Raw genomic sequence first — 104,498 nt, 5'->3', positions numbered from 1 at the left:
TATTTTTTCTATTTCGTAAATGCTCTTAGATTTCTAGTAATATAATTGTTTATAGTGTTATAATTTATAACAAAAAATTAATCGAAAATTTTATATAAAAATTAAATTATAATTACTTGGGACGAATAAAAATCAATGAGTATAAACAATATACAATACACGTTCGGAAAAACTGAAATTTTGTAAAAGTACGAATGAGAAGGGGAATGCCGTAAATACCCCTACTAAGTTTATATTAACGATTTTAATTTTATGGGTTAAAAAAATGGTAATGGGTTATATTAATTATCTATTTAAGTCTAAGTTCTATTGGATAAATTAAGAAATTATATTATATACTATATAAAGTACATATTAAATATGGTAAGAATATAATATCATTAAAGATTTTAATTTTATTCATTGAACAAATAAAGATAATTTAACTTTGATTGGTTATACTAATTTTCTATTTAAATCTAAATTTTATGGGAAAATAATAAATTATATTATATACAAAATAAGATACATATTAAATTTGGTTAGAATATAATGTTTAGGGTTTTAAGTTTATTGGTTGAAAAATAAAGTAATTTAATTTTAATTAATTATATTAATTTCCTATTTAGATTTAAATTCTATTGGATAAAGTAAGAAATTATATTATATGCTAAATAAAATATCTAGTAAATATGATAAGAATATAATATCTTTAATAATTTTAATTTTATGAGTTAAAAGAAGAAAATTAATTTGATTTTGATCGGTTATACTATAATATATAAGGTACATATTAAATATGGTAAGAGTATAATATGTTTTATTATTATTATTATTAAATTGATCATAATCATTTTACAAAAAATAAAATATAATTTATTATATTTATTAATAAATATATTATAAAATTTATTATTTGATATAAAATAGAAAAATAAAATTCACTAGAAATATATAAAAAAATAAAACTATAATATAAAGTGTTACATTTGCAAATCGTACAACACATTAAAAATTTTTTTTTCTCTAAAAAAGTAACCATAAATTAATTATAAGCTTATAGGCTTAGTAAAAAATTATCATAATAGCTATGCATCTATAATATATAATCTCTATAATATAAATAAAAAATGTTATAAGTTAAGTCAAATTAATCTTCGTTAATACTTTTGGATTTTTTTTTTTTTAGTATTACCTGTTAGATTGAGAGGGTAATCCCTTTGGATTAGGGAGCGACGACCCGATCCTGAGATCATAAGGGTGAGATCTAGTGCACTTCAACCACTAGACCAAATTATCTTATACAGTATTATTGAATTTTAAATAATACAAACTGCTCATAATATTATAATTTATAATAAGATGATATTATAATTTATGACAAAAAGTTAATAAAAAGTTATATAAATATAAATTAAATTATATTTACATGCAATAATTATAGTTAACGAGTACAAATAATCTGCAATATACATTAAAAGAAAAGTATAATAATAAAAGCCGGGGCTTAATTTTGGAAAGAAAATCTTTGGACCTATAAAAATTTTCATATCTGATTTTCTTTTTTTAAAATTTTTATATGGCTTATTGGGATAAAGTGTAACATCAGATGGTATAAGTAGATTTCAAATTATGAAATTTCTGTTGGGAATAGTATTTACACAAATGACTTCTGAGAGCGGTGATTTCAGATTTCGCATAATTAATTTTGTAAATAAAATTTATAAAATACATGAGATATTTTTAGTATGTAATATTCATTATATAAATGTATACACGTTGAAACACTATTAGTTAATATAAATAGATACATGTTTTTAGAACCTCTCTTTTACACAAAAAAAAAAAAAAAAAATATTACTGTTAATAAAAAAAAATTAAGATACATGATTAATATAAATATTGATATTTCATATTTTTTAGTTTAGGGAAAAAAATAGTAAGGGTATATTAGAAAAAGATTAAATAAAAATTACAGTTAATTTTTTAATCTATAAAAAATTTAAATTAGGTCTATTTTTATGACAGTAAGAGTAATATCATTCATATTCTTTCAAATAATCAAATATTTATTTTTTTATAATTAATAAATTAATGATATTATTAATAGAATGATAATGCCTTTAATATTTTTCATATTGTTTTTTCAATTATTATACAAACTAATAATATTATTAATATTTTTGGAACAATAATAAAATTCCGTATTTCGTGGAGATGACTTATTTAAATTATTAAAAATCAACTATGGATATGCTTACACACGCCTCTTGCGTGTATGTATGTATACCTATGTAAAAAGAGAGTTCGTCATCCAAAACGTTTTTAGATAATCAATTACTTTTTGACTTTTTTTTTTTTTTTTTTTTTTTGAGACTGAATTATTTTTTGAATTTTAATAAAGTATTTAGATTTTTGAAATCAATTTATTTTTAAATTAGTTATTGTTTTAACATTATTCTAAATTCCAACATATATAAAAAATTGGAAAAAGAAATATAAGATGCAAGCACAAGAAACATAAAAAAAACCTTTAACTGCCTGTTTTAAGCTCTAGCAATTGGATGAGAAACAAAGATTATATGACATTTGAAGATTCTTATGTTTTGAGACAATTTGATGTATATAACAAGAGGCACTAAAATTCTATGTACAGTTGGTTGAAGGAAACCAGAGAGAGATTACACATGCTATGAATCTGTTTTCTAATGTCTGAATTGCACTTCAACTGCAAGAAAAGGAAGAAGAAGCAACTATCCATTTCACAAGAAGGGCTGCAAACGATGACACTACCAATTCATGTTTCCGCAGTCAAAGCTGAATTATCGCCATTAGAAGAGACTATATCTGCTGGCAAAGTTACAGCATCCGAGTCGTTCGCTTCACCTTCACTCTGAAAGGGAGGATACAGCATATGTTAGCAACTAAGCAACAAAGAAAAAAGGTTCGACTGAAATTATATGCCACTTAAATTTAAGATGGCACATTATCTTCCCTATAAATAGGGGGAAAAGAAAGAGAAGAAAAAATAATGGTAAGTTGTTAAAACTCTCCCTTTGAGGTTTAGTCAAATAAACACTTCGGTTCCTCCTCTTTAAAAAATTAGCTACTGTAATCCCTTTATGAACATCTCTTTAACAGGATATGCTAAAACAAAAGAAATGACTTAAATGTCCATATAAGAAGTATCTCATACGGTCATATCTACTCAAACCTAATTTTCTTTCTTCTCTTTCTTCACTGTACATGTGTCTGTCTCTCTTCTCTCTCTACCATTAGGCTTCAGGAGTTCCTTTCTTTCTTTACTGTTGTGCTGTTGAGTTGATCTGCAATGGGTCTAACCGATTGCAGCAGCCAAGTCTCATCCTTTCAGTGTCACAACCCAGAACCACCATAGATTAGGGGAAAAAAATGTTGAACAGTATGTTTTACTAAAGTGTTGTCTGAAGCAAATCTCATGAACAAGAGTGGCAAACTTTTTAAAGCAGCAGGGATTGAACAGTATGTTTCACTAAACCTCAAGTGGGGGTTTTAGCAATTTACCCAAATAATAATACTAATAATTATATTAGCAGAATATTAAGCTTTTTACCTTGTAACGAAGAAAGATCACATTCTTTGAGTCGTTACAATAACAAGCAACATTCATTATCATTAAATGCACATGATCACATGCGATATGAAACACATGATTGCAAAATCCCAAACCTAAGCCCTAAGCTTAACACCCTTACCTGATGAAAAATCATAGATGGCCTGCGGCTTATCCATGACCATCAACCCACATAACTGACCCGCAAACGAAGAATAATCCCATTCTTTGAGTCGTTACAATAACAAGCAACATTCATTACCATTCATGCACATGATCACATGAGATATGAAACACATGATTGCAAAATCCCAAACCTAACCCCTAAGCTTAACACCCTCACCTGATGAAAAATCATAGATGGCCTGCTGCTTATCCATGACCATCAACACACATAACTGACCCGCAAAGCAAATCAAATCTTTCTGAAGCCCCCACCCTACCACCACACCAACTCACTTGAGCAATCACGTCTCTGATCAGTCTCCATGATTACATCAGCACACGGGTGGTACAACATTCTACACCTTACAGAGAGTACATGACAGTCAAATCCTATTCTAATTTTGAACTTCATTTTTCTCTCTCAAAAGCCTTCTTTGTCTATTTCAATCCAAGTTCCCTATTTACAAAACTTAAACTTCATTTCCGTTTTTAATGGAAGTGGAAAAAAATGAAACCAATATTATGTTCTAAGCAGTCCTAATATTGGGATAAAACTATACCCCATGTGTTGGCAACCATCCATGAACTTTGGTAGGTGTGGGTGAAGGGGAAAATGGAAAGCAACAAACATTACTAGGATATTGACATGAGTGTTAATGGACTCCACATATCACTCTGTTGCTGGCCATTTGGCCGGTCGATTGATTCTAGGATTGTTGGGTTGTCAATCACAAAAAGCACATCATGTTGTGTGAATAGAATATTGACATTTATATTTAAAGAGAAGAGAAAAGACAATGCAGAAAATGGAATGAAATTAAGAACATGTAAAAGAGGATCAGAGAGGGAAGGTTTCACAAAGAATCTGCTAAATATTGTTCAGACAAGTGGAATAGTTAGGAGGTTAGTGAGATGAGAGAGGTCCAATAATATTATTGGTTTAGAGGAGGTATGCTAGTTTGTTGCCTTATTGCAAACAAGTTCGTTTTGCACTTGCATCTTCCATCTAGCTTCTAAACAATAATATAATAATAGGAAATGAATCTTGCAATCTTAAATGTCTACCTTCATATGAGCAATACAAGAAAGGGATATAAAATACAAGGTATGCACCTGTTCAGTTGGCTTTGCAGGAGGACCTTGACCTGCCATGTTCGCCACCTTTGAAAGGTCTCTCAAGATTCCCTGCAACACTCAATCCTTTTTAATGAGACAATGAAATATGTTCTGCTAATTATTTTGTTAGAACAGAAATCACTCATATGCCTACTTTGTTGGCCCACTTGAGCCCACATGCATTGCAAAGGGTTCTTGGACCAGCTGGTCCACGTCGCATCATTGGAGTTGACTTTGAGCTGGTTCCACAATGAGTACATCTGCATAATGCATCATAATACGTCTTATAAGAAGAAAGGATATCACCATTCAGTTGAAATGATAGAACACACAATTTTGCGGTACAAGCTTGCAATTAACATCTTCAAGTATGAACTAACACCAGTTCAAGGGAAGTGCAAACTAGTACCATATCATCTTTAGCAGATGGTAATAAACAGAGGGGAACTGGAAACATGTTCACAGGTTTGAGCAACAAATTGAAACTCACAATGTTTCCAGCATGCTCTCATCTAGTCCAGAACCCTGTGTTGCACTCCAGCCAGAAGACGCTGAGCCTGCTTCATCAGAATTAGCCTTTGCTGAAGTAAATTGTCCTTTCTTACGCTGCATCCTGCCAAGAGCCACACAGAACATATAATAAGAGGGCCAAAATGACAAGCATTTGGAAGAAGCACTTTAGATTAATAGATAAAGGAGTCAGAAACTAAGGGAAAATGGGAGCTTTGATTTGTATCTTCAAGCTAATATGTCGTATTCATTACTGGTACACCATTCCAGGTATTCTAGATATGAACCTTTCAGGAAAATAGTTCTAAAAAAATTCCATGAGAAGAAGTATATGCTCCAAAATTGTTATGAAAAAGAGAGGGGGGAAAGATGAGACTCCAGAGCCATACTCAGCAGAAAACATATAAAACTTTTAGCAATTTCTTGCACATAAGACTTGCCTTCTAGCAAATAGAAGCATAAAAATCAGAGGTGGCATTCTTACTAAGGGACCAAATATTGCAGCTCCTTCACAGCTTAAAAACCTCAAGGTTAACATGGTTAGGACTCTTGATATATGGCTTAAATGAATCAAATTCAATAATATTTGTTGGCATGTTACATTCAGAAAAGTAGAATAGTTATATTATCATTCATGTCTTCAAAAGGCTATGACAAATTGTGTTTGAAACAAGTATTACAGCAAAAGGCAAAAGGAGTAAGAAGGTTGCCAATTCTAGTATAATTATAATTGGATTTATATAAAAAGCAGCAAAGTCAAATTGCAGGCTTCGAGAGGCATATATTTGTAAACAAGTAAGAGAAAAACCAATTTGCGGCCCACTTACTATTTCCTTTTTCTTCTGGGCTTTGTGGAGGAAAAGTGATAGAATATTTTTTAAGAAGGACAATAATTATTCAACCAAGCCTTCCAAATCCTTTTCTGCTGTATGCAAATGATGCTTCCTAGATGCATATATCTAAAATAATAAAAGACTTTCAAAAAGGATGATACAAAACCTGAAATACTAATCATCTGTTATAAACTTCCATTATAAGTTTTTCTCTTAAAGGGAAAGGATGAAAAGAGCATGAAAGGCCTAATGGTAACAAGAAAATTGAAGCCTGTATATAAAATATATTGAATAAAGAATAGTAGCACAAAGTTGAAGCTTGTTATATCAATTGGACAAGGTCATTTCAACTTCTATGAATCACAGACTATGGTCAGAACAAGCAAGCCTCTAACATCCCTATGGAAGGCCATAAGAACATAAATGAATTAATAGAATACCTAAGAGCAACTTCTTTCCGGACACTGTAGCGTATTTTCTTATCAAAACAACGCTCCTTTCTCTTCTCCCTGAACCGCCGTAACGAAGCTGCTCTCTGAGGTTGAATTGACCTTCCCGATAAGTCACTTGGACCCTAGGAGACATGTATTAGCATGTAACAAAAATAGCAATGTCACTTCACAAAAAAAAAAAAAAAAAAAAAAAAAAAGGTGATGCAAGAGAACTTGCATAAATAGAATTACTAAATACCCTAGGGTTAAGAGGTACTGCCCCTGTGGCAGGAATGCCAGAAGGGATTTCATATCCACCTAGAAGTAACAGTACTGCCTGCACCTGTTAAAGCCAACGAGCACAAACTACTTCTAGTTAATTATGCAATTCCCTCAAAATGATGAAACTACTGAAATCAAAACGATTCAACTATTGGAAAGATTAACTGAAAAAACAATACTCAAATTCTACAATCTTAAACTGAAATGCCATATCACATATTTAAACATCCAAAACACATGTGACATCTTCATAAAATCAAATATTATGACATGGCTCAATTTGGTTCATCCAAAACACCTAAACCAAAACTAACATCAATTCAGAAGTAGCCAACTGAACATGAACTTTTTTTTTTCCAACAGATATTCTAAACCCTAACACTAAAACTCAACAAATTGGCCAGTACCTAAGCATGAAGCAAAAGATGTATGAATAGTTTGAATAAGGAACCAAAAAATATTTATTTGATCATAGTACTCAATTTTATGTATTAAGGATTATTGAAATATGACAAGTTGCAGAACAAAGCCTATTTCGGATCTTGAACAAAATCCTAGGTGGAAAAATTATAAATTTTCAGGAAAACCCATCAAAAAACAAAATATAACATGAGAAAAAAGAAATCAGAAAGATGAAAGAATAGTCAAATCCTTTCAGATGAAAAATTACATGCCGAGTACAAAGTGGAAGCCAAAACCCATGTCTTGGAAATAGGATACACCCACCTAAAATAACATAATCAGAGAAACCAGTTTTTGTCGAGGTAATTCAACCCAAGCCTAAAATTCATAAGCCAACCTTTTTTTTTTTTTTTTTCACTAAGCAAGTATCAACGAATGGAAACATAATTAGACTCAACAACAAAACTAAATGAAGCTCTTACCATTTACCAGCAACTAATAAATAGAAACATTGCACTATTGCAGGATTAACCACACTAACAAAAAAACTTTGTGAACCTAAAGTAGCAGACCATGCATGCATACAAAACACCATAAAAATTTAACCAAGCGTCAACCGACTGAACCAACATGGAACCACAAAAAACAGCAGAATTCACAAAATCAACTAAAACCAGAAGCAAAATCTAGTACTTCTCAGCCAAACCAGCAACAAAAAGAAAGCAAAATTCAACAAGCAGCAATATACTTGCCTTATCTGGGGAAACAGCATCAAAAACATAAACCTCACCCTGGAAAGACAGAGTGAGCTGGTCAACATGGCTACTATGTCCAAGCATTGAAGGATAATCTTGTGCACCAGTAACTCGAATACCAGAGGGAGGAACATCTTCCATACCACCACCATTTCCAGCACCATTTTCATAGTGGATATTAGGGTTGTCTATGGACTCCTCCCCACCTCCAGCCATATCTTCGTCGTCTTCTTCCAATTGGCCATGTATCTCCATATGTTCTGCAGTGTACATCGATGCTTGTCTATTTGAATTTGGCATGTTTCATTATATTCAAAGGTCTATTGACATGGAACAACAGAACCCCAATATCAAAAGCTCAACAAATTTGCCCTAAAAAGAGAATTTAAGAGAACCCAAAACGAAGGAATTAGGATCTTCTTACAGAATAGAAAAAGAACAAACCTTTAAAATATTTCTGTATCCGAAAATTCTTAACCAAAACAAGAACCCAGAAAAGAAAAGGCAATAGAAAATGAACCTGAAAAATTAAGCAAACCCAATATAAAAAAAATTAAAAGATATCACTATTGAATTAATGATATATGCTAAAATAAAATAAAACAAAACAGAAAACAATTTCTTCTTTTTTTTTTTTAGTGTAAAAAACGTGAAAAGATTAACGAAATGAGACAGAGAGAGCCCTAAATTTGGGAAACAGGAACAAGGGTTTCTATGTTGGTCAAATGAAAGAAGATGGGGAAGAAGCGGCGATGAAAAAGGAGGACGATGAGGATTAGAAGATTGCCACCATAAATGGATATTATTTACGGTTTATGCCACTGGGTTAGTGGCCATTAGGACAGGGGACAAGAGTGGCGTAATTTCTGGCGACACGGTTCAAAGCGTGTGGAAGTGATAAAATTACCGGTGAAAATCGGGTGGCTCACGGAGGTTGCGTTGATATGACACATGGCAGGAGATGATTGGGTATAAAAAAATAAAGCTAAATATAATTTTGGCCTTTTGCTTTTTATATAAATTTTTGCTGTGGCTTTGTGGAATATCTATGATTTTTCAAGAGGCCATCCTAAAAGATATCAATGCTATTTCCAACTTATAATTGGTATGAGATGGTGGTATATTTAATTTAGTACAAACAATAATATCTTTTAAGCATTGGTTCATAGTACTATATTAATGGGATAATGTTTTTTTTTTTTTTTTCTGAATTTGACTTTTTTTTTTTTATATTTTAGTGTCTGAACGAAAAATTATGATAATTAAATATTATATATTTTTTTCAATTTGATGTCTTCTGATAATATGGACAATTAAATATCTAATGGAATTAAATGAGAACCGCGTATATCTATGTGTCCGGTTATGTATATAATCCACATAGGTTGTCCCACATGGCAAAAATAATAAAATTACCCGGTTAACCCCTATTTATTATCGCTCTAACGATGTTTTTCCCCAAAATTCTACCCTAACCTAATTGAGGAGCAAAAGAGGGGCAGGTTCTTTAAAACACCTGCTTCTCAAATTCTTCTCAAATCTGAAGCACGCGAAAGGGAGAACAAGAACGCGTTCAATCCAAGGAGCCATTCCTGCTGTGATACCTTTGGCGTAGCCAAGGCTGATAATACGTAAAGGCTAGCGGGTATGGATGCAGTGAGTGCCATGGCCGTCAGAATCCCGTGGAGATCAGTACTCCGTCAACTCATTCATCTTTCCATTGGTAGCTTTATAGCCGTTGCAAAAGAAACGAGCTCCTATAAGCTTTCTATCGCAAAAAGATGAACTCGAGTCTTTACCACTTATGCAAAATCCCTTTCCACTTCGCTGGCACAGGACCCGAGTTCTGGTCATTGAAGCTTTGTCACTCAGGCCATTCTCATGATCCATTCTCTTAATATCTAAACATTAATATAAACAATGCTATAAAAAACAATGTAAATAATAGAGGTATTTGACCATAATAAAAACACTAAATACTGCCTTAGGAGCTATTATCAAACTGAACTAAAGTTAGTAAACTAAAATCAAATTTTTTAAATCAAATTAAAATTTGACCAAGCTGGCTAGATTTAGTCAATTTGATAAGTATTTACAAGCATTTTTTAAATCAATTCGATTTTTAATCTGACTTTTTGATTTTCTTGAAACTAAGATCAAACTTTAGAAAACTTCGATATACTAAATTAAAGATCTAACATATAAAAATGTCTTCTGTTAATCCCACATCGACTAAATACTATATCCATCAAGGACATATAAAAGTAGCAAACTAGCTAACTAATTGGTTATTACTTACTTTTTCGTTCATGTAATTTAGCTAGCCAGCAGAAGGGCATATCTATCAAGTGACCTTTGTTAATTTAACTTGAGGATTCAAAATGGGGGCATTTTGAAAGCATTAACCTGCATAATGTGCTGCTATATGACTAGTTTATAGTATTAATAATATGTTTAACGTTTAATGTTTAATATATGAAATCAATTGTGTAAATAAAATTACCAAAATAATTAGTTCATTTTTAGTGTACAAAAACATACTATTTGTAGTAAAAAAATAAGAAAATTATATCCAGTTTTCTTTAACATCGGAAAAGGAAAGTATTAATTACAAAACGCTAACAAAAACGTGGGAGAACTATGGAAAGTTTGATATAAAGAACCGTAAGACAGACCGCAAAGCTAGGATAAGAAAATAATTGAGAGAAAGATACTTTGTTGAAGAAAGGAAACCAAACCATGAACGTAGAAGAAGAGGTCGAGAGGCTCAAAGAAGAGATCGAAAGACTTGGCAAGATCCAACCTGATGGTTCCTATAAGGTAAATTTCTTTTATTTTTCTTTTTAATTTCTACAATATGTGATATAGATATCACTTGAATTGAATGAATATCCATGGCATTTGAGACTTTTGGTAATCTGGGTTTAGATTTACTGGGAAATCAATAAATGGTGGATCTATTATTCATTGATTTTGGGGTATCTATAAAAACTGGATCTAGATTGCTGTTCTTTTTCTTATGGATTTCTTTTCGTTTTTCTGTGTTTTCCTCTGCGTATGTTCAGTAGTTGCCGAACTCCAGGTTTGATTTGGGAAAACATAAGCTTTTGAATTTTCATGAAATTTTGAATTCAGAACTTTTGGATTTATGCGGGGATCTACACATTACTGGTCAATACTTGTATTTCTATTTTCATTTTCTTTTATATGGTATTTTCCCATTTATCTATTTTCTGCATCTATTTAGTGTAATGTTCATTGATTCATATGGTTTGCCATATTAGAAGCAATAAAGTTTTGACAAATTCAAATAGATTTAAAAATGCTTAATCCAAATATTGCCTATACGTTTATCTTGAAAATAGTTTCTTTTTCTTATCTTTTTTCCTTCTAAGTCAAACTTACAAAGATCAATTATCCATTATAGGAATTAGCAATGAAGCTACCAAACCAAAGTTCTCCGATCTTTTTTTAGGGAAAACCTAGGATGCTTTTGAAAAAGAGGCAGTTTACATATTGCTTCACTTGTTGACAGTTTGTCTTCGATAATAACACAATACAAAATGCCACAGTTTGATTGGCAGTTCATGAATAAATTAAAAAAAGAGACCTCTTTGAATTTTGGTGATGATTAGTTATCCTTTCATTTGGCCCTTTCAGCCAATGAAGGAGCTCTGAGCTACTTTTAAAAATTGTACTAAAAACAATTACTTTGATTGCTTTTGATGAATCATGGCTAGAAAAAAAGTTAAAAAAATACCATTGGTTTTGCAAAAACATGGTTGAGACTCTCAATAGCAATTGAACTGAAACATCATATATGGCTGGATATCCAATGATCAAGTCTTCGAACCCTTTTTAGACTTGGATTGGCATTTTGCTTGTTGATTGCCTGTACTGGGCAAAATTCATATCAGATTTTGAACTTTATTTTTATTTTATATTTCCATGAAATACTATACAAAACCATGTACCTTTGGAAGGTGGTGGCCACTAAGCCATATCTAGATAGTCATCATATATAACTTCTATGATTATAATAATAATAGCAATGCAAAAGGTAGTAGCAGTTGTAGTAATGAAAATAATCCCCACTCTTGAATATATAAGTTTTGTACATGCGGACCAACTTTATAATGCTTACACTTTGAACTTTAAACTCCTAGTTTCCTCGTCTCACAGAAGAATAATTTAAGAAAAAAAAGAAAAAAGAAAAACTTATTCTTAATGTAACGACATATTTTTTGCATTGTAATTGGTCAAGAAATTAACTTCGCTCTTTGCTTTATATCATATCCCATTTCATCTTTGATAGGGTAGTATAAATATTTAACTTCAACATATTAGTTTATCTTGTATCATTTGGTGAATTCTATTTTCCATTTTGTTTTGGGTTAAAAAAATATCAGTAGAAGTGGACAACGTAAAAATACATCAGTAAAAAATATTAGCAAACCTATTCAGAGAAGTTCATCACTTACAAGAGGGGGAATCAACAATATTATCAACGTAAAACTGCTTAAAATAAAGCTACATATAATATGAGAAACACAGGCTCTTAACCTCCTTAATTTGTATTTGTCATCACCATTTGCAAAAGACAAACTAGATGCATACTTCAGTCTTGGGTGTCTTCACAATCGGTACATCTCAAATCTTCGTTCTTGCTATAACTGCAAACAGATACTCATCAAAGCATCCTGTCTCTTGACACCATAAAAGGTTATGAAAGTGTGTACTTTGGAGAATGGAATCACCATTTCACACATCACAACACATGAAAGGGAAGAACATTTACCCCTTTCTAATAAATCCAATACTTCCTACGCCATTGTTGTTTTCTTTTTTGATAGTTGAGATCAAATAATGTCTCATTTTTAGTTTTCTATTTTATAGGTGACCTTTGGTGTATTATTCAATGATGATAGATGTGCAAACATATTTGAAGCACTAGTTGGAACACTAAGAGCAGCAAAGAAGCGCAAAATTGTAACATATGATGGTGAGCTACTATTACAGGGAGTGCATGACAATGTGGAAATCACTCTCAAGCCAACATCTCAGCCAGCAACTGCCACAGCAGCTACCTCAGCTATGAAGAATTAAAAAGAGTTTGGGTTTTAACCCAATCAGAACTTGTTTCTTCCATCAATTGCAGTTAGTGATAATATATACATTAACGTTGTGCAACAAGAAACTTTCTTTAAGTTGTATTTTGGTTTCCTTTGTTGAGTTTATGCTTGAACATAGAGCAACGATAAGGTATCAAAGTTCTTGGTCAATGGCATCTAATTTCTTCCTTTCTTTTACTTCTGGCAACTATTTTCTTTTGTTTCTATTTTCATTCCAGCATTTTGAAAAAGACCAGCTCAAATGCTATAAAAGATCTCGTTTACCTTATAGTTTGGGAATTCTACATAAGGTGGCTCCCATTCACGATTGTCATTCACAACGTCTAAGTTCCTTTAATAGTTCGTAATTGACAAAATCTTTAGTTAGCTGAACTATTATTGCATTTATTGCCGTTTCTGCTTTTGCTTATGCTTCGAAGTAAATTTCCATTAATGGGTTATGTAGAATCCACAATATGTCATTGACAATGTCTACCTGGGAAACTAAAAAACCAAGTTACCAAAAGAATCTCCCTTGGCTTGTTTAGTTGTTGCTCATTGCTTGGTGACTTTTGTCAGTCTCTACATCTTGAAGATTGCAACTTTTGACAAAGAAGTGATTATTAAAATGCTAGTAACGACTAACAAGCATAAATTCTATACAATCATATATAGTATGGACATATTAAGAGCAAAATAATTTCAAAAAAGAACTAAATGACTGACTATATGAAAAAACTCACATTTATCATAGGTTCTGCTCGCTTGACAGTCACTTTCCATCATTGACAAGAAATTGATTGCTTGAAAGCTGGGTGATGACATGTCGATAGAGAAATCCAATTCTCACCTGTCCTGTATTTCTAATCAACACTAAGAAGATGATCAAGGAAATTAACTGCGGTAATCTAAGTAATTTCTTTTTTTATCCTATCTTGCACTACTTTTCTTCAAATCTTGAAGGCTTAACTGTATTATACCCATGCAAGTGAAAGATAGTTCTCGCAAACTTCAACTCTAATCGTACATGTATGGTTCATGTGAGAGATGGCATACATACACTTTGTGTAGGCAAGAAAAGAAAAAATCTGAGTGGATTGCTAACCAGGTAGATCCATCTCAAGTGAACAACCATATCCATTACTGCAAGAAGCTGGAGCTAGGAAAGGATGGTCTAAGAGACTCTAGTGAGATTTTTACCTTATCCAGCAATGGAGGTTTTGTTTTTAAATCGCTAGTCCTAAAGATTTTTTTTTTTTTTTTTTTTTTTTTTTTTTTTTTTTTTTTTTCAACAATATTAATGTTTTGAAAGCCCTAATTCAATTATAGCATTTTTTTCTTTTCTTTTGAGCAGAAATTTTGCTTTATTCCGTAGGGCATACTTGGATCGTAGTTGAAGAAGATACTGGTTGGAATGATACCAGCAGCATGAGTTAAATTGTAATATCCATGTTATGTTTGAGAAGGGAGGTGAAATTTGTCTTCCCTTCAGCAGAGACGATGATACATTGATCTTAAGAGTTAAATCGTAAGAGTAATAATAATAATAATAATCATTATTAATCCTTGGCTGATAGTAACTAGAGTTAAGAATTGTAATATTGGTTATGCCAATCATTGGTGTGATAATTCCTCTCAAGCCAATGCCAATCAGCATCAGGAGCAACAACCAATTTTATTCTCGAGAATTTTAAGTAATGCTTGTTATCCTGCACTTATTGACGCTATGCCATCCATTCTGTCGTATGATTTGGAAGTGTTAGGGTTGATTTCTCCAAGGTTTTAAGTGGCATTTTTTTTCCCAGCTCTGAAGCTTGCAGAACTTCAAAATTTGAGCAACCAGGATGAAACTTAAGGAGTACTAGTTTTCAAGAACGTGCTTTGCATGCTATTTATACTCATTGTTCATACTCGTGATTTAATATTTTTTAATAATAAATTTAAATTTAAATATGAGGATTCCTAATTGGATTTAAATATTAATCCTTGGTAATAAAAAAAATTAATATTGAGATTGGACAAAATTTACAAATTAGGATTGATAATATATAGTTGATCTTATTATTGATAAACATAATTTTATATCACGTTTGTTAATATCTATAATATGTATAATATCAATGCTCACCATAAAACTAGTATTTGATTTATTATATTCTTAACGTTTATCAAAATCTTTAATGTAATTTTCTTGCTATACAATCAACTTCCTAAATTAAAATAATTTTTTATTTTATTTATTAGTCAATAGAATTTGAATTTAAATAGGAAACCAATGTAACCAATCAAATTAAATTAACCTTTTTTAACCAATGAAATTAAAAGATTTAAAAGATATTTTTGTTAATCCATAAATTTAATAGGAGTATTTTTGCCAACCCTAATGTTCCTCCTCTCCATTCTCTGATTTATACATATTATAGAAATGCAGTCCAATCCAATTTTTTGATAATTACATATAGGGTGTTGGATTTTCGAATGATAAGAGATTGCACCACTTATTTTAAAGCCTTACAATATCAACAAAAATTATTATTTTCTACATAAAACTTAAAAATACGGGATAGTTCTTACTAAGTAGGAAATGTCACAGCTTAATTTTAACAATTACAATGATAATTGATCTATGAGTTGCATTTAATAAGATTTAACCTAATATCTTAAACTTTTCTATAATATTCTTAACATAGTACTTTAGCTATTTTGTACTAATCACATACTAATTTAAAATACATTCTATAAATACTTAAGGAAAATTCATGAGAATGGTTATTGAAATTGAGTTAAGAGTTAGAAAACACATTGTAATGCTTAAAATATAATGGTACTTGTAATTATCCTTACCCTTGTTTGCCATCAATGACTTGAAGTATATAATTTGTTTATAAATGACAATTTAATTTAGTTGAATCAAATAAAATTGAATCATGAAATGAACATTTTCATTTTTATAGAACATGGAAATGAAATTTCAAATGAATTCAAGAAAATTTTATGTTGTTCATTCATACTAGATAAGGCAATCAAGTTTTAGAGTAAAAGCCGAACATCCAATAAAAGAACAAAGTTCAGTAAAAGTTATATAGCATTTTATGTCAAGGACTCAGTATTACACTATATAACAAACACAGAGAACAAAAGTGCATATTCTAGACCAGGAGGGAGTAGAAAAATATTAAGGTTTCCTCTTTTTTATTTTTCCTTCCCTTTTTTTTTTTGGAGTTTTTCTGTTATTACCAGCTTTAGAAACTATATGAATTGCTGCGAGGTTTTATTTTGATGCAATTTCAGCCAAAGTAAAATAGAAGCTTGATCTTATGAAGTTGCGCAATGGCAACAACATATATATTCAAATGTATTTCTTTTCTGTTGCTTTGTTTTATGCACTCTTTCTGGCTGCTGAAACAGAGTTGTTATGTTCAATCATTTGATTATGCAATCTGTACAAAGTTCAGCACATTTCCACTATTGATTAAACCAAGTTTCGATATTGTTGACAGGTTCTGTTCAAGAATGCAACATTCATTTTAGTATTTGTACATTGTGTCCTCGGGTTGGTCAAAGCTTTACCTTTCATTTCATGTGTAAATTCATTGAATTCAAATGTTTGCTTAACGAAATTGAACAGAGATTATATAATCATTTGGTGAACTAGGGAAATAGTATTTTGACCAGAACCAAGGTAAGAATATAGAAAATGGTTATGGAAAATGCCATCAAGTTCCAGAAACCGAGACATTCAATCACTAAGAAACATATTGATGAAAAAGTTGGACCAAATGGCCAATGTTGGATAAGACAGGGTTGGCCTAAATATAGGCACAAATTAGTGTACAGAATTTGGTTAATAGAAAAAACCAAATTAAGCAGGCTACTAACAGGAATTGTCTTCTTTGTTAAACTAAAAAGTCATGAGCGAACATTTTAATTTTATCATGGTTGTCCAGTGAGGATAAATGCTTGAAGGAGACTTTGAGCTGCTTGGGTTTCATCAGGTGTCCCAGATATAACGATAATCCTGTCACTTGTTCCTAGACGAGGTTCATGCACTATAACCTTGGCGCCTGAAATCTGATTAAGGAACACTAGCTGATGAGCTGATGTTGACTTTAAAATATATCTATACTGTGTAAAATGTCTTAAGGAGTGAAACAGTTTTTGAATAGATCAACCTAAATTATTATTGAAAAGAAGAACCAGGAATAATTAAATATCAAAAAGGGCATTACTGATGCCACATTATATCCGTGAAAGGATAGTTTCTAAATTTAACTTTTCACTTTCATGCTTCTTGACAAAAGTATAATCCTACCCACTAAGATAAAAAAGTTCCAAAGTTCTGCTTCCTTATTGGTATTCAACAAGAATTTAAAATTTGAACTGCAAAAGTTTTCATTTTTTAAACTTCTATTTGACTTCATATATTTCCAAATATATAAGAAGCACAGGCTATGATTAATGGTTCTTTGGGGTTGTTTTGAAGGATTGCTAATTGGTTTCAAGTATAAGGATTTTTTTTTTGTACAATGATTGTAGAACAGAAGCCTTATTGGACTTGGGGTTGATTGAAGTTGATTTGTTCTAGTGGTTTTCGATTTAGCAAGACTGTCAAACTGATTGTACTGTTGTTTATCTTTTTGCTTCAAAATTTGGCTACAGATAGCAGGAAAACGAGTTTAGTTTATTTAATGGTAAATATAGTTCAAATTCTCATCTTTTCACAGAACAACAAAAGTTGATTTTTTTTTTTTTTTTTTTTTTTTTTTTTGGTACTTCATATATGAATTCTTTAGATGTCAAAATTTATAAGCAAAAAGGATTAATTATCAAGTCAATAGGTTGATCATGCCTGTATTTCTAATTTAGGTGTTATTATAGTATGCATATCCAAGCTATCAAAATGATTCTTGAAGTTCTTTTAATAAAAGGAAGACTACAAGCTTGATCTCATAAAACAAGCTTGCTAAAGATAAAATTTCACTTTTCTTAACCAGCATAGTTAGGACAAAGTGAATGAGGCAAATCAACAGTGAGAACAAACTTTTTTAGATGTTCCTCATTCTATTAAGGCTCAACCCTCACTTGACCAATATCCCTTATCTCCTTCAAAAGAATAAAACATAGCAACTTCTACAAACTATCTTTAATCATCTTCTGAGATTGTCAATGTCAGATCAAGCAAACATAAGTAACTATAAAAAATAACAGAGGCTACTAATACCATAATTATCAGTAGCTATGTGCTATCAATTAAATGCATGGATTCATATTGATTAACTTGTTGAACTATATTGTTTGATACAACAAAGTTAGAGCAAAAACTAAAAGACAGAATCAGAAAGCATACCTGTCTCAAACGAGTGAGATTGCTACCATTCTCTCCATATACAGAGCCAATAACATTTTCAGGGACTACAATCTCCACAGTTGTATTTGTCACGATAGCAGACTTGCTTCCACTACACAACCAGACATGAGGGTCAGTACCTTGTGGAATTCAACTATTCAAGTGACCAGCAATTTCAAATACCACTTAATAAAGAAGGTTCAAGCATTTTCAAAATGCTAGATATGACTTCTAAGCTAATTCGCCATAAAATTTTGTGGAAACGTTAAATTTTAGGAATTAAGATTTTCTTTCTTTTGTAAGCCTTTCTTCAATTCTTCCTGTCTACTACACAGAGGTGGCAAAAATTACTTTACCATTCAAATTCACCCATTATAAATTAGCTATCAAGAGGGATTACTAATTCTGTGAAAATGACAAATAAACCTTTAACATCAATTGATGTTCCTATGTCCGCCAGTAAAAGCTGATAGAATGAACCTTGTAACCAAGTAACAGAAGCATTATTTGAAATCACTAACAACTGTTCCTCTGATTTTATTAGTATAACTTTGACTTGTGTGAAACAAATGGTATAAAAAAAAAAAAAAAAAAAAAAAAAAGAAATTTGCCAGAGAGACAAACTGAGATTGTGTGTGTGTGTGTGTGTGTGTGTGTGTGTGTGTGTGTGTTGTGTGTGTGTGTGTGTGTGTGTGAGAGAGAGAGAGAGAGAGAGAGCATAATAACAAATAATTTGGAAGAGAAAAAGTGAGAGTCCATCATGCTGAGGGATGATATTTCTGTCTCTCTGGTTAGTAGCTACAACGTAGAGATTATACATTAGATTCAACCCCACCTATGCCAGAAGATTGTGGACCATCAAAAGTTGACTCAGATACTTCTTGTGCCTAACAACCACTGGTTCTGATTGTGGTACTCAATATCATCCATGTGTTTGTTTATTATTCCCCACCCCCCCCAACCCATTGTTTAATCTAATGGATAATAAATAAACATAGAAGTTCTGGTGGATAGGGCTAGGTTTTAATGGGGTTTTATCTGGATTCAGTCAGCTATTTTAGTTAATAACAAATACAATGTCATTAGCAGTAAGCTGGTTGAATGGATATAAGAGCCAATTGAATTAATAATTGAGTCATAAACAAAGGGGTCAAGGCCCCGGCATTACCAAATTTCCCACCCTTCACTAATCAAAGGCCAATCGCAACTATAATAGCAATTAATTAATTATGATATTATTATTGTGATGCCATCTGGCCACAATTTTAGTAAATTTACCATTTTCGACATAAAACCAATCCCAATGTTACCATTGCCTATTCTCATATTTTTGAACCAAATAATGTGTCGCTGACCTGCCAAGTTCTACGCCTCCTTTAAAAGATGACAGTCCTCTGTTGACATCTGTGATGCCTCTTGGATTTGCTCCTGCTACTGTCTGCAATCAACATATAAAGTAGACGAACATAAGAAGTTCAATACTTATTTCTTCAGTTTTTCCTTGTTTTGTAGGTGACAGAGGGGCCACGGAGAGAGAGACTTTACCTGTGATGCCCACAACCTTGGTGAAGGAGGACGATTTATACTACGTGACAGTCCAAGATGATCCATACTATGTGTTAAAGCAGTGTGTCTAATTAGATTATGAGAAAAACCTACAGATGAGTGCAAATTAAGAGGGGTCGGACCCCTAAAATGCTCCTTCAAAGCACCCCTCAATGGATCCCTCAACGGATTCCCCAAAGTGTCTCTTATTAGATCCCTCCCAGCTTCCCTCAAAGGATCCATCCCTGCTTCCCTCAATGGATCCCTAAATGTATCCCTCAATGGCTCTCTCAATCTTATATAGGGACTAGTCTCAGTTATTACAGAAGCATTCCTTGTTCCAGGAGCAGTAAGCACACTGGAAAATAGGTTATCTCGGAGTCTGCCAGTTATGTGGTATATTGCATCCTTCACATTTGGCAACTCTCCTGAAATCTGTTAAACAAACAAATCAAGAAACAAATAGAGGCAAAAAAAAAAAAAAAAAAAATCACCCACATGAAACAATGTCGAACAAGCTATCCACATGAAACAATGTTGAATGAAATATCATATGAGTGATGAACTATCACTAAATAAAGAAATATCCGAGTTCTGTAATATGATTAAGGAACCCAATAGCAATTAATACACAATGTCATATGAATAAAACACTAGATCACGTTTCTAGCTCCGTCATCAGTTGCTCTGAAAACGGAATATCCAAACAACCATGTCCTACAATATCAAGTGGGAAAAAACGGTATCTGGGAAATAATTGGGGCCCATCTATGCCCAAAATTTGTAATGGACTCGTATCAGCCACATATGGAACAAGCCAAAAGAAGAGAGAGAGGAAACTGAACTATAATGATTCCATGCATTTTTATATGAGTTGATAATTTTCACAATCTTTCACAATTTATGATCAATCTAAACAGCGCATCATCCATATTTACTCCGAACACTCGACCCCGCCCAAAAGTAAGTATTAAAGAAAACAGACATTAACAAGGCCTCCTAACAAGTCAGCCTGTTAAAATTAAATACACGCCTAAAATTACATAAAACCAACCGCTGAAGCCCTCCCTAAGTCAACTGATAGTTAAACTTTCTCACAGAACAGTATAATATTCTTCCTTCAGCGCTGCAAATATATATATATATATCTTTTGCATGCTTGCACCTAACTAACAGGCAAAAAAAAAAAAAAAAGGGACTCTATCGTACCTGCACCACTTGATCATTCTCTTGCGCACACTTTGGGACCTGGTCTCCTCCTAATATTTTTATGCCAGTACCAGTTGTTTTGCGCATTTCTGAAACAATAGTGCCTCCTTTTCCCAACAAGCAACCAACTTGGTTTGATGGTACTACAAGCCTTGCCGTAACAGGTCCCTTACTTGAGCTTGAATCTAGTCCCTTCTCAATGCCAGCCTCTATTGACCTTGAGAAAACAAGAACAACAGTCTTTTGTGCTGCTGAGTAACGAGACTGTGGATTCTGAAGGAGAAGACACCAAAGCAATACACATTACTCCATACTCTATTAACATAAGTACTGATAGAAATATGAAAGGAGATTATCAGAATGCCAAACCTCTGCTGCAGTGACAGTGATCAAACGTTCATCACATTCAGGCAAAGTAGGTCCAATAGTAATAGAAGCACCTGTTTCATTCTGGAGAGCCTTAATAATGGTGCCTCCCTTTCCAATAACACCCCCAACCTTCTCACTTGAACAAAGAATTTTAAAAACTACTTGTTCTGGCAACTTTACGTCCAGGGAGGGGACTTGATGAGTCTCTAATGACAAAGGATGAGCCCCTGAAGCATAACTTAAGGTACTACTTGGCATAGCAGGTAGCACCAAACTACGCTGTGACTGTGAATGAACATCTACACGTATTTCAGGCACAGGTTCTAGGGGAACTGTTTCAGCAGGTTTGCTGCTGATCATCCTTGTTTTATCAAGTAGTTGACAATCTTGAAGGCAGCGAGAAACTGCAACAAGCGCTCTCTTTACCGCCAAAACATCTCCCTCAATCTGAAAATATCAAACCATTGTCAGAAGAAAATAAATGAATTAATTTCCCCAATGAAATTGCAAATACAATAGCATGAAGCATGAAAACAGCATGAGAAAGTACCAAGCAATGGTTGTAAACATACTCTCCAAATGTAAACCTTTTCAGTAAATACCAATAACATAATTTTCAAGCCCTAGTATCATGCATGTTTCACAAACGTGTTATGTGAATGGCATTTCTTTGCAGGGCAAAATGCAATATCTAAAGTCTGAAACTTTCAACATTAATTTAAACAATCACACAAATCCAAGACCTACAAACTACAAATGCTACCGGAAAAAAAAGTTAAAGTGATATTGGACTCTGACCCAAGCTTAACTATCTAGCACATGACACTCAAATTACAACACATATAAATATATAATATCACAGAAGTTAGTGGTTTAGAATACAAGTACAAACATCTATTCTACACCATTGAAATGAAAAGCAAATAACCAAAACACAATTCTATTTATCCAAATGCACAATGATTCAATCTTTACGCAAGCAAAGTTCTCGTAGCTCTTCAAGCTCAACGTTTTGTAGCAGAAGAAACACCTAGTTTAACAATTACAAGTCATTGATTGACTATAATGGAACATAATGTCAATTCCCAAACACCAATAAAAAAGCCACTCCATGCAATGCAACCAAAACACCGATTGAATACCACAAACTTTAAAGCTTAAAAATATCCCCTAGATAATAACAACCTGAATTCTACAGCCCATGAATAGCCTAATTCTATCAAAGTAATAGTAGTACGCAACATAATTCCATTAACATAAAAACACTACATTCCAAAATTCAAAATACAAACTTCAATTCATAATTCTCTTACCTCAACCATCTCCTCCGTTGACCCCGCACAAACAGGCAACTTATCAGTCAAAACCCTAATTTTAACCCCACAATCCTCCCTTATCTTCTCAACAATCTTCCCTCCTTTCCCAATAACCGACCCAACCTGCTTAGCCTCCGCCAGCAATCTACACGAAACCACCCCTCCAGCAACACCAATCCCATCACTCTCCGCCGCCACAGTCAAAATCCTCTCAAAAACCCTAACCAAAGCCTCCTGCGCTTTGGACACATCAATTTCCTGCCTACCACTACCATCATTCGAAACTGCCACTTTCGAAACAACAGTACTCGAAGCAATAACGGTAATAACCCGGTCAGGTGACTCAACCGGAGCCTCCTCAATACGGATCTTGGCACCAGTGTCTTGCTGAAGCTGCTTGATTATACTACCAGACTTACCGATAACGCCGCCAATGCGAGAAGCGTGGCAGAGGAGGCGGAAAGACACGTGTCCAGGTGGGACAGGCAAAGGAGAAGGAGCAAGAGGTTTGGAACGTTTGTTGGAGGTTCCGTTAATAGAGTTCGGGTCAGGCATACCGGCAGTGATTGTAGAATAATGAATTGTTCGTTTCAATGGAGGAGAAAGAAAGGTACTTCCCATAATAATATTTTCTTTCCACGAAATTTTCTCAGCAAATTTATACGTTAGATAGAAATTACGTGCTTGGGTGGATTTCTTTGTCTTCTTGCTCTTCGCAGGTTATGGTTAAGCAGATGGGGAGTCAGAGAAAGGAGGGTGAAGGGGTATAGGAGCCAATGGTGCTAATGTGCGCGAGGGGTGTATACGTAATACGCTGGTGTCGGCGAGGCGAGACAATCTGGTCCTATCATGTTGACTTCTTTAGGCCGAATTAGATTGCAATCGCGGTTTCGAACGTCAGGAATACGGCGTCGTTGAATTAGTGCACGTGGGTTTACAGTCAAATCGTGGCCGTTGATTTTGTTTAGTTTTATTTGAGGTTTACGTATTTGCTTTGATGACTATACGTAGTATTATAGGTGTTGTTAGCTGCAATACTAAACATTACAGGTTGATTGTTAAATATTTAAACAGCAGTTTTAAAATAAACTATTTAATAAAAATAACTATTTAATTAACTATTAAAATTAAAATAATAAAAAAATAATGAAATGTTGACTTCAATTTTTTTAACTTATACTCATAAATTAAACTCACTAATAAAAAAAATTTCTATATGTATAAAGATGTGTCGTTATTTTTTAAAATAAAAATATTTTTTTTTTTTAAATTACTGTCATGCTGTTATGCATCAATTCCATATATTATATTAAGATTGGTAAATGGAACTCACATAATTTATAAGATTTTTTTTTTTCAATTATTTATGGTAATTTCATGTATAGTTATTTAAAAATAATTTTTTTCTTAAATATTATTTCAAAAAAATATTTTTATTTATATAATATATTAAAATAAAATAATATACTCACCTTAAACTATATATATATATATATATATATATATATATATAAATAATTATGTTTTAATGGACATTTTAGATTTTAAGGCCCCTAAAATTTTACTAAACACGAGAAGTAATTACCTAACACATATCAGTCATCAGCACGGCAACTAGCTAGCTCTCAGCTGGTATCAACCACTCCACCAAATATTAATGTGCCCATTTCATATGGAAGTTAATGTGAGTGAAATATACAAGACATGGTAATTAATAACTTGTGGAGGGGTAGATATGAAATTATGATAGAACAGGCTTTATGCAAGGATTGAATCACTAGTTGATCCAGTGATATACATGGTGAAGTATACACAAGTAATAGTGGAGAAAAAAAATCAATCTTTTACGTGATAAAATGAGCAACACATGATGAAGGAAGAACATATCACGTCGTCTTCTAGTCTTTCATGACAAAACTCGCCAAGCCGATGTTGACAGCCAAGTGACAACTGAGTATGGAAGATGACTAGATGAGTGTCATACATCTATCAAAGGTTGCAATGGTTAAATACATGAAGACCTGAAAGTTGTATGATCCCAGCAGAAGATCGATGAAATTAACTTAACAGCATCAAACTTCATATCCAGGATTTAATTTCTGTTGAACATTTCCATAACTCTCAAGCTCTTCAATGTCCTCTAAGCTTCCTAGAAATAAAGGAAGTCTCTGATGCAGCTTGACAGGTTGGATTGAAAGAATCCTAACTTTACCATCAGAACCTCTGCCTCCAGCTTGCTCCACAAGAAAACTAAGAGGATTTGCCTCGTAAACCAGACGGAGATGGTGCCTTGGGTTCATTGCAATACCACCATACAACAATGTTCGATGAAAATCAGCTACAAGAGAGCATATATAACGGGCAGAGTACTTCTTAGGATATCTGCCTTTTCCTTGTCTAACAGTGTCAATATATTGCCTTAATCCTTCAGGCCAGTCAAAATATCGTGCATCATTTACAGAATAAATTTGTCCTGACAATGGTAGACAAAAATGAAAAAATGTAAGCTTACTTCTGTCTCAACATTTATAATGCCATTCTCTCCTCTCTAAACAATCAAGGTGACCATTGCAAAAATATTAATATGGAGGCCATCACCACTATGTGTAAAATTTAAGGCCACAACTTGGAAATTCCAATATCATTCTGTTACAGTTGTGGAAAATTAATGCCACAACCTGGTAAACATAATTGGTCCTATATGGAATGAAGACTTCCCAGTAGTGCCATGGAAATGTTAATAGCTGAGATTTTGGTGTGCTGTAATAGTGTATATAATGTACTGCAATCAAATGCTTTGTTAGTTGTAGTGTGGCCTCCTATTACTTTTAGTAAATAAATAGAAACAGATATATTACCTCGAGGAGGAATCTTAATGTCAGGATGGGTGAGAATGAAGTCTCCTGTTGAATGATCCAATGTAAATGCATGTGTGCCAGAACCAAAGCTGGCACAGAGTATAGTGGCCGATGAATAGAGCACATAACCAGCAGCTACAAGCTTAGTTCCGCTCTGCAGGGAATTCAATGTGGCCCTCTCCTCCTGAGGTAGATGATCCAGCTCCACAAGGCGTTTATATACCCCAAAAATTGTTCCTGTAGGAATGGATGCATCAATATTTCGAGAACCATCAAGGGGATCTGTTACCACCACAAAAGGACCATCATCATTTATCCAAATTGGAGCATCATCTTCTTCTGAAGCCATGACAGCAACTTTTCCAGATTTTTGAAGAGAAGCCAAGATGATTTCATTCTGCACAACAGAGTGAATCAACCAATTAAAAACTTCACTTCCCTTTTTTTTTTTTTAATTGATATTTTCTGGTTAAAGAGATGAGCTGGTTATGCAGACCAACAATTCATTTCAACATAATTAACACAATCAACAATAAACTTCAAAGTCCATTGCTGAGTGGAGATGTAGAGCAGAGTCATTTTGGGGGATCAGTATTACTTATGACTTTGAGCTATTGAACCAAAGGACCGCCCAACCCCAACAGTACAGCTCTCAAATTCAATAAAAGTTGCATATGAAAATAAATTACTAAATTAGCACCAAATAGCCCAACAAGAATCCTTTTAACTATGAAAATGAAAGACATTATCCAGCATACACCTTTTTCCTTTTTTCCGTTTTTATTGAAGTTCCATTCAAAATCCATAAACCAAAATCATATAACTATTAATTAAAGCCAAAGGAACAATCTAAAATAAAGAATAAAAAAAACACACACACACAATGCAAGGATCAAAAAGTATTAGACAAAGAAAAAAGGAGCACAAACCGAGACTATATCAAGTGGCTTTGGTGCATCCCTATCTGTGCCACTCCCAACACCAGCAATCTTACTTTGTTGACTAAGACTGGAATTGAAAGGAGATGCCACAAGAGCTGCGATTCTCTTACAAGCATACTGCATATGAGTAAACAGCAACACCAAATCATCCCCCACATCAATTCCTCCCTTACCCATATGTTCTATCAACGTGCAAAACTCATTATCACCAGCTGCAGTTGCAGAAGTGCCCAGTTGCGATTTTACACTAAACCCAACAAAAGAAGCCATTCTAGGCCTGCAATAGTAATAATTCCGAAAAAGAACTGGACTTTCAGGAGGGAAAAGGTGGGTTTTTGGAAAGAAAGAGAGAGATTTTGGCGGTAAAAATGAATATGGGTATATGGGTATAATAGATGATTGCATATTATGTATAATTTAACTTCTTGGATATTTGAATATTAGAAAGCGAACGTTGATAGCATTGAAAATGATCAGAAATTTTTTGGCTTCAAAAGAAAGGGAAAGAAAGTCTATTTCTTCTGGTTCTGTGTGGGGATCGATAAAATTCGTCGATTAAGAACTCAAAAAAATCTTATTATTTTGAAGGATGAGATGCAGAAATGAATGTATGATGAACAAAAATCCCGAAGGGAAGGGAGGAGTGGAATCTATCTAATACAAGCATGAACTAGCAGAGAATAAGATGGTGTGTTTGCAGATATGGGTCCAAAGCCCAATCCAGTAACTTCTTAGAAGGTTAATATGAATATTTAGAAAATGTCTAACATGTAATAAATGTTTTTATTTTACTGCTTTAATCTTTAAATTTCTTTTGGCCTCTAACTTTCATTATTGTTCCACCACTATCTACCCTGCGTTGATCCAAAGCAATCCTTGGATAAAACAGAGAATTTTGACTTGAGTTTGCTAGGCTTGGTGAGGAGTTTTTTTTTTTTTTTTTTTTTTTTTTTTTTTTATCACTAAATAAATTGTTCCAATTGAGGACAGCCAATAGAAAAATATGGTAGTTAGTTTGGTATAAATGAATTTTATGAAAATTTTGTAGATTTCATTTGTAAATTCACCTTTTTTATTGTATTGATAAAATTCATAGAAAGATAAAATTTTTAACTTTATTGTACTAAATAATTAAAAACTAAAAAAAAATGAAAAACTGAAAAAATAGAATAACAAGCTCACCGATTGCAACTAAATAGAGAACCAAAACCAAAACCAAAACAAAAACAAACAATTGCTTAATGTACTTATCCTCTTGCTTTGTCATTAGGACTTTTTTGACTATTCTAGCTTTCCATGGAAATTATTGTTGAGTAGTTGGCAGATATGTTTGAGCTTCTGACAGGTACAGCTCCCAATAATAGGGGGAAAAGTCTATATATGTGTGTGTATATATGTAAATGTCCATAAGAAGACCTTGCCACTTGTGTAAATTGAACTGAGATATTGACAAAATGGTGTCTCAAACTGTAGATCTTTTGAAAAATGAGCTTCCTCTTGATCAAGAACCAGTGCTTTTACCTGAGGATGTTGTGAATGGCCTTGTTCTTGTAGATATCATCAATGGATTTTGCACTCTGGGTGCTGGCAATCTGGTAACTAATCATTTACTTTCTTAATTACAAGCTTAATGTATATCTATAGACTAATAAATTTATACTGTATTTGTTTGTTTGGTCAATTTGCAGGCTCCAAGAGCACCTAACAGGCAGATTTCACGAATGATCAATGAATCAGCAACACTAGCTAGGGCTTTTTGTGACAAGAAATGGCCTGTTCTTGCTTTTCTTGATTCCCATCAACCAAACAAGCCTGAGGACCCATACCCTCCTCACTGTATTACTGGAACTGATGAGTCCAATTTAGTTCCTGGTATTTACTGTATTAGATTATTATCACATTTATCCTTTTTCCTTTAACAGCCAAAATTGATTTATGTTTTTTTCTTTGCTCCATGAACTTGTGCAGCTCTACAATGGTTAGAGAAAGAACCAAATGTCACAATCAGACGCAAAGATTGCTTTGATGGTTTTGTGGGTTCAATTGAGGATGATGGATCCAATGTTTTTGTAGATTGGATCAAGAACAATCAGATCAAATCTGTAAGTCTCTGTTATTACTTGCTCTCAAGGTTTAATTTTTCATAGCTTACCATCTTTCCCTATTATATCCCTTTTTTAGACGTATTATTCTTATAGTTTTCTTCTACAAATTAAGTTTTAATTTGTAGGGATAATTAGTTAATTTTCTAATTATTATTTATGGTGCAGATAGTGGTTGTAGGAGTATGCACAGACATTTGTGTGTTGGATTTTGTTTGTTCAACACTATCAGCAAGAAACCATGGGCTTGTGGCACCTTTAGAGGATGTGGTGGTGTATTCCAGTGGCTGCGCCACCTTTGATGTGCCTCTTCATGTTGCTCGAAACACCAAAGGTGCTTTAGCTCATCCTCAGGTAATTCGATAATTTTAGGTGTTACTACTGCTAAATTAACTCTTAATTTGATTTTACAGAAATGATTTGAAGAGAATATGTACACCAAACAGAAGAAATGATTTTAAGAAAATGAGTTTATCACTTTGGTTTTAGTTCTGATATGAATGATCATTAACATGTCATCATAATTAACAAAAGGGGATGGTCTGTATGGAAAGGACTCAGACCCTTTAAATAAGAGATCGAGTGCTCAATCCCTTTAAGGGTCTGACGCGGTACGAGCAGGAATAAGTAAATTTTTATATATCTTTTGGCAGGAACTGATGCATCATGTAGGGCTTTACATGGCAAAAGAAAGAGGAGCCATAATAGCAAGTGAGGTGTCATTGGGTGCAGAAAAGAAGACATGAATCCATAAATCTGGCCTGATACCTATCAATAATGAATTTGGTTTGGTGATCACAGTGTCTCTACCTACCATTCTTGTATTTGTTATAAAAAAAGTTGGTAATGGATGATCAACTTCAAAACATACATATATGACAAGAATGCTAGGAAGCGCATGTACATTTCCCAATAAAATATCTGGTTTTTGAAACCTAAGATTGGCAGCACCATTATTGTGATCATCTTCTGGGCTTAGATGAGAAATTGCTTTTTGATTATCTTACAGTCTGAACTTTGGTTTATTTAGTGTTGATATCCTCTTCTGGTTTAAGGTAGTTCTACTGTGGACATTAATTGTACTTAAATGTGTGTTAATATTGTTTTGTTATCTGAATCAGAGAATTAAAAGAATTGGTTAAAATTAAAAAATGACAAAAAGTTCAGTCATTTCTTGATCATCAATCCTTTAATTAACCTTTAAGGTCAAAAGACAAAGCATAAATGAAGATATTGTGAGATTTTTTTTTTTCTCATGTGCATAGTCCTAACTTAAAGCCCATTTGTGATTAAACATATCAAAAGATGAATGTGATACGCTTTTTCCAAAACTGATCTATGGTACTATTTACTGCAAAAAAAAAACAAGATAAGAAGGAAAGAAGAATTTTCTCAGCAAGTTATGTATACCCAGCTGATATTTTGCTTCATTACTAAGAAAAAAACTGAAGAAAAAAAAAAGTGCTTAGCCAATATAGTTTCATAAAAAACCATATATATTACCACAGTTTACCTCTAACCCAAGAAAAAAAGTTAAAGCAAATAGAAATGGCTAGTACTGCTCTTCAGTATAAGGAGTTCCGGCCAAAGACTGAATGGAAAGAAGATCAGGCTGCTGGTTATCTGCTCGTACATGTTCCTGGTGAGTTTAATAATTCTAGTTCTTGTTTTCTTTGTATAAGTATAGTAACACTCTTATTTTCTTGTTTACTTAGATTTTCAGAGGGATCATATAAAGGTTTTGAGGAGAAAGAAACTTATGAATGTCAATGAATCGATGAATTTTATTCAAGCTTTTGGAGAGCGACCCACCAAATGGAACAGATTCAAACTAACAGTTGCTAAAGTTCTTGGAAAGCCACCTACCTAACGGACCAGATTCAAAGTAACAGTTTCTGTTCCAAAAGCTTGCGACTTAGATGGAACCTCTTTCTTTCTCAGAGGTGGAATTCTATACCTTAGATTTCCAAAACTATTGAGTGGGACGAAAATGGTACTGCCAAAAATTATTGATTGGGATTTCCCGCCTCAGTTGGAGTGGACAGTAGACCAAGCTGGTGGTTCTTTGCTTATACACGTTGCTGGTGAGTTTAATAATCCTAATTGTTGTTTTTTTTTTTTCTCTTTTTCCTACCGGTCACTGAGAATTCCCTATTCTTGGATTGTTTAGATTTCCAGAAAGATCGTATCAAGGTCAAGGTTGATAATGAGTCTATGAATGTTTTAGTTTTTGGAGAGCAACCAACCAAACAGATTAGATTCAAACTAACAGCTTATATTCCAAAAACTTGCAACTCCAATGGAGTTTCTGCCATTCTCTGTGGTGGAATTCTTTACATTAGATTTCTGAACCTCGTAGATGAGAAGACAATGGTAATGCCCGAAATGGTTGATGTTGAGTTCCGTCCTCAGTGTAAGTGGAGAGTAGACCAAGCTGACAGTAATGTGCTTATACATGTTCCTGGTGAGTTTAATAATCCTAAATTTTGTTTTCTGTCAGATTTTTATTATCATACAAAAGAGGATTGTAACTCTCTTTTCCTACAATGTTTGTCAATAAAAATCCTCTTATCTTGGTTTGTTTAGATTTTCAGAGGGATCATATCAATGTCAAGGAATTACAAAATGACTTAACACTTCCTTTGATACGATTCTAACACGGATGATCACATTTAATTAATTACTTTCTTTTTTTGGCAGGAAGTATGTATCATATGGGGATTTACATGGCAAAGGAGAAGGGAGCCATAATAGCAAGTGAGGTGTCATCGGGTGCAGAAAAGAAGCCATGAAAGATGAATCCATAAACTATCTATCTATCTGTATCAATAATAAGTATGGTTTGGAATTTTAGGATATATCTACCTATACCATAAGTGTATTTATATGCCTCTATATATATATATATATTTGACAAGACCAAGTGCATGTACATTTCCTCTACGCTGTCTGTCTTGAGTCTAAATAAAGTGGTCAATGACTTCAGAGGATGTGGACAGATACTAGAAAGAGACTGATTATGTTCCAAGCGCACCATAACCGGCTGTCCTAGACCAGTTCATGACAAGTTAGACACTTTGAACGCATCAAAAACACCAGCTAAAATGGCCTTAAACCAATCAGAAACAGCTAAAAGTAACTGGCTTGAACTTGTCAAAATCTAACCAGAAACCAACACGACTTAACTGGTGCCAGTTCAATTACAAACCATCGTTAATAAATTTAATGATGCATAAATGATAAATTAACTTCCTAAGTAAACTGCAGGGTGATCACCTTTCATGTCCTAAATTGCAACAAGCACCCAAGAAACAAAGCTTATAAGATGAAAGGATTAAAGATGAATTTTCATTCATATAGTAAAATGGAAGAGAATAATTACAAAGTGCTTGATTATAAACAAGCTAATTTTCTATTCAACTGATCTGCAAAATAAGCCCTTAAACAAGTCTCCTGCTAGCCTCTAACCACAAATTGCCCATGTCCAGCCACACATATTATCATATTGCACTACAGATATCTGAAATACAATTCTAGTTGAAGCTACTTCCTTCTGTTGTATGATAACTTAGACAAGCACTCAATAGTTAGAAATTGATAGAGATTAGAATGTAGAGCAAAAAAAATTAAGTGCATAACAGCTTCAGTAAGAGACTGTTCGAAGATCATGCATCTCAAAGCTTATCCAAGCTTCTGGGTTAATTTTACTAGGTCAATATGCTTACATATGCAACAGTCCATTGGGCGAGCACTGGACATGTGACCAGAATTTCATAGCTGCTATGTTGCTCGAATTGAAAACATAGTGGTTACAGATACCATTTTAGACTGCAAAATAGAAGAGATCAAAGAAAACCTTATCAGGCAATTGCCATACATGCTTTACAAAGTGTTAAAACAAAAGAACATTTCCCAATAAAGATAAGGTTTTTGGCACCTCAGAATTTGCATTTCCTTGAGAAAATCTAGCATGAGACTAACTATACAAATGAAAATATTCAAAAAAGGCAAAGGCAAATCCTTCCTCACACAAATGACAATTAGAAATTAGAAATTTAGAACACAGACAGAATGACAGTGAAAAGGGAAGAGACAAAATAGTTTATGCGAAAGAAAAGGAGACAAAAAGAAGAGTAAGAGGGAGGAAAGGGAGGTGGCCTCTTTTTGGATCATACGAGTTCCCCACAAAAATATTTCCTTGTTTCACAAAAGAACAAAGAAAGGAGGAACAAGAAAGAACTGTCAATATAAAAACTCTAGATTATGATTTGATGCCGGAACAATTTGAGGCAACCTAGACAAAAACTGCAAATAATAATGAACTTCAATTACAAATTTACTAAAACTAGACCTATTTTTAGAGAGAAAATACATACCTCATAAAATACAAAAAAAGAATAAACAAGCTTGAACATTATATGTACAGGCATCTATTGTTGGAGCCTCAGCCGATTGAAGAACACCAAGAAGTGATATTCAGGAGCCCAATATACAAACCCAACAACAGGCCCACCTTTGATGTACTGCACGGAATGAAAATGATGCATTATCAATATCCTTCTGAGAATGGTTGAAAATAAGTGACAAGAAAACAACTAAACAAGATGACAAAAGAGACTAAAACCTTTCCATCAAGAATAACAAGTTCACCATCAACCCATCGAGGATTCTTAAAACCAGGCTCAGCAAGCCTCCCTTGTCCTTTATACCGAGCAATCTGTGTTTCAAGCAAGACCACAACAAAACCTTCAGAAGACAGAGAGGAAAGTAAAAATAGAAAGGGTGCTACACTAAATTCAACATCATTAGCTGACAATATACCACTCCAAATTCTTCAGGAATGATGCCTTTATGAGGAAGTTGATATCTTTTACCAACCTTAGCACGAAATGCCACCTATAGGAATGAGTTAACTTGTTAGGCTTATGGAGAGAAACTTGCTACAAATATGCAATATGAGAAATATGTGCATGGCTCAGGGCAAACTGACTGTGCTCTCTAGTTTTGCTAATGACCATCCCAATAAAGCAGAAAATCATCCAGTAAAGCCAAAAGGCAATACTTGTTACTTATCCCCATCAAATATGGAGAAGTATGACTGTTAAATTTTCTCCTTTTTTTTTTAAGGAAAAAAAAAAGATAAAGCCTTGGGGAGCGGTCCATTTATACTAGCAAAGTCACATACCATAAACTTGTACAGGTTGAAAATGACTAGTGTAAAAGAAAAAAAAAAATGGTATAATGCTTACCGCATTGCTAAACAGAAAGATAAATCACATAGATAACATGCAAGTACCAATCAAGCCTTCACAAAACATGTGCTAAATCCATGAAATTACCTGTCCAGCAGCTATATATGGATCTCCAGTTAATTTTACAGCTTCCACATATTCATAGAACTCTACATTGGAAGGCTGGTTTGTCCCACGCTCATCTTGCCATTGTCCAAATTTGCGTTGCAGCTGTATGACTTCTGAACTGTACAGCCCATGTGCTCCAATATATAATCCTGATAAATCATACAGTATTTAGATTTTAAGCTTAAATCAAGTGCAAGAGATAAGAGGTTGGAGGACCAAAAATAACAGAGTAAAACATAAAGGAACCCAAATAGTACACAAGCAGAAACTGCAAAGCACCTCATAAGCGCAAGTCTCAACTTTTATCTTATAATTCATGCACTTTTTGCTTTTGGCCCCACATAATTTCATACCATGAAGTACTTGAACATTCATAAATTCCAGTCATGTAAGCTATTTTCTGAAGCTGAGTCGGAATTGAGGTGGAATTATTTAGACCACATATGCGCTGAAGTGGACAGAAGAAAAGAGCCAATTTGGCATGTGGCTTCCACCATTGAGAAATCCCCTCAAAAGGTATGTATCTTAGTTGATGACTATTAAGTATTAGACTAATTAACAAAAATCATGAGGATAGCAGGTCCCACAAAACTAATAGAGTTAGTGGTAACAAATAGTAGTGGCCTCACTTGATGTCAGCCTTGAGCTAGTGTTTATGTCTAGAGTTAAATGCCTGTGCAAAATAGTTCCACTTCAACACTGACTCACTACCAAGGACTAATTTAGGTGATTACAAGCTATAACGTGTCATAACCTTTATTTTTAAGTACTTGACAGCATGATATTGTTGTCTAGGGACTAAATTAAGAAAATTCTACAGTTTAAGTTAAAAGTTTGAATTTATTCCCATAATTACTTGACAATTAAGCAACTTCTCTAACAAATACCATTCAGAGGGTCTGGAGATGCTGATATCTCAATCCGATGGAAAGTTGTTGATCCAGACAATGGCTGACGGTTTTGAGCCTGACTAAGGGTGAAATTTATTAAGTCACCAACATCTTTCAGCACCTGCACAGTTGAGGTAAATGAAAACAAATCAAACATTCATCAGTTAATAATCTAACAAATAGTTTACCTCTTGTCTACCACACTAGTACAAAAACATGACCTGTAAAAAATTGAACCAACCTTCAAGGGTATCTTTTCCTTGCCAATGAATTTAGCAAGGTCCAACATAATATTATCCACACTACGTTGACCTTGAAACTTAGCTTTTCTATCTGCTGAGGCTGCTTCCTTAGCACCAGAATCCTGTTGGTTGACATCTTTCTCTATAGAAAACAAAAATGACCTTCGTCCCTTTTTCTCTAGCTTAGCAGGAACTCTAAGTGACTCTTTTACAGGCATGCTTCCTGAAAATTTCTGAGCAAGACCCCCAACAACAACTTTAAACGAAATTTCACTTGGCCCTTCACTGTCAATGATTTCACGAGCAGCATCAATTTCAATCTCATCTCTTTCTTGGTCACTTTCACTGCCAAGTTCATCATCTCCTTCTACACTTTCTAACTCAATATCTTTCTCTTCATCTTCTTCATCCATCATCTGTTCAATCACCTTAGATATAAAATCCTTATCTACCTTCGCAGGTGTTGTCACTTTCAAAACCTTGAGCTTCATACCAGGAATCATATCTCGTAAAATATTCTGAAAACCAGGTAATCCCTCAGCAAGATCAGAACCATCTTCTGTGTCATCGCCATTCTCAGTCTCTTCAGTGCTCACAACAAATAGATCACTTTTTCCTTCAGTAGGCCCTGGTGGATTTAAGCGGCTCGTGGCACCTGGTGCTTTAGAGGAGACTGTTGAAGGATCTTGGAGAAGGCCTTTCCTTTTCAAGTACACAGGCTACAAAAGCACACAAATTCTATTAGAGAAAGTGGCTTCTAATACACATTGAACAAGTGAATATGCAACGATGCCACTGCCAGAAAGAATATAAGCAAATAAGAAAACACAACTACAGGTAAAGATGTGCATATGACTAAACATAGATGCATCTCACCATGCTCACTCGAAAGCATGTAGATGTGCTTAGAATTCAAGTAAATCCATATTGATGCATATGATGGGAGTAGATTTAAAGGTCAGAGAGCAAGAAAGGAATCTTGTATGAAGTAATTTGTGAATATCCAACCTGCCTTGTACTTCTTTATTATTTTGTTTGAAGGACTTTGTTTTTGCTTATCAAAACAAATAACTTAATGCTATGTTTGCAAAGATAGGAAAAGATGGGGTGCAAAACAAAAGGCTGAAAATAATTTTTTACCTTGTTTGGGACTTCAGAAAGTGGAGGGAAATGACATCAAATTTTCCTTTGGGACCCTTCAATTCTAGCCTCTCCAAAGTGGAAAGCAAGTGGACAAATATATGAAAATTTATTTATTTACACTTTGATAATAAGATTTTGCCTAACAACTCTCAAAAAAAGGAAAAAAAAAAAGTATGTATTTATCAAAATAATAAATTTCATAATTCTTCTCTCAAAAACTTCCCATCCACTTTCCCCTCTTTTGGTTTCCTTCTAACCATACTAAAGACGAAAAAAATTATTTTGTTCTGTTTATGTCCCCCTCATGTTTTACCTCACAAATTTCCTTTCGTCTCACTTTCAATTCTCGCAAATATGGTATAAATCTCAAAAGCCAAATGTTTTAATTTACTTAGAGGTCCGCAAAAAAAAAAAAAAAAAAAAAAAAAAAAAAAAAAAAAAAAAGAAACAGAGAGAGAGAGAGAGTAGGACAAGTGTACCTGCTGCTTGTATTCACCTTTCTTGTTCCTTGTAACAAAGATCTCAAATACGGGGACACCAACTGCAGATGTAGCAAGCTGTCTGAAAGAAAAAGATAAATGAATAATAATAAACCATGTATAATTATAAAGAAATATTTGACAGTAGGAAGCCAACATATGAAGTATAAAGGCCAACTGAAAAAATTGGTAGATTACAAACAACATGCATCTAGGTGATTCAACAGCAGTTGAATACCCAGGTATGATGTATTCTAACCGAATAGCACAAGAATGTAACATGACATACACCACCACCACATTTTTTATCAACTAGAAACAGCAAACCATGCCAACACAGTCTGGATATCAGACACACAAACAAATATTCATACAAATGTGTTCCATACCATTAATTAAATCCCTTTCAGTATCAACTACTCTCCTCTTTTTTCTTTTGAAGTACAAATGTTAGCATTCAGTTTCTTTATCATATTCTATGGCTACACCAGAAATTTTTTGGAAAGCGGCAAAATCTGCAGGTCTGCATTTTTTTTTTTCTAAAGGCAACCAATGGAAGTCCAACTTTTTTGTTTGTTTTTGAATGCATTCCATTTGCTTGACTGTGTTGGAACAATTTCTTTTTACACTGTAGCTTAGTGATATGGGTTTGATCTTTATATTTATGAGATAAGTAATATCAGTTTGATTTATCTTTCATTCTTTCTTGAGTTGAGTACTTTCAAAAATGTTTTAGAGAAATAATGTTGTTGAAGTCCTAAGATGCTTTCGGTTACAATTATTAGATTGAGTACCTCTAGAGCCAGCAAGCAAATTCTTGATTCTTCTATATTTGCACACACACTCAAAGGATCACTTAATACCAAAAAAAAAACATACCTTATAGTCTGGTACATTCTTAGGGTTGTTGTTTTGACTGAATTGTGAATGCTGAATCTGAATCCACTATCTTATTAAGCTAGATATTTAAGAAGTGGTATCAAGAGTTGATTGTAGAATGATCAAGAACTGGTATACATTGTTATTTTAGAATTGTATGGGCAATATAATTTGTTCATCAAATAAGTTACATAGCTTATTGAATTAGCTCTAAAAAGAGTTTACTCATTCAAACAAACTTTGAGTTGCAAATATTAGATAAGCAACTTATTAATTCAATCCAGACAAACAAGCTTATTTCTTATTACCTGAATGAATAAGTTTGGTGGTCTAGTAAGCTATCATTAAGGTGAAACAAACAGCCCCTCAGTGTATCTTTTATCTCTATCATCCATTAGTAGTTTACAGTAAGTTCGAAATCATTAACTTTACAATAATAAATTTGCATTATTTTTACATTCATTAAAGTAAAAAAACAAAATCTATGTTATACACAATCTTGATTTTTCTTAGTGAATAACAATTGCAATAAAAATTGTTTTTTTTTTTCAATTGTTAATGTTATATTAGGTAAGATATCGTAAAAAAGAAATATTAAGAAATAGAATCCTTGTGAAAAATATTTATATTATTTCCATTTAAAAACAAAACTATTAACACGTACAACAATCACTATCATATGTAATGAACTTGATAAAAAGGCCAATGTACAATAAATGCCTAAGCATCATGCTTATCTTGTATGAATGACAATTTAAAATGAAACCCTTCTACAGGTATCTAAATAATTACCGAGGAGTGTAACTCCTTGCCACATATCTTCCATGCTCTGCAGTAATACGTATTATTAAACCATAAGGATCATGCACATCTTCTGAGATGCCAGACCACCATCCCACCTGGATATCAGTGTTAAGGAAACAAATGAAACTATAAGCGTGAAGTAAATTATATAGCAAACAACACAATTTCTCATTTGGAATACCTCAGCCCAACTAAAAAATCTCAAACAATAAACTAAAAGCTACAGCTTTAATAAGTTCCAGATGATGAAAGGATGTTATCTGTACCATAAACAATATACAAGTAAATCTTATCACAACTCATACATGAAAATTTAAGTAGTAGGAAAAAAAAAAAAAAAAGGAATTGATGTAATACGCTACTGATCTTCATTTAACTTTCTAAAACATCTAACAGCTTGTAAGTAGCCAGAGGTGGTACAAAAATCTAGTGGTATCAGAATCTCATGATTCACGATTCGAATTGCACGATTTGATTCAATTTTCATGCTAAACGATTTGACTCTTATGGGTGAATCGGAATTAAGTATGAATCTTATGGTTCAAGTCGATTCTCATTCTCAACAATTCTTCACCCAACTAAACATGTAGAAAAGTCAATATAGAGAAAGAACTAAGAAGAGCAAGAGAATATAGTTATATTAGAAGATAAAGATGATGAAGGGCTTGAATTTGGAAATGATAATAAATGAATATGGAATTGGATAGAAAATTTAATGACTTGATAGTTTTACTTTGCTTTTGTTTTAAAATTTTGACTTCATAGTTTGATATCTTGAACTTGGCACTACACAAGACATTAGGTTCTCTTTCATTTTGTGTTTAGTATATGATTGAATAGGAATTTATATAAATACATTATTTGCAATTAAATTTTCAGATCTTTTGATAAAAGTAATGGAACCAGAAATGAATTTACTTTTAATTAACTGAATCTTACAATTCGATTCGATTTGATTCTCAATTCGACAAATTTGCAGTTGACATCATGAGCTATCATCGATCAAGAGGGGGATAAGTAGGGTACATGGCCCCCTAGGTCCAAAATTTTTTAAAATTTTTATTTACAAAATCGTGAAAAAAATAATTCTTTTTTTTTTTTTTTTTTTTTTACCTCCCCAATTCTTGAAATTTTTTCTTTACCACCCCCAAAAAGGGACCTTAGGGTCTAGGTCCATCATGAGCTTGCAGATGGAATTGGACAGAATGTGTCTGAGCTTGTAGCATTTTCATGTTCCACCACTCCCGCAATTAAGATAATTTTAAATTAATCAACATCAAAGCCAAAAAAATTGAGTAAAAGAAAAGGCAGCTCCTCACACAAAGAACAAACTTTACCAGGGTCACGCCTCAACCAAACACAACTTTTAGTACCATTTATTACTAACTGCAGGTGCCTGCTTCCATAAACAAACACCAATGAGCCCCACAGCAGATTCACAGAGGAACCACAAACCAACAAAAATGACACAAAGTTGTTTTCCAAATGATGTTTTAAATATAAATTAAAGATGAGGAAGGGTAGCCCAAATGGGAGTTATCATCCATTGGTTACACAGAAACATATATATCATAGAGAAACCTTGTAACAAAAATTGAGAGTACACATTTATATTCATAAAGAAGGAGAATAACCAACTTTAACTTACCAAACCAGCACCAGCATTATCTCGTAAGAAAGCTGCATCCTTATAATGTTCTTCTGTCACTGCTCTCTGATGCATCCAAAAAATAAAGCGTTAGCATAAAAATGACACTCTTGTCATTCTCCCTTCCCCCAACCTGGCAAAACCAGTAATAAATCAAATTACATACATTCAGCTGTGACATCACTGTGCCAACAGAATCATTTGTAGCAGCAGCTGCAATTGCCACCTTGAGCCTAGCCGCAGCCTCATAATCCTCCCTATTAACAGCATGATTTAACTGTGACTGCATAAGGACAAATTTCAGCATGTGAAGAACACCTTATCCATAGAAAGGTACAGCTCATAGGCATCCGTAATTCAGAATCATTATGGTGTAAAGAACATTAAAGAAGATACAGCTTCTCACTATAGGCAAAATTGTAACTGGGAAATAAAAGAACAGTTTCGAGATAGCTTGCTTCAAACGAAGCTCTCTCTTATATTTTGGTTTTACAAATGAAATTCAAACAACTCTTCAAAGCTCATCCCTTTAAGGCTGTTTTGCACAGTTCATGAATGAAGAAGTACCAGTTTCTCTCAAACCAACACAAAATTCCTTGAAATTCGTTCTCAAATCCCTCAGAAAATGGACTTCCTAGATCCTAGCCTCCAAATTTTCATTCTTTTACAGTAACAAAAAAATATATTTCAACAAAATAATATAAACACTGTAAATTGTTTGCTGCTTATCAACATTTCTTATTAAGCTCCATGTGATTAAAAAAGATTGTTCAATTACCTTCAAAACAGAGACAATACGCTCCTGCTCATCAACTTCTTCGAAATGCCTTCTCCATCGTTCCCAATCCCACTCTTCATATTCAACCTTATCTCCCTTTCCACTCTCCCTGTCCCCAACCGCTCCAACCTCCACCTCTTTACGACGAGGATTAATTAACGAATCAATCCGTTTCTTCGCAGATTCAATAACACCATGAAACGCAGCATCCCATCGCCACTCAGACGACGAACTATCCGACGATGAAGAAGAAGACGACGAATTGGTGCAACGACAAAGAGAAGCAGAACTAGAAGAAGAAGAAGAAGAAAAAGAGTGAGAAGGAAAAGGAGAAGGGTAAGATGGTCTTTTGACAAGAAACTTAGGGGTCCTAAAAGAAAGCTTGTGAGGAGGAGTTGGAGGTGCAATGGAAGCCATGAATGTCAGCAATTGAGTGATGGGTATGTATCTGATTTGTAGAGAAAAAGGAGAGCTGTGGCTAAAATGAGTGATGAATCAGATGACACGAAAAATACTGTAAAAGAAGACACAAAGAAAACTGTTTGGTTTGGTTTGGTTTTGGTTTTGGTTTTGGTTTTCTGAAGGAGAAAGAGAGGAAAAGGTGAGTGTGGTGGTGGTGGAAGATGGTGGTTTTGTCTAAAATCTATGTAATCTAAATGGCTTGGCTTGATTGAGTGCGAATGCGAGTATTTTTGTTTTGATAAGTCTCAAATTGAAATTTCTTTTTTTTTTTATTTTTTATTTTTTATGTTTTACCCCTCAGAGATTCGGAATTTATGAAATATTATCTTATTCACGTGGATTGATCATATTCATATAAGTTAAGACTCTGAATTAAAAATTTAATAAAATTACAGTTTAAATTTTGTTTATAATAATATATTAGTATATAATAACTCATTTAATTCAATTATAAAAAAAATTATATCTACAATTAAGATATTATCATATCAATTTATATACATATTTCAAATTAGATTTCCTTATACATACATTTCGATCATTAATAAAATTTTAAATAAATATATAATTAAAAATCAAAGTAAAGTTTGAATTGGCTTTAGTTTATTTATAAATCAATTATAATTAATTGAACAGTTTATGGAAATTTTAATGTTGAATAAAGCTCAAAAGTTAATTGAATTGAAATTTATAATAATTATTTATGTATCCATATATTATTATGCCAAATATAATACAATGCTTTAATATTTCGTCTATCCCATTTTGTTTGCTTATTGTTTTTTTTTTTTTATGTACTAAAATGTTTGCAAGTTTTTAAATTTATATATGTAAACAATTATTTTTTTATAATAATATTTATGATTGCTAATTAAATGAAGAACTTTTATTAGCATTTTAAAAAATTAAGGGTGAAAAGGGTAAAATAATTTTTATTGACTAAATTTTTATATACGTATTTTGTCAAATCATGCAAACAAAATGAAATAGAGAAAATATTATTTAAAATTACGCATTCACCCGCATTAAGTGCGAGATTGTGTAGTATTTAATTTTTTTTAGGTATAATATATGTATATGAGTAAATATTTTTATTCTAATTATGAGTTAGTGAATTAACTAAACCTGAAAGCAAAGATTCTACTACTGCATATGTATATATCATCGACTGAAATGGTGAAAGTATATCACTGTATGCAAATTGGTAAGAATTTATATTTATTTGGAGTAACAAATTAAAGCATATGTTAAGAAAATTATGATAAGTAAGAAAATTTTTCTGAAAGGAGACAAGTAAGAAATTATATAAATAAATTTAGAAGAACAAAATTGCATATATTATTTTATTTATTTATGCAATTAATATCAACATATTATTTTTTCCATATTTATTTTTATTTGTTTTAATTTTTTGTATTTTGTGAAATAATATTTGAAAATTTAAATAAAATTAAGTATTAATTAATTTTTTTGATAATATGTATATTTTCCATACCAAACAATACTATTAATTATTTTTAATCTTGAATATCATTTTCAAAGAGATTTAGACTCTAGTTTGGCTCGAGCATTTTTTACCTTATCGTATGGTCATTTTAATAACTTAATACTACGTTTGGAAAATGGAAAAAATGAAAATGACAGAGAAAAATAGCGAAGAATTGTTCAATTCATTTTTCTTTATTATTTTTCGTTTCTCCTAAGTACTTATTATTTAATTTAAAATTTTTTTATTATTTATCAAAATTAATTATGAATTTCAAAAAGCAAAAGGAATAGAAATACAAGTTCCATTAGAATTGCATTAAGTTGAAATAAGTATTTTATAAGTTGAACTCAATAAACTAAACATATTTAAGTCCTTAATGATTATCCTGAAATCATTAATCCAACAACTAATACCTTATTTATGATTAGCCCTTCTCTTCCATATTAGAGTAATTCTATTAGAATTCAAACCAGAAACTTCCATTAGAATTTTCTTGGTAAAAAATATTAAACGATTATTATTAGATGTCCTCTCATAAATCATTTATGGAGGACACTTCTTCATAATCTCATGAGACCAAGAAAAAGGGAACTCCTTGAACATTCCTTTTCTTCCTGGTTCTTGGAGCACGAGAGGAAGTTTTGGAGGCAAAAAAAGGAATTGCAAAGGATATTGCAGGAAAAGAAAATTTGATTCATTTTATTTCAGTCTGGAATTTTTAAAAAGAACTAAGAAATAAGATGAAATGATTGCGAAACAAACATTTGACGGTCGAGCTACTGGCTTTTTGGTCCTGTTTAAGAATTTCTGTGGTACCCAAACACAAGTCCTACATAATATGTCAAAATAAAGGAAAATCAATTCAGTATTAAAATATATCTCATATTATCATTTCAAATCCTTGAGAAGGTCCCAATGTTTGAGTCAATTTATAAGTACCTGGAGAAGGCCCCATGACAGCTTAATACGAACAGATAAAATAAGAATGAGGCAGGAAAAAACCCAAAAAAAAAAAAAAAGGAAGCCATGCAGATTATAATGACAATTGAAAAAAAAAAAATTAAAAAAAGAAAAGGGCAGGAAGCAACCAGTGGCATTTGGTTTAGAATGAAAAAGAACACTTTAATGGTGATGTGGGATTTGCTGGTTATTTACCATCAATTTATCCATATCATAGTTCGATGACAGATGAACAATGTTGAATGATTTACACACTGAACTTATTGCAGTTGATAATTTGATATAATATTACAAGTTTGCACAGTACCTGTTACTTATGAAGACTTTTTGTGTAACAAGGGATCAGAAATGATTTGGGGCTCGAAGTCTGGCTTCAAATAACTAGCAAGCATATCAGCATATAACTCGTATCGAGCAGTCATTCGAAATCCCCACTTGTCTTTCAGCTGTCTACACAGGTTTAAGTCCATATCTGAGATCAACAGTCCATCCTTATAACGGGAAAGAGAAGGCGTGCAAGAAGCATCTGGTGCTGAAAAATGACTAGACCCGTAGAAATGCCCAAAATCAGAGTGTTGTGGCTTCCCATCACCTGAAGTGAATGGATTGGGGAATATTTCGGTCCCAACACGATTAATAGACCCAACAAAGTAACTATTGGCTATTGCAGCATTACGAGCCTGTAAAAAAGCCATTGAATATTGTCAATTAACATGTCAAAGGCAATCATTTCTAACACTACCATTTTAGTATGACTAAATGGTTAAATGCATACTATCTATTAGAGCATTATCTAGATATTAAGAAAACAATGAGGCGTTAAACTAATTGTGCCACTTGCTGTTTGAGAATCACCGCAAACTTGGTGATGCTAATTTGCCCCAATTACTTGGTATGGGAATAACAAAGACTAAAGTTCACTGGAAGCATGGCCCATCAAGCAAAAGAACTTATAATGCAAAAGATCACTGAAAATAAATTGAGAATGAAAATAAGCAGATGGGTAGAAAATAACCTCAACGGGCCACATTGGTTCACTGAGTTCACCGACAGTGGCGGATGGATTGAAAACAATCTCTGCACCATTCAAGCCAAATGCTAACCAATTCAACGGATGGTGTCTCCCATAGCATATATTAACTGCAATCTTTCCATATGCTGTCTCAAACACAGGATGCCCGGTATTTCCTTCCATATAATATGTGCTTTCATTGAAGTCACCAACTCTAGGTATATGGTTCTGCCAAATGCCATTTCCATTGTATTAACAAACTACTCGAAAAGCAATTTATGGTAGAAAGAGTTAAACTTGCATTCACCTTTCTATGCTTGCCAATTATGTTACCATGATTTCCAATTATAATTGCAGTGTTCCAAAGAGTCTCTCCATGATTATCATCTCTCTCAAGAATCGGACTTATGATGACCATGTTGTACTTTTGTGCAAATTCCTGAAGAAATTGTGTTGATTCCCCATCTATAGGCTCTGCAAATTCACACCATCTTTTCTCCCGAGTGCAAAATGCAAATGGCATCATCCATGCTTCCTGAAATAACATTGTGTGAAAAATCAATCCAGACCTGACTGTAATGCAAAATCAATAAATGAATTAGTCCAAAACCCCATCTCAACTTACTTGCAAGCATAATATGTTGACTCCTGAAGAACCTGCAGCATCAATCATTGGCTTCAATTTCTGAAAAATAGCCCTCTTCTGGTCCACAAAAGAAGCTGTTGTTGGAAGAGCTATGGAATTCTGAATAAGACCCACCCGAACTACTCGAGGTTCTCTTAATGACTCCTTATCAGCACCAAAGCGAAAGGCCTGCAAGATTTTAAAGAAAAATACTTTAGAATAATCAACGGCATATAATTGGTGATTTAAAGATCATATTACAGAAAATGAAAAGATGCTTGTTACATATAGCTAAGCAATGATATGTGCCAAAGTTATTGCTACATACTATTTGGACAGCCAAAATGGAAGGCATGGCATCATGCTACAAGGCTTTCGTACTAAAAATTTCAACTTTCAATGTGCTTGACTTTGTGAACACAAACTCAACTTAATGACACCTTAATACCATGCTAGTTCAGATTGACTATATGAATCCATTTTCTCTATTCCACCTGGTTTAGGCTACAGTTTCATGAAGATCCTTAGTTTATAGTTCCTTATTCACTACTTCCCTCCATGTTATCTTAGAACCACATCTATCTCTAACCACAGAGTTAAATATCCAAAGATATGAAACAATCTATGTAAAATGTCTCTAATGTGCAAAAAGACATGTAGTTTGAAGCAATAATTTGATCTAGAAAAAGAATATTAGCGGAAGGTCCAGTTTTGAACTGATAAAGTCAGTGCGTGATTTAACCTCTCTCAAAATACAAGCACATACAAAGTATTTTCATCCCATCCAAAGACATTTTAGTTTTCTAAAATTCCAGACGTCAATCCCTACCTAAGTGTTTAGCCATCCCTGCAGTGAACATCTCATCATCCAATTGCTTTCTACGGAAGCATATCAAACCAGAATTTGTTCACAGTTAAATTTGACCATTCTTCTTTTCATTTGTTCTTATGCCAGTTTCCAGAACAGATCATACGAGGACTTCCACAAAAGACCTCAAATTTATGGTATAGATCAGCCATAAAATCAACGTTCAACAGCATTAAGACAACAACCAAATCATATGTTCCAGTGATAAAACAGAAATATACATGAAATTTGTTCTTCAAACATATTCTAGTACTAAACTAGTATAGCAAATGAATGGGACCAGCCACCACCTGGAGGTCAAAATCATGTTTTGAAGAGATAACTTTTGCAGAGTCTGGAAGAACTAAAGTTTCAATTGCTTTTCCACAATTCATTCCGAGAAGTAACCGGCTGACTTCCTATAAAACAATAATTATTGTCAAATAATCACATAATTTCAAAATTTCAATTGAATAATCATAATCATCACTGGTTTAACTAGATTTAAGAAAATAATAAGTAGCAGATGCTGAAGACTTTGCTTTTCAAATCAATCCCAAAAAACAATTGGATCAGAAGATTAATCAGCAACCTTGACTAAAACCCATCAAAATTAACAGTTCAAGTATACACAAAAAGTGCCTTGACTAAAAACCCATCGATATTTACAGTTCAAGAATACATATAAAGTGACACGGAGAGATTACCTTGAAAAGATGAGGCTTGAGATTGGCACAGAGGAGGTGATGAAGGGAGTCATAACCACAAATAGAACCGTCATTAGAGATATGATTATCTTCGAAAATGTCATTTCCTCCTCCAATCTTTTCACTTGTCTCCATTTTGATGGTTTGTTCTCTGATAAGAAGAAGAGACTATGAGTTTACTATGATAATCGCGGCTGGGAATGGAAAAGAATATGCGTGTATTAGTAGGAGAGAGGGTGGAAAAATAAACTAGTGGGTTATATTCTGAAATTTGGACATTAGAAAGAGTTTAGTTGTGTGGAGAATCCATATCCATGTGATGTAAGCATTTGTTTTGGAATTTAAGGAAAGAATACCGAATGATCTGCGTAGGGACGGAAGCAGCGGTGATTTTAGTTGGCGACACGTAAAATTCCGGTTTTAGTATTAATAAATGGACATCGGACAGGTATGGTTTACACTAACTATCCGACTTAGTGTCTGAGCCGGATGTGAGTTAAAATTGTGGATACTTGCTGATCAAAACTCATTATATAATTTAAAAATATTTATATAATAAAATATTTCAAGTAAAAATTCAAGTAAATATCATGTTGAAGATAGTAATAAAATTTAGTTCGAGTTCATATGCAAATTATGGGATAAATCTACAAAAATTTGATTTTTGAGTAAATTGTATATTACTTTCAAATTTAAGGGGCAAAATCAGCTTTATTTCAAAAGCAAATAATTCAATATTGTTCTTGTAATTAGCCAATATATTACAAAATTTTTGCAAACTAAACCCACTTTACTATAAGTCTGTGAAGTAAGATAAAATTTTGCAATTCTATTGAAAAAAAAAATAGAAATTTCATCATTGCTTGATGACCGTCCGATAACGAGATTTTTTTAATAAACAGGAAATTTTAAATACTATTAGGAATGAAAACGAGTGATTGTCTATAACACCTGAATTGAATCAGATACAATGAAAGTTCTTTAAATTGAAACGTTTAATGAATCGAAATAAAAATTCAAAATACTCCTAAAGCACATAAACATATTTATGCATTGAGCCAATAATAAAATATGAAGTCAACATCATTTAGTAATTTTTCATTCATTTGCCTGAATCCAAACAAATGGTGAAAAATTCACCTCTAACATTCATTACTGATTTTCTTTCCTCGATTTGTTCTAAGTTGCAAGGATAAATCTCGGGCAACCTGTTTGATAAAGGGAACATCCAGATTACTCCCTACAACTAATTCCAGATTTCTTGATTGTTAAAAAAAGTTTCAGACAGACCCATTATACAGTTACTATGGTTATCCATCAACAAATAATCCCAGGAAGAGAACAGATTTTTACAAATAAGTTCACTAATAAAGGAGATCAAAAAGTCAAATTTCTTGCAGTGAAATTTCTGATCGTTGTGTAATGATTCTTAAATTTCAACTCCCACAACCACTTTCTTGAATTTCAACTTCTACTATCCTTATAGTTCAACTTTCTCGGCAACCAAAAGCCAGCCACGAAAGCTAGCAAGTTAAACCTGAATTAGGTGGCACTATCAACGTACATTAATACGACCTATCTTCTCCACATCTGAAACCAAAAATTAATCATAAATTATTTACCAACACTTACAACAAGTTATCCAATGATGAAGGGTAAATAATAGTTCAACAAATACAGCAGTAAGATAAATCAACAAATACTTAATGATGTCATCTGTTAAAAATATCACATAGAGAACAGAAACAACATTTAGAACTTAGCATACCAACTTGACAGTATGGATTTAGCTCGAGTGTTCAAGTAAACCAAGCATGCTTAGTTATGGGATAAACCCAAGCATGGTTAAGACATGTATTTCATTAATGTTTTGTTCAGCATATCCTGTAATTATACATGTATACCCTAAAGCAATCAATAATAGGGTGCTGCCCCAATTGTTTTCCAGAACCTACTTTCTGTATGTGATGGGTTAGTGCGTATCTCTGCTCTACTATTTTGCTGTATATTCTATTACTTTTCCTTTTAATCTATGATATAAACCAAATAATAACACAAAACATCCGTCAAGAAAATTACCATTAACTTTGTCTACATATTATGCACAAAATAATTTTTTTTAAGAAAAATATTAACAACATAAGCATTTTACAAATCACCTAAAACATTTTAACAATCATTACAATTTTATGAACTACAAATAATCTAATCATATAAAACATTAATTTGGAAAAGGGAAAGTATTGTTATTAAAGTTTACCATAGTATTTAAGTCCAACTATGAAACAAAATCAAATAAACTACAAACCAAGAGAATAGAGTTCCAAAGGTGCTTTTCAAATTATTAGTTGTCTGGTGTTCAAATAGCCAACTCCTATGTTATTTTGTATTTACCAAACAAATTGACCTAGCTATTGGGGATTCAAACAGCTATTAGCTTATTGCTAAAAACCAAACACATATTATGAGAGGAAGGACATTGAAGATATCGAAAGAAGAATATGGCAAATACAGGTTGGCTTGATGCCATGAATAGATGCAGAATGTAGTAAATGCTTAAGCATGAAACGCCTAGCAACCACCTATTTCATGCTCTATACTTCATGCGTTCTAGATAAAACCCAACCACAATTTAAATAATTTCTAATGTCTGAACACCTTTTTTCAGTGAAATCATTTAAAACTGTTTCCTACCCCATCCGCACGAAGTCACAATCAGAAAAATAAATAAACAAAGAGGTATGCAAATAAGTTCGACTTCCATTTCAATATAATTGTTTTGCCTGCTTAAGAAGTAAACAATAACTAACGAGTAGATTGTTATTACAAGATAACAATACTACTTTGTTGCTGATGATTTTTCACTGGCTGAGAGATTTGTTGTCCTTGATTTTCTCAAGCTATTTTCAATCAATTTGTCTTTTTCTTTCACATATTTTATTTTCTTTTGTTAAATTTTTAGTCTTTTGAACCTGATGATTTAATTTGGATCTAGTTATAGGTCTCAAAGGTCGAGCAACCTTGATCATATTTATCTCACAAGTACATTGTTAACGAGTTATGACCTAACAGCAAAGCATAACTAATAATCCAATCCTCATAAACATACATTCTTAGGTACAAGAGCAAAAACCAGAACCACCTTTTTAGCTTGGCAGGCCAGTATAATGGTTCTAACATAGAGCTACATACTTTGCCGCATATAATCACATATCAGGTTCTCAAAATGTTGAAACTCTACTTATAATGTAAGATGAAAATATTATCCGCCACAAGGGCCTGCGCTTAGACTGCAGGAATAGCTTCTGAACCATTGCAGTAGCCACTACATTTGATCTGCCCTCCAATTTTTGGAAATACCCATTGGCTTCTAGACCATTTTGGGTTCAAAATCCATTTCTACTATTGCAAGATTTTGTTTCAGTAAACTAAAAGCAGTATAATGTTCATTTTCCATCAGGAGCACAATCTCGCACGTTGACCCACAAACTACTTTAAGTTCCACAAAAGGATAAAGCTAAAAGTCTAATAGGGGCACATCTGAAAATATATAGAGAGTTTGTCCATTCATTCTCAATCACTGAAGAGCACATTATTGACAGCATATCTTGCACCTGATTTGCATCATAATACAAAAAAAAATTAAAACCAAAATAACAGGCAATAAGCAATTTCATTCTCTCAGCAACAAGGCATTAAGTCATAACATTCTGATTTAGTATTTGCTTAGTAGTTACTAAAACCTAACTGACAAAATAAGAGATTACTAAGAACTATTAAACACCCAACATAGCATATGAGGAAAAAAAAAAAAAAGAAATTTACTAGAATATCAAAGCACAACACCTTTAATAGCGATACGACACAGTGAAAAGAATATACACATGCACAAGCATATACATATTGAGCCAAATCAGAAAACAAGCCAACGGAATTTACACATACCAATTATCTCTAACTCTGAATGTTAAGCATGGCCTTGGCCTGACTCTGCTCCTCCTGCAATGAATCGCTAGCATACTTACTCAATAACTCCATCTTCTTCTTCTCCACAACCATCCTCTCAATCTCTTTCTCATCTGGCAATGGCACATGGGCCACAAACTCCCTCTCCTTTTCCTTTCTCTCCCTTTCCTCCTTCTCCCTTTCCCTCTTCCTGTCCTCCTCCACCACATCTTCCTCCTCCTCAAACAACACCTCAGTTGCAACAGCTCCAACGCTCACCACTTCTTTTGCTCCTTTACTTGCTTCCCTCCTTATTTCATCCATCCTCCTCCACTCCTCCACAGCCACCGCCCTCATTGTCGCCTCCGCAGGCGCCTCCACTTTCTCCAAAACCCCATCCTCATCATCTCTGTAGCCATAATAACTCGCATCAATTCTTTTATAAATATCATATCTAGTCCTCCTTTTTCTCAATTCTGGTGGCTTCTCGAACAATTCTCGAACACCCGGTAGCTTCTTGGCTGCACCAAAGTAACGGTACCCAGGACCACGGCCGCTAGGGTTAGGGACGTCAATTATATTGCCTTCTAAATCTGTCATCTTCGGGGCATGTTTCGCATAGTTCGGTCCGCCGAGTTCAACGATGCGACGTTCCCAGTGTGATTTTTCTCGAATGAGCTTGTTGATCTCGTCGTTTAAGTCACGGAGACGGTGCTCGCCAAGGCCTTCGTTCTGGATTTCGGCGACTTTGCGCCCAATCTCTCGCATTATCTGCTGGCGCCATTTGTCTGCCTCGGCAAGGTCCCGGCATTCGGAGGCTAGGTAGGGGCGGCGCTCTTTGGGTTTCTTCTTTTCCTGTTCTTTTAATGCTATAAATCGATTGAGCATCGATTGAGCCTTTTCTTCGTTGCGAGCCATTTCTGTTTTCTTTTAGAATTTCGAATTGGAGAGTAGAAACACCTAATGGAAAGGAGTCGGTGAAGAAGAATTCGCAGCAAAAACAAGTATTTAGCGTCACTCTGTTTCGTTTCTTAACAAGGGAAAGTCTCACCGATAACTACGGGCTTTCGTGCCAATTTAAAATAGTGATACATGGGGCGATTCGTTCCAGGCACGGGTATGTTTTATAATCATCGGTGGCCATTGGAGATTTTAAAGGCAGGCGTGTAAAAAAATAAAAAAGGAAAATTATAGTCATACCCTTTATTTGTAAAAAAAAAAAAAAAAAAAAAAACCATTACACGGTTTTTTTCAATATAATTTATAAGTTTTATTTCAAATATTATAATTATAGGACAAATTTAATTCTTTGCTTAAATCAAATTATAACAATTTGAAGTATCAATAAATCTATCATTTGTGCCCTCAAAAAAAAAAAAAAAAAAATACCACTTGAACAATTATAGGTGAGCATTCGGCTCGGTCAATTCAATTAATTCGGATCGGTAAATAAATATTTAGTAAAAATTTTAATGAAAAAATTAAATTTCGACAACTTTTAACTAAATTAATCAAATTGATCGACTCTTAAACTATGTTGTTCTAATTAAGCAGAAAATAAAATTAAAAATTAAAATATTTCAGTTATTATTTCGATTGAGTAGTAATTAATAACTTCAGTTAATTTTTATTTTAGTTAAAGTCGGTTAATCATAAGCTTAGGTTAATTTAGTTTTTATTTTCTTTAACTTTGATTCGATTAATAATCAAAATTAACAAAACAGTTCGTCAAGTTCAGTGAAAAAATTAATTCGATTAAGTTAAAAAAAATTCAGTTAAAAATTTTATTCAAATTGATCAAATTGGCCGAATGCTTGCCCTATGTACAACCTTAACTCTAAAAATAACAATTAACCCAAAATTATCCAATTCCATTTAAATTTACATATGTAATATTTATACTCATTTCAAACTCATTTAGTATCGCGGCTTCGCACATGTTTATATTTTGATTCTATGATTATAATTATTATTATTAAATATTTTATAATTAAACATACTTAAAATCTCCAAAAAAATATAATTGATTATTTGAAACTTTAAAAAAGTCATACAATAAGTGAAGAACTCTTGAATTTTTTTTATATTCAATATTTTTATATAAATGGTGTAACACCGTTTAATCGTTTTGACCTCCTTATAGCTCATGTTTCATTAACGTAGCTCGTTAGTTTCCCTTCTTTCAGTCTATCATAATCGTCACCATGCATACTCAAAATTAATAGCAGCAAGAATAGAATAGTCGTTGCAGCCAAAATTAAGTGTTTGAATTAGGTGAATTTTATATCTGAAATTAAAAAGAAAAATATACAACTAATTACATTAAATTAGACAATTGAAAGAACTAACTAAATTAATTGATTGATTTACCGCATTGAGATTGAACAGTGATCTGAATGGCTTTTGAATTCAATATTTAACTAATTTCTATATCCAACCACTCGACCTCTGATGGAATTGTGGATCCGCCGCTCACGTTAACAAAAAAATAAAAAGAATAAAATAAGATGAGTTGAGTGTTCTCCGGAGGATATTGCATGATCAAATTAACAGAAAAGCATCAAATTAAAACCCAAATGCAGAACTATGAAAAAAACAAACATGTATATATGTAATGACAAAATGCAGAAAACAATAGATTTTTTTATACATGGTCAGCTCAATTGGCCAAGATAACATTATGGGTTACACAGTCGTACCCTTTACCAAATTGGCGATAACCTTTATAGTAAAGAGGACTCAAACTAAAGACCTCTCACTTCTAACATCTTCTACTGGAGATAGAAAAATCAATTAAAAAAACAATAGTTAGCGATTAGGAAAAAGAATACTCTTAACAAAAATAAAAGAAAATATGGATAATTTATCATAAAATATTAATTAAAATATTTAAGTTGTTTGATCAAAATAAAAAATAAAAAAAAAAACTTAAAATTTCTAAAAAAGAAAAATAAAATGCTCAACAAAGGAAAATTTTAAACTTTCTCAGCTTTCGTGTGTGTGTATATATATATATATTAGGGCAGCTTTATTGAAAAAATAATTTTATATATTTTAAAAGCTATCACTTCAAACTCAATTATATCAAAAATTAAAATTTCAAACTTTAAATAAGTAAAACAGGTAATAAGTATTGAAGTCCTTAGATACGAAGCCACCGTGAACAGTAAAATTATAATCCTATTTCAAATCTTTTTATTAATATCCAAATTTAGCAAAATGAGATGTAATATTATCATAAGAAAACAATATTAATATATTAATAAATAAAACATATATGAGACTAAGAAATTATTATTTCTAATTAAAGATAAAGACAAAAATAAAATTAAAATTTGACATAAAGTAAACAAAATATCTCTACTTTTCACTCAAATAATCCGAAATTACACTTCTATTTTTATTTTGAATTTGTTGTTTTGATTCTTGGATGTTCTGTTTTCGTGACACATTGCAATATTTCATATTCTTTTCAAACTGCAACATTTCAAACGAAATTAACTAACTTTAAGGGAAATAATAATGAAAAGCTAATTTCGTGATTTAGATATGATGAAAATTAAAAAGGTAAAAGGAAATTGTGATGACACTTTTAACTGTATTTATATTTTTAATTTACGATTCAAATAATTAATTGAAAAAATTAATTTTCTCCAATATCTTAAAATATTAAAATATAATGAGAGTCAAGCAATCATCTAATCTATCTCGCTTTCCATTAATATAGGAGGAAATCATATTTTTTATATGAGCACATTTAGCATGCACTAAATTAAAAGATAAAATAGGTAATATATTTTTGAGGAGTATTTTAGTTAGTATTAACTAAAATTTAATTGATGAAGGCAAATGTCCAGATGAAATATATAATTTTTAACTGTCTATTTCGTTAGTATTAAACATGCATGCCACAACTGCTTAGAACGTTAGGAAATGAAATATTTAACTGGTGTACTGATATATGGAATTGCATTGTCTTTATTGATAGTGTCAATTACTTTAAGTCAAATATCTAATCCATCTTGTTTTCTCTTTCTCTAGCTCATTGGTTCGCCAGATGATAATGCTCCAAGGCAAGATTTTGCTGCTAGATTTCATGATATGTTTCCAAATGTTCGTAATATGTCTAAAGATGCTGTTGATCTGCTAGAGAGGATGCTAGTCTTTGATCCAAATAGGCGCATTACAGGTATTAATATAACATGATTTTAGATCTAAAAAAAAAAAAAAAAAAGAAATTTCCCACGAGCATCCTCATACTCAGTGGTTAAAGAGACTAATCTTGTTTCGGAGTTAGCAATTGCCTCTCCCCTCTGACCTTATAGAGGTTGTTTGCTGACCTTATTTGTGTCTTACCATTTGAATTATTACTTATGGATGACTGATTGTTGATTCTAATGACTGGTTTGTAGCAGAGTGATAAAATTAATTATCTCAGTCTTTATTAATTTCTTAAATCGGTGTACTTCTTATTGGCAAAGCTTCTCCCATTTTGTTTCCTTCTTTGCAGTTGATGATGCTCTAAGCCACGCTTACCTGGCACATTATCACAATGTCGAAAAGGAGCCCGTTTGCCCGACTCTTTTCAACTTTGATTTTGAGGAGTCATCACTGCTTGAAGAAACGATCAAGGAACACATCTGGATTATATCTGAACAATTCAATCCAGATCCATGAAAACTTATCCCTTGAGAAAATATTCCATGATTCCAATTCTCGTTTTAATCTTCCGTTTTTTTTTTTTTTTTTTTCCCTTTTTAAGTTAATTTTAAGAGTAAGGTAAAATTTTGAAGTTGATGACACTTTTAACTGTATTTATATTTTTAATTTACGATTCAAATAATTAATTGAAAAAATTAATTTTCTCCAATATCTTAAAATATTAAAACATAATGAGAGTCAAATAATCATCTAATCTATCTCGCTTTCCATTAATATAGGAGGAAATCATATTTTTTATATGAGCACATTTAGCATGCACTAAATTAAAAGATAAAATAGGTAATATATTTTTGAGGAGTATTTTAGTTAGTATTAACTAAAATTTAATTGATGAAGGCAAATGTCCAGATGAAATATATATGATTAAAATGTGATAATATGTAAATATTTTAAATTTTGGTAACGAAAATCAAGTATGTTATATAATTTGATGTAAAAATTTTTCACAATAAATGTATTTTTCACTTTGAAAATAACATTCTTGTGATCTATGACAGTAATTTGTACATTCATTATAAACTTAAAATATTAAAAAGATGATAAGAAAAAGATAAAGAAGCATTAATTATGAGTGACAATAATATTTTAAAATATTGTGATTATGGTAGAAATTACTTATAACTGAAATTCTAAAATAAATTTATGTTTTTCATAATTATTTATTTTTAACTGATTAATAATAATTTAAATTTTATAATAATTAACCAAATTAAACTGATTATTCTAATTCTGATCATATTTTAAAAGAGAAAATAAATGGTTATAGTATTATTTGTAATTTTTACACGTGAAAAAAGAAACCAACTCGACATACTAATATGCAGTTATTAACAAAATAGCGCCACGTGTTGATTCTATACCTGCCTTTCTTCCCTGTCTTGAACATCTGGTGAAAGAAAAGAATCCCGCTTTCCAAAACACAAAAGAAACAAACTGTCCATTCTTAAACTGGAAACGAACAAACTATTAAATCACCATTAATTTGTCGAATTAATTCTTCAAATCCATCCTTAATTTTCTCAATCATCTTCATTTCCTTCTCGTAAAAGAAAAAGGAAATGGCGAGAAATGGAGCAGAAGGAGGAGAGGGACAAAGCGTCCCTCGATTATCTTCAAGTTCCAGAATAAGAACAGGACCTGACCCGTTCTTGGTCGTGTGTAGATGCTTTAGCTTCTTGACGGCTCTCACTGCCATTCTCTGCGTTGCGGTTAACGTTCTCTCCGCTGTTCGATCTTTCAAAGATGGATCCGATGTACGTACTATGTACTCTTTTTATATATAATTATGTAATTTAATACTCTACAACTGCTTGTATGTATAGGTTATTAGGCACTGATTGGTAATGGATTGTTTCTTTTAGGTTTTCAATGGAATATTCCGGTGTTATGCGGTGGTGATTGCGTTTATTGTGGTTGTTGCTGAGACCGAGTGGGGATTTGTCACTAAATTCTGGAAGGTTCGACCTTTGTGTTGCTTTGTGTGTGTTTCTGATTTGCAAGATTATTTCTATCTTTCTCCATGTATGAATGTGCCTCGAACTTGGTATGTAACCAAAGCTCATATTATTGTTTCTAGTTGAGATTTTGTGTTCCATCAGACTCGGAAAATATATGGTGAGAGAAGGTTAGAGAATCAGGCTGCTGGGATTTTTTTTTCCTTTTAAGATAGTTAAGGTAATTCTTATATACCAAGCTAAGCAAGAAGTCCTAAAGAACTGCAGCCAATTAGCTCATTAAATTTAGTTTGTTTTGTTTGTTAGTTAAATTCTAAGTTTAGCTGTCATCGTTTTCTTCTTTGCGCATGTATATAGATGAGAATGTGATTTGACTTTCACTCTTCCTCACTCGACTCGTGATATTGAGGGATTGAATCGGGGCTAAAAATTTGAAAAGATTTGCATAAGTGGAGCTATTTGGGATTCTGATGGTTCGTAGTAGGTTCACTCTATTTAGAGAGTATTTGGTGAAGGACTTGTTGGAATTAGAAGTGGGGGAGTGCTTTGCTAAAATTGGTAAAGAAGTTGAAGGCAGGAGTTTAGAACTTTCATTTGGCTGCAAAATGGTCAAAAAAAGTTTTTTGAGAATAAAAATGGTCAAAAGTTTTAGCTCGAAAATGATTTTTCAGCTAAGGAAATGAGACCTATATAACATTCTCAATATGCTTGGATAGCTTTTTAAATTTTACATCACAAGGCCACGAAATAGGTTGCTCTCACCACCTCACAAGGACATTGTAGATTATCCATTTCAAACATGTTATTGAAAACTCTGTTTTTCAAGTTTCATATTGTGATGGGTGAAGCATTACGTTTTGTTCCTTAATCTTTTTCTTTTTCTGGAACAGCCCATGCTTATTGAATACAGATACAAGCTAAAACCACTAATATTCACTAGGTTATATATATGAATTAACCCTAATGTTTTTGCAGGTGTTGGAATATTGGGCTGGTAGGGGCATGCTGCAGATCTTGTATGTCTTATATTTTAGTAAGAACTTCATTTTATTTTCGCCTTTATTTACAAAAAATTGCATTCGCTATAGACAATGAGGATGTACTGAGAGATCCATGAAATATCTTATCTGAATTCTAAAGGAATGGCTATTCTGTTCAGTGTTGCAGTCATGACAAGAGCTTTCCCTGACTATTCATCAAGCCAGAAGGACCTGATCCTTTTGCAAAATATAGCAAGCTATATGCTCCTTGCTTGTGGTGTTGTCTATGTAGTTTCGGTAAGATGACAAAAAATAGCTAATTTCCCTTGCATTTAACTTAACTCTAATCTAGTTTGAAGAAATTGCCAACTCAAATGAATAGTTTATGAATTTCCTTTTGTTTCTTGAAAGCTTTTTAATGCATTAAGCAACAAGTTTGCAGGTTGCAGTTTTTTCTGGAAAACTTTTTGATTTTATTGTTTTCGAATTAATATTTTTTGAATGAAGATTTGTTTTAGTTGACTTCTAATATTCAAGACATGTTTGTTGACTGAATAAAACAAAGGGAAAAATAAGATTTGGATGCACTTTTTCGTTGAGGAATCTATAAACCAAACTGATGACATTTCATATCAAATATAATTTAAATTTCCAGGGAATCCTATGCATTGGATTTCTGAAACGTTCTCGCCAGCAGAAAGAAATTACAAGGGAGCAGGCAGTCAAGGATCTTGAGGTATGCTAACTATTACAATAGAAAGAAATGACAGGTTGCAAATTTGTGAGAGTTCATTTAAGGTCCTTGTGTTATTTGTGATTCGCAACCAAGCTTGCATATGTATTTACTCCAGTTTATGCAATTGTGTGCTTTGTTATTACGTCATGTTTCAGAGGTCTAGGCATGATTTGGAATTATTTTTAGAGATACAAGGGAAAATGAGTTTCTAGATATCTGAAAGTGTCTCATTTGCTGTGTGCAACCTCTGCAAACAGAGAAATAATTTCACCTACTGACTTATGACGTCAGAAGGTAGGCCAATATGACGATGATGATAAAGTCATATGATTTTAATTGGTTTCTTCAAAGTGTTGGAAGGACACTGATTTTTTGGGTTCCAAACGTTAGATTGAGATAATTTTTGTTGCACACAACCCCTCAAATGAGGATTACATACTTCATTGATTCTGATTGACTAGCAAAATTTTATATCAAAATTCTATTGTCTGGAAACTCATAGATATCATAAGCAGTGATTATAAAGCATGGAGGTGAACATGAAAAAGGTTCTCATGGAGAAGTGTGATCATTGTTCTTGATCAGTAATAGAGGTCTATATGATTCTATTTTGCTCTTGCTGATTAATGTAGCATCATTTGGAGTTAAAATCTGCTGTTACGAATAATAGGTGGAAATATTAGATTATGAAAATTTTATAAATTTGATGATAATTTTCTTGCAATATAGCACATCAGCTTCTGGGAACATTTGCAATTTTTTTTTTTTTTTTTTTTTTAATTTGTTCATGTCTATCTGTTTAATAAATGTCTATCATAATTGGACTTTTGTATCAACTGACATGGATAAAAATCACAGCAATTGGAGCGGCGGAGGGAGGAACTTGAACAATTGCTTCTTGCAGAAAGAGTTTGATGCCACTCGTGTGAGCGCAGTAGTTCAGAGAGCAGTGAAGTGACTTCATAACTCCAACTGTCTGAATTTCATGTTTGTATGCTATGCATTGTTGTTTAATTGATTGATTCTGTTAATTGTTCTGGACGCTGGAGCTATTTTCTTTTGTAAAGTTGTATAGCTCATGTAGAAAACCATGTAATCAATTCTTTTTTATAGTTGGAAATCCAAGTTAGCCAGGCACATGATATTTGTTGTGTGTATAGGTTAATGTCTAAATATCTGTAACTATCATGCATTAGTAGAAAATGCGTCGACTGCTTTTTGTAATGGATCGCAAAGGTTTTTGTATAATTAGCATTTTTTTTGGGCTATACAGATATTCTATATCAATTATTTCTTGAGGATGCAATTAATCACGAAAAAGAGTTGGTAATTATGATAAGTTGTATCAACGTACAGTTTTACACTAGCTTGTATCCTTTACAAATCTAATTGCAACTCTTCAGAAGCTGCAAACAGGAAAATGATGGCTTTTTTCTGAATGTTGGAGATAGAAAGTCGATGAACAGCAACTAGCTATGGACATCAGTAATGCTTTTTCTATATCTCCAGCAACTTGTTGTTTGATCAAAGCAATTACATACTCCATTTGCTCAGCATCGCATGGCAATGTAGGAGCCCCTTTACTTGGTAATCCAAACTCTTCTTCTGCCATATTGAATAGTTCTCTGATAATTTCAATATTAAGATACTCCAAAGGTAGCAAAAACCGCTTCCCATCAGCAGAGTATGCAACAAAATGGCCTTTCTCAGCCATTCCTGATGTGCTACAACTGTTTATTTCTTCGTTCAGCAGTAATATGATTCTTTTTCTCCTTGTAGCAGCTAATTTCTGCCATTTTTGTGCCAATTTGAGGAGTCTCTTGGAACTGATCATCCTTTTTTTTTTCTATGAACTGAAGGAAAGGATTCCGAGGGAAGAAAGCTTTAGAGCTGAGTTATGAATGCTAAGCTGAGATGAGTTGAGAGCAAAGAAAATGACTTGTATATATACATCCAGAAGCCAAAATAAGCACCAACAGTGCCATGTGATTGATTGACATAAGGGCCTACTTGGAGTTAGGATTGTTGGCTCTTGCTTGAAAATCAACCCATCAATGGTGAAACATGTATGTGCCAAACCTACAGAAGTCATGACCAAATGAAATCATAACAAATACATGAGCCACATGAACCACACAAGTGGAAGAGTAATTGGCAGGCTACCAATAATTGGAATTTACGTCTTAATTACTGGATTCAGTGATTCTATTATTCTCGCTTAACTATTGGTTGGTGTTGGCAGAGCTGAGCAAGTTAGGTTTTTGTCAAGAGATATCTATGTTCGATAGAAAGAAAAAGTTAAACCTATTATGTCCTAGAATTACCAAAAGAACATGGAAATTGTATTCAGTATGGATTCTATTACACACTTTTCTTTAAACAAAAGTAAAACTCTTATTGTTTGGATGCCAATCAGGACTTATGACTTCGGAATTAGGAATTAGGAGCAATAATTTGCAAGGATATATTGGAGGCAATGCCATGTGATAGGGCGTTTGCAAGGCAGGTGGGACTGTTCAGTTGTGTTTGAAGGAAAAACATTTATGAATATACGTAAGACAACATATTCATGGCCATAAGATCCACCCAAAGTTAAAATAAACTAGTCATGAGACATGAACTTAAATCTAGTATTTATTGAAAGCTGTTGAGGTTATGTAAGTTTGATACTTTAGTGTAGTTTATAGGCATTTAGTAGCAGAAAGAAGTATCTGGCTGGGCCAAATATGTGTGACTGACTCACATTATTGATGTGCAATTCTATAAACATATGTGTGTTATTAGAGTAGTCTTGAACTGTGAGGTTGCGAGTTTGAACCCAAGCGTGAGATAAATCAAGAAAGAGACAATTTTACCTACTTAATAGTCAAATTCAGCTATTTCACTAGTCACCACCCATTTTACATTTGAAATTTCAAAGTTTTGCTGTAACCATACAAATATTTTTCAATATATATGCTATTTTCTACTGTATTGAATATGCTAAATAATTTTTCATATTTTGAAGGTTATCCTACCTTTATATAATTTTTTGTTGTGTTCAAGGCGATGATAAACCAAAATTACTAAAGCAACACTCTTTGGTTGACGCTTCTATTAGCTTAGTCTTTGTTAGATGCTTTGCTTTCTTTTTATGCTGGGTTGCTATTCAATAGTTTAGAGCTGCTTGTACATATTGCCTGCAGTATATTACTCACCAGTTGAAATTCTGTTTTCTGTTAAGATTGTTACGATGGGCTTTTGGAAGTCAGATCAAGAGATTGCAACTATGGACTAAATTACATTAGAAGCATGCAAATTTCTGGGGTTGTTTCCAATGTCACGAAGATGAGGAATTGAAATCTGAAACAGAACTTTGAGACTTCAAATAACATGTATCAATATAAGTTTATCATGTATTGTTTACAAATCTAATAATGTCTCTTTAGTTAGAAGCTGCAAATTGGTAATTGCTGTCTTGTTACTTGATGTGGGAGATGGAAAGGAACTGAACAGAAACTACTAGCTATGGAAGTCAACAATGCTCTCTCTACATCTCTAGCAACTTGCTGTTTGATCAAAGAAATTACATACTCCATTTGCTCAGCATCGCATGGCAATGTAAGAGCCCCTTTACTTGGTTGTCCAAACTCTTCTTCTGCCATATTGAATAGCTCTATTATAATTTCATTGTTAAGATACTCCAATGGAAGCAAAAATCGCTTCCTATCAGCAGAGTACACAGCCAAATGGCCTTTCTCAGCCATTCTTGATGTGTTACAACTTGTTTCTACATTCGGTGGTGATGTGATTCTTTTTCGCCTTATAGCAGCTAATTTCTGCCATTTTTTTGCGAATTTGAGGAGTTTCTTGGAACTGATCATCCTTTTTATTTTATATGACCTAAGGAAAGGATTCTGAGAGAAAATGTGAGGGAAGAAAACTTTAGAACTAAGTTATGAATGCTAATGTTGTGATGGTTAGAGGAGAAAGGAAATTACTTGTGTGTATATATATATATATATATATATATATATATATATATATATATATATATAGCCAAACCACCTTTAGATGAGATCCAACAATGCCATGTGATTATTGAAGATGAGGAGCCTATTTAGCAGGTGGGCATGTTGGCTCTTTCTTGAAAATCAACCCATCAAGGTGAATGAGTCATAGGTGTGTCAAATCTATGCAACCTAAACGAAATCATAACAAACGACATGAACCACACAAGTGGGTATGTTCAGTTGCATTTGAATATCAACATGTTGTGTTTGGATTGGAGGCAAATACATATATATCTGAATAGATACAAGACAAGGATTCATGGCTAAAAATAACAACAAATAAATTATAAGGAGATGTGAAATTAAAGACACTGAGGAAGCTTTGCTTCTGTCCATAGAAACCAGTTGCAGCTCATTCTCTGTTCAAGGACAGGAATGATAATAATTTCTGATCACCCACATGGCAGAAAGATATAGATTACGACACACCTATGCTCCATCTCGACAAATATACGCAAACATGCCAGCCTTGCGAATAGTCTTTCACAACTACCTATCACATGGTTTTGCTTCTCATGCTTCCCCACACTGTGGGAACTACATGAAATGGGTTGTCTGGCCTTGTGAATATATATTCAACTTACTCTCTTTCCCATCTACCCATCACAAGATTTTCTTTCAATATTCTATAATCTACAGCAGTCTTCCTGTATTTCTTCGTTTGAAATTTTTCCCTTGCATAGTTTAACAAGATGATCAGTGCCAAGAAGCTACTGAAATTGGCAAGAAAATGGCAAAAGCTGGCTGCTATCAAGCGAAAAAGAATTACATTGTCTCAAACCACTACAAGTATTGATTCAAACAGTTGTAGTACATCACTGATGGCAGAAAAAGGCCATTTTGCAGTGTACTCTACAGATCAAAAACGTTTTCTTCTTCCTTTAGAATATCTTAATAATGAAATTATCAGAGAGCTATTCAACATGGCAGAGGAAGAGTTTGGATTGTCAAGCAACGGGCCTCTCACGCTACCATGTGACGCAGAGCTTATGGAATATGCAATTGCTTTAATCAAAAAGCAGGTTACTAGAGATGTGGAGACTGCTTTCTTGATGTCCATATCCAGCAGTTGTTCTTCACTGTCTTTCTCTCTCCAAGATCCTGTAACAAGCCTTCAATTGCCAATTTGCAGTTTTTGAAGTGTTATAGTTAGTAGATCTGTAAACAAGCCATACAAGTGTACATTTATACAATTTACTGTTAGCCTCAAAAATCTTTTTCATACTTGGTTGTGTCTAATAAATTGAACAGGACATATCATTATAACTTTCAAGAACCACTGTAGGTCAGACAGCTAAAATGCAACATAATATACTTTAATACACAAGAATCCATTATCAATAGAATTCAATGGCAGACTGCTCTGTACCTTTCATTTCTTAATTCAGGGGAGCCTGATGAAAATGTCAAATTATATATTTAATAAGAATAGAATAACAATAAAATAATAAGAGAAAATAGAAATAGAAAAATAAAAATAAAAAAACGTAAAATATGCAAATCAGGAAAAATTAAAAAGCATATGTTCTTTAAAAAATTCGAAGTATACTTGTATCTCCGATTTATTAAAAATGTCTATATATTCTATGTTCCATTCCACCTTATAATAATAAAAAAAAAAAAAAAAATTCGTCACTAGTAAATAAACGAAAGCAATATACTAGCATCTTCTTCCAAAAGCAGTTGGTCATGGATCATTATATTCTTCCTTGACAAAGTGCATATTTGGATTTGGATTTGAAGAACCAGGTTGGTCACCATTAGCCATATGTAAGGAGTAACTTTCATAAAAATCATTATGATAGTTTGGATGCGGCTCATGGGATTGGAATGAGATACCATAGCCGTTAAGATAATCATTGCATGGTTGCGGCTCATGGGATTGGAATGAGATACCATAGCCGTTAAGATAATCATTGCCTGAGTAGTCCAATACTGGAGGAAAAGGAGCGAGAGGAGAATGTGGACAACTAGTGTGGTCGCCATAATCACTGCATGAGTAGTTCAGTGCTGGAGGTTGAGGAAGGAGAAGAGAATATGGATAACTAGTGTGGTGACCATAGTCACTGCGTGAGTAGTCCAGTGCTGATGGAAGAGGAGGGATAGCAGAAGATGGATAACTAGGTGGAAAACGAGGAGAAACTGATAGATCTTGCTGTGGATAACACATGGATTGCTTGATAATCATAGAATCATTTGCAAGTTCCGGATTTGAAGCACTTGCTATTGGAACCGTTGCATTTGAATTGGAAGTTTCCTCCTCTTCATTAATCTCATTTTTCTTGCTATCTGCTTTATTGTTATAAAGCTTGCAAAGAACCCATTCATCCAACTGCAGGAAAAAAAAAAAAAAAAAAAAAACCAAAACAGTAACTTTCTTGATAATGTAATATAACTTCAAAACTTGAAAAGAAAAAAAGAGAGAGTGTAAGTAATATATACAACTTCAATACCTGCATGTGATCCTTTTCTTTTTGATTGCTAATTGCAGGACTATGTTTTCCATGAATTATTACATATTCATGCATTTTCCAATCTGTTCTCTTCCCAGAACCCTGCTTTCCTTCATAATAGTCTAATGATTTTCTAACCCCTGAAGGGTTTTCCTTATCTGGAATGAACTTATCAATTCCAGTTGGCTTCCAATATCCATTGCCTGCTCTTCGATTTGGTCTGCCTCCTTTTGGGTATTTTTTGTTTCTTGGAGTGAAAAAATACCATTCTGTTTCTCTTCTTTTATCCAATTTATATATTTCTGCCCATAAAAAAAATAAATATATGAACAAATACGTAAAAAATTGTAGAAAACAAGTAATTAGCATAATAATTAATTTAAGACCAAACACCCGTTATTTCTTTTAACGTCAACTGATAATAATAATAATAATAATAATAAATTTATTAGAGAAGTTAACGCGCGTAATGTTTCTGTCCAAGTCAGCTGACATAATTAATTTCAAATGTTTATAGTTATTCAATCAATTTTCCAAGAGAAGCAATATGTACACGTCAGCTGTTTATTTGGAATTAAGATGAAGTAACGAACCAGTTAGGAGTTGAGGAGATTGTTTATAGAAATTAACAACGCGAATCCGATTACGAGGCATTGGATTGTTGGCGATCTTGTTCATCAAGTAATGGGTGATTAGTTCATCGTCGCGAGGGACAAACCGGTAGCCGACTGGTAAAGAATTGAAAAAAGTATCATAATCGTCGAGATCAAAAACGCTCTCGTTCGTCTTCTGGTTGTTATTTTCTTCCATTATTGTTACTGTATTGACAGTATAGAAGAAAAGAGGATTTTGACAGTATAGAAGAAGAAGAGGATTTTGACAGTATAGAAGAAGGAGGATTTTGAAGAATTAGTGATTAGAATAAGTATTTGTGAAATTATCACATTATATATAAATCAGAAGTATCATAAACCAAATAGAGTTAGGTTTCCTTACAGCATTAACGATTTTGCCGGTGGATGATCAGTAATTTTTATTTTTATTTATTTTATTTATGCTACTGAGTTGTGGGAGGATTTTAATTTTAAGGTTTATATATTTTTTAAATTATTTCAAGAGTTTATTGCCCTTCCTTGCAGTTAAAAAAAAAAAATTATTTTCAAGAGTTTTTTTTTTTTTAAATAAATTATTATTTTTTTTAAAAAAAATTATTATCTGTAATCTGAGAGGAGAAACAATAATGGGTTTCGATTAGAGATGGAAAAAAAGAATTTGAATTTCTGAGATTTCCTGGTAAATCTATCAATTTTCACTTTTTTTTTTACATGTTAGTTACTGTTGTTTAGAAGCTACAAATGGGTAATTGATGGCTTGTTTCTTGATGTCGTGGATGGGAAGACGAGAAACAAGAATGCCCAGTTATGGAAGTCAACGATGCTTTTTCTATGTCTTTTGTAACTTGCTGTTTGATCAAAGCAATTGCGTATTCCATAAGCTCTGCCTCACATGGTAATATGAGAGGTCCATTGCTGGGTAATCTGAATTCTTCTTCCGCCATGTCAAATTGCTCTCTGATAATTTCATTGCTGAGGTATTCCACAGAAGCAAAAAGCGTGTTTGATCTGCAGAGTATACAACAAAATGGCCTCTTTCAACTTTTGTTGATGTACTGCAACTTGTATCTCTGTTGCTTATGGTTGATGGCAATGTGATTCTTTTTCGTCTGAGAGCAGCTGTCTTCTGCCATTTTCTTGCCAATTTGAGAAGCTTCTTGGGACTGATCATTTTTTTTATTACTCTATTAAAGAGAAGATCTATGGAAAATATAAAGGAGGAGAAAACTTTAGATATTGGATTACTGAATGCTAATTTCTGGTGGGTAGAAGTTTAAGGAAGTGGATTGACTATATACACAAGGATGTAGACATGTCTCTTTCATGGAGCTCCCATAATGCAAGGACACATGAGTTGCAAAACCATGTGATGGGTTGCGTGGTTGTGAGAGCTTCTTTGGCAGGTGGGTATGTTTACTTGTTTTTGAAAATCAATACATCAAGGTGAAGCATAGGTGTGACATATCATAGGCAGTGGCCATTAACAATAAACTGATATGAATTTTGATCTACTTATGCTGGTTGTATTTGATGAGTGCCAATCTATATCCTAGTTACTCAACTGTTAGTGAAAACTGGAAGAGCTGCACATGTTTGGTTGTACAGTCTTGGACATATATGTATGTGTGTGTGATAGAAAGACACTTTCAAGTTGGGCCCATTTTATCTCCAAACAGATGTATTGCAATTATTGGTTGACAAGTCATATTTGTGTGTGTATTCTTTCAGAGCAGAGCTGCTTATTGTTTGGATTCTAGTCTGGATGTAAGACCAATATTTTGGAATTCTAAGTGATTTTTTGAAGGGTTCTGCAAACTTTTCACAATCAGGCCTGTACTGGTACAATACGAGCAGGTACGGCTGTTTGGCATGGGTATATATTGCAATTGATTTTTGCTTTATTGCAGCTTGGCTATTAAAGTATATCAATAAAATCACATTATCATTGCAATGACCAGTATAATTTTGCTACATGGAAGCTGTTGACCAAAAGTCCAAAACAAATTTAGTATGCAGCAAGATATATGAGGTTAAGAATCTTGATTTTGCTTATGCAGACGGGAGAAGTTTGCTAACTATAAGAACAACAAATTCTAATTCCATATGATTGGGATTTTCAAGAACAGGATTGTGTTATTCATTTTAAGTAATAATTTTTTCTTAATGTAGGTACTCTTAAGATTGTTCTAAAGCATATCTATGTTCTTTTCATTGATGTTATCAACATATTTAGAGATATCATAAGTGAAATTCTCTGCAATATTCCTTACTAGAATCCTTGATTGATTAAATAGAAATTGCAATCGTGTATCTATTTTTTCCCACTTGTTTTAACTTGCAGCAGTTGTGATAGAAGGAAACGCACTGTGTGGGAAATCCCAAATTGCATTGCTTGGGATTTGATTAAGTTGATCAAACCCATCTCCTTAAACTTTTCTACTGAAATTTGGTATTGGAGGAATATATGATGTAACTTATAGTCAGATTTCTTGGGGAAGTTGACACTGGAAATTTGTCTGCTCCTTTTGGTATTGTTTCAATGCTGGGTATATTTTACAGTATAAAACATCTAGGGAGTTGTCGCCTATTGCTGGTTGATCAAAGCAATGGATAAGAAACAAAAATAAGATTAAGAAACCTCATCTTGGGGCAAAACTAGAAAGAAGTAGATGTTTTTTATTTTATTTTATTTTTTTGTGGCTGTGTCCTAGAGTAAGAAAGGAGATACAAAGGCCTGTTTTAGATTATCCATGATTTTCTGAACTGATATATTGATACAGTTCAAAATCTTACTTTGACAAGGCAATCTGAAGAATATAACTACCACCTATTGTCCATAATTAAAAGTTTCCTGATCTTGCAAAAGATTGGTGATATATGGAATATTATATAATAAGGAAACCTGAAAGGTTCTAATAAATTTTTTGTTGTTTGTGGTATTATCAATGTGGTGGCCTTTTGCAGGATCAATTGTGGGAGACTTTGAGAACAAGAACAAAGGAACATTCATGTGGTTTGGGACTTTATTAATTTCCATAGAACATGAACGTGGGAATAAGATCATTTTTTTTTTCATTTTAAACTGATTCACCTGGGTTTTCAGATGTTATGATGATGTCTTTGTTGATTTTTTTTGGTCACCACATTGTCATTTTTAGTGATTTAAAAAAAAATGATTTTCCATGGAAAGATAACTAGATAGGAACAAATTTTTTGATAGTCTTGATAAATATAATGATATACACTTGTATATGCATTTTTACAAATCTAATTTTTACTATTCAGAAACTGCAAATTGGTAGTTGATGGACTGTTTCTTGATGTTGGAGATGGAAAGGTGATGAATAACAACTGCTAACTATGGACATTAAGAATGCTCTCTCTATGTCTCTAGAAACGTTCTGTTTGATCAAAGTAATTGCATACTCCATAAGCTCTGCATCACATGGTAATGTGAGACGCTTCATGGTCATTAATCCGAACTCTTCTTCTGCCATCTTGAATAACTCTCTGAGAATTTCATTGTTGAGATATTCCAAGGGAAGCAAAAAGCGTTCTTGATCTGCTGAGTACACAGCAAAATGGCCTATTTCAGCCTTTGCTGATGTGCTACAACTGCTTTTATCTGTGCTTCCAATGGTTTGTGGCAATATGATTCTTTTACGCCTGAGAGCAGCCATCTTCTGCCATTTTCTTGCCAATTTGAGGAGCTTCTTGGGACTGATCATTGTGTTATTTATCTATAAAAGTGAGGAGAAAGCTTTAGATTTTGGAGTACTGGATGCTAATTTTGCTATGATAGAAGGCAAAGGAAGGGGGCTGACTATATACACAAGGCTAGGCAAAAGTCTCTTTCATGGGGCTCCCACAATACAAGGACACATGGGAAGCAAAACCATGTGATGGGTTAGATGGTTGTAAGAGCTTGCTTAGCAGGTGGGTATGTTCTCTTGTTTTTGAAAAGAAATACGTCAAGGTGCAGCATAATATTGACATATCATAGGCATTGTGAGTCTATGGCAGCAAAATATGTGTACCACAGCAAAAGGAGAAAAAAAAAAATGTAAATTGATATGAATATGGATCAAATTTTGGTGGTCATATTCAATGAATGCCAATCTATATCCAATTTGCTTGTATTGGTTTTATTTCATTGCTTAAGGTGTAAAGCATCTAGGAGGTCATTGTCTGTTTCTGTTTGTTCTGAGCAATGAATAAGAAACAAACTGATCAGCTACTACATGGTTAACCATGAGTGAAGCTTTTTGGGTGCTATCAAAGCCCTCTTCATTTCTTTTTGTGCATGCCTAATGTCCAAAGTTAAAAGATTTATGCACTTCCAAGAAGATCGGTGGTAATATATAACTAGATAATAAGGAAAGCTGAAAGAATCCAATAAATTTTTGTTGTTTATCATCTCGCTTGTCAATGTAATGGCCTTTTCCAGGACCAAAACAAGGACAAACACATGACCGGAAGGGGGTTACATAAAAAAATTATGAGGTTTGGGATTTTATCAATTTTCTTAGAATATAAGAGACACAATAACATCAAGTTATCTGTATTTTCTTGAAAAACTAGGGTAAATGGTGACTTTTCTTTTAATTTCAGTTCATCTTGCAACTCACATTGGTGTTGCATTTAAAATGATTGACCTTGGTTTTCGGATGTCAAAGATGTCTTGGTTGATTTATTGGGTACTGCATATCATTTTATGGTATGAAATTATTTTCCATAGAAAGTTAACTAGATCAGACCAAAATTTATGGTATCCTTAATAAAATTAATAACTATCAATGTACACTTGTGTATAGATCAATAAAAATCAAATTAACTATTCAGAAGCTGCAAATTGGTAGTTGATGGACTGTTTCTTTATTTTGGAGATAGAAAAATGATGAACAGAAACTGCTAGCTATGGACATCAATAATGCTCTCTGCACATCTGTATTGACATTCTGTTTGATCAAAGCAATAGCATACTCCATAACCTCTGCATCACATGGCAATGTGATATGCCCTGTGGTTGGTAATCCGAACTCTTCTTCTGCCATGTCAAATAGCTGTCTAATAATTTCATTGTTAAGATATTCCAAAGGAAGCAAAAAGCGTTTCTGATCGTCAGAGTACACAACAAAATGGCCCTTTTCGGCCATTGGCGATGTGCTACAACTACTTGTATATGTATTTCTAATGGTCTGTGGCAACGCTATCTGTTTTCGCCTAATAGCAGCTATCTTCTGCCATTTCCTTGTCAATTTCAGGAGCTTCTTGGGACCGATCATCTTGTTAGTCTATAAATGGAATGGAAAATTTTGAGAGAAGTAAAAGAAAATGCTTTAAATTCCAGATTCTGAATGCTAGACTTGCGGTGGATAGAAGGGAAAGCAAGTGACTTGGGTATATATTCACAAGGCCAGACAACATCTGTTTCATGGAGTTCCCACATTGCAGGGATACATGGGAAGCAAAACCATGTGCTAGTTGGTTGCAAGAGATTGTTTGAAAGGCTGGCATGTTTGCTTACGTTTTGTCAATTGCCCCATTGAGGTGGAGCAGAGATGTGCCTTATCTATATCCTTTTGCCAACTGTTTAACCAGCAAAATAGATAAAAGAAATGGTGGGGCAGGACGCAAGACATCTACATGGACCAGAAATAATGAAGACATATTGATAATTACTTTTGATGGCTGCATTTAATGAATACTGATCTGTATTCAAAAACTCAACTATTGGCGAAAGCTGGCAGAGATTTTGCAGATTGGGCCTATTGTCTATACTTTCACCTGTCATAAACACACTGTAAGCTGAACCCAACATTGTCTGCAAACTGCCTAACAGATACTTTGAACTTGTTGCTCACATCAGAAACTTAACTACTTATAATATGCTTTTGGAATCACAGTAATTTATTCATTAATGCAATTTTTCTATAATCACGTGGTCCTTGTACAATGTCTACAGGTACAGAGTTCATTGCTGTGATTTGCATATGTTTCAATTTGTTTGCTTTATTGTGATAAATTATTTGCTGGCGATTGTTTAGCTACTCTAATAGTCAAATTTCCTCAAGCCATACTATAAAAGTATGTTGGAGTTTGGGGCAAAGAAGTGAAGGAGAAAAAAACATTATCTGCAGAACTTTTACAAAACAAATTCTGTAGTAAAGAAAGAAACGGATTCTGCAGATTTTAGGCTTCAAAGGAGGAGGATTATGCAAACATTATAAAATCGAAGTTTTCACAGTGGGCATAATTCATTGATCAAGTTTCACACTTAAATACAAAAGATTAAAGTACCACAAGTATGGTTTGCTGTCAATCCCATACTTGCCCACACTTTTACCTATATTTCATAACTTATCTCATGTTTAACCTATCTAAGTCATAATTCTAAAACTAAAAAGGCTGCAATGTAATACAATAATAATAAACAAAATATTTTCATAATGTGACAACAAGAATGCCATAACCTTCAACAAAGTAACTTCTTTTTGTTGAGACCTTGACTTGCTTATGATGGTCAGGTGATTTTGTTTCTTTATGTTTTCTCTTTCTTTTTTCATTTTTTTTCCATACTCTCTTCTCTTGTAACTGGTCATCTTGTACATTATATTTAAAATTTGGAACCATCAAATAATATAAGACATATAAAATTACATTGGTGATTGAGGATTATTTATAACATATTGCTACTTTAATAGCCACAAATGAGTAACTGTTGACTTGTATATTCTTGATGGTAACCAACAGATAGAGAGCAGCTACTGGTTTCCATGGACATAAGCAAAGCTTTCTCAATGTCTTTAGCTAAACCTCTTCTGATGAGTGTAACCACATATTCCATAAAAACGGCATCACATGGCAATTTGATAGGACCTTCACTTGTTAGTCCAAAAACTTCTTCAGACATTTTCAATAGCTCTTTGATGATGTTACTGTTGAGATATTCTATAGGAATAATAAATCGCTTGTGATCATTGGTGTAGATTACAAAATTCCCTTTACCATCTGATGATGACGACGACGACGACGACGTACTGCAAAAATCTGAATTTTTGTTGCTTCTAAAACTAGGACTTGAAATATTTTTCCTTCTTATGGAAGCTATCCTCCGCCACTTTTTTGCTATTTTCATGAGTGTCTTTTTATTGATCATGCTTCTTGTTTTGCTTTAGAAGGGGAGAGTTTAGAATTTAGGATAGTATGTCAGTATTGAGCTGAGTAAAGAGCAAAGAAGTAGGCTCCTTTTATAGTAAAAAATTTGAGACATTCCATGTTATTTATCTTCTTTTATATTGTTGTTTTCAATGTAGAAACATATGGCTAGTTAATTTAGATGGAAGTGTGGGTGCTTGGCATAGTTATTTATGTTTGAGAACTTCAGAATCATAGAAAAGAATTTTAGTTGTTATCTCATTTTGTCTTTTTGTTACTGTTAGTCTTATTGGTTTTACTAGTGAGTCATAAATCACAAGGCATCATATTCATCATCTCTTGCAAAACACACATAGAAACAATTCTAAGATCCACTGTACATTTAAATATTGGTTTCAAGTATTTCAATGAAGAGTAAATATTTTTTATCATATGGTTGGGATGATGAGAATATGATTGCAAGGATAAAGATAAAGCAAGAGAAAGAACAGAGTGAAAATTTCCAGGTTTCAGATTTTTTATATTTACAAAGATTTGTAATTAAATAACATTCTTGGTGATGCTATAGTTAACGGTACCTTATCCTCTGGTTCCATTAGTAATCTCATGAGTAAAGTATATTATGTTGCATTTTAAGTTGTCTGACCTACTGTGGTTCTTGAAAGTTATAATGATATGTCCTGTTCAATTTATTAGACACAACCAAGTATGGAAAAGATTTTTAAGGCTAACAGTAAATTGTATAAATGTACACTTGTATGGCTTGTTTACAGATCTACTAACTATAACACTTCAAAAACTGCAAATTGGTAATTGAAGGCTTGTTAGAGGATCTTGGAGAGAGAAAGACAGTGAAGAACAACTGCTGGATATGGACATCAAGAAAGCAGTCTCCACGTCTCTAGTAACCTGCTTTTTGATTAAAGCAATTGCACATTCCATAAGCTCTGCGTCACATGGTAGCGTAAGAGGCCCGTTGCTTGGAAATCCAAACTCTTCCTCTGCCATTTTGAATAGCTCTTTGATAATTTCATTATTAAGATGTTCTAAAGGAAGAAGAAAACGTTTTTGATCTGCAGAGTAAACTGAAAAATAGCCTTTTTCTGCCTTCAGTGGTGTACTACAACTGTTTGAATCAATACTTGTAGTGGTACGAGGCAATGTAATTCTTTTTCGCTTGATGGCAGCCAGCTTCTGCCATTTTCTTGCCAATTTCAGTAGCTTCTTGGAACTGATCATCTTGTTAAACTATAGAAGGGAAAAGTGCTAAACGAAGAAATGCAGGAAGACTGCTGTAGATTATAGAATATTGAAAGAAAATCTTGTGATGGTTAGATGGGAAAGAGAGTAAGTTGAATATATATGCACAAGGCCAGACAAAACCCCGTTCATGTAGTTCCTAAAGTGTGGGGATGCATGGGAAGCAAAACCATGTGATAGCTAGTCGTGAAAGATTATTCGCAAGGGTGGCATGTTTGCATATATTTGTCAAGATGGAGCATAGGTGTGTCGTAATCTACATCGTTCTGCCATGCGGTTGATCAGCATAATAGATGGAGATTGGAGGTTCGTAACCATATATAATAAGAAACTGGGGTTCTTGTTGTCCTATTGTCTAGAGAGAATTTAAAGGTCTTAGAATAACAAGAATGGGAAGATGATAGCCCACTGATGTACAATGTATTTTTCATTGGTAGTAGTTGAATGGCATGATACATAAATTATATTAACAAGATTTACTATTTACAAAATTTAACTACTTTGATACTAAATAGCCATAAATGAGCAATTGTTGCCTTGCCTGTCCTTGAACAGAGAATGAGCTGCAACTGGTTTCTATGGACAGAAGCAAAGCTTCCTCAGTGTCTTTACTATACCCCTTTTGATTAGCAAAATCACATACTCCATAAAGGTTGAATCACGGAAATTTGATGCCCCTTTCATTCCGTATCCCAAAATTGCTTCTGATACCTTGAATAACTTTTTGATGATGTTGCTGCTGAGATATTCTACAGGAATATCAAATTGCCTGTGATCGTTGGTGCAGACAACAAAAATTCGTGTATTGGCTGAAGTGTTGGACAAATCTGCACTTCTGTTGTTGCTGATCCTAGGAAATGAAATTTTTTTTCCTTTTAATTGCAGCTATCTTATTCCATTTGCTTGTTTCTCGATGAGCTTCTTTGGGCTGATCATGCTTTTTGTTCTGAGTTGGAAGAGGAGATTTAGATCTTAGGACAACATTTACTCGAGTGAAGGGGAAAGAAGTAGGCCACTTATATTGTCAAAAGATTTAAGATATTCGAGGCTTTGTAGCTTTCCTTCCTTCTATTGTTATTTCGAAAGCAGAATCATATGGTTAATTAGTTTATAGATGCTTAGGTTGTTGGCGTAGGTATTTATGTTTGGTGATTTCTACAACTATCGGGAAGCATACTTTTTGTTGTGATCTCAGTTCTTTTTCTGGCTCAAGCTTAGCACAAATATTGTTTTTTTAAGTCTCATTAATCATTAAGTCTTCGGGGCTGATTTTTCGATTGGAGTTCTTCAAAGTCAAAATTATATGCATTGGCCAATTTTATTGAATGCAACTAACTATAAAAAATGCTTTTGGGAATTCTTATAAATTGAATCAATGTACACTAGCGTGGCTTGTTTACAGAACTAAATATAACTCTTCAAAAACTGCAAATTGGAAATTGATGGCTTTTCATATGATCTTGGAGACAGAAAGACAGTGAACTACAACTGCTAGTTATGGACATCAAGAAAGCATTCTCCACATCTCTAGTAACCTGCTTTTTTATCAAAGCAATTGCATACTCCAAAAGCTCTGCATCACATGGGAATGTGAGAGGTCCATTGCTTTGCAATCCATACTCTTCCTCCGCCATTTTAAACAGCTCTCTGATAATTTCGTTGTTAAGATATTCCAAAGGAAGAAGAAAACGTCTTTGATCTGCAGAGTACACTGCAAAATGGCCTTTCTCTGCCATTTGTGATGTGCTACAACTGTTTGTATTAATGCTTCCAGTGGCTTGAGGTAACGTGATTCTTTTTCGCTTGAAAGCAGCAAGCTTCTGCCATTTTCTCGCCAATTTGAGGAGCTTCTTGGCACTAATCATATTTTTAGTCTATAAACTTGATGAAAAAGATTTTGAAGAATGCTTTAGATTATAGCTTACTGAACGGTAATACTGAGATGTGTAGAAGGGAAAGTGAGAGACTTGAATATATATTCACAAGGCCAGGCAATACCCACTTCATGGAGTTCCCACTATGCAGGGTTGCATTGGAAGCAAAACCATGTGATAGAGGTTGTAAGAGATTGTTTGCAAGGCTGGCATGTTTTCTTATGTTCGGCAATTGACACACCAAGGTGGAGCATATTTGTTCCAAGTGGTTAACCAGTAAAATTGATAATGAATGGTGGTGGGTCGTGGCCATATATCGAAATTCATAAACTGATGACAACCTTGGCCTACATTTGATGGCTGCGTTTAATGACTACAAATCTGTATTCAAGAAACTCAACTACCAGTTAAATCTGTGGTCAAAGCTGGAAGGGTATGTGCAAGTTTAGTTCTGCTGTCCAGATATATGTGGGATAAACATGTAGCATATTGAACCAATTTGTCTGGGGACTGCCAAACAAATACCTATGGTTGGAAGCAAGTTTACATTTAAGATCAATGTTGTGGAATTCTATATAGAGTGAACTTGAGGGTTATCCAATTTTCCCATGATCAACTTGTGCCAGTAAGGTGCATACAGGTATTTAAGAAGTTGATGTGATTGTATGCATACAGGTATTTAAGAAGTTGATGTGATTGTATTCTATATTTTAAAATAGATTTTTCTATTTTGTGGCATATGCTAGTGAAGAAAGAACCAATGGCTTGTTAATCCAGTTTTGTTGCTGCAATTCTGCAGCATGTCAGATTGTGCTGTTTGTTAAGCTTTAGTGTTTTCAGATTATTCTGCTTGGATTTAACCCTCCAGTTTCACTGCTGTGTCTACTATTCTTGCCTAACTGATCAGTAAATTCCTACTCTGGAAATTAATTAGTCTGACAATTAATTGATATATAAGTAAACACATTGAAATCACACACCAAAAAAAAAAAAAAAAAAAGACTGGCTGTTGAAAGCAAAGTGAGCTGAATAAGTTTTGTGAAATCCATTCACTTAGGCTTATAAAGAAGATTGCTTCATTGTGTTATTCAGTCTAAACATGAAATTGCTGCATTGCGCTAAGAGAATTCTTCACTAACCAAATTGAGATTTCAAGAAAATATCTTCTTTTCCCCTTCTTATAACTTGAAAAGGTTGGCATAGAATCATTTTATATATTGAATATTAGTATCAAATTTTCTGGATGTTAGCTTGAGGTTTATTTGATTTCATATTTGGCACTTTAGACACGGTTCTTGAGTCATCTGCTATTTTTGTTATCGAAGATGATTCATTATAAACAAAATACTTTACATTGGGATTTATCAAACGATATAACTTGTATAAATTACAGTACAAGGATCACTTTCAAAACTGAACTATTTCAAAATCCAAAAAATGAGTAATTGTGATCTATATGTTCCTGATGGAAACCAAAGGACGATGAGCAACAACTAGTTTCCATGGACATCCGCAGAGCTTTCTCTATTTCTTCAGTTAAACCCCGTTTCATGAGTGAAACGACGCACTCTGTGAAGGCAGCATCGCAAGTTAATTCAATAGGACTTTCACTTGGTAGGCTAAACATTTCTTCAGACATTGACAAATGGCCTGAGGTCATTGGTGTAGATAACAAAATTTTATGTATCAGAAGAGGATGCATTGGATAAATTTGCACTTCTGCACCAGAAATCCTTGTAAAAAAAATTCTTTTGCTCCTCATGATAGCTATCCGGTGCCACTTTCTTGTTATTTTGAGGAGCTTCTTTGGGTTGATCATGCTTTTTTTTCTTTGTTGAAAGGGAAGATTTTGATCTTATAACTATTTTGAGTTGAGTGAAGGGCAAAAGGAGTTGGTTGCTTATATATTTAAAAGGTTTGTGAAATTCCATGTCATGCATTTTTTCTTGCTGTCGTTTTTTCAATGAAGAAGCTTGTGGTTATAATTTAGGGAAGATATTTCGGTTTGTTGTTGTGGTTATTTATGTTTAATGATTCCTAGTTTTGCTGGAGCTATTTGTTAGTAAGTTTGGTTGTGGATCTCTTTCTGTCTTTTTAATTGAAGGACAACATTAAGTGCTACTGGTCTTGCTAGAGGCTTGTAAATCACAAGGTCTAATATAATGGACACATTAATTATGAGAAAAAGTTGAAACTTAAGATAAATCGTATCCATGTACACTTTTATACTTTGTTTACAATCTAATTCATAACTCTTCAAAAACTGCATATTGGTAATTGGTGGCTTGTTATTTGATCTTGGAGACAGGAAGACACTGAAAAACAACTGCTAGATATGGACATCAAGAAAGCATTTTCTACATCTCTAGTAACTTGTTGTTTGATTAAATCAATTGCGTATAGCATGAGCTCTGTGTCGCATGGTAATGTGGGAGGGCCATTGCTTTGCATGCCAAATTCTTCCTCTGCCATGTTGAACAACTCTCTGATCATTTTGTTGTTAAGATATTCCAAAGGAATCTCAAACCTTTTTTGATCTGTAGAGTAGACTACAAAATGACCCTTCTCAGCCATTGATGATGTGCTACAGCTTCTGTTATCCAAATTATTGGTCCGTGGCGATGTTATTCTTTTCCGCTTCAATGCTGCAAGCTTCTGCCACTTCCTTGCCAATTTCAGTAGCTTCTTGGTGCTGATCATCTTGTTGCTCTATAAAACTGAAGGTAAAATGACTTTTGCAGAAAATGGAGGAGATCTTTAGATAATACTGATATTGTGATTTGTGATAAGGCTAAGGAAATGACTAACTATTTATATTCATATGGGAGAGACAGCCCATGTGATGGAGGTCCTATAGTGGACAGTTATATGGAAAGCAACCATGTGATTGGTTTGATGCTATAGCCTGTTCGGCAAGTGGCATTTTTACTTATTGAAAATTGAAAATCATTTCATCAAGTGGTTTACTAAAAAAATTGGAAAACTAGTCTCTGATTGTTGCATTCAATGAATGTGATCTAAATTATTAATAGTATCTGGTTAGATTGTGCAAGCCTGATTCTGTTGTCTGTGCGTTTATCTGGTGGAAAGCAAATTGGACCCAGTATGCCCAACAACTTCCAGGTACGCATTTATGGTAAGTATATCTCATTATTCTGTATATATTCACTTTCTCATTAATAAGATGCTATTCAGGACTTGGAAAGGTCACTACTGTGAAATTTTAAGAGTGAATTTTGGAGGGCAGAATTTTCTACATACAAATTCTCTCAAAATTGTCTACATACGAATTAAATCTATTTAATCTACTTTTGATGGCTCTCTGTATTCTGTTACTTTTTCAATTGCATTTAAGTCTACTTTATAGTGTAAAGCATCTAGGAAGCTTTTTGAAAAAATGTGAGAGAAGTACAGGGAAGATTACTATTTTCAGAGAATTGATTAACCACAAACAAGCAATTGCTGCGCTGTGTTTCCTTGATAGAAACTAGTAGACAATGAGCAACAACTAGTTTCCATGGAAATAAGCAGAGCTTTCTCTACATCTTTACCTAAACCTTTCTGGATGAGTGAGACTATGTATTCCATGAAAAGTGTGTCACATGGCAATTTGATAGGCCCTTCGCTTGGTAGTCCAAATTCTTCTTCAGACATCTTTAACAGCTTTATAAAGATGTTACATCTGAGATATGATATGGGAAGAACAAATCGCTGATCCTCAATTGTGTAAATAACAAAGTTTCCTGTCCCAGCCAATGATATATAAGAACTATCTACATTTTTACTGCCATTGCTTCTAGGAAAAGAAAATCTTTTCCCCATAGCTGCAATCTCTTGCCATTTTCTTGCTCTTTTGATAAGCTTCTTTGGGCTCATGATTTTTCGTTTTCAGGGTCGAAGGAGTGCTTGGTTCAGTAAGCAGAATGGAAGGCAATGACTACTTATAGATTCAAAAGGCTTGAGAAATCCAAATTATGTAGCTTTCCTTACACTGTTATTATCAATGCTAAAGCACTTAGTTACTTGGGGGAGGGGATAGATGTGTTGTTGGGCATAGTTATTTATGTTAGGTGAATTCTTATCATGGGAGAAGCTTCATTTAATTAAAATTTATTTATTTTTTTGCTCAAGGAAACAGTAAATCCAATCGGTTTTTCCAATACATGATCATTAATAAACATCAATCACATCAAAAAGGGTATCTCTAGTTTTTGGCAACAACATTAGTGACAATGAAAATCTAACCATTTTCAGTTACCAACGGCAAAATTTTGAATTTTTTGGATCATAATCAGGACAGAGGACCTCAATGATGGGATTTTAACACTTAATTTTAGAGATTGGGAAACATTTTGATAATGATGCATTAGGACAAAATACTGGTACTTAAAAAGAGAGATGTAATGGAAGTAAAAGTCACATAACCAACAAAATTGCATTGCTATGTCCTTTTGCAAGACATAAATTTTGATGAAAACAAAATAATCAAAACAAATAATATGACCAAAACAAGATGCAACAGTCTTGGAAATTTGTCAACGTTATAGTTCCATGAGGAATTTTTTAAGTGTTTGTTAAGATCGAAAATTTATATGTCAGAAGTTTTTTTTTTTTTGTTTCTACAAGTTCTTGAGGATATATGAAATAAGAAGAATGCATTTTTGTTATACAAAACAATGCATCTATTTACCATATTTTGTCTCGTTATGACCTAGTTAAAGAGTTGCTTCATAACCCACGGGTTTTGACTCAGGTTGACTATATGGGAAGAGCTTTCAGATTCGATTCCCATTAGAGAGTGGCGAAAAATCTTAACTGCATTAAGCAATAAGCTGGATTAAGCGGTTAGAGTCCGGTGGTTTTATAAAAAAAAAAAAAGGAAAAAAAAGCTTAGGTAGTTGGATACAGTTATAACAAATGAGTACGCTCGCATCCTCCAAGAAAAGAGATTCCACAATTCAAGACTGATTGAGTATCAGATAATTATATGATGTTAAATATTTTAGTTTTAGCACTAGTAGCTAAGTGTCGCACACTCATACACCTGAAACATATCATGCCAAGGACAAAATTGTAATTTTATGTAAATAGTTAGGGCTAAATTGTATAATTTTCAAGGCAGTATTTGTTTCTTAATTTTTGTTCACCTCTTCTTTTTTTCTGTTTATTAATTTGTTTTCTGTATCTATTTATTGACTTTGTGTAATTTGAATACAAATTCTGCAATTCATTTTTGTACTTTGATTCATTTCTGTATTTATTTTTTTACTTTTTGTAATTTTATACACATATTTACACTTTATATTATATAATTTTTTGTAATTTTACCGTATCCCACCATGCAATACAAAGTTTTTTTTTTTTCTTTTTACTTTCTTTTTGTTGGTTTAGAAGAGCAGAAAATTAAGGAAGAGAAGGAAATTCTGCAGAAAAAGAAAAAGCTGCAGATTTTGTGAGTGTGAAGAAACAATCAATTTCTTATTAATTCCATTACAGTATAAAGTAAATATTTATAGTAGAGCTAGTCTAAAGTTTGTTCACCAACCTTCCATAAGTCAAGGAAGGTTGTTCACCGAACCTACCTAAAAGCAAGGTAGTTCACCTACCTCTTGATTTCAACAAAATACAACAAAATCTAAATGACTTTAACAAAATACCTCCAAAAATTGTCAACACTACTTGCATCAATAGCTGTAGCTGTAACTTTAACACTTTTTTGCTTTTGGATTGTTCCATCAAAATTTACTTATTTCTCTCTCCGATTATTGTATATCTTCCATTGATAGACCTAACTAATCTATGTGCTTCAAAGAATCTCAATATCTTCTGATTGCTATCATCAAGAATATTCTTTATTTCTTGCAGACATGCCAAGATTCCTGAAGCTTCAAAATGATCGACACCATATGTTGCACTAAATTAGGTAAAGAGTTAATAATTTTTTTGTTTGACATATGGTATATCTATGTGGTTATTATGATTGCTAGATGAAATGTCATATCTTTATCCTGCTGTCAAGCAGTTCACCAGCAGAAGATATGAGAATGTAAATCTGAAAAAAAGAATAAATTTTAACAACAGTATAAAGAATCTATAAAAATTGTTCAAAAGATGCGACACAAGTACACAACAGTTATGTGGGGATTATATACAAACAAGAAATTGTTGCCCTGTATGTTCTTGATGGAAATTAGTTGACATCGAGCAACAACTAATTGCCATGGAAGTAAGTACTAAAGCTTTCTCCATGTCTTTGCCTATACCTTTTTGGATGATTGAGACTACATACTCCATGAAGATACCATCACACGACAATTTTATAGGCCCTTCGCTTGGTAGTCCAAATGCTTCTTGTTACAGCTTTAATAGCTCTATGAAAATCTTAGAACTGAGATATGATATGGGAAGAACAAACCCCCGATCATCGATGGTGTAGACAACAAAGTTTCCTATCCTATTGAATGATGTAAGAGAATAGTCTGTATCAGTTTTCCTGCTATTTGAATTTTGAAAAGAAATAGTTTTTCTCTTCATGACTGCATTCTTTTGCCACTTTCTTGCTATTCTGATGAGCTATCATGATTATTATTCAGGGCCTTGAGCTTGTGCTTGGTGAGTGAGTAGTGGAAGGGAATGGCTACGTATATATTGAAAAGGTTTGAGAAACTCCAAATTATTTTGCTTTCTTTATGTTGTTATTGTCAATGAAAAATCATATATATATATATGGTTAGTTATTTGTGTGCTGTAATTTCCTGATGGCTGAAAACCAGAATTTCATTCTTATATTATTGTCTTTTTGTTCAAGGACAAGTTAATTAACTCCGATCAATTATCCCAATATAAGGTTTCTTCTACATATAAATTATAGATAAAGCACAAACTAATATAACTAAATTAAATTCTATCATTTGTAATAAATTATACTTATATTGAAAAAAAAAGGATAAATTGTAAATGCATCTTACTGAATTTCAGACAAAGAATCACATCTATAGATGGAAGGAATATGAAGCAAACAAAAAAAAAAATTGCTTGTTGAATTTCATGCTCATTTGTTTAGTAAACACTTTATGCCAAGTAGTTTTTGTTGAATAAATCATTTTGCATATATTTTTTTAAAAATAATTATCCTAACTATTATTACAAAATAAATTTCTAAAAAAATATACAATCGCAGCATGGTGCAGATATATTAGTTGTTAAATGCTAAAAAATTTATGATTTGATATTTATTAAGTTTATACAGAAAACCATAGCATGATGAGGTTGAACGACATGCCGTTTGGCTTGAATAGGTCTTTCTCCTTTAAACGAAAAGGATCCAGGTTGCATATTATAAATTTGTAGTCTAAAATTATCTTCCAACGAGTGAGGAATAAATTCCGTTTAGTTATGCCGCTATCATCGAAACGACCCCATGAAAGAAAAGGTGAGTAGGTGAGCACGCCACACATCAGACCACAAATTTTGAAATAGGAATGTCTTATGTTTAACTTTCTGAAATGAACAAACTCTAACAAATACAAATTGAGCTTTTCTGGTTATTGTATTTGAGACAATGTGTTACACACAACTTTTTTGTGAATGCCTTCAACTAATTGATTTTGATGCTCCATTTTAAACGACAAGTGTTCTGATTGTCGTCGTTGGAGCACCCATGTGTTGGTTTAACTTGTTAACATTTCTTACAAGTTGCAAGATGCTGGTTTTTATTCATTTGGTTCAATTATGCCCTAAAAAATTATCAGTGGCATTATGGATACTTACAAAATAGCCAGAGACTAGTAATTGCTGCCTAGTTGTAGGTGATGAGCAAGAAATACTGCTTAGACCACTGGGCTAGCTACTAATCAAATTGCTACTTTCTTCTCTTACATGCTTAAGGATTTTGAATTGTGCAATTCTAGATTATTCAAAGAATTATCAATTCAATTGCAGTATGGAAAATATACAAAACCTAGATTAAAAAAGAAGAAGAAGAAACTTTAATACCCATAAACTAGTAATTCTTGCCTAATGGTATGTCCTAAATGAAGAGAAGCAAATGATAAGCTAGATCTGTTTACTAGAGACTTAAGCAAAGCCTTCTCTAATCCTTTATCTAAACCAGTTTGTATTGAGAGTATGTACTCTATCAAGAGTGAATCACATGCAATTCTAATAGGGCCTTCACTTGGTAGTCCAAATTCTTCTTCTGAAATCCTAAAGAGCTCTTGGAAAACGTAAGTGTTGAGATATGTCAAAGATAGTACAAATCGCTTCCAGTCACTAGAGTAGACAACAAAATGGCCTTTACTAACGATGCCTTGGAATTGGATTTAGTCTCATTCCAATTGGGTTTTGGGAATGAAATTTTTCTCCTCCTAATTTCAGCTACGCTCTGCCACTTCCTGGCAATTTTCTTGAGTCTTCTGGTGCTGATCATGGTCAGTTCTTATTTTTACTCTAGAAGAAGAAGATGAGGGTTTCAAAGAAATGCTTAGACAAGTACATAAATGGAAGTGGGTTGTGCGCTCTTATATATCTTGAGAAATTTCATTTTCTTTATGACATTTTCTATGCAAAAGCATTGAATTAGCTGGTTTTGTGCAAAGAGTTGGTTTTGTAGTTTTTGACATTTTTATTAGTAATCATACATACCAAAGTCTCTCAGGTTAATTTCAAATTAGTTAACAAAACAATGCAGTTGAAAAAGTTACATAAACAACAGTATAGCGTCATTTTGCAAGGCTAGTGCTTTGAATGAACGCCAATAAAATTTCTGAGGTTGCAACAAGAATGCATAAAAGAACATGAAGTAATTGATTGTTTCAAAGTAAATAATATTAATGTTGTTTAATAACATGAAAAAGAAATTATGGGCTAATGGTTTAATCACTTTGTTTGAAGTTGGTGGCACTTTTAGATTTTATAACTGTATTAGTATTTTAGATTATAGTTGTTGTATAGGGTCATAAAGGTTTATATATCTAAACATATAGATGTTATTATTATTGTTAAGGGCAAATTATTTAATTATATTTCTATAAGTAATTTTGTTTATATATTAATGTTTATAAGCAAGAAAATAGAAATCGAGAGATAAAAAACACAGCTTAAGAAAATTGGGAATCCAACTTACATATGCATTACTTTTGTCAAAACAAAAGGTGTTATAAATAAATAAATAAATAAAAACTATGAAATGCATTACGTGATATTAATGTGTTCAGACTCTCCCGAAAAAACCTTGAATGCCGAAAAAACCTCACATGCCGACTCTCCCGAAAAAACCTCATAATGTGTTCAGATATGTTAATGGTAATGCGAAACGTTTCTCATCTCTTTGAGTAGACAACAAAATGACCTTTACTAGCCATAATGATGCCTTGGAACTGTTATAAGTATTCCACTTGCAATTGGTTTTTGTAAGCGAAATCTGTGCCTTCTACTGCCTGCTATGTGCAGCCACTTGCTTGCAATTTTGTTCAGTCTTCTTGTGCTGATCATGCTTTTTAATTTTAACCCAGAAAAAGATGGAAGGATAAGAAGAAATGCTTATAGTCCAGTGGAAGGCTGCAGACAGTTTGTGTTACTTTACATACTCTTATATATCTTAATTAATCATCTTGGTGTTGAGATTTTCTATGGAAAAACATCATGTATATTAATTAATTAGCTGGCTTTCAATTGTTAGTTTTTGTATTACTTCTTATCAATTTTGTTAACAGGTCATAGATCCCTGAGTCTCAGTATTTAACTTATTAGTGTATCTATTCTACAGAATAGAACAAATGCATAAATTGTTCTCTATCCACAAACATAAATTGTTCTAGGATAATTGTTTTGTCTACAAAGATAATATCTAAGAGTAATTAATAAGATTTATCCTTATTTGTATTAAATAAAATAACTATCTCTATAATTTTCTAAAGTGTAATTTAATCAAATTATTGAGCATTTTGTTATAATTTAAGAGAATTAATTACTTTCTTAATCACTGTGCAACAACCTTAAACGACTTATATTTATGGATAGAGGAATTGTTACATATAACCAACAAGATTGTCGTCATTTTGCGAAGCTAGCACTTCAGGTGATGGAAACTAAGTAAATAAACATGAATCTAAAAGATTCACAAACATAATACAAACGTAAATCTAGTTAAATACATGAAAGAAATAGCTGACAAGAAAAACTGTTACAGCAGCATTGAAATGAATGTGTATTTTATTGCCATAAGTATTAGTTATAGTAAGATTTAATGTCCTTCTAAAACAATGTTACATTGCAACGCATAAAAAGAACCAAAAAAGAATCTAACAAAGTTAGGTTGTTTATGATTCAGCAGAAGATTCACCTTGGATGAAAACAAGAAAGCATATAAAAAGATGCAAACAGTTCCAACATATGAAGAATTAATGAGTTCTCAAAAAATTTACATTTGAGATCATTTTAAGAAATAATGAAACTAGTGAGAGCCCATTGAAGATGTTGCATTTCATTTCAATTTTAACCAAATTTGTAGAATTGCAATTAATTTTTGAAGGTTGGAGTTAAAAAAAAAAAAGAAAAGTCTATTTTTGAAGGTTTGGATATGATTATAATTTTTCAAACAATGTTGAATTTTTTTGGCATTAAGGCCTTTCAAATTGTGCAGAAGCAGAAGATTGCATAAAAACAAGGAATTATAGCTTTCTCTTTGATAAAAACAAAATTGATAGCCCTAGACTAGCAATTATAGCTTTCTATTTGATAAAAACAAGTACATAACAAGGAGCAACTAGTCATGATTCAATTCATCAGAAGCTTCCTCTGGCTTTTCATGTACAGAATGTACCATATTAGCAAGATCAAAACATTGAATGAAAAACAAGTAGACAACAAGCCTTAAGCTTAGCAAATAAAAGAAAATGACTACACCAAATATGTAAATGATCTATAACAAGAAAGAGATTAGACAGTTCAACTGAATGTGCTTAATTGCGATTTCGTACACTTGCGAAAATCACTGTTATATATATATATATATATATATATATATATATATATATATATATAATATAGCTTCGGATATTGTGCTTAACATTAATGCACCTTGACTCAGCCTGATTAGGCTATCTGAACCGAAGAACCTGCACGTACACGACAGAACCATACACCGAAGAAAATAATCTAAGCTTGAAATGAAAAACAAGTGATATATGTTAAATATTATCAACCTCCAATCAAAATGCGCTGTCGGTAATTTCTAGTGAATTGGTGAATGTGGAAAAGAAGAAAGATACAGAATTGTCCTGGGAACCAACTCACATGCAGATGAAACCAAGCCACCAAGTTTTACTAGGACTTTTGTCTGGATCAGAAAAGAAGAATAAAAAAAGATTCAGTTTTTTTATTATTTTCTAAATTGACTTGGAATAACCATATCTGCTAGTACTAAATTTTATTTTTGTCTTTAATATTATTATTTTTTTTAATTTACTGGACAAAATGTTAAGAAAGACATTAAAAATCAAAGTGAAATGTCTTGAGGGGTGAGATGGGATGACGGTCTCTGCAAACACTCGGTAGGAAGTATTTTATTCTCTTTATAGGCTTGCTCAACGCAAATTCGAATTAATCGAGTAAATGAGTTTCGAATACTTGATGATTAAAATAAAAAAAAAATTAAATTGGAGACCATATACAAGGACATAATATATTCCATAAATATCAATAATCATGTGATAATAAATTATATTTTTATTTTACTATTATTATTTTCATCTCATTGAAGAAATAAAATGATCATCGTAAATTAGACATAATCAGATTGATTTTGAGGAATGAGAGGTCTTAAATTTGACTCTACTCGACTACAATAGTTTTTATCAATTTGGTGAGCTAAGAGAAAGACCATGCCTCTATTTTATAATTTATCATATTATTTTGATCCATTGAACCTCTCAATGAATAAAAAAATAAAACATAAAAAACAGAAAATGATTTATCTGTAATTATATAAAGTCTGAAATATAATATAAATACAAACCAAACAGCATCCAATTGTAATTGGGATTACTATCTGAAACTATGCACTGTTGTTGGACATAGTTATTTATGTTAGGTGAATTCTTATCATGGGAGAAGCTTCATTTAATTAATTAATTAATTTTTTTTTTCTCGGGGAAACAGTAAATCCAATCGGTTTTTCCAATACATGATCATTAATAAACATCAATCACATCAAAAAGGGTATCTCTAGTTTTTGGCAACAACATTAGTGACAATGAAAAACTAACCATTTTCAGTTACCAATGGCAAAATTTTGAATTTTTTGGATCATAATCAGGACAGAGGACCACAATGATGGGATTTTAACACTTAATATTAGAGATTGGGAAACAGGTTGATAATGATGCATTAGGACAAAATATAGGTACTTAAAAGAGAGAAGTAATGGAAGTAAAAGTTACATAACCAACATCAAATTATGTTTGATGATTGCATTGCTTTGTCCTTTTGCAAAACATAAATTTTGATGAAGACTAAAACATCAAGCAACTAATATGCCCAAAACTAGATGCACGAGTCTTGAAAATTTGTCAATGTCATAGTTCCATGAGGAGTTTTTTAAGTGTTTGTTAAGATCGAAAATTTAAAAGTCAGAATTTTTTTTTTTATTTTTTTATCTTACTGCAAGAAGTTCTTGAGGATATATGACATAAGAAGAATGCATTTTTTTATACAAACAGCGCATCTATTTACTATATTTTGTCTCATTATGACCTAGTTAAAGAGTTGCTTCATAACCTATGGATTGGGGTTCAGTTGGCAGCGCAAGTTGGCCATATAGGAAAAGAGCCGGATTTATTAAAATATCACCGATTAATTAAGAAAAGACAATCACCAAAATGAGCTACTACAATAAGTTAAATACTTGGCAAGCTTCAAGCCCAAAGGTGGAAACCCAAGCCCAAAGATGGATGACCCAAGCCCACATGGTGTGTAAATACCTAGGATATTCTAGAATACTCCCACCCACAAGATATTTTAATAAAATATCTCACCTACTCTAGAATGCTCCATGTAATCTCCACCGTATATTTTTGTAAGTAAATCATAGCCGTACATTGAGGATGTAGAAATGCCTATAAATACCACCCCTCACCTCATTTGTATGAACCAAGCAAAAACCAAGTAAGTAATTCTTTCCTTAAGTTTTGTGAAAGTTTGCTTCTTATTAATACTATTTTATTTGGTGTTTTGTGTTAGTATTATTTTGATTGCCTTTCTCGTTATTATTGGTGTTATAAACCATTAATCAATCTTAGAGTTTATCACTGCACTGATATCCAACATGTGGTATCAGAGCCTCGTTATGGTGGTAGTTGTTGTAGCCGTGGTATTTTTTGGTGTTCATTTACAAGTGTAGGGTATTGTATACTCTACTGGAATTAACAGTCGGGAATTGTTGTTCAAGCAACAATAAGATTCACAAGCAAGATTGTGATCGTGATTGGTCAAGGATCGTTGTGCATTGCTTAGTGTCAGGAACACCAGTACCTTATGACGAATTTTTCTGGAGTTGCTAATAGCATCGAGAAGCTAAATAGCAACAATTATGGGAACTGGAGCACCCGTATGAGATATTATTTCATAGGTCAAGACTTATGAGATATAGTAGGAGGAGATAATACTACACCACCAGTTGGGGATGCGAAAGCTCTGAAAGAGTGGAAGACAAAATGTGGGAAGGCGATGTATGTGCTGACGGTTGCAGTAGAAGATGAGCAGATGCAACGGATCAAGTTGGCTAAAACACCAAAGGAAGCGTGGGACATCCTCAAGTCTACTTTTGCTAAGAAGAATGAAGCAAAACTGTACCGGCTTGAAAACGAGTTGTTCTCAATCTCGCAACATAACCTCACTGTAAGTCAATACTTTTCTAAAGTAAAATCTTTATGTGAGGAGAATTCGAAATTAGATCCAGACAACAAGATTAATGAGACAAGGATGAGGAGGATCATCATCCATGGTCTAAGACCTGAATTTAAGGGTCTTGTGACTGCTACTCGTGGTTGGGATACACAACCAACCTTAGACGAGTTAGAGAATATCTTGTCCAATGAAGAGACTTTGGACGAAAAAATGTCTAAAGTAGCTTTGAAGGATGATGAGAAAGCTCTCTTTGCTAAAAAGAGAGGGAGAGTTCATCCCAAAAAAAGGTCAAGCAGAGTCATCCAAAGTTCAAGAGAAATCGAAGAGCCCGTGGAAGATAGGTGCATACGAACAACAGCAGCCAAGGCAAGAAGAACAAGATCCAGATTATGCTCTACTTCCGCGATCAGGTTGAGAAAGAAGGCCTAATCCAAAATATGCAAATGCTGCTATAGCAGAGATAAATGAGCCAACAACTTATGAAGAAGCATCAAAGAAGATGGAGTGGACTACTGCGATGGAAGAAGAAATTGCTGCTCTGGAGCAAAATCAAACATGGGAATTAGTGCTAAAACCAAGAGATGTGAAACTCATCTCTTGCAAATGGGTCTACAAAATCAAAACTCGCCCGGATGGATCAATTGAGCAATACAAAGCAATATTGGTTGCTCTTGGATTTTCTCAACAGTATGGCTTGGACTATGATGAGACATTTAGTCCAGTTGCCAAGATCACTACTGTGCGTGTATTACTAGCTTTAGCAGCTAGTAAGTCATGGCCTTGGTGGCAGATGGATGTGAAGAACGCATTCTTACATGGTGAAGTTGATCGTGAAATCTACATGGAGCAACCACCAGGGTTCAGAAGTAGTGAAAATCCTAACTATGTGCGCAAGCTAAGGAAAGCTCTCTATGGTCTAAAACAAGCACCAAGGGCTTGGTATTGCAAGATTGCAGAATTTCTTGTCAAGAATGGATATGTTATGACACTAGCAGACTCCAGTTTGTTTGTGAAAGATCAGGATGGAAGACTAGCTATAGTGCTAGTATACGTTGATAATTTAATAGTCACTAGCGACAACATCAAAGAGATTCAACTCATCCGAGAGAATTTGGCTACTCGTTTCAAGATGAAAGAGCTAGGAAAGCTCAGGCATTTCCTTGGATTGGAGATAGAAGAACCCAAGGAAGGTTTGTACTCGGACAACAAAAGTATGCAAGAGATCTGCTGAAGAGGTTTGGAATGATGAAATGCAAGCTGATATCTACTCCAATGGATGCTAATGTCAAGCTGTGTGCTCATGAAGGGAATGATCTCGAAGATGCTACTATGTATAAACAACTAGTGGGAAGCCTAATCTATCTCACTATGACAAGGCCTGACATTTCTTTTGCAGTTGGAGTAGTCAGCCGGTTTATGCAGAAGCCTAAGAAAGCTCACTTGGAAGCAGTTCGAAGAATATTGAGATATGTCAAAAGTACAATCGATTATGGGATCTTATACAAGAGAGGTGAAATTATCAAGTTGGAAAGATATTGCGATGCTGATTATGCAGGAGATCACGACACTCGACGCTCGACAACAGGCTATGCATTTAGTCTTGGTTCAAGAGTAATCTCTTGGTGCAGCAAGAGACAACCTACAGTGTCACTTTCCACAACAGAAGCTGAGTATCGGGCAGTAGCAACAGCAGCTCAGGAAAGTGTTTGGTTGTCACATCTTATGAACGATCTGCATCAATCCATCGACTATCTGATTCCATTGAATTGTGATAGTCATTCGGCTATACAAATGGCTGAGAATCCGGTATTTCATGCGAGAACAAAACACGTGGAGGTTCACTATCACTTTATCAGAGAGAAGGTTCTACAAGGAGAGATTAAAATGAAATATATCAAGACGGAGGATCAGCCAGCCGATATCTTTATAAAAAGTTTAAACGTAAATAAATATGAAGATTTTCGCCAACAGTTGGGAATGATGAAAAAAGAGAAATTAATCGTTGCGGGAGAGTATTAAAATATCACCGATTAATTAAGAAAAGACAACCACCAAAATGGGCTACCACAATAAGTTAAATACTTGGCAAGTTTCAAGCCCAAAGGTGGAAACCCAAGCCCAAAGATGGATGACCCAAGCCCACATGATGTGTAAATACTTAGGACATTCTAGAATATTTCCACCCACAAGATATTTTAATAAAGTATCTCACGTACTCTAAAATGCTCCATGTAATCTCCACCGTACATTTTTGTAAGTAAATTATAGTCGTACATTGAAGAGGTGGAAATGCCTATAAATATCACCTCTCACCTCATTTGTATGAACCAAGCAAAATTGATTGTTGAATTTCATGCTCATTTGTTTAGTAAACACTTTATGCCAAGTAGTTGTTGAATAAATCACTCTGCATATTTTTTTAAAAATAATTATCCTAACCATTATTACAAAATAAATTTCTGAAAAAATATACAACCGCAGCATGGTGCACATATATTAGTTGTTAAATGCTAAAAAATTTATGCTTTGATGTTTATTAAGTTTATACGGAAAACCATAGCATGATGAAGTTGAACGACACGCTGTTTGGCTTGAATAGGCCTTCCTCCTTTAAAAGAAAAGGATCCAGAATGTCTATTATAAATTTGTAGCCTAAAATTATCGTCCAACGAGTGAGGAATAAATTTATAAAAATGACAAATAACAGAACAACCGTTTAGTGATGCTGCTATCGTCGAAACGACCCCTTTAAAGAAAAGGCGAGTAGGTGAGCACGCGACACATTAGATCACAAATTTTGAAATTGGAATGTCTTCTGTTTTTTAGGGAAAAATATTACAACAGTTAGTAATTATTAATAAAATATGTGATATTTTAGAACTATACGATGAAATTTATTGAAGTAATTTGAAATAATTAATTAACTACAAATTTAAATAACAAATGATTTATTCAAGGATATATATTTTATTTCAACTTATTTAAAATAAATTTTTTAAAATTAAAATTTGATACCTTTTCAATTACAAGAATGAAGAAAATGAATGAATCGAACTCAATTCTAAAAAAAAAAAAAAAAATTAGCTAAATTACCCTTTTATCACTTCTCTACATAATTAATACTTATTTAATAGAGATAAAAAAATAAGAGTAAATTTGAAATCAAATAATCAATAACTAATTAATGAAAAATAAATATCAGAAGTATCAAATTTAAGGGAATCAACGAATGGAATACGAATGCGTTTCAGCAATAAACACGTGTTGCAGTCGTAAACTGTCATAGTTATTCACTAGAGCAAATAACACATTCTGAATAATTACCTTCCTTGTTCTTTAAATAATTGTATGGCTCCTTAAATGATTATGGGTTTCCAGAATTAAATGGGTTACATTCTGTATTTCTTAATTAACATTTGTTTTGATTTGATGAAATGTTTAACTTTCTGAAATAGTATGTTTACTTGGAATTTGATTTTGTTGTTAGACAATAAATTTTTGGTAGATTGTATTCACATTTTCTTGCTTCTTATTTTTGCTTTTGATTTCCTCCATTGTCTTATCTTTAGCAATCAAATTTTGAGATACATTGGAATGAACAAACTCTAACAAATACAAATTGAGCTTTTCTGGTTCTAGTATTTGAGACAGTGTATTACACACAACTTTTTTGTGAATGCCTTCAACTAATTGATTTTGATGCTCCATTTTAAACGACAAGTGCTCTGATTGGTCGTTGGAGCACCCATGTGTTGGTTTAACTTGTTAACCTTTCTTACAAGTTGCAAGATGTTGATTTTCATTCATTTGGTTCAATTTTGCCCTAAAAAATTATCAGTTGCGTTATGGATACTTACAAAATAGCCAGAGACTAGTAATTGCTGCCTAGTTGCAGGTGATGAGCAAGAAATACTGCTTAGACCACTGGGCTAGCTACTAATCAAATTGCTACTTTCTTTTCTTACATGTTAACTAGATTTACAATTTTGAATTGTGCAATTCTAGATTATTTTAAAGAATTATCAATTCAATTGCAGTATGGAAAATATACAAAATCTAGATTAAAAAAAGAAGAAGAAAATTTGATACCCATAAACTAGTAATTCTTGCCTAATGGTATGTCCTAAATGAAGAGAAGCAAACGATGAGCAAGATCTGTTTACTAGAGACTTAAGCAAAGCCTTCTCTAATCCTTTATCTAAACCACTTTATCTTTTCCATGTACCTTATTAATCAAAAACAACTTTTTGATTAAAATGAGGGTATTTTTGACGCTTCACTGGAAAAAAAAAAAGGTGGAAACACTTTTCCTCCTCGAGGAAAGAGCACATTACCGATAATTTGGCTTGTACCATCCACTTATACCACAAACTGTTTTAAGAGCATTTCTCCACTTGTCAACTCTTCGCTTCTTGAAATTCTTGTAATGATCTATAAAGATTTTCTTGTAAGGACCAGTTTGTTCAGCGACATGGTCTGGTCTTACATCATAGAAAACTGGAAATATCATGTGTCCCAGAAGCTTGTTACACTTAACAATCTTTACAAGCTCATACAAGCACCATTTTGATGCAGCATAATTCTTGGAGAAGATGATGATCGATGTTCTAGATCTTTCGATTGCTCGAAAAAGTGTTTCGATGATGAAACATCCTCTTCCTAGGTTTTTGTCATCTCTGTATGCCGTAATGCGCCTCTCAACTAGACCTGTGTATAGATGGTCAGTGAAGTTGTCGCGGGTGTCCTGACCGCTAAAGCTGAGAAACACCTCGTACCGCCATGTCGGTGTAGGAGGTGGAGGAGGTGGTGGAGGATGCGGGTAAGAGCGAGGGAGTTCTTCTACGCCTCCCATCCCACCTCCATAGCCATTGAAGGTATTGTCTTTGATTAGTATAATATTGTACTATCTGAATAATTAAAAAGATAAATCAAAATTCGCTTTTATATATATATTATTTGGTAATATATACATTTGGTATTGGGATGTATTTGGATTGGAAGATGGGGTATTAGATTTGGACTTGCTAACCAAGAGCAGGTAAACATCATAAGTTTTTCCACCAACGTGATAATAATGATGCATGCACATGTAATCTAAAATTCCTAAAAGACCAGCAAATAGATATCAAGTGACTTGATTTAGCCGGAAGCAGAGTGTCTATATCACTACCTAAATTTACTGTTTTACCTCACTTTCTTTCAAATCTTATATCTAAAAGGATAGGATACGAGAGTACTCGTAACAAAAATTAAAAAATTTACAGACAATAATTAAAAATTAATTATTTTACAACCTAAATATGCTAGTACTAAATCTAAATTGATAAGGTTTTAATTTCATTAGCAAATACTGAATCAACATTTGACATCCAGATCGCATTCATGTGTAACCACAGACTTAATTAATTACGTTGGAAATTAACAGCATAAATGGCAAATAGCTATTTCGACTTATTAGTTATGCTATGTATAGGCTTGGTGTGAAAAAATTAATCCAAAAAAATCCTATCCATTTACTCCCGATTTTACGACTTTAATTACATATTAAATCATTTTGCATATGAAAATTAAAAATTTTAAAATTTTCATTTTCAATAAAAAAAAATATGTAATATTATTAAAATTTGTAAATTAAAGTACACAATGAATCATCTACAAAGCTCAGACCGCTACAATATTAATGTTGTAAAAATTTATCGATGAATTTATGTATTCTGTTTGTTTTATTATGATTATTATTATTATTATTATTATTATATTTATTTCCTAACAACTGTTAATGTGGCATCGGATATTGTGCTTAGGCTATCTGAACCGAAGAGCCTTCCCGTACATGACAGGACCATACACTGAAGAAAATAATTTAAGCTTGAAATGAAAAACAAGTGATATATGTTAAATATTATCAACCTCAAAATTATTTCTAGTCTTTTTTTTTTTTAATAGAACTAGGAAATATAATTAGGTTCAAGTTCAGTGTAATTTTTAGAGATCGAATTTTTAATTTTATTTTCACAGAAATTAAATTCGCTTCAATGAGACAAGATCGTTTACCAAAATTGAGGTCGTATATCCCTCCGATCAATGTCTTGTCGGTAATTTTTAGTGAATAGCTGAATGCGAAAAAGACTGGGAACCAACTCGCATGCAGATGAAACCAAGCCACCAAGTTTTACTAGGATAAAAATCAAAATTGAGGTCGTATATCCCTCCAATCAATGTCTTGTTGGTAATTTCTAGTCAATAGCTGAATGCGAAAAAGACTGGGAACCAACTCGCATGCAGATGAAACCAAGCCACCAAGTTTTACTAGGATAAAAGTCAAAATTGAGGTAGTACATCTTGGGAACCAACTCGCATGCAGAGATGAAACCAAGCCACCAAGTTTTACTAGGATAAAAATCAAAATTGAGGTCGTATATCTCTCCAATCAATGTCTTGTCGGTAATTTCTAGTCAATAGCTGAATGTGAAAAAGACTCGGAACCAACTCGCATGCAGATGAAACCAAGCCACCAAGTTTTACTAGGATAAAAATCAAAATTGAGGTCGTATATCCCTCCAATCAATGTCTTGTTGGTAATTTCTACTCAATAGCTGAATGCGAAAAAGACTGGGAACCAACTCGCATGCAGATGAGACCAAGCCACCAAGTTTTACTAGGATAAAAATCAAAATTGAGGTCGTATATCTCTCCAATCAATGTCTTGTCGGTAATTTCTAGTCAATAGCTGAATGTGAAAAAGACTCGGAACCAACTCGCATGCAGATGAAAACAAGCCACCAAATTTTACTAGGATAAAAATCAAAATTGAGGTCGTATATATCTCCAATCAATGTCTTGTCGGTAATTTCTATTCAATAGTTGAATGTGAAAAAGACTCGGAACCAACTCGCATGCAGATGAAACCAAGCCACCAAGTTTTACTAGGATAAAAGTCAAAATTGAGGTCGTATATCCTGGGAACCAACTCGCATGCAGATGAAACCAAGCCACCAAGTTTTACTAGGATAAAAATCAAAATTGAGGTCGTATATCCTTCCAATCAATGTCTTGTTGGTAATTTCTAGTCAATAGCTGAATGCGAAAAAGACTGGGAACCAACTCGCAAGCAGATGAAACCAAGCCTCCAAGTTTTACTCGGACTTTTCTCCGGATGAGAAAAGAAGAATAAATGAAGACTCAGTTTTCTTATTATTTTCTAAATTGACTTGGAATAACCATATCTGCTAGTACTTAATTTTATTTTTTTCTTTAATATTATTGTTTTTTTTAATTTATGGACAAAATGTTGAGAAAGACATTAAAAATTGAATTGAAATCCCCCGACAACGGTCTTCGTAAACACTCCATAGGAAACATTTTGCCCCCTTTATAGACATGTCTAGTGTGAATCCGAATTAATCAAATCAGTGAATTTTGGATGCCGAATGATTAAAATAAAAAAAAATTAAATTGGAGTCCATATACAAGGACATAATATATTCCATAAATATCAATAACCATGTGATAATAAATTATATTTTTATTTTACTAGTATTATTTTCATCTCATCAGAGAAATAAAAGGATCATTGTAAACTAGACGTAATTAAATTTATTGTAAAGGGTGAGAGATCTTGAGTTCGAGTCTACTCAATCATAAGAATTTTTATCAATTTAATGAGTTAAGGGAAAGACCCTGTCCGTATTTTATAGTCTATCATGTTATTTTGATCTATTAAACCTGTCAATAAATAAAATAAATAAATAAAACATAAAAATCAGAAAATGATTTATCAGTAATTATATAAAGTCTGAAATATAATACAAATATAAATCAAATAGTATCCAACTGTAATTAGGGCTACTATCAAAGCTTTACCAAACACCTCAAGCCTAACGGTTGGATGCAAATCAGCTATCAGATATCAGCTCTCAGCTCCTTAGAGTCCGTTTAGTACGTCACATGAAGTGTAATCAAATGCATACTGTAAACAAATGTATAGGGAGTGTGGGGATACTATCTGGAAAAGCGAATGAGTGAAATCATATGAAAAAGGCAGGTATATTTGATACAATAAATTCTGATATACAACGTAATATGGTTGAAAAAAGTCCTTTACTTCCAATGTCTTAAATCTTTATTCTTTCAATCTTTCTCTTTCTACTCAGATGAATTTTTTGAAAATTTCAGCCATTTTTGCTTGTTCTTCTCTGATGTAGTGACATTTTGAGTGAATTCTGTAAGCGCCCGTCTCAATGCTCCAAGATTGACCCCCTTACCAACTAGAATGCTCGTTACTCCCATTTTTGAAACCTGACATTCCAATTAGAAATGCTTAAACAAGTAAACTCAATTCCCAAAATAAATAAAAATTCGTAGCAACTCACAGTAAATTTACGATATCTAAAGGTTAAACTCCTCATGGAACTTTCTACTCACCAAGTAGATAGCAGGATAAAAGAAATTCAATGAAAAGGAGCACAGAAAAGGCTATTTTTACCGCTTGGATGTTTCTGTCCTCATCATCAAAAAACAGCATCGAGTTATAGGGTACACCAGTCCTTGAATGAATCCTCTGGAAATGTTCAGTCTTGTGAGTCCAACTGGAAAATATCTCCTGAATAATTAAAATGTATCAGTCACTGTTGCAGCCACACAAAGGGGCAATTCAAAACCTGTTGCTTGTCATTAAAGCAAGTTTAGCCTATAACAGAGCTTGGTTCACCTAGGAATGAAGCCAATCGTGACCATGACTCAAAATCAATCCAAAAAATATGAATAGGCTCTTGAGATCACCAACTTAACAGGATTTGGAGGTCCATTGCTTCAGAAGAGGAAATTACAATGATTGTCAATCAAGTTTGCTTATTCTAAATATAGTTTGGGATAGAGATATACTATTAACCATGCATATGTAATAGTATAGCTATGAATGATTTTCTATTGACAATTATTTCTTTGTATTTAATTGGAAATTTGCATTAAATAAATGTTATTAGCATATGAACAATAATTGTGATTAGTACATTTTGTATGTATTTAATTGGACCAAGTAGAGAATGGATGTTTAGTACTGACGGTTAAACATATTCTCTAGGACATTAGAAATAATGTTTATTGTTCTTAATCTTGATTTATTTTAATATGAGCAAACATTGATTGTCTTGTACTTTGATTCATTAAAGGGTGAGTTTCATTATTGGAATAATATTCTCGGTGAATTGGGCAAAGATATTTTGTGTTTGTGAAATATTAATTAATGATAGAATCCATGTCTCGGTTTAGAGATTGATGATGCACTTTAAGTAAGCTTATAAGGTTTCATAGTGTAAACCCTGCAGGTGGATATTGAATCCGACACATGAAATAAGTTGAGCGACAATCTTAAAGTTATATTGTGATTTAAATAAATTGTCAGTAAGTTATTTAAATGACAGCATCTGTAATCTTAACGTGGGGAACATTATTTTATTATGTTGTGGAATTGTAAAATAAATAAGGAGTTCAGTCATGAGTTTTTAGTGGAATAATTCATGATTAATTATAATAAGAATATGTTGGTCTACATAGATTCTTATTATAATTAGTAGCCTGATTTATTTTATTCCTGCGGTCCCTGTAGTGCCCTAATTATTTGGAAAGTTAAGGGTGTATTAAATAATAGATAAATTATTTAGTTTTAAAATAATTGATAATTATTTTAATTAAATAATTTTTTATTTAATTTATTTTATATTAAAAAAATATCTTCCTATCGAAGAGAGTTTTTTTAATATAAGATTTGAAAACCCTAAGAATAGAGAGACGCACGTTATTATATTCTCTGCCATTCAGAGAGTTCCACAAGAGAGATAGTTAGGGATTACTGCAGAAGATCGTGGGTGACTCCAAGATCTCTGAAAAGAAGACCGGTGAGCGATTCTGCGCTTCAAGAGGTCAGTTTATTGATTTGTTCGATAATGTTTTTAGTTTGCCTCATATGGTTTCGAAGAGGGTTGTTTCCGCTTTATACCCGCTCCCATCAATTGGTATCAGAGCCATACGAAACTGTATGATGGTGGCTATTTTGTCATGTTTCAATCGTGTATCTATAATCTGTTTTGATTGTTTGATTGGTACATGGTTACAAGAGCTTCAAGAGTTTTTGAAGGACAGCAGCACAAAAGTGCAGTACCTGATACAACCTTTGTTTTTGAAACTGTGGTTTTTAATGGGCATTAATATATATATATATATATATATATATATATTGGGTTTTGTTTTGAAGATCAGTAAAGGGGCAAGAAAAGATAAAATTTTGTGTTTCTGTTTTGATTTTTGTTTTTCGAAACTCAAGCTCGTCAGCGAGCTTGCTGCATCCGGACGGGGAGCCGGTGGCGGCGGGAGCTCGAGCATAGGCGTTAATGGAGGTTGAAGGGAAAAGGGGCAGCGGCGGCTAGGGCTTCTTCGTGAAGAAGAAGCTGCTGCTTGCCAAAATTCCCGTCTGGTCCCTCAATTTTTTTAAATTTTATATTTTTGACCCCTGATCTTTAAATTTTTATTTTTTTTGACCCTGAATCTTTCTGTTTATTATATTTTAACCCTGGACTTTAATTTTTTAAATTTTTACCCAGAAAGTATCAGTTATTCCGTTTTGGCCCCCTGGATTTATTTAAATTATAAAGTGACCCTGATTGTTTCTGGTTTTATTAAAATTGCCTAGACTATTTCCGGTTTTTGCAATTTTGGCCCAATAGTTTCTGTTTTATGCAAAATAGTCCAAACAAGTTCTGAAATTTGCGAAATGGCCCAAAATTTTTCTGTTTTTGCAAGATAAACCCAGAATGTTTTAATTTTTTTTTGCATAAATAGACCAGAACACTAAATTTTTAACATTTTCAACCAAAAATGTTAATTTTATTTGCAAAATTGTCTTAAAAATATATTATTTTGCAATTTTGATTATAATTAATTTATTTTAATTATATGAATTAATTTGTGAGTGGTTTTTTTATTACTTTCTAGTTGTAATTATTTGCATTTCTTCCCCATCGGAAGATGTCATGTTTTAATATAATTACTGAACTAGTCTAATTTGTCTGTATTGATTTAACTCTCCATCTGAGTAAATTAATTAGTGACATGAATCAGATGTAATATTTTCTCACACATTAATGTTAATTTAAGAGGCATGTTATCTCCCAGCGAGTAGTATGTGCCGGTCTTATCTAATTATAATATGCAAAACATGTGATTGGTTGAATTCTCCCATCGAGGTTGCTGTTCATGAATGTTGTGAATGTGTATTTTTTTTTTTTTTTTTGAATTGTGATATCAATGTTGTATATTTGCAATTTTGATTTATTCAATGTTTATTATTGATATGCTATTTTTGTTTAATGCATGATATAGAAATGGCATCATTCAGTCCCCTTGCAAACATCTTAACCCAAAACAAACTTGAGGGTCCAAACTATGTTGACTGGAAGAGGAATTTGGACATTTTGCTTACTGCTGAGGAGTATAAGTTTGTGCTTACTGAAGTTTGTCCTGAAAAACCCGGTGAGGGTGCCTCTGAGGAGGTCACCAAAGCTTACCAGAAATGGGTTAAAGCTGATGAGATGGCGCGATGTTACATTTTGGCTTCTGTGTCAAATGTTTTGCAACATCAGCATCAGAAGATGGACACAGCTTTTGACATGCTCAAAAATCTTAAGGAGATGTTTGGAGATCAAACTAGTGCAGCAAGGCAAAATGCACTGAGGGAGATTCTTACTTCCAAAATGGAGGAGGGAACTCTAGTTAGAACTCATGTCTTGAAGATGATGAGTCTTCTGAATGACATGGAGGTTCTTGGTGCTGAGGTTGACAATGCTACACAGATAGAAATGATCTTGAACACTTTGCCAGCCAGTTTTCAGCAGTTTCGTTTGAACTATAACATGACTAAGATGGATTTCACTCTGTCTAAGTTGCTGAATGAGCTGGTGGCTGCTGAGACTATCATTAAGCAAGGAGCTGCACCTGTTGTGCTTAATGTTGAGCGAGGTTCTTCTTCTGCCCAGAACAAAGGTAAGAAGAAGAAAAATGCTCACAAGGCTAAGCCTAAAACAAGTGCTGCATCTACTAGTGCAAGTGTTGCTGTGAAAAAGCCTAAGGGTAAGTGTTTTCACTGCAAGCAACCTGGGCACTGGAAGTCACAATGTCCAACATGGTTAGCCAAGACGAAGCAAGGTATGTCTCTGTTTTATATGCTGATAGTTGAAACTTGTTTAGCGGTGTTGACTACACTCCAATGGTGTGTAGATTCTGGAGCCACTAATCATGTCTGCAATTCATTGCAGGAGTTTCAGGTAACTCGTCAGCTAAATAAAGGAGATGTAAGCATTTTTCTGGGAGATGGCACAGAAGTTGCAGTTCTAACTATAGGAAATGTTTCTTTGAATTTTGAGAATAATAGAACATTGTTTTTGAAGGATGTTTTATATGTACCTTCAATTAGAAGGAATTTAATTTCAGTTTCTAGTTTGAGCAAGAATGGATATTCGGTTTGTTTTAATGAATTTTATGATGATTCTGTCGTTATTAAATTTAGAAAACAAATGATATGTTCTGGCTCAATGATTGATGATCTTTTTATTCTCAAAGTTTCACCTGAACTGCAAATTCCTAATTCTGAACTTAATAACTTTGATGTCATTGTTCCATTGAAAAGAAAACGTCCTATTGAATTTAGTCATACCTATTTGTGGCATTTAAGGCTTGGTCATATTAATTTAGATAGGATTTCTAGGTTGGTCAAGGATGGACCATTGAGTTCATTGAAAGTGGAGGCACTACCAACCTGTGAATCTTGTTTAGAAGGTAAAATGACTAAGAGGCCTTTTCCTATAAAGGGTAATAGAACTAATGATGTACTTGAATTAATTCATTCTGATTTGTGTGGTCCAATGAGTGTCCAAGCTAGGGGTGGTTTTGAGTATTTTGTGACTTTCACAGATGATTACTCAAGATATGGATACATTTACCTGTTGCGCCGTAAGTCTGAATGCTTTGAGAAATTCAAAGAGTTCAAGGCAGAAACGGAGAAACGACATGGAAAATATATCAAGTCGTTACGGTCTGACCGTGGTGGCGAATACCTCTCTAGGGAATTCATTACTTATTTATCAGAACAAGGAATTACTTCACAGTTGTCTGCACCTGGTATGCCACAACAGAATGGTGTAGCAGAAAGAAGAAATAGGACGCTTATGGAAATGGTTAGATCAATGATGAGTTATTCAGATTTGCCCATTTCGTTTTGGGGGTATGCCATAGAAACAGCAGCATATATTCTGAATTTGGTTCCATCTAAGTCAGTACCTAAAACTCCTACAGAACTGTGGACTGGGCGAAAGCCAAATCTGAGACATGTTCGGATTAGGGGTTGTCCAGCCCATGTGCTGAAAGGGAAAGCAGATAAGTTGGAATCAAAAACAGACTTATGCTTCTTTATTGGATAGCCTAGAGGAACGAAAGGTGGTTTATTTTATAGTTCGCAAGATAAAACGGTCATTGTTAGCACCAATGCACATTATCTTGAGGAAGACTATATTAAAAACCATATTCCCAAAAGTCAATTAGCCTTGTATGAATTGAGAGGAGAAAATATATCAACTAGAACCTTTCCATTAGAACAACAACCTAAACCATCAATGGTTGGAGCTGACATTCCATTGCCTAGTCGTAGTGGAAGAAATGTTAGTCGACCAGTAAATCAACATCAGCCTGAATATTCAGTACCTAACATTTCACTACCACCTGAAAGTAGTGGGAGTTATGTAGAAACTGAAGTGGCAGCTGTTGATCCAAATATACAGGAGCACAATGTTGGGGCTTCTAACATTTCATTGCCTCCTGGTGATGACAGACATGTTGAAGTTCCAGAACATGATTCAGATGTAGTCCCACCAGTCATGGACTTGCCGACTTTACAGCCACAGCAAGATGAAGGTGTGATTGCAGAACCTGTAGTACTTTGTCGTAGTGGGAGAATTAGACGACCACCGGTTCGATATACACTTTTGGGAGAAGCTTTTGATAGAATCCCTGAAGAAGTGAATATTGAACCTGTCTGTTACGATGAAGCACTACAAGATAAAGATGCTGATAAGTGGCTTGTAGCTATGAAATCTGAGATGGAGTCCATGT

The 104,498-nt window shown here is 33.3% G+C and overlaps 18 protein-coding genes, 3 non-coding genes and 5 pseudogenes across 35 annotated transcripts; 5 read left to right on the top strand and 21 right to left on the bottom strand.

The window, feature by feature from the left end:
• Positions 1 to 2,539: 2,539 nt before the first annotated feature.
• Positions 2,540 to 8,805, bottom strand: LOC105641445 (GATA transcription factor 28). 4 transcript variants are annotated; one of them, XM_012225989.4, is made up of 8 exons: positions 8,510 to 8,805; positions 8,063 to 8,385; positions 6,886 to 6,969; positions 6,636 to 6,769; positions 5,343 to 5,465; positions 5,007 to 5,112; positions 4,850 to 4,921; positions 2,540 to 2,872 (listed from the first exon to the last, which is right to left on the bottom strand). In XM_012225989.4, the coding sequence occupies exons 2-8, from the start codon at positions 8,363 to 8,365 to the stop codon at positions 2,777 to 2,779; spliced, it is 918 nt and encodes a 305-aa protein (XP_012081379.1). In that variant the 5' UTR covers positions 8,366 to 8,385; positions 8,510 to 8,805; the 3' UTR covers positions 2,540 to 2,776. The 4 variants fall into 4 exon arrangements, with proteins under 4 accessions (XP_012081379.1, XP_020537897.1, XP_037491171.1 ...); XM_020682238.3 differs by having other exon boundaries at positions 8,063 to 8,325; positions 8,510 to 8,804; XM_037635243.2 differs by having other exon boundaries at positions 8,063 to 8,804.
• A 1,889-nt stretch (positions 8,806 to 10,694) lies between these two features.
• Positions 10,695 to 13,374, top strand: LOC105641444 (costars family protein). The gene is made up of 2 exons (XM_012225987.3): positions 10,695 to 10,885; positions 12,962 to 13,374. Exons 1-2 carry the CDS (start codon positions 10,805 to 10,807, stop codon positions 13,169 to 13,171), a joined length of 291 nt encoding a protein of 96 aa, XP_012081377.1. The 5' UTR covers positions 10,695 to 10,804; the 3' UTR covers positions 13,172 to 13,374.
• On the bottom strand, positions 12,471 to 23,761 carry HEN4 (RNA-binding KH domain-containing protein). 11 transcript variants are annotated; one of them, XR_005176866.2, is made up of 8 exons: positions 22,960 to 23,760; positions 21,647 to 22,093; positions 21,278 to 21,550; positions 20,069 to 20,503; positions 19,879 to 19,961; positions 18,524 to 18,635; positions 13,920 to 14,031; positions 12,471 to 13,778 (listed from the first exon to the last, which is right to left on the bottom strand). XR_005176866.2 is itself a non-coding variant. In XM_012225984.4 (8 exons), the coding sequence occupies exons 1-7, from the start codon at positions 23,581 to 23,583 to the stop codon at positions 13,959 to 13,961; spliced, it is 2,055 nt and encodes a 684-aa protein (XP_012081374.1). In that variant the 5' UTR covers positions 23,584 to 23,761; the 3' UTR covers positions 12,471 to 13,778; positions 13,920 to 13,958. The 11 variants fall into 11 exon arrangements, 9 of the variants coding, with proteins under 9 accessions (XP_012081374.1, XP_020537893.1, XP_012081375.1 ...); XR_005176867.2 differs by having other exon boundaries at positions 12,471 to 12,738; XM_012225984.4 differs by having other exon boundaries at positions 13,920 to 14,039; positions 22,960 to 23,761.
• Positions 23,762 to 24,673: 912 nt separating this feature from the next.
• Positions 24,674 to 27,501, bottom strand: LOC105641442 (Inositol monophosphatase family protein). The gene is made up of 3 exons (XM_012225981.4): positions 26,750 to 27,501; positions 25,821 to 26,217; positions 24,674 to 25,435 (listed from the first exon to the last, which is right to left on the bottom strand). Exons 1-3 carry the CDS (start codon positions 27,164 to 27,166, stop codon positions 25,035 to 25,037), a joined length of 1,215 nt encoding a protein of 404 aa, XP_012081371.1. The 5' UTR covers positions 27,167 to 27,501; the 3' UTR covers positions 24,674 to 25,034.
• Positions 27,502 to 27,988: 487 nt separating this feature from the next.
• On the top strand, positions 27,989 to 29,802 carry LOC105641441 (nicotinamidase 1). The gene is made up of 6 exons (XM_012225980.4): positions 27,989 to 28,106; positions 28,235 to 28,356; positions 28,450 to 28,633; positions 28,730 to 28,863; positions 29,032 to 29,217; positions 29,517 to 29,802. The coding sequence occupies exons 1-6, from the start codon at positions 28,088 to 28,090 to the stop codon at positions 29,607 to 29,609; spliced, it is 738 nt and encodes a 245-aa protein (XP_012081370.1). The 5' UTR covers positions 27,989 to 28,087; the 3' UTR covers positions 29,610 to 29,802.
• A 267-nt stretch (positions 29,803 to 30,069) lies between these two features.
• LOC105641439 (uncharacterized) lies at positions 30,070 to 31,853 on the top strand. Its single transcript, XM_012225976.3, has 4 exons — positions 30,070 to 30,505; positions 30,579 to 30,947; positions 31,034 to 31,327; positions 31,564 to 31,853. Exons 2-4 carry the CDS (start codon positions 30,854 to 30,856, stop codon positions 31,653 to 31,655), a joined length of 480 nt encoding a protein of 159 aa, XP_012081366.1. The 5' UTR covers positions 30,070 to 30,505; positions 30,579 to 30,853; the 3' UTR covers positions 31,656 to 31,853.
• Positions 31,854 to 32,181: 328 nt separating this feature from the next.
• Positions 32,182 to 41,734, bottom strand: EX1 (UvrB/UvrC domain protein (DUF3506)). Its single transcript, XM_012225975.4, has 12 exons — positions 41,087 to 41,734; positions 40,475 to 40,591; positions 40,309 to 40,374; positions 38,649 to 38,755; positions 36,978 to 37,059; positions 35,355 to 36,074; positions 35,111 to 35,234; positions 34,203 to 34,372; positions 33,685 to 33,759; positions 33,488 to 33,580; positions 33,240 to 33,386; positions 32,182 to 32,691 (listed from the first exon to the last, which is right to left on the bottom strand). Exons 1-11 carry the CDS (start codon positions 41,501 to 41,503, stop codon positions 33,294 to 33,296), a joined length of 2,064 nt encoding a protein of 687 aa, XP_012081365.1. The 5' UTR covers positions 41,504 to 41,734; the 3' UTR covers positions 32,182 to 32,691; positions 33,240 to 33,293.
• A 2,432-nt stretch (positions 41,735 to 44,166) lies between these two features.
• Positions 44,167 to 47,594, bottom strand: BETA-UP (beta-ureidopropionase). The gene is made up of 6 exons (XM_012225974.4): positions 47,189 to 47,594; positions 46,793 to 46,900; positions 45,635 to 45,823; positions 45,317 to 45,544; positions 45,013 to 45,237; positions 44,167 to 44,677 (listed from the first exon to the last, which is right to left on the bottom strand). Exons 1-6 carry the CDS (start codon positions 47,321 to 47,323, stop codon positions 44,312 to 44,314), a joined length of 1,251 nt encoding a protein of 416 aa, XP_012081364.1. The 5' UTR covers positions 47,324 to 47,594; the 3' UTR covers positions 44,167 to 44,311.
• A 622-nt stretch (positions 47,595 to 48,216) lies between these two features.
• Positions 48,217 to 52,242, bottom strand: LOC105641436 (pre-mRNA-splicing factor ISY1-like protein). 2 transcript variants are annotated; one of them, XM_012225972.4, is made up of 2 exons: positions 51,134 to 52,241; positions 48,217 to 48,778 (listed from the first exon to the last, which is right to left on the bottom strand). In XM_012225972.4, the coding sequence occupies exon 1, from the start codon at positions 52,049 to 52,051 to the stop codon at positions 51,143 to 51,145; it is 909 nt and encodes a 302-aa protein (XP_012081362.1). In that variant the 5' UTR covers positions 52,052 to 52,241; the 3' UTR covers positions 48,217 to 48,778; positions 51,134 to 51,142. The 2 variants fall into 2 exon arrangements, with proteins under 2 accessions (XP_012081362.1, XP_012081363.1); XM_012225973.4 differs by lacking the exon at positions 48,217 to 48,778 and adding an exon at positions 50,184 to 50,802 and having other exon boundaries at positions 51,134 to 52,242.
• Positions 52,243 to 56,723: 4,481 nt separating this feature from the next.
• Positions 56,724 to 60,293, top strand: LOC105641435 (vacuole protein). Its single transcript, XM_012225971.4, has 6 exons — positions 56,724 to 57,108; positions 57,217 to 57,312; positions 58,285 to 58,325; positions 58,469 to 58,586; positions 58,945 to 59,025; positions 59,884 to 60,293. The coding sequence occupies exons 1-6, from the start codon at positions 56,914 to 56,916 to the stop codon at positions 59,938 to 59,940; spliced, it is 588 nt and encodes a 195-aa protein (XP_012081361.1). The 5' UTR covers positions 56,724 to 56,913; the 3' UTR covers positions 59,941 to 60,293.
• A 38-nt stretch (positions 60,294 to 60,331) lies between these two features.
• LOC119369206 (auxin-responsive protein SAUR68) lies at positions 60,332 to 61,079 on the bottom strand. Its single transcript, XM_037635266.2, has one exon. It carries the CDS (start codon positions 60,857 to 60,859, stop codon positions 60,425 to 60,427), a length of 435 nt encoding a protein of 144 aa, XP_037491194.1. The 5' UTR covers positions 60,860 to 61,079; the 3' UTR covers positions 60,332 to 60,424.
• A 1,274-nt stretch (positions 61,080 to 62,353) lies between these two features.
• LOC105641434 (auxin-responsive protein SAUR68) lies at positions 62,354 to 63,014 on the bottom strand. The gene has a single exon (XM_012225969.3). The coding sequence runs from the start codon at positions 62,886 to 62,888 to the stop codon at positions 62,454 to 62,456; it is 435 nt and encodes a 144-aa protein (XP_012081359.1). The 5' UTR covers positions 62,889 to 63,014; the 3' UTR covers positions 62,354 to 62,453.
• A 136-nt stretch (positions 63,015 to 63,150) lies between these two features.
• Positions 63,151 to 64,303, top strand: LOC105641464 (auxin-responsive protein SAUR68). Its single transcript, XR_016321126.1, has one exon. It is a non-coding gene; the product is annotated as an auxin-responsive protein SAUR68 (transcript).
• A 101-nt stretch (positions 64,304 to 64,404) lies between these two features.
• Positions 64,405 to 66,527, bottom strand: LOC105641462 (uncharacterized). The gene is made up of 3 exons (XM_020682228.3): positions 66,124 to 66,527; positions 65,531 to 65,832; positions 64,405 to 65,409 (listed from the first exon to the last, which is right to left on the bottom strand). Exons 1-3 carry the CDS (start codon positions 66,338 to 66,340, stop codon positions 64,765 to 64,767), a joined length of 1,164 nt encoding a protein of 387 aa, XP_020537887.3. The 5' UTR covers positions 66,341 to 66,527; the 3' UTR covers positions 64,405 to 64,764.
• Positions 66,528 to 66,753: 226 nt separating this feature from the next.
• LOC149495334 (auxin-responsive protein SAUR68 pseudogene) lies at positions 66,754 to 67,644 on the bottom strand (annotated as a pseudogene).
• A 1,695-nt stretch (positions 67,645 to 69,339) lies between these two features.
• Positions 69,340 to 70,191, bottom strand: LOC119369205 (auxin-responsive protein SAUR68 pseudogene; annotated as a pseudogene).
• A 707-nt stretch (positions 70,192 to 70,898) lies between these two features.
• On the bottom strand, positions 70,899 to 71,698 carry LOC105641461 (auxin-responsive protein SAUR68). Its single transcript, XR_016321127.1, has one exon. It is a non-coding gene; the product is annotated as an auxin-responsive protein SAUR68 (transcript).
• A 1,105-nt stretch (positions 71,699 to 72,803) lies between these two features.
• LOC105641460 (auxin-responsive protein SAUR67) lies at positions 72,804 to 73,303 on the bottom strand. The gene has a single exon (XR_016321144.1). It is a non-coding gene; the product is annotated as an auxin-responsive protein SAUR67 (transcript).
• A 717-nt stretch (positions 73,304 to 74,020) lies between these two features.
• LOC105641432 (auxin-responsive protein SAUR68) lies at positions 74,021 to 74,586 on the bottom strand. The gene has a single exon (XM_012225967.3). It carries the CDS (start codon positions 74,539 to 74,541, stop codon positions 74,095 to 74,097), a length of 447 nt encoding a protein of 148 aa, XP_012081357.1. The 5' UTR covers positions 74,542 to 74,586; the 3' UTR covers positions 74,021 to 74,094.
• Positions 74,587 to 74,753: 167 nt separating this feature from the next.
• LOC149495333 (auxin-responsive protein SAUR62-like) lies at positions 74,754 to 75,807 on the bottom strand (annotated as a pseudogene).
• A 91-nt stretch (positions 75,808 to 75,898) lies between these two features.
• LOC105641459 (auxin-responsive protein SAUR68) lies at positions 75,899 to 76,580 on the bottom strand. The gene has a single exon (XM_020682244.3). The coding sequence runs from the start codon at positions 76,425 to 76,427 to the stop codon at positions 75,981 to 75,983; it is 447 nt and encodes a 148-aa protein (XP_020537903.1). The 5' UTR covers positions 76,428 to 76,580; the 3' UTR covers positions 75,899 to 75,980.
• Positions 76,581 to 77,786: 1,206 nt separating this feature from the next.
• LOC149495332 (auxin-responsive protein SAUR63-like) lies at positions 77,787 to 78,486 on the bottom strand (annotated as a pseudogene).
• A 125-nt stretch (positions 78,487 to 78,611) lies between these two features.
• Positions 78,612 to 79,233, bottom strand: LOC105641457 (auxin-responsive protein SAUR68). Its single transcript, XM_012226005.4, has one exon. It carries the CDS (start codon positions 79,134 to 79,136, stop codon positions 78,693 to 78,695), a length of 444 nt encoding a protein of 147 aa, XP_012081395.1. The 5' UTR covers positions 79,137 to 79,233; the 3' UTR covers positions 78,612 to 78,692.
• Positions 79,234 to 79,877: 644 nt separating this feature from the next.
• Positions 79,878 to 80,335, bottom strand: LOC105641456 (auxin-responsive protein SAUR63). Its single transcript, XM_012226004.2, has one exon. The coding sequence runs from the start codon at positions 80,310 to 80,312 to the stop codon at positions 79,878 to 79,880; it is 435 nt and encodes a 144-aa protein (XP_012081394.1). The 5' UTR covers positions 80,313 to 80,335.
• Positions 80,336 to 82,431: 2,096 nt separating this feature from the next.
• LOC149495331 (auxin-responsive protein SAUR64-like) lies at positions 82,432 to 84,864 on the bottom strand (annotated as a pseudogene).
• Positions 84,865 to 94,224: 9,360 nt separating this feature from the next.
• On the bottom strand, positions 94,225 to 95,259 carry LOC105641454 (toll/interleukin-1 receptor-like protein). Its single transcript, XM_012226002.4, has one exon. The coding sequence runs from the start codon at positions 95,191 to 95,193 to the stop codon at positions 94,672 to 94,674; it is 522 nt and encodes a 173-aa protein (XP_012081392.2). The 5' UTR covers positions 95,194 to 95,259; the 3' UTR covers positions 94,225 to 94,671.
• Between the last annotated feature and the right edge of the window lie 9,239 nt (positions 95,260 to 104,498).

Source organism: Jatropha curcas, chromosome 6, assembly GCF_041381405.1.
Source record: "Jatropha curcas cultivar XTBG-Jc1 chromosome 6, XTBG_Jcur_1.0, whole genome shotgun sequence".
Lineage (NCBI taxonomy): Eukaryota > Viridiplantae > Streptophyta > Magnoliopsida > Malpighiales > Euphorbiaceae > Jatropha > Jatropha curcas.
This window is presented reverse-complemented; position numbering and strand designations above follow the sequence as displayed.

Coding starts and splice junctions, on each gene's coding strand:
- LOC105641432 (XM_012225967.3), bottom strand. CDS start 74,541: ATGATCAGTTCCAAGAAGCTACTGAAATTGGCAAGAAAATGGCAGAAG.
- EX1 (XM_012225975.4), bottom strand. CDS start 41,503: ATGGCTTCCATTGCACCTCCAACTCCTCCTCACAAGCTTTCTTTTAGG. Junction 37,060..38,648: donor GCAAGGAGTTACACTCCTCG/GTAATTATTTAG, acceptor TTTTTCTTTCAG/ACAGCTTGCTACATCTGCAG. Junction 34,373..35,110: donor ATCTCCAGACCCTCTGAATG/GTATTTGTTAGA, acceptor ATGATTTATCAG/GATTATATATTGGAGCACAT.
- LOC105641442 (XM_012225981.4), bottom strand. CDS start 27,166: ATGCAATCATCTATTATACCCATATACCCATATTCATTTTTACCGCCA. Junction 26,218..26,749: donor AGCCACTTGATATAGTCTCG/GTTTGTGCTCCT, acceptor TCTGTTGTGCAG/AATGAAATCATCTTGGCTTC. Junction 25,436..25,820: donor CATTAAGATTCCTCCTCGAG/GTAATATATCTG, acceptor TACCATTGTCAG/GACAAATTTATTCTGTAAAT.
- LOC105641457 (XM_012226005.4), bottom strand. CDS start 79,136: ATGATCAGCACCAAGAAGCTACTGAAATTGGCAAGGAAGTGGCAGAAG.
- LOC105641444 (XM_012225987.3), top strand. CDS start 10,805: ATGAACGTAGAAGAAGAGGTCGAGAGGCTCAAAGAAGAGATCGAAAGA. Junction 10,886..12,961: donor AACCTGATGGTTCCTATAAG/GTAAATTTCTTT, acceptor TCTATTTTATAG/GTGACCTTTGGTGTATTATT.
- LOC105641441 (XM_012225980.4), top strand. Junction 28,357..28,449: donor CTCTGGGTGCTGGCAATCTG/GTAACTAATCAT, acceptor GTCAATTTGCAG/GCTCCAAGAGCACCTAACAG. Junction 28,634..28,729: donor TGAGTCCAATTTAGTTCCTG/GTATTTACTGTA, acceptor GAACTTGTGCAG/CTCTACAATGGTTAGAGAAA.
- LOC119369206 (XM_037635266.2), bottom strand. CDS start 60,859: ATGATCAGTTCCAAGAGACTCCTCAAATTGGCACAAAAATGGCAGAAA.
- LOC105641454 (XM_012226002.4), bottom strand. CDS start 95,193: ATGGGAGGCGTAGAAGAACTCCCTCGCTCTTACCCGCATCCTCCACCA.
- LOC105641459 (XM_020682244.3), bottom strand. CDS start 76,427: ATGATTAGTGCCAAGAAGCTCCTCAAATTGGCGAGAAAATGGCAGAAG.
- LOC105641456 (XM_012226004.2), bottom strand. CDS start 80,312: ATGAGCCCAAAGAAGCTTATCAAAAGAGCAAGAAAATGGCAAGAGATT.
- LOC105641436 (XM_012225973.4), bottom strand. CDS start 52,051: ATGGCTCGCAACGAAGAAAAGGCTCAATCGATGCTCAATCGATTTATA.
- LOC105641462 (XM_020682228.3), bottom strand. CDS start 66,340: ATGGAAGAAAATAACAACCAGAAGACGAACGAGAGCGTTTTTGATCTC. Junction 65,833..66,123: donor ATCTCCTCAACTCCTAACTG/GTTCGTTACTTC, acceptor TTTTATGGGCAG/AAATATATAAATTGGATAAA. Junction 65,410..65,530: donor AAGAAAAGGATCACATGCAG/GTATTGAAGTTG, acceptor TTTTTCCTGCAG/TTGGATGAATGGGTTCTTTG.
- BETA-UP (XM_012225974.4), bottom strand. CDS start 47,323: ATGGAGACAAGTGAAAAGATTGGAGGAGGAAATGACATTTTCGAAGAT. Junction 46,901..47,188: donor TCAAGCCTCATCTTTTCAAG/GTAATCTCTCCG, acceptor ATTGTTTTATAG/GAAGTCAGCCGGTTACTTCT. Junction 45,824..46,792: donor AACATGATTTTGACCTCCAG/GTGGTGGCTGGT, acceptor AAAATCTTGCAG/GCCTTTCGCTTTGGTGCTGA.
- LOC105641439 (XM_012225976.3), top strand. CDS start 30,854: ATGGTACTGCCAAAAATTATTGATTGGGATTTCCCGCCTCAGTTGGAG. Junction 30,948..31,033: donor TTTGCTTATACACGTTGCTG/GTGAGTTTAATA, acceptor TGGATTGTTTAG/ATTTCCAGAAAGATCGTATC. Junction 31,328..31,563: donor TGTGCTTATACATGTTCCTG/GTGAGTTTAATA, acceptor TTTTTTTGGCAG/GAAGTATGTATCATATGGGG.
- LOC105641445 (XM_012225989.4), bottom strand. CDS start 8,365: ATGCCAAATTCAAATAGACAAGCATCGATGTACACTGCAGAACATATG. Junction 6,970..8,062: donor ATGCTGTTTCCCCAGATAAG/GCAAGTATATTG, acceptor TGGCTTTAACAG/GTGCAGGCAGTACTGTTACT. Junction 2,873..4,849: donor CTGCAAAGCCAACTGAACAG/GTGCATACCTTG, acceptor CCTCCCTTTCAG/AGTGAAGGTGAAGCGAACGA.
- LOC105641435 (XM_012225971.4), top strand. CDS start 56,914: ATGGCGAGAAATGGAGCAGAAGGAGGAGAGGGACAAAGCGTCCCTCGA. Junction 57,109..57,216: donor CTTTCAAAGATGGATCCGAT/GTACGTACTATG, acceptor TGTTTCTTTTAG/GTTTTCAATGGAATATTCCG. Junction 59,026..59,883: donor AGGCAGTCAAGGATCTTGAG/GTATGCTAACTA, acceptor TAAAAATCACAG/CAATTGGAGCGGCGGAGGGA.
- HEN4 (XM_012225982.4), bottom strand. CDS start 23,583: ATGGGAAGTACCTTTCTTTCTCCTCCATTGAAACGAACAATTCATTAT. Junction 20,504..21,277: donor AGAATGATCAAGTGGTGCAG/GTACGATAGAGT, acceptor TTTGTTTAACAG/ATTTCAGGAGAGTTGCCAAA. Junction 18,636..19,878: donor GGAGGCGTAGAACTTGGCAG/GTCAGCGACACA, acceptor CTGGTTGTGTAG/TGGAAGCAAGTCTGCTATCG.
- LOC105641434 (XM_012225969.3), bottom strand. CDS start 62,888: ATGATCAGTTCCAAGAAACTCCTCAAATTCGCAAAAAAATGGCAGAAA.